The sequence below is a fragment of the Salmo salar genome, chromosome ssa19, assembly GCF_905237065.1.
Source record: "Salmo salar chromosome ssa19, Ssal_v3.1, whole genome shotgun sequence".
Taxonomy (NCBI): domain Eukaryota; kingdom Metazoa; phylum Chordata; class Actinopteri; order Salmoniformes; family Salmonidae; genus Salmo; species Salmo salar.
In genome coordinates, this window is record NC_059460.1 from 21,849,014 (window position 1) to 21,993,192 (window position 144,179).

At 41.8% G+C, this 144,179-nt stretch overlaps 1 protein-coding gene across 1 annotated transcript; it reads right to left on the reverse strand.

Annotated features, from left to right (window-relative positions):
• Positions 1–17,947: 17,947 nt before the first annotated feature.
• LOC106578577 (cadherin-10) lies at positions 17,948–87,731 on the reverse strand. The gene is made up of 12 exons (XM_014157565.2): positions 87,557–87,731; positions 80,250–80,602; positions 57,011–57,305; positions 49,422–49,541; positions 45,826–45,993; positions 45,190–45,377; positions 38,283–38,542; positions 33,863–33,999; positions 22,302–22,423; positions 22,101–22,209; positions 21,652–21,900; positions 17,948–19,003 (listed from the first exon to the last, which is right to left on the reverse strand). Exons 2-12 carry the CDS (start codon positions 80,463–80,465, stop codon positions 18,510–18,512), a joined length of 2,358 nt encoding a protein of 785 aa, XP_014013040.1. The 5' UTR covers positions 80,466–80,602; positions 87,557–87,731; the 3' UTR covers positions 17,948–18,509.
• Between the last annotated feature and the right edge of the window lie 56,448 nt (positions 87,732–144,179).

Consider the following 144,179-nt stretch of genomic DNA (forward strand, 5'->3'; position numbering starts at 1 on the left):
TGCTTACCATCCCAATAGAGCCACAGACGATGCAATCGCCATTGCTTGGCACACTCCGACAAGAGGAATACCTATGTAAGAATGCTGTTCATTGACTATAGCTCAGCATTCAACACCATAGTATCCTCCAAGCTCATCATTAAGTTTGGGGCCCTGGGTCTGAACCCTGCCCTGTGAAACTGGGTCCTGGACTTCCTGACGGGCCGCCCCCAGGTGGTGAAGATAGGAAACAACACCTCCACTACGCTGATCCTCAACACGGGCCCCACAACTGTGCATGCTCAGCCCCCTCCTGTACTCCCTGTTCACCCATGACTGTGTGGCAAGTCACTCCTCCAACTCAATCATCAAGGTTGCAGACAACACAACAGTAGTAGGCCTGATTACCAACAATGACGAGACAGCCGACAGAGAGGTGAGGGCCCCTGGACTGTGGTGCCAGGAAAATAACCTCTAACTCAATGTCGACAAAACAAAGGAGCTGATCGTGCACTTCAGGAAACAGCAGAAGAGCACACCACTATCCACATCAACGGGATCACAGTAGAGCAGGTGGAAAGCTGCAAGTTCCTCGGCGTACACAACACTGATCTAAAATGGTCCACCCACACAGACAGTGTGGTGAAGAAGGCGCAACAGTGCCTCTTCAACCTCAGAAGGCTGAAGAAATTTGGCTTGGCACCTTAAACCCTCAAAAACTTTTACAGATGCACAATTGAGAGCACCCTGTCGGGCTGTATCTCCACCTGGTACGGCAATTTTACCGCCCGAAACAGCAGGTCTCTCCAGAGGGTGGTGCGGTCTGCCCAATGCATCACCGGGGACAAACTACCTCCAGGACACCTACAGCACCCAATGTCAGCACCCAATGTTGCGAGGGTTAACATGTTTAAATGTTTTACTCACGTCAGCCATGGAGAAGCGACGGTGGCACTGTATTATCCTCAAAGTGGGCAAAGAAGGTGTTTAGTTTGTCTGGAAGTGTGGTATCGGTGTCAGTGACATGGCTGGATTTCTTTTTGTAGTTTGATTTCCTGTAGACCCTACCACATACGTCTCGTGTCTGAGCCGTTGAATTAAGACTCCAACTTATCCCTGTACTGGCATTTTGCTTGTTTGATTGCCTTGGGGAGTGAATAGCTACACTGTTATATTTTCAGATTTATTCCCAGACTACTTTCCTTTAATGTTTGTCGATTTCGCCCCTATAGTTTTGCGCAAATGCCGCCTCCATCCACAGTTTCTGGCTAGGGTAGGTTTTAATAGTCAGTGGTTACAGCATCTCTAATGCACTTCTTTATAAACGCCCTCACTGAGTCAGTGCATAGGTCGATGTTGTTCTCTGAGGCTGACCGGAACATATTACCGTCCACGTGATCAAAACAATATTGAAGCTTGGCTTGTGATTGGTCGGACCAGCATGGAATGGTTCTCGTCACTGGTACATCCTGTTTGAGTTTTTGCCTATACAACGGAAGGAGCAAGATGGCGTCGTGGTCGGATTTGCCAAATGGAGGGCGGGGGAGGGCTTTGTATGCATCGTGCATCATTGCGTAGCACAATCCATATGTTGGAAGATTTTAGTTAGACTTGTTCTCAAATTTGCTTTGTTAAAATCCCCAGTTACAGTAAATGCAGCCTCAGGATGTATTGTTTCCAGTTTGCATATATTCCAGTGAAGTTCCTTGATGGCTGTGTTGGTGTCTGCTTGAGGGGGAATGTACACAGCTGTGACTATAACTGACAAGAATTCTCTTGGTAGGTAAAATGGCCGGCACTTGACTGTAAGGAATTCTAGAGTGGGTGAGCAGAAGGACTTGAGTTCCTGTATGTTGTTATGATTACACCATGAGTCGTTAATCATAAAGCATACACCCCCGCCCTTCCTTTTCCCAGAGAGGTGTTTATATCTGTCGGCACGATGCATGGAGAAGCCCGGTGGCTGAACCAATTCCAACAACATCTCCCGAGAGAGCCATGTTTCCGTAAAACAGAGAATGTTACAATCTCTGTCTCTCTGGAAGGCAACCCTTGCTTGAATTTCATCGACCTTGTTGTCAATAGACTGGACATTGGCTAGTAGTATTCTTGGGAGCAGTGTGCGATGTGCCTGTCTATGGAGCCTGGCCAGGTGGCCGCTTCGTCTGCCCCTTCGGTTGCGTCATTGTTTTGGATCGCCTACTGGGAGGATCCGCTTCGTGAAAGTCGTATTCCTGGTTGTAATGTTGGTAAGTTGACGTTAATCTTGTATCCAATCGTTCTTCCTTGCTGTATGTAATAAAACTTAAGATTTCCTTGGGTAACAATGCAAGAAATAATACATTAAAAAACAAAATGCTGCATAGTTTCCTAAGAGCTCGAAGCGAGGCGACTATCTCTGTCGACGCCATACTCGGTAGCTCACAATATAAGACGCTTCTAGACCCTTCTTATTAATGGTATCTGTTGCTTTTATACGTCTTATTACTCAAAAGGTGTCTTTATTCTCGCTCAAACTCATGTGAATTATTTTTCAAATAGGTTTCCCGCGAGAGAGTAATGGTTAGTGTGATTGGATGTTAATTATTCGACTAGGCTGTCTGTATTTGACATTGTTGTTATTTCGCTGAACACTAGATGGTTTAATTTTAAATTTGGCAGTGAAATGAGGCTACTCAGGCGAGAGAAAAACATCACCCAAATGTATAGCACTATTGGAAAATATACATGTCCTGTTTGAAAATGTGGAGAAAAAAGAGAATAATGTATATTAAAAAAAAATGTGAATCATATTTTTATTTGTTGTACCCCCAACGGCATTGCGCCTACCCCAGTTTTGGGAATACCTGATCTAGGGAAGTGTCTTTTGTTTAGATGTCTATCTAGCTAGCTAGCTAAAAAATGAACCATAATCCCAATCCATAGAGTACTAGCATTACAAACCGATTGTCAAAGCTAGCTAAAGTTAAACAAAAAGGTTCAATATTAGATAGTGAGCTAGCTAACATTAGGCTATAACTAGCAATGCAAATGGCTTGCTGAGATAATATTACTACACAGATCATACGCGTAATGTTAGCTAGTGAGCCAGCCATTTAACGACAGCTAGTTAGCTAACAGTACGCTTTAACTTGTATTTTGTTTAGACAAGTAGCTATTTAGCTAGCTAAACAATGAAACATAATCCCAATCCATAGAGTACTAGCAATACAAACCGATTGTCATAGCTAGCTAAATGTAACCAAATATGTACAATGTTAGCTAGTTAACAAGCTAAAATTAGGCTATAACTATGCAATGCAAATGGCTTTCTGAAATAATATTACTACACAGAGCATACACTTAACGCTAATTTTAGCTAGCGAGCCAGCCACCTAATGTCAGCTAGCTAGCTAACTGTCAACTTCCTTGACAACAAAACTGTTGATCGCCATTTCTTACTCATCACTGTCATCAGAAGACACTACTTCAATTAAAATGTTTTCACCTAAATCAGGGATTTCTGATTCATTTTCAGAGTCAGAGAGAGTCAGCATGGTACGATCATCCTCGAGAAGGTAGTCCATCACAACTTTTTCCCACTGTCCTTTGTCGATAGCGCCTGAAATTCAAGGCAGCAATGTTATTGAGAGCATTAGCAACACATTAGGCTAATGTTATATCTTTTGAAAAAAAGTGCTGTAGAAAGGATTATCTACACATAACGAGCAGCTCATTTTATAGACATGAGATGGTACATGGCAGACCAATCCGAAACTCATCTCTCGACATATTCAGCCCAATCATTTTCTCAGCCGATCATGGCTAACGGGAAGGTTCCTGCCTCTTTCTGTGGCTAAACCAACTAGGCACGTAATTTAACAACTTTATTCATATTTACAGATGACATACAAGTTTGTTATTAAGGCACATGAAAGTTAAAATGTTCCAGAAGGCATTGCTGCCAAAAAAACGCATCTCCTGTAAAGTTGTGATTTGCGACATATGCCTAGTTTCCTGAAATGAGTCACAATTTGTAAAAATGTCCAAAACATAAATCAGTTGTACAGTTAACTACCAAAATTAAGGAAAATGAAATAATTACATGGTCTTTGGAAAGTATTCATATTTTCCCACATTTTGTTACATTACAGCCTTATTCTAACATTTATTTAATCATTTTTTCCCCTCGTCAATCTAAACACAATACCCCATAATGATACTGCAATAAGTTTTTTTTTTTAATGTTTGTAAATATATGTATGTATATAAAATGAAATCACATTTAGGTAAGTATTCAGACCCTTTACTCAGTTGAAGCACCTTACAGAATCAAGTCTTCTTGGGTATTATGCTACCAGTTTGGCTCACCTGTATTTGGGGAGTTTGTCCCAAACTTAATTTTTACCTTTATTTAACTAGGCAAGTCAGTTAACCTGTTAGGGCTAGGGGGCAGTATTTGCACGGCTGGATAAAAAAATTACCCTCGTTCCAATACGTTATAAAAGAGAATGCATTCGTCCACCTTGAATATTATTCATGTTCTGGTTAAAAAAGGCCCTAATGATTTATGCTATACAACGTTTGACATGTTTGAACGAACGTAAATATATTTTTTCCCCTCGTTCATGAAGTGAAGTCCGGCGGGCTTAGATCATGTGCTATCAAGACGGAGATTTTTGGACATAAATGATGAGCTTTTTTGAACAAAACTACATTCGTTATGGACCTGTGATACCTGGAAGTGACATCTGATGAAGAGAATCAAAGGTAATGGATTATTTACATAGTATTTTCGATTTTAGATCTCCCCAACATGGCGGCTAGTCTGTATCGCAACGCGTATTTTTCTGGGCGCAGTGCTCAGATTATTGCAAAGTGTGATTTCCCAGTAAGGTTATTTTTAAATCTGGCAAGTTGATTGCGTTCAAGAGATGTAAATCTATACTTCTTTAAATGACAATATAATATTTTACCAATGTTTTCTAATTTTAATTATTTAATTTGTGGTGCTGACTTGAATGCCGGTTATTGGAGGGAAACGATTTCCTGAACATCAACGCCACAGTAAAACGCTGTTTTTGGATATAAATATGAACTTGATAGAACTAAAAATGCATTTATTGTCTAACATAATGTCCTAGGAGTGTCATCTGTTGGAGATTGTAAAAGGTTAGTGCATAATTTTAGCTGATTTTATGGTTTTGGTGACGCCTGTCTTTGAATGGCACAACATTACACACAACTCTTGTAAATGTACTGTCCTAACATACTCTAAATTTATGCTTTCGCCGTAAAACCTTTTTGAAATCGGAAAACGTGGTTAGATTAAGTAGATGTTTATCTTTCAAAGGGTGTAAAATAGTTGTATGTTTGAAAAATTTGAATTTTGACATTTATTTGGATTCAAATTTGCCGCTCTTGAAATGCACCTGCTGTTGATGGAGTGCACCACGGGTGGGACGCTTGCGTCCCACCTAGCCCATAGAGGTTAACCTCTTGACGGTCGCCTAGGATAGGGGGCGCTACAGCGATTTCGGAAAGAAATGTGTGCCCATTTTAGATGGCCTCCTACTCAAACTCAGAAGCTAGAATATGCATATAATTAATACTTGTGTTTAGAAAACACCCTAAAGTTTCTAAAACTGTTTGAATGGTGTCTGTGAGTATAACAGAACTCATATGGCAGTCAAAACCCCGAGACCGATCGTAACAGGATGTGGAATTCTGAATTGCGGACTCAACTTCACCACTTTGCCTGTCATTCACACAGTGAGCAATGGTTCATTGAGCACTTCCTATTGCTTCCACTAGATGTCCCCAGTCGTTACAAAGTGATTTGAGCCTTCTACTGTGAAAACTGAATGAATGAGACGCAGTAGAACGTGGTCACATGAGGAGGGCCATCACCATTATGACGCCGGCGCCCCTGGCTACCCTCCCCTTTCGAAACGTTTTGAAACACAATGCAATCATCCCCCTTGAATCTTATTGGAGCTCTGGTTGAAAAAGGCCCTAAAGATTTATGTTATATAACGTTTGACATGTTTGAACGAACCTAAATTAAAAAAATATGCATTTTTTTCGAAAGAGGTGTCCCGCGCACGACGGAAGTTTTGGAGCAGCCTTCAGAACGCGCCAACAAGAACAAGCTATTGGAACATAAAGGATTAATTTTTTCGAAGGAAAATACATTTGTTGTGGACCTGGGATTCCTGTAATGCTTTCTGATGAAGACAATCAAAGGTAAGGGATTATTGACAATAGTATACAAGACTAGATTTGATATGCGATTGTTCCAAGATGGCGCTGACCTGTATTGCTAGCCTATTTTCTGAGTATCGCATCCCCTTTTATCGCAAAGTGTGATTACCCAGTAAAGTTATTTTTAAATCTGGCATTACAGGTGCTTTCAAGAGATATTCATCTATAAATCTTAGAATGACAATATTACATTTTTAAAATGTTTTCGAATAGTAATTTAGTAAATTGTAGCGCTGTTTCACCGGAGGCATTTGAGGGAAAATAGTTAGTCAACGTTACGCGCCGATGTAAAATGTTGTTTTTATATATAAATATGAACCTTATTGAACAAAACAATGCATGTATTGTGTAACATGATGTCCTAGGGGTGTCATCTGATGAAGATTGTCAAAGGTTAGTGCTGCATTTAGCTGTTTTTTGGTTATTTGTGATGCATGTGGTTGGTCGGAAAATGGCTATGTGGCTACTTTTACGATATACTCCTCTAACATAATCTAATGTTTTGCTTTTGCTGTAAAGCCTTTTTGAAATCGGACAGCGTGGTTCGATTCAGGAGAGGTGTATCTATAAAACGATATAACATATTCCTATATTTGAAAAAAAATAATTATTACATTTTGTTATGCTAATAGCGATAGGATTTTTCGCTGGACCCCCGACCAGGGGTTAAGAACAAATTTTTATTTACAATGACAGCCTACCACGGCCAAACCCGGGAAACTGTGCACCGCCCTATGCGACTTCCAATCACGGCCGGATGTGATGCAGCCTGGATTCAAACCAGGGACTGTAGTGATGCCTCTAGCACTGAGATGCAGATCCTGCAGATCCTCTCAAGCTCTGTCAGATTAGAGTGGGAGCATTGCTGCACAGCTATTTTCAGGTCTATCCAGGGATGTTTGATCGGGTTCAAGTCCGGGCTCTGGCTAGGCCACTCAAGGACATTTAGAGACTTGTCCCAAAGCCACTCCTGCATTTTATTGGGTGTGTGCTTAGCTTCGTTGTCCAGTTGGAAGGTAAACCTCCATTCTGAGGTCCTGAGCACTCTGGAGTAGGTTTTCATCAAGGATCTCTCTGTACTTTGCTCTGTTCATCTTTGCCTCGATCCTGACTAGTCTTGCAGTCCCTGCCATTGAAAACATCCCCACAGCATGCCACGACCATCCTTTACCGTAGGCATGGTGCCAAGTTTCCTCCAGACGTGACACTTGGCATTCAGGCCATAGAGTTCAATCTTGGTTTCATCAGACCAGAGAATCTTGTTTCTCATGGTCTGAGCGTCTTTAGGTGCCTTTTGGCAACCTCCAAGCAGGTTATCATGTGCCTTTTATTGACGAGTGGCCACTATACCATAAAGGCCAGATTTGTGGAATGTTGCAGAGATGGTTGTCCTTCTGGAATGTTCTCCCATCTCCACAGAGGAACTCTAGAGCTCTGTCAAAGTGACCATCGGGTTCTTGGTCACCTCCCTGACCAAGGCCCTTCTCCCCCGATTGCTCACTTTGGCCGGGCTGCCAGCTCTACGAAGAGTCTTAATGGTTCCAAACTTCTTCCATTTAAAAATAATGGAGGCCTCTGTGTTCTTGGGGGCCATCAATGCTGCAGAAATTATTTGGTACCCTTCCCCAGATCTGAGCCTTGACACATCCTGTCTCGGAGCTTTATGGACAATTCTTTTGACCTTATGGCTTGTTTTTTGCTCTGACATGTACTGTCAACTGTGGGACCTTATATAGACAGGTGTGTGCCTTTTCAAATCATGTCCAATCAATTGAATTTACCACAAGTGGACTCCAATCAAGTTGTAGAAACACATCTCAAGGATGATCAATGTAAACAGGATGCACCTGAGCTCAATTTCGAGCCTCGTTGCGACGGGTCTGAAAACTATACGGTATTTCTTTTTTATTTGTAATACATTTGCAAAATTTTCTACAAACCTCTTTTGGCTTTGTCATCAGGAGGTATTGTGTGTAGATTGCTGAGGAATTTTATAATAAGGCTGTGACGTAACAAAATGTGGAAAAAGTCAAGGAGTCTGAATACTTTCCGAAGGCACTGTAATCAAATTATCATGGCTAGTGAAAGAGATCTCAGTGACTTTGAAAGAGGTCACAAAGCAGCATAGGAGGTTTAAGCGGTTGTGGTGTGTGCGTATCTGTTTCTCAACCCAATAGAACACTTATGGGAGATATTGGAGTGGCACCTGAGACAGCCGTTTCCACCACCATCAACAAAACACCAAATTATGGAATTTCTTGTGGAAGAATGGTCTCGCATTCCTTTAATAGAGTTCCAGACACTTGTAGAATCTATGCCGAGGCTCATTGAAGCTGTTTTTGCGGCTCGTGGTGGCCCCAATGCCCTATTAAGGCAGTTCCTACCATTTCTTTAGATTCCTCATGTCTAACTCATTGTTATAAAATATGTTGATCCAAATCAGATGTTAGGTACTGTATTTATGGAATATTATATGAAACATCTAAATTGAAATGACCAATTTGTGTGCAATCAGTTAGCTTAATTTTTCAGATATCAAATGATATTTCAACAAAATAATGTTGCACGAATGCTAATCTTATCTGTTTATAAAAACAGAAAAGATTAGCAGAACCACCTGAGACGGTGTGTGTCAATCCTTTTTCTTGTTCTTTTTGAGATGGAATGACCCTGCATTTCTCTCCCTGGGTTTTATGATTTAGGAAACAAAGCACTATTAGAGTTTAAGCTACAAGTACCTTCTTATATTAAAAACCTATAGTGTGTATATATATGTATATGTATATGTGTGTGTGTATATGTATGTGTGTGTGTATATGTGTATATATATATGTGTGTGTATGTATATATATGTGTGTGTGTGTGTGTGTTATAATATATATATATATATATATATATATATATATATATATATATATATATATATGTGTATATATGTGTATGTATGTATGTATGTATGTATGTATGTATGTATGTATGTATGTATGTATGTATGTATGTATGTATGTATGTATGTATGTATATGTGTGTGTATATATGTGTGTGTGTGTGTGTGTGTGTGTGTGTGTGTGTGTGTGTGTGTGTGTGTGTGTGTGTGTGTGTGTATATATATATACATATATATATATATATATATATATACATATATAGTAAAAACCTATGGTCCTCCATAGATGGGTATAGCAGAGGTCCAGCTGATGATGCTCAGTATCTTCTCCCTGGTGTGTCCTGTCCTGGCACAGATTCAGTCTTCAGCTCTCTCGCACCATAAAATCCGAAGGTGACGGTAGAATTGTCGGGGCTATTTTTCATCAGGACACTGAGTATCATCATCCTGACTGTGCAACCCTGGGTGTTAGAGAATTGGCTTAGCTGAGTCATGGGGTATGAAAAGCACTGAGAAGGCACTGTCAAGTTTAGAGGGGTAGCGTTAGGCAAGAGGCAATACATCTTGCCTTTGTTTTACTAGTGCGCCATATCCCTAAAATGTGACAGTGGAAAGTATAAAGGACTACCTCAGAGCTGCAAATAGACAAATAAAATGTTCTCTTCACAGAATATTGAAAAACATGGCCAAAATGCAATAAGGAGAGATTAGACTATCCACCAAACTGATAGCTAATGCTTGCTTGCAAAAATGCCCCCTTCCTTGTAAACCAAATGCTTCTCTTACCTTGACTGGTCCTTCTAAAAACCAACCAACCTCAGAAAAGCCCATAACTCAACATTCCCAATGACTAGCACGACATCGTCTTTAAGAATGTATTTATTCTTATTAACAGATGAGTCTTGCATTTAACGGGACCATCGGCTTCCATGATGACTCGCTTGATTCGTCGTTACTTTCCTCCTCCAGGACGCATCGCTGGACGCACCTCTTAGCTCCACTCAAGTGTGAGTTCAACCTCTTAACAGGGGGAACAAAGGTTGCGTCCCAAATGACATCCTATTCTCTAAATGGTGCATGACTTTCGACCAAAGTCCTATGGCCCCTGGTCAAAAGTAGTGCACTAAATAGGGAATGGGATGTAACTTTTTACGTAACCACTGACTAAGCCATTTCCACTTGCCTAGGACCCCTCCATGCCTCAGGTGGTCCTCCTTACCTGACAGAGCCTGTCACATCCCGTTCACATGCCAATACTTTACCGGAATTATTGATAAATATGGCCTAGGGGGTCCTTAACCATCTCTGAAAACATTATTTTCCTCTGCCATTCTTGAACCTGATGTATTATACAATGTGACATAGAAACTGACAATCGCTTGTTCTCGTCAACTTCACAGGGGGTACAATAACATCCAAAATAAAGAAAGTTTTGGATGTAGTTATTTCAACGTGCTTGTGGTCTATTATTTACACTGTGTAAGGTAGTGCATATTCAAACTGAGAATAAAACGGGAGGATAACAGAAAGAGTAATACCTAAGCTGTTCACCGACATTGATTACAGCTCAGCATTCAACACCATAGTGCCTTCCAAGCTCGTCACTATAAGCTCAGGGCCTAGAGTCTGAACTCCTCACTGTGCAACTGGGTCCTAGACTTCCTGACAGGCCGACCCCTGACAGCTCGAACCTAGGTGGTCAGAGTAGGCAACAACACCGCCGCCACGCTGATCCTCAACACGAGGGCCCCCCAGGGATATGTGCTGATTACCAAAAACTACGAGACAGTTTACAGGGAGGTTAGAGCCCTGACGGAGTGGTGGCATGTAAATAACCTCTCTCTCAAATTCAACAAAACAAAGCAACTGATCGTGGACTACAGGAGACAGAAGAGGGAGCATGCCCCCATCCACATCGACGGGGTCGCAGTGCACATCACTGAGGACCTGAAATGGTCCCACACCGACACCGTGGTGAAGGCACAACAGCGCTCAACACCCCGAAGACCCTCACAAATTCTACAGATGCACCATTGATAACATTCTGTCGGGCTGCATCACCGCCTCGTACGGCAACTGTACTGCCCTCAACCGCATGGCTCTCCAGAGGGTGGTGCAGTCAGGCCAACGCATCACCGGGGGCACACTGCCTTCCCTCCACTCTGCTACCATCTAGTGGACAGACAATACAGGCGCATCAGATCCTGGAACACAAGCCTGAGAAACAGCTTCTATCACCAGGCCATCAGACTGTTGAACAGCCATCACTAGCTACCTGCCCGATACTCTGCCCTGCACCTTGAGACTAATTCCCCATATATATATATATATATATATATATATATATAGAGCAGTGGTTTCCAAACAGTTGGGAAGCAGTAGGGGTGTGGGGTTCCCACTCCCCCCCTTTTTTAAAGACCCCAGTCGGGATTTCAACCTACTCTTGAAAGTTGTAATAGTAAAATGCACAATGTGATGTAAGCGAGGCCAGAGTGAAAGTTTGGGAACCACTGAGAGACATTGAACATTGGTTACTTCATATTCTGTTTATATACTGTTGTTTACTCACTGTGTATGTACAGTATACCAAAAATAAATAGGGGTTCAACAAGGGTTCTTTGAAGATCCTCAAAGATCTTCAATGAACCTTAGGGTTCTTGGCATTGAACATTTCCCCCAGAGGGTTCTTCTAAGAACCCCATAGGAGGTGGGGTTCATCGAGGAACCTCCTTAGTTGGTGGGGTTCTTGCAGGAGCCTAACTGCCCAACTGAAACGTTTGGATTTCAAAGGACAGCAGGTACAGGCACTTAACTGAAAAATAAAAAGATCTCATCAATTTAATGTTTGTCCCTTGAATGATGTACATTTTTTATTTTTACCTTTTAATTAACTAGGCAAGTAAGTTAAGAACAATTTCTTATTTTCAATGATGGCCTAGGAACAGTGGGTTAACTGCCTTGTTCAGGGGCAGAACAACAGAATTTCATCTTGTCGGCTCGGGGATTTGATCTTGGAAACTTTCGGTTACTAGTCCAACGCTCTAACCACTAGGCTACCTGCCACCCCAAATTGTTATTGTTTAATGATGATACCATTTATTTTTTTCAGATTTCTGCAAATCTTTCTAAAACAAAAAATGGACAACAATTAACAAAGAAGTAAGAATATGTATGCTATAGGAATGTGTTGAAGGCTAGCTGTATTGGGTGCAGGTTACTAAACTGATCACTTTTGTGGCTGTCTGCAGGTACACAGATGAGGAGGCATACAAAGGTATGTTATGCAGATCACATTTACCATCCTCCTCCCTTACTGAATATCCCATAGGCCTCTACATTATGGACAAAAGTTTTTTTTTAAATTCACATTCATCACAAAAACCAAGATATGAATACTGTTGTGTGCATGTTTTGTTAAACATCTGTATAATTACTATTTTTTTAATTCACAGACTACACCCTCCCTACACCTGTTATGAATATAACAGGAAACCTGTTTGATCACCATGCACTGCAAAATCATTCTGGCTGTGGAAACGGAGAACATCAACACGCTGGGAGTTTATCTCATATGTCTTTTTTTATCAGCTTTGCCACTAAAATCATAATAAATACTGACTTGTGTAATGATTTGTGTAATGTTTTACCCCTTTCATCTGTGTCTGGTGTTATCTAGTTACTGGCTAGCTAGGTCTTCAGTCAGCATGGAACAAAAGAAGGGGCTGCGACGTTCAAAACTCTAAAACAGTTATGTCGACACATCCGTCAGTGCTGCTGTGAATTGTATCACAAGAGACATGCCAAACAGATGTATACCTTTTTATTTTCTTATAGGTGATATTATAGTTACAAAAAGGCTATTTTACTTGAGAATCAGGAAAAACAGTTCATGGAATTTAGTTTAATTGACAGCATTTACTAAGGAACTCACTTGGTGATAGCCACTGAATTAGAAATGAATGAATTCAACAACCATCTAACAAATATAGTCATGGGTGGTAACTCTACAATTCACTGGAAAGGCACACTGGGAAATTATATTGGAGGTTGGCTTAGTGTGGGTGTGGCTTTAAGTTAGTTATTATTGCTTACCTGTGAGTGGAAGAGCTGTACAAGTTTAACAGTTCTGTGTTTTTTTATTACCTCTGGACTGTTGTTGGATATGGTAACCATTTATTCCTCATCAAATCAATTTTGTTTTGGTCACATGCAGATGTTGGTGCGAGTGTATCAAAATGCTTGTGCTTCTAGTTCCGACCATGCAGTAATATCTAACAAGTAATCTAACAATTTCAGAACAACTACCTTTTACAAGTGTAAAGGAATGAATAAGAATATATAAATATATGGATGAGCGATGGTCGAACGGCATAGGCAAGATGCAGTAGATGGTACAGTATATACATATGAGATGAGTAATGTAGGGTATGTAAACCTATAACATTAACATTATATAAGTGGCATTGTTTAAAGTGACTAGTGGTACATTTATTACATCCAATTTTTAATTAATAAAGTGGCTAGAGATTTGAGTCAGTATGTTCAGCAGCCACTCAATGTTAGTGATGGCTGTTTAACAGTCTGATGGCCTTGAAGTTGTTTTTCAGTCTCTCGGTCCCAGCTTTGATGCACCTGTACTGACCTTGCCTTCTGGATGATAGTGGGGTGAACAGGCATTGGTTGTTGTCCTTGATGATCTTTTTGGCCTTCCTGTGACATCGGGTGGTGTAGGTGTCCTGGTGGGCAGGCAGTTTGCCCCCGGTGATGTGTTGTGCATACCTCACTACGCTCTGGAGAGCCTTACGGTTGTGGGTGGAGCAGTTGCCGTACCAGGCGGTGATACAGCCCGACAGGATGCTCTCGATTGTGCATCTGTAAAAGTTGTGTTTTTGGTGACAAGACAAATTTCTTCAGGCTCCTGAGGTTGAAGAGACGCTGCTGTGCCTTCTTCACCACGCTGTCTGTGTGGGTGGACCATTTCAGTTTGTCCGTGATGTGTACGCCGAGGAACTTAACTTTCCACCTTTTCTACTACTGTCCCGTCGATGTGGATAGGGGGGTGCTCCCTCTGCTGTTTCCTGAAGTCCACGATCATCTCCTTTGTTTTGTTGACGTTGAGTGTGAGGTTATTTTCCTGACACCACACTCCGAGGGCCCTCACCTCCTCCCTGTAGGCCGTCTCATCATTGTTGGTAATCAAGCCTACCACAGTAGTGTCGTCTGCAAACTTGATGATTGAGTCTCTATCTCAGGTACAAAAACTGTCTGAGTTGGTTTCCCTAGACTGCATATCTAACTGGCACTAACACATTTGAAGTCTTTCGTTAATGATATCTTGCATGTAGAGAATTTGTTTAATATAAGATTTTGTATGTGGAGCAGCACTGTATTCATTAAATAAATGGCAACTTTTTTCTACATGTTTTCCTCAGTCATTTACAGAAAGTTAAAGTGGATTTAAGCGGAATGCAACACATTGAGTAAAAATCAACACATTTTTTACACATCTGTGTGTCTAGTTATGGTTAAGGCAAAGGTAGATTGTTACTTGATTTTTACTCACTGTGTTTACTAATACCGTAAATTCCGGACTATAAGCCGCAACTTTTTTCCCAGCTTTGAACCTCGCGGCTTAAACAATGACGCGGCTAATATATGGATTTTTCCCGCTTTCATTTTTTTTTTTTTTATAAAAACACATTCTGTGACGTGCTCAGTTTTTTGGCGGCATGAAGCTTTCATTAGACCAATGAAATTGTCGAACGGGTTAAGGTCAAACAACTTTTTTGTTTACTGTTTAGATTAAATCGAGCGCTCTCAAACTTCCCATCATTCTGATTACGGTAGTCATTTTGTCACCCTCATCATGGCAAAGACACGGAGAAATGCATATGATGCAGCTTTCAAGTTGAAGGCGATTGATCTGGCTGTTGGAAAAGGAAATAGAGCTGCTGCACGGGAGCTTGGTCATAATGAGTCGATGATAAGACGTTGGAAACATCAGCGTGAGGAATTGACTCAGTGCAAAAAGACAACTAAAGCTTACTGCTAATTTTTAATTTTTTGTTACAAGCCGTGTTTCGTTAAAGCCTGTGTAAAGTTCATTTATTTCAATGTACCGGTAGGCACCTGCGGCTTATAGACATGTGCGGCTTATTTATGTTCAAAATAATATTTATTTTTTAATTCAGTCAGTGCGGCTTATATTCAGGTGCGCTTAAAAGTCCGGAAATTACGGTAAATTAAATAGATTATAAACTCATCAAAAAAGTAACGTCCCTTTTTCAGGACCCTGTCTTTCAAAGATAATTCGTAAAAATCCAAATAACTTCACAGATCTTCATTGTAAAGGGTTTAAACACTGTTTCCCACGCTTGTTCAATGAACCATAAACAATGAATGAACATGCACCTGTGGAACGGTCGTTAAGACACTAACAGCTTACAGACGGTAGGCATTTAAGGTCACAGTTATGAAAACTTAGGACACTAAAGAGGCCTTTCTACTGACTCTGAAAAACAAACACCAAAAGAAAGATGCCCAGGGTCCCTGCTCATCTGCGTGAACATGCCTTAGGCATGCTGCAAGGAGGCATGAGGACTGCAAATGTGGCCAGGGCAATAAATTGCTATGTCCGTACTGTGAGACGCCTACAGGGAGACAGGATGGACAGCTGATCGTCCTCGCAGTGGCAGATCACGTGTAACAACACCTGCACAGGATCGGTACATCTGAACATCACACCTGCGGGACAGGTACAGGATGGCAACAACAACTGCTCGAGTTACACCAATCCCTCTATCAGTGCTCAGACTGTCCGCAGTAGGTTGAGAGAGGCTGGACTGAGGGCTTGTAGGCCTGTTGTAAGGCAGGTCCTCACCAGACATCACCTGCAACAACATCACATATGGGCACAAACGCACCGTTACTGGACCAGACAGGACTGGCAAAAAGTGCTCTTCACTGACGAGTCGTGGTTTTGTCTCACCAGGGGTGATGGTCGGATTTACGTTTATCGTCGAAGGAATGAGCGTTACACAGGAGGCCTGTACTCTGGAGCGGGATCGATTTTGAGGTGGAGGGTCCGTCATGGTCTGGGGAGGTGTGTCACAGCATTATCGGACTGAGCTTGTTGTCATTGCCGGAAATCTCAATGCTGTGCGTTACAGTGAAGACATTCTCCTCCCTCATGTGGTACCCTTCCTGCAGGCTCATCCTGACATGACCCTCCAGCATGACAATGCCACCAGCCATACTGCTTGTTCTGTGCGTGATTTCCTGCAAGACAGGAATGTCAGTGTTCTGCTATGGCCAGCGAAGAGCCCGGATCTCAATCCCATTGCGCACATCTGGGACCTGTTGGATCGGAGGGTGAGGGCTAGGGCCATTGCCCCCATAAATGTCCGGGAACTAGCAGGTGCCTTGGTGGAAGAGTGGGGTAACATCTCATAGCAAGAACTGGCAAATCTGGTGAAGTCCATGCGGAGGAGATGCACTGCAGTACTTAATGCAGCTGGTGGCCACAGCAAATACTGACTGTTGCTTTTGATTTTGACCCCCCCTTTGTTCAGGGTCACATTATTCCATGTCTGTTAGTCACATGTCTATGGAACTTGGTCAGTTTATGTCTCAGTTGCTGAATCTTATGTTCATACAAATATTTACAAATGTTAAGTTTGCTGAAAATAAATGCAGTTGACAGTGAGAGGACGTTTCTTATTTTGCTGAGTTTGTATGTAAATTTGAATGCATACTATTACTATAGACTCCCACAAGGTCCATAGCAGTCAACATGTGTATCATAAATCAATCTTGCTGGAGGAATAGTATTAGCATGAGATGAGAATGTTATCTACCCATGTTGTTTTTATTTTACCTTTATGTAACTAGGCAAGTCAGTTAAGAACTAATTCTTATTTACAATGACAGCCTAGTGGGTTAACTGCCTTGTTCAGCGGCAGATCAACAAATTTTTACCTTGTTAGCTCAGGGATTCGATCTAGCAACCTTTCAGTTGCTGACCCAACACTCTAACCACTAGGCTACCTGCCACCCCTTTAAGCAATGGCACTTCAATAGGATTACAAATGATTCTGTTGTGAAACTAACCATGACCAACCCCACAGGTATCCTTCAAAGTTTCGGATTGCGGCTTGTGTAAGGGGGTGATTGAGTTTGTTACTGGAGTGATTTATGTTTGTAACTCTGAGAGCTATACATTGGATGCATCCCAAATGGCACCCTATTCTCTATATACATTAGTACCCTACATTTGACCTTGGCCCATAGGGCTCTGGTCAAAAGTAGTGCACAATGAAGGGAATATGGTGCCATTTTGGGTCACAGCATTGGCTATATTGGATTTCATTCCACTCGTCTCAAAATATGCATGCAGATACATTATCCATAATTGGGCAAAGAAATTAAATAATGGGTTTTTTTTGTCCACAAAGAGAAAGTCAAGAGGTATTGATCATACAGTATATATGTAAAGTGGAACCTCCCTAGCAATACTCATATCGCTAATATATTACTGCCATCTGATTTACATTGCACCATAGTGGCTAACAATAAATTGAGGTGGTGGTTGTAGCTCATGTCTAGTTTCCCGTACTTCAGATGTGAAAACGTAATATTTACAATGAGTTTTGTCAGCTGAATATTGTGGAACTTCTATATTATCAAATTCCACTGATATGATGTATCAACTTGTATTTTAAAGAGGCCAAGGCGTTAACTGTGCGATTCATAAAGTATTACTAATAAAACTTGAAACTCTATGAAAAATGTATGAAAATGCGAAGTTTCTTATTTTTTTTATTAATAAAAGAAGTATAAAAATATAAATATAAAACAATATGACTTGGCATTCAAACAACATGAATTCAGTGTGTGACAGTTACCCTACAACGTACACATCCTTATTACATCATACACCTACAGTATATGATGAAATGGATCCACAGAATAAACCTAACCAACCATTAACATGAACATTGCTTGCCAAACAAAGATGGCGAATAGGGTATAGTATGTCCATCATGGAAAAGCAGTTCATACATGTATCTATTTCAAATTTACTTTGCAGGAAAAGCATTTTTTTTCTCCAATAAACATTGATAGTATACAAGACTACTATCTCACTCCTCAATTACAAAACACATTGTCCACACCATTGTTCACAACATTTCTTAAAATGCAAAGGCATCTTTACTGATTATAACCAAAAACAGTAAAACTGTGAGAAATATCACCACCAGTAGTGAGTTTAATGTTTAATTCATGAATTCTACTTGACCAGCCATATGAATCAATGGATGGGTTGCAGGATAGTGTGTGAGAGAGATTATCAATGCATGTCGTTGATGATGAGCTCCGGTAGTACAGGCCTAACTGTAACCTAGGTTTCTCTCTCCGTGTCCTTCCCTATATACATGTCCGCTAGTTTTTTGAACGCCGGTCCCCAGTTGCTGAGGTAATCGTACTCCTGGTCCCCCTCCGTAGCTCCAGACTCCAGGGAGCTGAGGGACTCGGCTAGCGAGCCGCTCCCCTCGTAGGCGTAGGTGGCAAGGGAGTCATACGGGGGCGCGGTGGGGTCCGAGTCGTTCTCATGGAGCCTCCCGTGAATGAAGTCTCTGACGTCGGCATTATCCTTTATAGGTGATGTCCTCCCGAAGGGAAACAGCATCTCTGGGATGATGTCCCTGCGCAGCTTGTTAGCGTCCATCACCTCTGGGTTGCGCAGTGTGCCGATATCAAAGGCCTGAGTGTCCTCCTCTCCGCCCCCCTCATCGTTGTAGCTGACAACATTGTCTCTCACATCCTCTTTGGAGATGATCAGAGGCTCCTTCTTCCTCTGCTGCCTCCTCAGGGCAGCGAACAGCACCACGATCACTACACACACAGACAGAAAGAGAGAGAGATAAAAACTTGAGTATGAGATGGGAGAGAAGAGGAGTGTGCTCCATCATGCATTAAGTAAACTCAGGAATACACACCGGAGAGAAAGACATTTGCTATCAGTGATAAATACACTGCACTGCCTTGGGCACTCTCCTCCTTTTATTAAAGATTGAGCAGGACAAGCTTTTCTTTCGTTTTTCCCCTTAACATCAAATTCACTGTAGAAAATCTGTAGCACTTGAACGAGCCCTTTCTTTTTCTCATTCGCAGGTCAGACTACCCTTACTCGCATAATTAAATGCATCTTATTCTATTTTCATTTCTGAGCAGGACTTTAAATCCAAACTTTCCAGCTGAAGGAGGAATTTGCATCCAGAGTGGCGCTATGAGAGCATGGGATTTATGTTGTTGCTCATTATTTTCATGAAAAAGGAGCAAATCGAGAGTAAAAATAATTCCCTCACATTGGGGCCTCCTCCTCATCCCCCTCCTCCTCCTCTTTCCCACACCTCAGCAGGTGCTGTAGTACTCTACCTGCCTCCCACCCAGGTGTTAATTACAAAGGTCTCTAAAGGAGTGGCTCTTTAGAGGCCCAGTTACCAGGCCTTTCTGACTGATACCCCAAGTGTTGGGTGGTGTGGGGTGGCATGGAGCAGTGTGGTGCAGTGTGGAGGAGGAGCGCAAACTGTTCCAGCTCAGCGCCTACTGCCTGCCTGCCTGTCAGAGGCGTAGTGGAGGTGAATTAGACAGCCTGTCAGAGGGGTTCAAGCGAGAAAACCATCGGATAATGAGCAGATGTCAAGATATTTCGCTCAAGAGGCGAACATGGGGTTCAATCTTTAGCACTTCCAATCTGAGTTAGCCAGAAGCCAGAGCTATAGTAGAGCTCTCTCCAGTGTCAGACAGACAAGTGAAGGGGGACTGTGAGGAGGAACAAGCACAGCATGCAGTGGAAGAAATGTCAATAGTTAATTTGCTAGCGAGGGATCAGTGGCTAGGCAAGGATGCGAGCAAGATTCAAGTCGGGCGGAGATCATGGAACAGGAAGAGAAAGGAAGAGAGCACAGATGAACAGGTGAACACATCAACAGATGAGCTGGGTCTCTGCATTATTGAGTGAGGAGGAGGAATAGCACACACACTCATTTAAGCAATAAAACATGAGAACCTGTGCATTATCATGAATAACACAGGGCTAAGGGCTGTTCTTAGCCATAACGCAAAGCAGAGTACACAAACAAAACTCAGTGGATTGGTATTTATGTTGCTATTAAGTCACTCATGACTTTTAATTGGGTAATTGAATATATCAACACCCTTAATAAGCTCATGGATGATGCCGTTTAGGTGGCACCGGGGTCATGCTTGGCCAAGTGCAATACCAGGCTCAAAGTCATTTTTTTGCCTATTACTTATTGATATCCCCTTGAACATAAGCACTACATATTTTTTGCTTTTTGCCGGGGAAAAAGACATGCACACTTTCTGTTTTGCACTTTGTGCTTTTACATACTGCATTAGCTCACAAAGGAGGCTGAAGTGTTGCTTTAGGATGCCAGGAAATAGGATGTGACCTACTTTAGCAGGGAAAAACACAAATACCTTTTTGTCAAGTGGATATAACCAATAATAAAAGCTTTCATCCTGCTGCACCATTTTCATGAGGAAACACACTACTTACACATGCAGCCAGCAAAGTAATGTCTCAGTGAGTGGCTCTACTTTAAACTTTCTTTAGTTGAAGAAGTTTGATGATGAAAGGAATAACACAAAGGAATAACACAGAAGTAGCACATAGGATTTAAGTGCTGTCGAAGGACTCGCAGCAGAGAAAAAGAAGGAGCTAACCAGTGCCTACCGGGCGCAAATGAAGTCCCTTCTCCCTCCGTAGGGTGTTATCACATTATAATCCAGGATATGTGTGGCTACAGACCAGTTCATTACACGTGCAGTGTAGTTTATTGTGGTAGAGTCCAACACAGCCTAGAATAATTGCTTCAGCTTTGTAATAAGTGACTTGGATTGCTGTGTGCTACTGTACAGTACTGTATGTTCAGAATTAAGAATACCACTTAAATTATCTGACACAGTTTGATTTGGCCGTCTCCCAAATGGCACCATATTCCCTATGCTGTGCACTACATTTGACCAAAGCCTTATGGGCTCTACACAGTGTGACGACCCTCCCACTCTGTCTGCCGAATTCTTTCTCTTTGCTCTTATTTTCCCTAATAGGATGTCGGTGGGCGGAGCCGGGAGGGTCGTCGGTGAAATGGGACACTACCTGTGGTCGGGTGTGTCCCGGGGATAAATACACCTTTCCCCCCATAGATTGAGGAGACTCTTCCACCCAAACACACTGGTGTTTTTTGTTGTGGCGTTTTTGGGTGGCATGCGTGAACACCTCTCAACACCCCTCATTATCACCATCTATGAACGCATCCACTCACTTACACTATTGACTACATTGTTACTCGGATATAGTTTACTTTGTTTAATAAATATGTTTGTCATTTCTTTATTTCTGCTTTGTCTCCCTCTTTGTTATGGGCTATGAGCTGGTTCGTAACAACATGGAATAGGGTGTAATTTGGTATGCGGAGGTTGACTTTACCAGTGTGATTGATAGTGATACTTACTCAAGAGGATGATGACACAGAGCAGGATAGCCACCAGTGCTCCAGTGCTCAGCCCGGCAGACAGCAGAGCCTCTGTGTTGCAGGACTGCACGTTCCCCCGGCTGTCGCAGGCACACACGTTCACAGTCAAAGTGCTGGTGCTGCTCTGGATAGGGTAGTCATTGTCTGAGATCACCACGGGCAGTAGGTATGTATTCATCTCACGCTGGCTAAATCCTCCCCTTCGAGTGATGATCCTGGCTGTGTTATCTAAGGGGTGGATTGCAGAGGGAAGGAAAAAGGAATATGAGAAATGAAAGGTTGTTTCTAATGTTTAGAACAAATGTTCCCAGTAATGATTGTAACATTGCAGCTCCATATGTTACAAAAAAGTTAAATTGTTAATACAACTCGCACCACTAAGACCAGATAATGGCCAGATAAAAAGCACAAGGCTAACATTTAGCTACCTTCATTGTCAATGATGGTGAAATTTGGATTGGAGAAGCTCATACTGAAGACAAACTTATGTCCAACAAGGGGCTCATCGGTGTCAACCGCACTTATCGTCTGAATCAGCTGTGGATAGTGAAAAAAAGGTATGAGAAAACATGTTTCTTCAGGCTTTTCTTCAGCATTTGTAGTATTATGATGTCATACATCTACTGTACCTGTCCAGATTTGACATTTTCACAGACAAATGTCTCATAATACATGGCAAATTCAGGTGCATTGTCGTTTACGTCCAGAACCCGTATGAACACTGGGACTCGAGTGGTTTGGCGAGGGTTACCTAAACAAGAAGATTCAAAATGTGTAGTTGGCCCATACAGTAGACCCCTCAAATTCAAATCTGGACCTCAAAACCAGTTACAATGCTTTTTTTTATTTCTTCCCCTCTAATCAGGGACTGATTTAGACCTGTGACACCAGGTGGGTGCAATTCGTTATCAGGTAGAACAGAAAAACAGCAGTAGTCCGGAGCTCGTAGGGTAAAATTTAAATATCCCTGAAGTTGACATTAGCAAGTTAACAAAAAATATAACATACAGTGCATTTGGAAAGTATTCCGACCCCTTGACTTTTTTCACATTTTGTTACCTTACATCCTTATTCTCAAAAAGGATGAACTTGTTTTTTTCCCTCATCAATCTACACATAATACCCCATAATGTTTTAGAAATGTTAGCAAATTTTTATATATATAAAAAAAACACATTTACATAGGTATTTAGAGCCTTCACTCAGTACCATGTTGAAGCAATTTTGGCAGCGATTACAGCCTTGAGTCTTCTTGGGTATGATGCTACAAGCTTGGCACACCTGCACTTTGGGAGTTTCTCCCATTCTTCTCTGCAGATCCTTTCAAGTTATGTCAGGTTGGATGGGGAGTGTCGCTGCACAGCTATTTTCAGGTCTCCAGAGATGTTCGATCAGGTTCAAGTCCAGGCTCTGGCTGGGCCGCTCAAGGACATTCAGAGACTTGTCCTGAAGTCACTGCTGTGTTGTCTTGGCTGTGTGCTTAGGGTCGTTGTCCTCTTGGAAGTTGAACCTTCGCCCCAATCTGAGGTCCTGGAGCAGGTTTTGATCAAGGATCTCTCGGTACTTTTCTCTGTTCATCTTTCCCTCGATCCTGACTAGTCTCCCAGTTCCTGCCACTGAAAAACATCCCCACAGCATGATGCTGCCAACACCATGCTTCACCATAGGGATGGTAATGACCAGATGATGAGCGGTGCCTGGTTCCCTCCAGACGTGGCGCTTGGCATTTAGGCCAAAGAGTTCAATCTTGGTTTCATCAGAACAGAAAATCTTGTTTCTCATGGTCTGAGAGTCCTTTTGTTGCTTTTGGCAAACTCCAAGTGGGCTGTTGTGCCTTTTACTGAGGAGTGGATTCAGTCTGGCCACTCTACCATGAAGGCCTGATTTGGTGGAGTGCTGCAGAGATGATTGTCCTTCTGGAAGGTTCTCCCATCTCCACAGAGGAACTCTGGAGCTCTGTCAGAGTTCACCTCCCTGATCAGTGCCCTTCTCCCCCAATTGCTCAATCAAGTAGTAGAAACATCTCACGGATGATCAATGGAAAACGGATCTCAATTTCGAGTCTCATAGCAAAGGGTCTCAATACTTCTGTTTTTTATTGTTAATAAATTTGCCCCAAAAAACGAAAACCGGTTTTTGTTTTGTCATTATGGGGTATTGTGTGTAGATTGATGAGTACATTTTTTTCAATAGCATTGGAAAGACATTGTTGCAGACTGATTATCCTACACGATTGCCTGAAACATTCATTAAAATATTAACTTGTAGTTGCATGTTTATTTTAGTTTTCTCAAAATACTCCTGACTTCCTAACGAGGCTCCCATTGGACAAATGGTTCTGATGAGCAGCCCTTTGAGCCAACTGAAACTGTGGGCGTTGCCCATGTGGACCTATGGGGCTGGAACAGGAGTTGTCCATCCTGGTTGTGACCACATATATGCATATGTAGAAAGACTGCAGCAGAACACTGTGAATATCACCCAAACCGACGCCAGATTGACGAAGCCAGGAAGTGTAGCAGCACTGATACATCCCAGGTCAGTGGGCTGGAGCCCGCTACCCAGGAAGATTTCAAGTAGACTTAGTCTAATTTATGAAGTGGAAGATGCAGCAATTATAGTGCCGGCTACAGTTCCACTTTGGACTTGCTGCAGGGCTCGGTTGGTTGGCTATAGCGGCTAATATTAGCTAAGTTATGTGGTAATATAGCGTTATTTGCACATTTCACAATTTTTACTTCAATATTGCATAGATTCCCTTTGTTGTTTTTATTTTATCAAGTTAAAACTCTTGATAATTTTGCACATTCTTGCCGGAGCGCACAAATCTGTGGGACAAGGGGCTGGCCAGGTGGCATAGTTCGGCTACATTACATATACCCCTCGGCTGCCTGACATTTGGCAGAAGTTGGAAGGATTGGGTTTTTAGGAGCAGTGTTCAGTTACTCAAAGGGCAGGTTTTAGGAAAACAAATATGATGATGCCATTTTACCCCAGGGCACACTGGGTGCCTCAGTGTAAAGGTCCTAATGGTGATTTGAAGTATGGCTAATGGAAAGAGAATATTGAGGGGATCTTAGGCGTTAAAGGAAAATAAAAACTAAAAAGTTTATCCAAGTAGGGGCTTTAAATGGGCAAAGCTAAGCAACAGGTCAGCGTGACCTCAGAGGAGGAGTGCGACAGAGCCACTAAGGTATTTGCCTATTTAGATTACCTGTATGTCAAACAGGTTCCTATACCCCTGTTGAGGTAACATTTTTAAAGTAGCAAATCGTATTTCTCTCAAATTTTGTGCATACATTTGTGGACATTTCTCCTTTGCCAAGATAATCCATCCACCTGACAGGTGTGGCTTATCAAGAAGCTGGTTAAACAGTATGATCATTACACAGGTGTACCTTTTGCTGGGGACAATAAAAGGCCACTCTAAAATGTGCAGTTTTGTCACACAATGCCACAGTTTTGAGGGAGCGTGTAATTGGCATGCTGACTGCAGGGATGTCCACCAGAGCTGTTGACAGAGAATTGAATGTTCATCTCTTTACCATACTTCACAGGGGAGCCGTTTGAATGTAAACTTCTTTATTTTTATCAAAATGTGTTTCTTTGCAGAAATGCCTTCTCGAACATGTGAACTTTCATGTGCCTTAATAACAAATGTGTATGCCATCTGTAAATACGAATCAAATTGTTAAATTACAAGCCTTGTTTGTTAAGCCACAGAAAAAGTCAGCAACCTTCCCACTAGCCATGATTGGCTGAGATAATGAGTGGGCTGGACATGCCGAGAGATGAGTTTGGATTGGTCTGCCATATAGTACACTTCTGTCTATTTGAGCTGGTCAGTAAGTCTAGGTAATCCTGTCAACGCTGCTTTTTATAAAATGTATTGCGTTGTAAAACTGCATAAACCTAATGTCAAGTTAAAGTTAGCTTGCTAACATTAGCTGGCTGGCTCATTAGCTAACGTTACGTGTGTGCTCTCCACTTTCTGGAGGACTGTTTTGAAATCAGTGGAAATTGAGTATGTTAACTAAGGAGATGGAGAAAACACCTGTCTCCAGATTACATTTTCAAACTAAGGGCAATCATGGCATTCAACAGGAGACGCCTCCATCCATAATATGAACGGGTAAGATAATCTAGCTAGCTACATTTTCAGACATTACACGTTTATCATTTTGACATAGTCTTTTCATCTCAAGTTAAAGTGTACTGCTAGCTAATGTTAGCTGGCTGGCTCGCTTGCTAACGATACATGTATAATCTTGTAATTCGTATCTCAGAGCCACTAGTTATAGCCTAATGGTAGCTAGCTTGAACCTGGTTGGTTAGCTACCTGCAGATGAATGCAGGGTAGTAATGTCATGAGTTGGGATTATGGTTCATTCAACACCAGTTGAATATGGCCGGTGTCAGTAAACGTTGGCAAAAAAGCGTAATTCAATTGTTGCCAGCAGCACAGTTACAGTCACCAACGCTCTGGATAACATGAAAACAGGCTAACCAGATCTGCTAGGGCGAGTAAAATGGTCACAAAATGGTCATTGTTATCTCATTATGTGTCTGGAAGTAGCTTGCAAGCTAGCCAATGTTAGCCAGTTAGCATGGGTTCTGACCTGCCGTTGTTAAGTCTGAACGCTCCGAGAGGAAAGTGCTCTGAATTTATGAGCGGACAATCTGACAGCACAGTTGCAGTCACCAACGCTCTGGATAACATAACAGCCTAACCAGCTCTCTTAGGGTGAGTAATGTTCAGTGAGCTGTTCTCTCATTTGTGTCTGGAAGTAGATAGCAAGTTAACTTGGGTGCTTGACTGCTGTTGTACCCTTAAAGAGATGCTGAAGGTTACAAGTTTATCAACTAACAAAGCAAAATTACTTTCCCGTTGTTCCTCAACTGTAGTGTATGATATACCATTTTGTAGCGCCGAGTCTCTACTTTTATCCAATGTAAAAACGCAATTTCAAATTTTGCTACATAAGACCGAAATGAGTCGGTCGGTCACATTTGGCAGTACGTCCAACCAGCCTCAAACGCAGACCACATGTATAGCGGCATGTGGGCGAACGGTTTTCTGTTGTCAACGTTGTGAACAGTGCCCCATGGTGGTGGTGGGGTTATAGTATGGGCAGGTGTAAGCTACGGACAACGAACTCAATTGCATGTTATCGATGGCAATTTGAATGCACAGTTACCGTAACAAGTTACTGAGGCCCATTGTTGTGCCATTCCTCCACCGCCGTCACCTCATATTTCAGCATGATAATGCACGGCCCCATGTTGCAAGGATCTGTAGACAATTTACGGAAGCTGAAAATCTCCCAGTTCTTCAATGGCCTGCATACTCACCAGATGTCACGAATTGACCATGTTTGGGATACTCTGGATTGGTGTGTACGACAGCATGTTCCAGTTCCTGCCAATATCCAGAAACTTCGCAGAGGAGAACATTCCACAGGCCAAATTCAACAGCCTGATCAACTGTATGCGAAGGAGATGTGTTGTGCTGCATTAGGCAAATGGTGGTAACACTAGATACTGACTTGCCCCTGCCTTTTTTTAAGGTATCTGTGACCAACAGAGGCATATCTGTATTCCCAGTCATGTGAAATCCATTGATTTTGGCCTAATGAATTTATTTCAATTGACTGATTTACTTATAATAACTTTAACTCAATAAAATCTTTGAAATTGTTACATGTTGCATTTTATATTTTTGTTCAGTGTATGTCCCGATTGAACACAATTTACGGGAACAGTTCCTCTTGGTTTGAAGAGGGTGCCCTAACTCAGGACCTGCCCTAACTCAGGGACTGTGCTTTGATGACTTATGCTAGGAGGCCATGTTACTGGAAAAGGAACATGGTAGCAAAAAGTGGGCTGAGGTAAAATGTTCTGCTGTTGCAGAGTCTAATACATTGAGGTCTCTGACTGAAAGCAGGCCCTTAACTACTTGGGATTTTGAAGGTAATACAATCTGCTATCACTGCAAACAGGCTGGTTCTGTAGGGGGCTCTCAAAATCTGAGCCGGCTTTAAACTAGCCAGCCCTGCTGCGGAGGTTCGAGCAGAGGGGTCAGCTGGTACTGCAAACTCAACTTTTATTGTCCAACAGTGGACATTTGTATAGATGGAGTTAAACTCACTGGGCTATTATATAATGCCTCTTAGGTCACCCTGGTGCAACAGCAACTATTGAACAAACACTTCCTTAACAGCAAGATACAGTATGTGTGGGAGAGGCTTCTTCAATTCTGACCATCAAAGCTACAAATGGCCTAGACCATCCATTTGTAGGTTATGCAATTATGGATTTTAAAATTGAAGGTGTCAAGATACCAAACTGTGGAGTTGGGATTGTCAAAGACAAATGTTCAACTAACCCCCTGATCGTGGGCATGAACGTTATTAATGCAAGAAAAGAGAGCCAAGAGAAGCCAAGAGAGGCCAGTGTCTTTGTCCTGCCAGAACCCCAAGTTCCAACAGATCTGGAAACGAGCCTTTGCCACCTGCCAACAGACCATCTGCACCAGTGGGGGGGGATGAGTCCCTTTGCCACCTGCCAACAGACCATCGGCACCAGTGGAGGGGATAAATTCCTGGATTACTTCTGGCCTGCCAACAGACTGGGGATTCATGTTCCAACCAGGAACGAAGTTGGGGTATTGGGATGTGCCTGGATGGGCCCGCATGGAATGGCAGTGACTACTGTGGGCTCGTGAAGGCCTTACCGGACCCTAATGCTGTAGGGGTGGAAAGAACACTGGATGTCGTAAAAGAATGGGGAGTTCCAGTTCATACTTTCAATCTGAACCCTTTCATGTCTGTCTATAGGCCGCTACCAGAAGCTGCGGAGTGTCAATCATGTTGATGAGGTGGATGTACATGGAGCTGGAGATCTGAGCATGATGCTGGACTCTGATGGTGTAGTCCATGTGGGCGTTGTTGAGCCCTACACAATGTGGAGTCCAGCTTTGATGTGAGCAGCCTGATGGACAGACCAGGACTCACTGAAAAACAGCAATCGATCTCAGTGCTCTGTTGCAGAAGTGGGAGAAGGTTTTTGCTGAAGATTTTGGAAGGACTGACATTGTTCAACATAGAATACCTACAGTGGATGCAGCTCCAATTGGGTAGACGTTTCGGCCCTTACCCCCCATGATGTACAGGATTCTACTGTCAGGTATGCTAGAAAATTGTATCATCCGCAAAAGATCCAGTTCTTGGGTTGCACCCATTGTTATATTAAAGAAAAAGGTTGGAAGTTGGCATTTTTTTTAAATGTTAACCTGTTAGGGCTAGGGGGCAGTATTGACACGGCTGGATAAAAAACATACCCGATTTAATCTGGTTACCACTCCTACCCAGTAACTAGAATATGCATATACTTATTACATATGGATAGAAAACACCCTAAATTTTCTAAAACTGTTTGAATGGTGTCTGTGAGTATAACAGAACTCAAATGGCAGGTCAAAACCTGAGAGATTCCTTTACAGGAAGTGGCCTGTCTGACCATTTCTTGAACTTCTTTTCCATCTCTATCATTTACTAAGGATCTCTGCTCTAACGTGACACTTCCCACGTCGTCCATAGGCACTCAGAGCCCGGGAAAAAACATAATGTCGTCATTCCAGCCCCAGGCTGAAACACATTATCGCCTTTCTCAAGTGGCCGATCAAGGGACACTGGGCTTATGCGCGTGACCCCGACCGCCCCAGCCTTTGGGATTTTTTCCTCTGTTTGCCGAAAAGGAGATTCCCTGTCGGAATATTATCGCTTTTCTACGAGAAAAATGTCGTAAAAATTGATTTTAAACAGCGGTTGACATGCTTCGAAGTACGGTAATGGAATATTTAGAATTTTATTGTCACGAATTGCGCCATGCGCGCGACACTTCTTTACTATTTCGGATAGTGTCTGGAACGCACGAACAAAACGCCGCTATTCGGATATAACGATGGATTATTTTGGACCAAACCAACATTTGTTATTGAAGTAGCAGTCCTGGGTGTGCATTCTGACGAAGACAACAAAAGGTAATCAAACTTTTATAATAGTAAATATGATTATGGTGAGTGCTAAACTTGCCGGGTGTCTAAATAGCGAGCCCGTGATGCCTGGGCTATGTACTTAGAATATTGCAAAATGTGCTTTCACCAAAAAGCTATTTTAAAATCGGACATATCGAGTGCATAGAGGAGGTCTGTATCTATAATTCTTAAAATAATTGTTATGCTTTTTGTGAACGTTTATCGTGAGTAATTTAGTAAAATGTTAGCGAATTCCCCGGAAGTTTGCTGGGGGTATGCTAGTTGTGAACGTCACATGCTAATGTAAAAAGCTGGTTTTTGATATAAATATGAACTTGATTGAACAAAACATGCATGTATTGTATAACATAATGTCCTAGGGTTGTCATCTGATGAAGATCATCAAAGGTGAGTGCTGCATTTAGCTGTCTTCTGGGTTTTGGTGACATTATATGCTGGCTTGAAAAATGGGTGTCTGATTATTTCTGGCTTGGTACTCTGCTGACATAATCTAATGTTTTGCTTTCGTTGTAAAGCCTTTTTGAAATCGGACAGTGTGGTTAGATTAACGAGAGTCTTGTCTTTAAATGGCTGTAAAATAGTCATATGTTTGAGAAATGAAGTAATAGGATTTTTAAGGTTTTGAAAATCGCGCCACAGGCTGGCAGTGGCTGTTACGTAGGTGGGACGCAAGCGTCCCACCTAGCCCATAGAGGTTGAAGTACATTGAACTTTGTGACTCACAAGGATGCTTTTCCCTTTCCCAGAGTTGAGGCGACTCACCACACTCAGCAAACCTTCACGACCCTAGACCTGGCCAGCAGATAATGCACCTGCCACCTTCCAACCATTGCTAAAACAATGTCTCAGTGGGCAGATCAAAGAGTCCCTTTTAGTCTTGATGAGATCATTGTCTGCACTTTGGACTTCTCATCCCACTTGCAGCACCTTGACGAGGTCTTTGAAAATCTTTAGAGACATGGACTGAAGCTGCAACCTAACAAGTGTAATCTTCTTCAACAGCAGATAAACTTCCTGAGGCACGTGGTAGACAGACAATATTTATTCTGTTACTGACTGGGCCACCTTGACCACGGTCAAACAAGTCAGGGCTTTCCTAGGGGGTACCACAGACATTTTGTATCAGGATTTGCTAAGATTGCACGCTCCTTGAATGCACTATTGATTGGCATTCCTGCTGACAAGAGGTCAGGGACCAATAAGGTCAATTGGTCGCCAGCCTGTCAATCCTCGTTTGAGCCGCTGAAGGCAGCCGTAACCCAGGCCCCAGTCTTGGCTTATGTAGATTTCTTTCCTACCCTTTGTAGTTTATACTGATGCAAGAAACCACGGGCTTGGGGCAGTCCTAACTCAAATGCAAGACGGCTGTGAGCATGTGATAGCCTACACTAGTTGCAGCCTGCACCCAACTACAGCTCTTTCAAGTTAGAACTCTGGGCCTTGAAGTGGGCCATCACAGAGAAATTTCGGGACTACCTGAAGGGTATTAATTTAACTGTTTTTACAGATAATAACCCAGTTGCCCAACTACAGACTGCCCGGCTAGGTGCCGTGGAGCAAAGGTGGGTTGCCCAACTCCCCTCCATTGCTTTCACTGAGAAGTGTCGTTCTGCATAAGAGAACACCAATGCTGAGGTCCTGTCTAGGTTCCCTCCAGTCTCCTTGCCCACAGGAAATGTGAGCAGCTGCATGCTGGCCGGCATGAATCTAACCAATGCTGTGGCGGCACGAGGTCCACAGGAGAACTCTGAGCTACCGTGTGATGACTGAAAAACCTGACAAGCAGTTGACCCTGATGTTCAGACAGTCAAGTGGTATGTTGGAATGGGATTGATTCCAGGGAGCCTAGAGAGGAGGGCTATGCCCCAAAAAGTAAAATGTCTGTTCCAACAACAGAGGAAACTAGAGATCTGTTAAGATGTGATGTGCCATGAAGTAATTGACTAACACCCATGAGCATTCTATCCCAGATTGTCTGCCGAGCTTCTAGGTGCAGAGAGGTGTGGAGGAAGTACCATGTAACCGCTGAACCATGAGTGGAGCAGACTTTGTTCAGCATTCGGTGACACTTCTACTGGCCACAGATGGAGGAGGAGGTATGGGGTTTCCCCTCTGGATGCGTTGTCTGTAGCCTGCAGAAAGACAGAGTAGATGCCAGGGCCCCCCTTAATCCCCATTCCAGCGTCCTTCCCCCTGGAAGTGGTTGCCCTAGACTTCCCTTCCCTCAGTAGGCCCCTAGACACTTATCAAAACATCTTGGTCATGATTGACATGTTTACCTGATATACATGGGCTGTCCCTACTCGTGCTCAGACAGCAAAAACCAAAGTCGGAGCAGTATGGTCCCATGTAGTCGAGACATTTTTGTTGCCCCTCCCATTTCCACTCTGATATGAGCCCACATTTTTTTGTCAGCTTTGATGCCAGCCATCCTGAAGAAGCCTCAAGTCTGTGAAATGTATGACATTTCTAAGAGTAGTACAACCAAATACAATCCAGCAGGGAATGACAGGGTAGAGCGAATGAACAAAACAAAGAAAATGGGGGACCCAGCTGAGCAACACAATAAGTACTATGACTGCAAAATACAAGCTTTATCTCTACTTCCAAGTGAGCAGGTGTGGGTGCGAGACAGGAAGAGGAAGGGACAGGGTGAGCACCTGAACAGGAACCTACACCCATAGTTGAGGCAGAGGCTGGAGTAGACCCCCCATTCAATGTTTTTTTTATGTTGTCCCTGCTGCTGAGCCCCATAGGCCAGATGAAGCAGATGTTATAACCCGGCCCCTGCTCGGGCTAACCTTGGACAACCTGTAACAGCTGTCTTCAGAAATGGACCAAGGCGCAGCGGGTATGTGGATACTCATAGTTTTTTAATCAACTCAAGTAAAGCATCCACAGGCAAAAAACAATAAACAAGACAGCAACAGTTTTGCAGGCTAACTAACGCAGTGCAAAAACAACTACCCACAACCCCAAAGAAAAACACACACTCCTATATAGGACTCCCAATCAAAGGCAACTCAACACACCTGCCTTCAATTGGGAGTCCTAATCACCAATACAACACTTAACACACAAAAAACCTGCCACGTCCTGACCAAAACTAATAGAATACCTCCCTCTGCTGGTCAGGACGTGACACAACCACCAGCTCACTATAGAGACCAAGACATGGCATGTGACAGGGACTGGCTACATTCAAGTTTGCGGGGATGACACGCTGCTGTGAACAATACACTTTGATTTACAGTGGAATTAGAAAGACTCACATTGTTGCAGACTGATTATCCTACACGATTGCCTGAAACATTGATTAATCCATGACATTGTATTTGCATGTTTATTTTAGTTTTCTTCCAAATACTCGCTCCTGCCATGAACACTGAACTTCCTAATGAGAATCCCATTGGACAATTGGGTCTGATAAGCGACTCTTTGAGCCAACCGAAACTGTGGTCGCTGCCCATGTGGACCTATTGGGCTGGGACAGGGGTTGTCCGACCTGGTTGTGACCGGATATATGCGGATGTGGAACGAGTGGAGCAAAAAGCCTTGGATATTACTCGGAGCCGACCCCCGATTGACCAAGCCAGCCATCCTGAAGCGTAGCAGCACTTTTGTATCAAGGCAAACTACACACATCCTGGTCCGATCAGCTGAAGCCAGCTACCTAGGAAGATTGTAAGTAGACTGTCTATTTTATGTAGTGGAAGATGAACCGATTATAATGCTGGCTACGGGCCCTCGCAGGATTTGCTGCTGGGCTCGGTTGGTTAGCTATAGCGGCTAATATTAGTTATGTGGTGTTATTTGCATATTGCGCAGATGCCCTTGTTTTTAACTTTTTTCTTTCTTGATTTTATACATTTAAAACTTTTGCCAATTTTGCACACTCGTGCCAGAGTGCACGTATCTGTGGAACAAGGCGCTGGACAGTTTTCTCTGTGTTTTAGAGCACGCTACTTGGCTGCGGATGTCTTGTTGTCTTATTCTAATTTATCTGAGTTCCTTGGGCTTATAACCACACCTAGTTGGCGTAGTTCGGCTACATTACATATACCCCTCGGCTGCCTGACACATGCATAGACATTTTTTGCAAAACAAGGTAAAGAAAAGGGATTATAATCTTACTTATTTCAGTTGCAACAACAGAGATGTTATGCCATTTGGACATCTCCCTGTCGAGGGCTTTCAGTGTTGTAATGGTGCCATTTACAGAATCAATGTTGAATAGTCTCTCCAGATCGGTATGGCGGTCAATGGAGTATCTGCAGAGTAATACAAATACATAATTTTGATTGTGTAAAAATATCAATATTAGTTATATACGCATCATTTACACAATCAAATGAAAGAATCTGGACATTATTTATTTCCCCAGACAGTAGGCTATTTGCACAAGGCTGTCCCTGTTTCTTGTGATCCATTACATTAGAGCATAATAACACACGACTCTATGAGAAAATAAATTACAAATCACACATTTTTGGTCCCCACAGTACATATCATTCCTCTCCTTCTGTTTCCTTTGTCAGGAAATTATGAATCCTCATATACTGCTGTCTCATTTATCACTGTCAACTTACATATTCCACTGACATTTCATAATTTGCAACACAATCCTCCCATGCCGCACAAGCAGAGACAGGGTTGTCTCCATGTTGGAGACAGATACACAGACAGAAAAATACACAGACAGGCACCATATGTGTGGAATGGCAGAACAGAGCAGTGTGAATCGATAGAGCAAATGAGGCTCTTTCAGTTTGACTTTGTGCCGCTACCGCACTGGGCTAGTTTACATAATTATGTGGATATAAACAGTGTCTGTATTCTCTTCACAGTGCCACAAACTTCCGCTGGGAAATCACCAGGAGGGGCCGATGAATAATTTGCTTTTCTTCCAACCTCCCTTCCTCTCTCCCTCACTCCACACTGACACTCGGATACACGGATGGATTAGATTTATCCAAGTGAACCATATTTCCACCCCCAAAAAAACCTTATTAGAGGAAACTTTGAATTGTTGTTATAGACTTGATACCACACCAATAATCATTTGTTTCTCTTGCTGTGTTTATTCTTACACCATAACCATCCATTAGGTCATAAAACAATCAAATGACCTCAAACGGCTTTATTCAGCAGCAGAACATCGAATCTACTTAAGAGCCCTTTTCCCAACAATGCAAAGTAAAAAAGTACGAAAAGTAGAAAATACAAAAGCTAACACAATAGATAACAATAACAAGGCTATATACAAGTAGTACCGGTACAGAATCGATGTGCAGGGGTACAAGTTACTATGTACATATAGGTAGGGGGAAAATAACTAGGCAATTAGGATAGATAATAAATAGAGTAGCAGCAGTGTATGTGAGTGTCTGTGGGGAATCATTTTGATGTGTGTGTGTGTGTGTGTGTGTGTGTGTGTGTGTGTGTGTGTGTGTGTGTGTGTGTGTGTGTGTGTGTGTGTGTGTGTGTGTGTGTGTGTGTGTGTGTGTGTTTTGAAGTGTCAGTGTAAGTTTATGTGAATGTGTGGGTAGAATCCAGTGAGTATGCATAGTCAGTGCAAGAGAGTGAATGCAAAAAAGGATGAAATCTAATTTTATTTGTCACATGCGCCAAATACAATAGGATTAGACCTTACTGTGAAATGCTTATTTACAAATCCTTAAACAACAATGCAGTTCAAGAAATAGAGTTAGGAAAATATTTACTAAATAAACTAAAGTAAAAAGCAACGAGGCTATACACAGGAGGTACAGAGTCAATGTGTGGGGTTACACGTTAGTCGATGTAATTTGTACAAGTAGGTAGGGGTTAAGTCACTATGCATAGATAATTAACAGTGCGTAGCAGCAGTGTAAAAACAAAGGGGGGGGGGGGGGTGTCAATGTAAATAGTCTGGGTGGCCATTTGATTAATTGTTCAGCAGTCTTATGGCTTGGGGGTAGAAGCTGTTAAGGAGCCTTTTGGTCCTAGACTTGGTGCTCCAGTACCGCTTGTCATGCGGTAGCGGAGAGAACAGTCTATGACTTGGGAAACTGGAGTCTTTGACAATTTTTTGTGCCTTCCTATGACACCGGCTAGTATATATATGTCCTGGATGGCAGGAAGCTTGGCCCCAGTGATGTACTGGGCCATTCGCACTACCCTCTGTAGCGCCTTACAGTCGGGTGCCGAGCAGTTACCATACCAAGTGGTGATGCAACGGGTCAGGATGCTCTCAATGGTGCATCTGTAGACCTTTTTGAGGATCTGGGGACCCATGCCAAATCTTTTCAGTCTCCTGAGGGGGAAAAGGTGTTGTCGTGCTCTCTTCACAAGTGTCTTGGTGGGGTTGGACCATGATAGTTTGATGGTGATGTGGACACCAAGGAACTTGAAACTCTCGACCCGCTGCAACCCTGTCGATGTTAATGGGGGTCTGTTCAGCCCTCCTTTTCCTGTAGTCCACGATCAGCTTCTTTGTCTTGCTCACATTAAGGGAGAGGTTGTTGTCCTGGCACCACACTGCAGTTGTGGGTGAACAGGGAGTACAGGAGGGGAATAAGCATGCACCCCTGAGGGGCCCCAGTGTTGATGATCAGCGTGGCAGATGTGTTGTTGCCTATCCTTACCACCTGGGGTGGCCCGTCAGGAAGTCCAGGATCCAGTTGCAGAGGGGGGTGTTTAGTCCCAGGGTCCTTAGCTTAGTGATGAGCTTTGTGGGCACTATGGTGTTAAACGCTGAGCAGTAGTCAATGAATAGGATTTTCAAATACAGTTGAAGTCAGGAGATTACATACACTTAGGTTGGAGTCATTAAAACAAATTTTTCAACCACTCCACACATTTCTTTTTAACAAAATATAGTTTTGGCAATTCGGTTAGGACATCTATTTTGTGCATGACACAAGTCATTTTTCCAACAATTGTTAACAGACAGATTATTTCACTTATAATTCACTGTATAACAATTCCAGTGGGTCAGAAGTGTACATACACTAAGTTGACTGTGCCTTTAAACAGCTTGGAAAATTCCAGAAAATTATGTAATGGCTTTAGAAGCTTCTGATAACCTAATAGACATAATTTGAGTCAATTGGAGGTGTACCTGTCAATGTATTTCAAGGTCTACCTTCAAACTCAGTCCCTCTTTGCTTGACATCATGGAAAAATCAAAATAAATCAGTCAAGACCTCAAAATAAAAAAATTGGGAGCAATTTCCAAATGACTGAAGGTACCACGTTCATCTGTAAAAACAATAGTATGCAAGTATAAACACCATGGGACCACGCAGTCATCTTACCGCTCAGGAAGGAGACGCGTTCTGTCTCCTAGAGATAAACGTACTTTGGTGCGAAAAGTGGAAATCAATCCCAGAACAACGGCAAAGGACCTTCTGAAGATGCTGGAGGAAACACGTACAAAAGTATCTATATCCACAGTAAAACGAGTCTTATATTGACATTACCTGAAAGGCCGCTCAGCAAGGAAGAAGGCACTGCTCCAAAACCGCCATAAAAAAGTCAGACTACGGTTTGCAACTGCACATGGGGACAAAGATCATACTTTTTGGAAAAATGTCCTCTGGTCGGATTAAACAAAAATATTACTGTTTGGCCATAATAAACATTGTTATGTTTGGAGGAAAAAGGGGGAGGCTTGCAAGCCGAAGAACACCATCCCAACTGTGAAGCACGTGGGTGGCAGCCTCATGTTGTGGGGGGTGCTTTGCTGTAGGAGGGTCAGGTGCACTTCACAAAATAGATGGCTTCATGAGGAAATAAATGTATGTGGATATATTGAAGCAACATCTCAAGACATCAGTCAGGAAGTTAAAGCTTGGTCACAAATGGGTCTTCCAAATGGACAATGACCCCAAGCATACTTCCAAAGTTGTGGCAAAATGGCTTAAGGACAACAAAGTCAAGGTGTTGGAGTGGCCATCACAAAGTCCTGACATCAATCCTATAGAAAATGTGTGGGCAGAACTGAAAAAGCGTGTGCGAGGAAAGAGGCCAACAAACATGACTCAGTTACACCGGCTCTGTGAGGAGGAATGGGCCAAAATTCACCCAACTTATTGTGGGAAGCTTGTGGAAGGCTACCCAAAACGTTTGTCCCAAGTTAAACAATTTAAAGGCAAAGCTACCAAATACTAATTGAGTATGTAAACTTCTGATCCACTGGGAATGTGATGAAAGAAATAAAAGCTGAAATAAATAATTCTCTCCTATTATTCTGACATTTAACATTCTCAAAATAAAGTGGTGATCCTAACTGACCTAAGACAGGGAATTTTTACAAGGATTAAATGTCAGGAATTTTGAAAAACTGAGTTTAAATGTATTTGGCTAAGCTGTATGTAAACTTAATCCTCTGAATGAACAGCATATATAAAAAGTTGCTGATACAGATTAGTTCAGTATACTATATGGAACCGAGTTGGATTAGTAACCTCGCTCCTCAGCATGACATTCCTCCACATGTGCCATTGACTTCAAGTCAACTCAAATTGTACTGTTAAGCAAGCAGCGTGACCCTTGTCACATGATCACTTACTTGACTGGGTTGTTGTCAGCATCGAGGTCCTTGGCTGACACCACACCAACAAAGCTACCAGCGGCTGTATCCTCATGCACCTCGATGATGTAAGGGTTCCTGCTGAACACTGGCGGCTCGTCCACATCCTCTATTGTCACCCTCACCATGGCGTCATCTTTGAATGGAGGGTTGGGACTGTACATGAACCTGGGGTCCAGATAGGTGTTGGTCACCTCCACTTTAAATGAGAATGTCTTTTTTCTCTCGTAATCCAGTTGCTATGAAGAAAATGAAACAGATACATGATCAATAATTATTAAATAGAATAAATATACTATCCTAAATGTATGTCCTTTCATAACTGTAGGTTGATACTTTAATTGATAAACTTGGTGGATTTTTGGTTGAAGTAAAAATGAGTAAAATATAGTGGAGCTCCCCACCTACAGTGGCTTGCGTAAGTATTCACCCCCCTTGGCATTTTTTGTTGCCTTACAACCTGGAATTAAAATAGTTTTAGGGGGTTTTGTATCATTTGATTTACACAACATGCCTACCTCTTTGAAGATGCAAAATATTTTTTATTGTGAAACAAACAAGAAATAAAACAAAAAAACTGAAACGTACATAACTATTCACCCTCCAAAAGTCAATACTTTGTAGAGCCACCTTTTGCAGCAATTACAGCTGCAAGTCTCTTGGGGCATGTCTCTATAAGCTTGGCACATCTAGCCACTGGGAATTTTGCCCATTCGTCAAGGCAAAACTGCTCCAGCTCCTTCAAGCTGGATATGTCTGCTGGTGTACAGCAATCTTTAAATCATACCACAAATTTTCAATTGGATTGAGGTCGGGCTTTGACTAGGCCATTCCAAGACATTTAGATGTTCCCCTTAAACCACTCGAGTGTTGCTTTAGCAGTATGCTTAGGGTCACTGTCCTGCTGGAAGGTGAACCTCCGTCCCAGTCTCAAATCTTTGGAAGACTGAAACAGGTTTCCCTCAAGAATGTCCCTGTATTTAGTGACATCCATCATTCCTTCAATTCTGACCAGTTTCCCTGTTCCTGCAGATGAAAAACATCCCCACAGCATGATGCTGCCACCACCATGCTTCACTGTGGGGATGGTGTTCTCAGGGTGATGGAAGGTGATGGGTTTGTGCCAGAAATAGTGTTTTCCTTGATGGCCAAAAAGCTACATTTTAGTCTCATTTGATCAGAGTACCTTCCATATGTTTGGGGAGTCTCCCACTCGCCTTTTGGCACACACCAAACATGTTTGCTTGTTTTTTTCTTAAACAATGGCTTTATTCCTAGCCACTGTTCCGTAAAGTCCAGCTCTGTGGAGTGTATGGTTTAAAGTGGTCCTATGGACAGATACTCCAATTTCCGCTGTGGAGCTTTGCAGCTCCTTCAGGGTTGTCTTTGGTCTCTTTGTTGCCTCTCTGATTAATGCCCTCCTTGCTTGATCTGGCAGTTTTGGTGGGAGGCCCTCTCTTGGCAGGTTTGTTGTGGTGCCATATTCTTTCAATTTTTTTTAACAATGGGTTTAATGGTGCTCTGTGGGATGTTCAAAAAGTTTCTGATATTTTTTTTATAACCCAACCCTGATCTGTATTTCTCCACAACTTTGTCCCTGACCTGTTTGGAGAGCTCCTTGGTCTTTATGGTGCCACTTGCTTAGTGGTATTGCAGACTCTGGGGCCTTTCAGAACAGGTGTATATATACTGAGATCCTGTGACAGATCATGTGACACTTATATTGCACACATTTAGACTTTTTTGAACTACTTATGTGACTTCTGAAGGTAATTGGTTGCACCAGATCTTATTTAGGGGCTTCATAGCAAAGGGGGTGAATTCACATGCACGCACCAGTTTTCCGGATTTTTTGGGGGGTTTTAAGTTCGTTTTTTAAATTTCACTTCACCAATTTAGACTAATTTGTGTATGTCCATTACATTTTATTTCCATTCCATTTTGTGTATGTCCATTAATCCAAATAAAAATGTATTTAAACTCTACACTATAGCTGTATATTGTTCATTCTCAAGGCCTACAGTCTTAGAAAATGTGTTCTCTTTTTAACACATCCTTGTGTCGAGTTCGGGACAACACATGTGTTACGTTGACACAACATGATTTGTGTAAATGTTTTAAAATATTGTGTCAATTCCTGCAATTAATGTGTAAAAGCTGAAAACCATACAACACACCAGTCACGTACTGACCATAGAAAGCATTTATTTTCTATGGTAGAGTAGGTCAGGGCGTGACGGGGGGTTTTGTCTAGTTTATTTATGTCAATGTTGGTTCTAGTTTCTTTTTTCTATGTTGGGGGATTTGTCTAGTTTATGTATTTCTATGTGGGGTTCTAGTTTCTGTATTTCTATGTTGTTTATTGGGATGATCTCCAATTAGAGGCAGCTGGTAATCGTTGTCTCTAATTGGGGATCATATTTAAGTTGTTGTTTTTCCCACTAGGTTTTGTGGGAGATTATTTTGACTAAGTGTATGTTGCACCACTTCGTCACAGTTTGTTGTTTTGTATGTCTTGCATAGTTTCACAGTTTTAATAAAATGTGGAACGATACACACGCTGCGCCTTGGTCCCATTCTTCAGACAGTCGTGACAACACCCTAGATGTGTTAGATTATTGACCAATCACACTGCAGATATGAAGATAAATTACATTTCTTTTTCTAGACTAATCCAATCACTTAGATTTTTTTGCACCCGTTTTTGCACCCGTTACCGGGTGTTCAAGTTTAAATGGTTTAGGTAGTCTCCTCATAATGTTTCAAACCCTGGCTTTCATTCCATAGCAATGCGAAGTAGGGGTGCTGGTGCACCCCCTAAAATAAATAATAATACAAAAAGAAACTAAGTTATTCACAAAAGGGCACTGGACCTTTACAACTCCTGTTTTAATGGACCAATATAGAGTACCACAGTACGAGTCATAATACCCATAGAACTTTGCGGTCAAACAATGAAACGGTTCCAATCGTTTTTCAACCATACATTTTTCCCATAGGGGATTTTAGAAACACTTAAAATAAAGGCTCTGTTTCGTGTAGGCTAACCCGTGTGACATTTTGATAACCGTGTAAATATCTCTAGGACAAGGTGCCGCCGTAGGCGAGACAAAAATATTGCTGTACCTTGCAAAACAAGAAAAGTCTCAGTAAGCAAAATTACGTTCAAAAGATTTCTAAAATATGTATTTTCCCGAAATTGAAGTTCGGTTCAATTTACGTTTTGAATGAAAGTCGAAAAAAGACGTCTTTTCCAGACGTTGAAATCAGGTTCATTTTTGGTTCTGAATTGAAGTAGAAAATATGTATTTTCCGGATGTTAACATGTACATTTTCGGTTCTGAATGAAAGTTGAAAAGATGTCATTTATCTGTTTGGACCAAATCTGAACTAAACATAGACGTTTATGTTTCGGTCAAATCAAGGCTGGTCCAGACTGGACCAAAAAAAGACAGCTAGTTTCGACAGGACCAAAAAAAGACGTCCAAAAGATGTTGATGTTGATTCCTGTGACGAATCAATTTGGCTGTTTAAGCTCTGAATATCAGCTACCCAGCTACTGTACATCAGAAGTTATCCTGAGCCTATTTCTCATGTGTTTACATAGCGGGAAATGCAGAAGTCATTTTTTTCCTCGCTGTGTCAGATCAACAACAATTGACGGAAACAAACTAGAAACCAATGATCATGACAATTTAGCCCACGGGGTGAAACTCCTGGAGAGCAGTTGTGAGTAGCCTGATTATCCATTAAATATTGACCATTTTACTTCGACGTATCCTGTTTTCAGGATATTTTTTGATTTGATTGGGTGCCATTTAGGTATAAGTCTATTTGAATGTTATGATGGGCTCCCGAGTGGCGCAGTGGTCTAATGCTTCGAACACACTGACATTGCATTTTGGTACACCAGAATTACATTCATTTCCAATGAAACGCTGCGTTTCCCTTGCAGCATTGAGTTGCCGAGGCAGTTGCAGTGTGTTCGGTGTGGTGCATACGTTGGATTTATCGAAAGTTTGCGTGAAATTGTATGCATAGACGGCTTGACAGAAATGGTAGCAGAAGGTGAATGTTGGTGAAGGTGAAACTTTTGTTGCATACATATCCAGATGGTGCTATTTTGCGCAATGACGCTGTCGGTGTGTTCGAAGCGTAAGGCACTGCATCTCGGTGCAAGAGGCATCACTACAGTCCCTGGTTCGATTCCAGCCTTTATCAGATCCAGTTGTGATTGGGAGTCCCATAGGGCGGAGCACAATTGGACCAGTGTCGTCCGTCATTGTAAATAAGAATTTGTTCTTAACTGACTTGCCTAGTTAAATAAAGGTTAAATAAAAATAAAAAAATAAAAAATATGTAAAAAGTGTCTGTCTCATTACATTGTCATACATTTTATCTCCAGCCTGCTCGGCCAAGGAAACCTATTTCATGAATCTCCCAACGAACAGTGCTTGTGCTGACGTTGCTTCCAGAGGCAGTTTGGAACTCTGTAGTGAGTGTTACAGACGATTTTTATGCGCTACACGCTTTAGCACTTCACACACACACACACACACACACTTGTGCGGCCTACCACTTTGCGGCTGAGCCGTTGTTGATCCTAGACGTTTCCACTTCATAACAACAGCACTTACAGTTGACTGGGCAAGCTCTAGCAGTGCAGAAATGTTACAAACTGACTTGTTGGAAAGGTGGCATCCTATGACGGTGCCACGCTGAAAGTCACTGAGCTCTTCATTAACCAGACCATTCTACTGACAATGTTTGTCTCTGGAGATTGCATGACTGTGTGCTCGATTTTATACACCTGTCAGCAATGGGTGTGGCTAAAATAGCTGAATCCACCAATTTGAAGGGGTGTCCACATACCTTTGTGTATATATAGTGTATTAGTGGACAAATAAAGCCCTCTGCAGCTTGGGAAACCTTTTGTTTTCTCTCACAAAAGTAGTGCACTGAAAGCCACGCCCGCACTAAGCCACGCCTCCAATATTTTTCAGTAAGTTATTTTTGGCCACCCATGAGTGGAAGAGTTTTACCAGTTTAAATGTTCTATGGTAGAAGTACGTTGGTCACTCTGACAGAGCTCCAGAGTTCCTCTGTGGAGATGGGAGAACCTTCCAGAAGAACAACAATCTCTGCAGCACTCCACCAATCAGTCCTTTATGGTAGAGTGGCCAGACGGAAGTCACTCCTCAGTAAAGGGCACATGATAGCCCACTTGGGGTTTGCCAAAAGACACCTAAAGGACTCTGAGATCATAAGAAAAAAGATTCTCTGGTCTGATGAAACTAAGATTGAACTCTGTGGCCTGAATGCCAAGCGGCACGTCTGGAGGAAACCTGGCACCATCCCTATGGTGAAGCATGGTGGTGGCAGCGTCATGCTGTGGGGACGTTTTTTAGCAGCAGGGACTGGGAGACTAGTCAGGATCGAGGGAAAGATGAACGGAGCAAAGTACAGAGAGATCATTGATGGAAACCTGCTCCAGAGCACTCAGGACCTCAGACTGGGGCCAATGTTCACCTTCCAACAGGACAATGACCCTAAGCACACATCCAAGACAATGCAGGAGTGATTTTGGGACAAGTCTCTGAATGCCCTTAAGTGGTCCAGCCGGAGCCCGAACACGATCGAACATCTCTGGAGAGACCTGAAAATAGCTGTCCAATGACGCTCCCCAACCAACCTGACAGAGCTTGAGAGGATCTGCAGAGAAGAATGAGCGAAACTCCCCAAATACAGGTGTGCCAAGCTTGTAGGGCCATACCCAAGAAGACTCAAGGCTGTAATCGCTGCCAAAGGTGCTTCAACAAAGTACTGAGTAAAGGGTCTGAATACTTACGTAAATGTGAAATTTTAGTTGTTTATTTATAGAAAATTAGCAAACATTTCTAAAAACCTGTTTTTGCTTTGTCATTATGGGGTATTGTTCATACATGGATTAAAACATGCATTCTTCTCATCTATTTTAGAATAAGGCTGTAACATAACAAAATGTGGAAAAAAGTCAAGGGGTCGGAATACTTTCCGAATGCACTGTCTGTAAAAAAACAAACATGTTTTTACACCTCCGTGTGTACAGTTAGGGATGTCACATTACTTTTAACATAATCATTGTGTTGAAAAATGTACACAACATGTTAAATGTGACAACACAGTGACTGTGTTAAAAGGAACACGTCGTCCCTAACTACACAGAGATGTGTTAAATAATAACAACTTGTGGCGTTTTTAATACATCTGTTCTAAGAGAGTAGATGCATGTTGACTTCGGATCCACAATGTGATTGGTCAATTAACACATCTAGGGTGTGTTGTATGGTTTTCAGATTTTAACACATTCATTGCAGGAATTGACACAAAATGTGTTGAAAAATGGACACATCATGTTGTGCCAACACGGTGATTGTGTTAAAAGTAATACATCTGGGATGACATGTATTACAAATGACTAAGAGTGTACTGTATCAATAACTGGTGGTCAATTCGAATATAATCTTTATTGCACTTTCAGATATGAAGGACTCCTATAATTTTTCATCTGAGCCTGTGTATACAGTACGTACGCACCACTTATGTTCTTCAATTTGCATAATTTGCTGAGGCTCTGAAAAGTATGGCCCTGGCTAAGAAAGGAAAAGCTAAACCTGGATTTCAAAAGTCTGACTCTTTATTCAAATCCCAAGGAGGAATAAGGGTCTCTTGACAGTGAAAAGAATCAAGTACTTTCATGAAGATGATGATAATAATAGAAGACAGGTTTAGTTCAGAGAGAGGATCACTCTGTCTGCACACAAAGTGGTATCTTGTGATTTGAAGCAGTGGCGAATCATAGGCGATTAAAACATGAGAGCGTTGCACTCAGGAGTTTAGGGGCTACCTTTTTCACCCTGATAATGCCCTCCTGAGTATTTTGATCAGTGATGATGGTGAATATGTCCTGTCCGTCTCGGTCGACGATGCTATACTGCATCTCAGCATTCCGCCCCACATCCGCATCGTTAGCCTTGATCCGACCTATGGCAGCTCCTACTTCAGCTGACTCCAGAGTGCTCAGACGAAATGTATCTGGGGAGATGAAGAAAAACTATGATTTAAGCACTGCCATTTTTATGCAATTTTCCTTGTGTGGGAATGATTGGCTATGTTATCATTAGTTGTGGGACTCCTTTAGAAATAATTATTTCGTACAGATGGTTCTCTTTGGGACTATGATGCCAGTCCTAACCATACGCTACATACAGTGCATAGAACAACATCTGCTTTTCAACGGAAATTAAAGGTTCAGTACAGTGGTAGAAAAAAGCTTATTGGTTATGTCTTAAAACCCTATCTGACATTGACTGTAGACAGAGATCACAAGATATTGTTGATAGGCCTACAAGCTAGAATAACCTTTGTTGACTTGGTTCAAACAGTTTTGCAGAGTTATAAAGCACATACATGTACTGTACAGTACAGAATTGTGTGCCTTCATTAAAAACAGGTCAACATGGAGAGCGGAATTGAGTCTTACGGTTGGCGAAGCGGGGTGGGCTGTCGTTCTCATCAGAGAGAGTGATGCTGACCGTGGTGGTTCCTGATAGTCCACCCATCTGGCCAGCCATGTCTTTAGCCTGGATCACAACCTGGTAGTTCTCCTTCGTCTCCCTGTCCATGTTGGGCAGGGCTGTCCTGATCGTACCTGAATAAGAAAATAGATTATTATCCGTATATATAAGTACGACAGGTGTATGATTGGTCAGGTTTAACCTCTCTTGGGTAGGGGGCAGTATTTTGACGTCCGGATGAAGAAGGTGCCCAGAGTAAACTGCCTGCTACTCAGTTCCAGAAGCTAAGATATGCATATTATTAGTAGATTTGGATAGAAAACACTCTGAAGTTTCTAAAACTGTTTGAATGATGTCTGTGAGTATAACAGAACTCATATGGCAGGCAAAAACCTGAGAAAAAATGCAACCAGGAATTGTGGAAATCTGAGGTTTGTAGTTTTTCAAGTGATTCCATATCCAATATACAGTGTCTGTGGGGACATTTTGCACTTCCTAAGGCTTCCACTAAATGTCAACGGTCCTTAGAACGTTGTTTCAGGCTTCTACTGTGAATGGGGAGAGAATAAGAGCATATGGAGTCAGATGTCTGAGAAAATGACATGAGCTCAGTGGCACGCACTCATGTGAGTGTTAGCTGTGTTCTTTTTCTTTTTTGAAGACAAAGGAATCGTCCGGTTGGAATATTATGAAAGATTTATGATTAAAAACATTGTTTGACATGTTTCTACGAACTGTAATATACATTTTTTGGCTTTTCGTCTGAACTCACTGCGCGAGCACAGTGGATTTGGTTACTCGACTGAACGCGTGAACAAAATGATGGTATTTGGACATTAAGGATGGACTTTATACAAACAGATTAACACTTATTGTGGAACTGGGATTCCTGGGAGTGCATTCCGATGAAGATCATCAAAGGTAAGTGAATATTTATAATGCTATTTCTGAGTTTTGTTAACGCCACAAAATGGCGGGTTTGGTTTTGTGACTGAGCGCCGTACTCAGATTATTACAAAGTGTGCTTTCGCTGTAAAGCGTATTTGAAATCTGACACAGCAGTTGTATTAAGGAGAAGTGTATCTATAATTCTTTGAATAACAGGTGAATATTTTATCAAAGTTTGTGATGAGTATTTCTGTAAATTGATGTGCTATTTCACCGGAAGTTTTGGGAGGCAAAACATTTCTGAACATTACACGCCAATGTAAAATGGGGTTTTTGGATATAAATATGAACTTTATCGAGCAAAACATACATGTATTGTGTAACATGAAGTCCTATGAGTGCCATCTGATGAAGATCATCAAAGGTTAGTGATTAATTTTAGCTGTATTTCTGTTTTTTGTGACGCCTGTCCTTGCTTGGAAATTGGCTGTGTGGTTTTTCTTGTCTAGGCGCTGTCCTAACATAATCTAATGTTATGCTTTCGCCGTAAAGTCTTTTTGAAAATCGGACAATGTGGTTGGATTAACGAGAAGTGTATCTTTAAAATGGGATATAATAGTTGTATGTTTGAGAAATTTGAATTATGAGATGTTTGTTGCTTTGAAATTGGCGCCCTGCTATTTCACTGGCTATTGAATAGTGTGACGCTAGCGTCCCACATACCCCAGAGAGGTTTTAACATGAGTTAAAAATAATTTACAAGGACAAGATCTACTTTATTTAGAATAAACAATAATCTGTATTGCCAGTATTCAGTATGAGCGCAATATATTACAAATCTTGTTGAGTTATCAAATGAAGGCATCAAAAGCTGAACACCAATGTATACAGTTGAAGTCGGAAGTTTACATATAATTATGTTGGAGTCATTAAAACATATTTTTCAACCACTCCACAAATGTCTTGTTAACAAACTATAGTGTTGGCAAGTCGGTTAGGACATCTACTTTGTGCATGACAAGTAATTTTTCCAACAATTGTTTACAGACAGAATATTTCACTGTATCACAATTCCAGTGGGTCAGAAGTTTACATACACTAAGTTGACTGTGCCTTTAAACAGCTTGAAAATTCCAGAAAATGATGTCAAGCTTCTGATAGGGTAATTGACATCATTTGAGTCAATTGGAGGTGTACCCGTGGATGTATTTCAAAGCCTACCTTCAAACTCAGTGCCTCTTTGCTTGACATCATAGGAAAATCAAAAGAAATCAGCGTGGAGACTACAAAAAAATTGTAGACCTCCACAAGTCTGGTCAATCCTTTGGGAGCAATTTCCAAATGCCTTAAGGTACTACGTTCATCTGTACAAACGATAGTATGCAAGTGTAAACACCATGGGACCACGCAGACGTCATACTACTCAGGAAGGAGATGCATTCTGTCTCCTAGAGATGAACGTACTTTGGTGCGAAAAGTGCAAATCAATCCCAGAACAACAGCAAAGGACCTTGTGAAGATGCTGGAGGGAAAAGGTAACCTGAAATGCCGCTCAGCAAGGAAGAAGCCACTGCTCCAAAACTGCCATAAAAAGCCAGACTATGGTTTGCAACTGTAAGTGCGGACAAAGATCATACTTTCTGGAGAAATGTCCTCTGGTCGGATGAAACAAAAATATAACTGTTTGGCCATAATGACCATCGTTATGTTTGGAGAAAAAGGGGGACGCTTGCAAGCTGAAGAACACCATCCCAACCATGAAGCATGGGGGTGGCAGCCTCATGTTGTGGGGGTGCTTTGCTGCAGGAAGCACTGGTGCACTTCACAAAATAGATGGCATCATGAGGCTGGAAAATTGTGGATATATTGAAGCAACATCTCAAGACATCAGTCAGGAAGTTAAAACTTGGTCATAAATGGGTCTTCCAAATGGACAATGACCCCAAGCATACTTCCAAAGTTGTGGCAAAATGGCTTAAGGACAACAAAGTCAAGGTATTGGAGTGGCCATCACAAAGCCCTGACCTCAATCCTATAGAAAATGTATGGGCAGAACTGTGCGAACTGTGTGCGAGCAAGGAGGCCTACAAACCTTACTCAATTACACCAGCTCTGTCAGGAGGAATGGGACAAAATTCACCCAGTTTATTGTGGGAAGCTTGTGGAAGGCTACCAGAAACGTTTGACCCAAGTTAAACAATTTAAAGGCAATACTAATTGAATGTATGTAAACTTCTGACCCACTGGGAATGTGATGAAAGAAATTAAAGTTGAAATAAGTAATTCTATCAACTATTATTCTGACATTTCACATTCTTAAAATAAAGTGGTGATCCTAACTGACCTAAGACATGGATTTTTTACCAGGATTAAATGTCAGTAATTTTGAAAAACTGAGTTTAAATATATTTGGCTAAGGTGTATATAATCTTCCGACTTCAACTGTATTTACACCACACCAACAGTTCACGGCAGACATTACCCCACAAATAAAATATCATTGCTTGATTCAGACGAGAGGAAACCTTTGATTCACCTCAACTCACTTCTCATTCACAAAAAAACACCCCATACTGAGTGCTGCTGAGTCTCTTTTTGTAGAAAGATAATATGCACACAAGATTCCTAATTTCAAGTGTTTGCGTGCCCATTTTTCTTGTTGGGAATATCTTACCATTGTCTGAATCCACTGAGAAATAGGGTTGACCCTGTAGAATACTGTACACAAGCTTGGCACTGTTCCCGTATGTTTGATCGTCAGCATCTGTCGCGGTAACTTGTATAACTGACGTGCCTGTGGAGGAGAAGATAGAGATAATGCACATATCCAAGATAATGCACATAGCCATACAATTTCATTACACATGGAGCAATTATTAGGAATGCACTAACATGCATATAATAGTCATTATAACCACAATGAAATTTGATTAATTAATTTGAAATGTGATCCAGCTCAAAGGGAGGCAGAAGTTGAGGCATTGAAATTTATGTTTCACAGTTAACATTGCCCAGGGAATTATGCACAATGTATTGCTCTTTTCAGTATAGATATAGCAAACCAAAAAAAAGTATCCCAAAATAATCTAATAAAATAAAAGTGCAAGTTGCAATCAAATACGGTTCTTGAGAGCGATGCTATAGGGTTCTCAAACTCAAAGCCAGTTCCACTGCATTTTTGTCATTGTTCCCCTATAATCAGAGACTTATTTGCACCTGGGACACCCTGTAAATGCAATGTTCAGGTAGAACAGATAACCAGCAGGCTCTGGACCTCGTAGGGTATGAGTTGATTACCCCTGCCATAAGGGAACCATTTTAGGGTCTCTGAAGAACCATAAAAGGGATGGTTCTTTGAAGAACCATACAACAATCCAAAACTAGAGATGTTTTGGCCCTCCAGGATGAGAATTTAATACCTCTGCTATAGGGTTTCAAGCCTTATTTGCATACTTCCCAAGATGCCTACTGTGGGAATTTTTGTTACCTGTACCACCCATGACTGTTTGCTAGTGACAGGGAGATTGTTATTAGATTCATGCATTTTCAGTCATGTGGTCTTCACCAAGTGAGAGTCTAAGTAAATAGATTGTCATCAAAATGTAATTCTTTAAAGCTCATGAAGTCAAAAATCATATTTTTCATGAAATTGGATGATATTTGAAGGAAACAAGATCAACGTATGGCAAATGACTGTTGCGTCTACATTGATCAGGTTTGATCATAAAGTTAGTGTTACCATCCCCCATGTCAAACACTTGCAATTATTATTAAGGGGACAAGGTAACATCACCTTAACTCTTATTTTAATACACCAATGGTAACATGATATTCTGTTACATAATTTAAATAAGTTCAGCCTTGTATCCAACATTGGAGAAGGCGTGTTTGCAAAGGAGCGTGGTTTATATAGCTAGATAACTACTCTACTGATGCCAATATTTTACTGGAGGTGTCAAGAAATATAATTAAAAGTTAACCATATTCATCTCTGGCGAAGATACTAATGTTTCCCCTTTCATCTGTGTCTTCAGCCAGCATGAAACAAAAGGGGGGAGGGTCGTTCAAAACTCAGGTGGGGGGGGAGTATTTCTATCTAATGGGGAACCCAACCCGACTCAAGTGGCTGTGCCCCTACACAGTCATGTGAAATCCATAGATTAAGAGCTAATTAATTTACTTCAATTGACTGATTTTCTTATATGAACTGTAACTTAATAAAATCTTTGAAATTGTTGCATATTGCCTTTACATTTTAGTGTTAGCTAGGGTTTGATGTAGGTGTATCTACCTGTCAGTTATAAAATCATTTACACACCACAAAAACCATAAAGACACACACACAATGAGAAATTGAGATTGTGTGCTACTGATTGAACACAGACAAATCGAAAACTTTCTTGTGCATGTGCACCATCTCCCCTCCACGACCCTGCACATGACTCAAGTTCAAATACAAAATAAACATTTCTGACAAAATAAAAAATATATTGAAAGCATTGTTTACTAATGGGGAATGCAGTCAGAGGCTATACAGGTGGTTCAGATTACAGTCCCCCCAGGTCTCTCTTTGCTGAAGCCATATGTGCACGTTTCAGTGCCCAACAGGTCATAGATCGGATTTTTGTCCAGGAGGAACAAGAGAACAATGATTTAGAAGTGGAGGAGGTATCTGAAGAAGAAGAAGATGGGGAAGAATACAACCCAGAGCAAGATGCATCATCTTCAGATGAAGAAGAAATCCCCCAAGCTGAATGAGAGACATTTTTATCAAAGAATAGCAAAATATCATGGTCCTTGTCACCATATGACAACCAGGGCAGAATGGCAGCACAAAATGTCATAAGGGTGTCCCCAGGGCCCACAAGACATGCAGGAGCCCATGCCCAGGACATCGCCTCAACATTCTACATATTCATCACACCAGCCATCGAAAAAATTATCCTGGAGATTACAAATTTGGAGGGTTTCCGTAAATATGGAGATAACTGGAAAAGGATGGATGAGATTGACCTGCGTGCCTACATAGGGCTGCTAATCTTAGCGGGTATGTATAGGTCCTGAAGCGAGGCTACATGTAGTCTCTGGGATGCAGAGAGTGGAAGGGTGATTTTCCATGCCACGATGCCACTGAAAGTCTTTCACACTTTGTCAAGAAAGCTACGACTTGATAACCATGAGTCAAGACCTGCAAGATGTGTGAGAGAAACTGGTGGCCATAAGAGTGGTCTGGGAGAAGTGGGTGGACCGTCTGCCATACCTCTACAACCCTGGGCCTGAAGTAACAGTGGATGAGCAACTGGTTCCATTCAGAGTTACATTTTTATTTTCATATCTGTAATGTAAGTGATTTTCACTGTTAATTTTATTATGTATTGCTGTAATATCATTGATTTATGTGATTGTTTTCTGAGACACTAATACTAATTATTGATAGTAATCTCTTTTGTCAAGAAGGTCGCTGTCCTTTCCGGCAGTATATGTCCAGCAAGCCAGCAAAGTATGACGTCAAGATATGGGTGGCCTGTGACGTACAATCCAGCTACGCTTGGAAGATGCAAGTCTACACATGGAAGAACCAGGGGATGCGGGTTGTGCTTAATGTGACAGATGGACTGAGGGGGCACAATGTCACGTGTGACAATTTCTTCACCTCTTATGAACTCAGCCAGCAGCTCCTGAAGAGGAAGATCAACATGGTTGGCACAGTTAGAAAGAACAAGCCTGAGCTCCCCCCTGCACTCCTCGCAACAAGGGGGAGAGAGGCCTTCTCATCAAAGTTTGCCTTCACCCCCACCACCACTCTAGTTTATTACCTCCCAAAGAGGAACAATAATGTGGTCCTCCTGAGCACACTGCACAAAACGGCTGAGATCAGTGATCATGAGGACAGGAAGCCAGCCATCATCCTGGACTACAACCACAACAAAAGAGGCGTGGACAACCTGGACAAGGTGATTGGAACTTACAGCTGCAGCAGGATGACTGCCCGCTGGCCCCTGGTCATCTTCCATAACATCATTAATGTGTCCACATACAATGCCTTTGTGATATGGAGCAAGATCAACCCTACCTGCATGCCTGATAAGCGGAACAAGAGGAGGGTGTTCCTGGAGCAGCTGAGAAAGTCACCTGTAACCCCACACATTCAAAGGATGCAGCAGCCTTTGCAGGGCTTGTGAAAGCTGTTCAGGGGGCTGAAACTTGTCTTGATCCAGCTGGGGCAGGCAAGGAGGAGATGACAATTCTGCCCCCCCAAAGAAGGACTGTAAAACAAATACTATGTGCTGCACATGTGCAAAATACATCTGCAAAGTCCATGCACACACACTTGCATACTGTCCTGTATGTGCGAATTAGAGTCGATTGATTTATGTTCTTCACATTTTTGTTTTGCATCTATTATCTTATTTTCGTCTTATTTACAGTTGTTGTTTATACATCTTGTGGGTGGGGGCAATGGTTAAAAAAAAATTAGAAGACTAGTATTTTGTAGTTGAATTCTTTATTGTACAGTATATAACAATATATCACTATTCAAGACTTATTGTTTTCCTTCAATAAAATGCATTCAAAACTACTTTCTGCACATTTATGCTACTTTCTTAGGCTATACAAGTGCTATCTCTTGCAAAATAAATTTATGTTTACACCTATGCAGTACCTTTAGAAATAATAATAATAATAGACCTCTGGAGAGACCGGGTCAGTAACTAATACTCTTAGTAAAAATATTTATCTTCAACTTGCAATCTGTGGATTCTATTCGATTTAGATAGATTAAAATTGTATGTTAAACATCACAGCATAGTTGAAAGATAAGTGTTGCGTAGAAATCAGAAGAGGGTGGCCAGCAGAGATAGGTGGGATGGGCTGAGGGAAGCTGAGGGTTGGGATGTGGAATTGGAGACAAGTGAGAGTGGAGTTGCTGGGCACGGGATAGAATGACGGTCAAAGATAAAAGTAAAAAAATTAAGTCAAAATAAAACAACAAAAAGTATTCTTTGAATGACACTGAGGGGCAGTTGTTACATCTAATGCCTGTTTTCCTGAGGCTGATGCCACACAGCTGTTTGTACACATGCATATACACACACACTCATTCAAATGCACACATGTGCACATACATGGACACAAACACACATGTAAATAGTACCATACATGCACTCAAACATATTCAGTTGGCTTTGCTGTTAGGATTTTTGTTGTCCTTGATGTCTTTTTTGTTGTTGTTGCATTGCTGTTTTCTGTTTTCCTTTGTCTTTTTTCTCTTTTGTTAATTTTGTTGGTTATTGGTGCATGGGGGGGAGAGTGGTGAAACTTACGCACTCCAAAAACAATGCCTAGAGTTTCTTGTTCTCTCAACACATAATTCATTTTTGCTTTGTTCATTGTCCTCGATGCGAAAGTGATAGGCTTCTCTTCACCGGAAGGCATGGGACATGACTCCTCTCACACCATAGGGACTAGCATCCCAAGTTATTTGGATGGGCAATGATGTGTCAAAGTTTTGTCAGTGCAGATTTCCGGAGTGTTTTCTTGGTTTTCATGAATGCTTCCTCGCATTGTTTTGTCCATTTCCATGTTTTGTCCTAACAAAGCAATTGATGCAGCAGCTTCAGCTTCGTTGCTAAGCTTGGAAGAAAGTGTCCATAGTTATTCAGTAACAACAGGAAGAATGTAGTTGGCTCACGTTCTGAGGAGCTGGGGCGTCCAAGATAGCCTTGACCTTGGACAAAGCCTTGTAAAAGCCTGTAGCGTCGATGACGTGTCCAAGGTACTTAACCAAGGATTGGAAGAATGCACATTTCTCCTTACAAACTCGCAGTCCATAGTCCTTCAATCTCTGTAATGTTGCATCCAAGTTCTGGAGATTATCCCTTTCGTTCCTTTCCAGTAACAAGGATGCCATCCAGGTAGCATTGGTCTTCTGGCAATCCATTCAGGATCTGGTCCATCTCCTTTTGGAACAGTGCTAGTGCACTTGTGATTCCGAATGGTAGACGACAATACCTGAAGAGCCCATTTTGCGTCAGAACAGTCAGCAGCTCTTTTGACATTTCTTCCACGTGCATCTGCAAGTAGGCTTGGTAGTGGTTTATTTTGCTTTTGACTGCCGGCTAAATTGATGTGTGGTAGCAGATACTGTTCAGCGGACAACACAGGGTTAACTGTGACTTTAAAAAGTCTCCACATATCCTTATTCCACCGTCCTTGTTAAGGACTGGTACGATGGGTGTCGCCTGTTCACTCACACTGACCGGCTCCAGGACTTTGTTTTTGACTAGAGTAGGGAATGTCAACAAATCATGTCTCTCTTATGTGTGGGAATACTGGGTAACAGAATATCATCATTAAAATCACATGGAGGTGATTTCCTGGTGTTTTTACAGTTTTTTTATGTCCAACAATATATTTTTTAAAACATGCGGTGTATATATATATTTTTTGGGGGCCAAATAAAACCATGCCTGCTGGCCGCCAGTTGGGGAACCCTGGACTAGAGCGTCCAAGTCAGCCTCAACTTTTGGTCTGATAGCATAAGGTACCAGTCGTGTTTTCAGAAACTTTGGTTTGTTGTCTGGCTTAATGCTAAGTTTCACTCTAATATATTTCATGAAACCCAGCTCTCCATTAAATACTTCTCCATGTTTCTTTAAGATAGGCCTGTGTCTCCATGTGTCATTGTATGCACTGATGGCCAGTCCAGCATGATTTTCTCCAACCACGAACATCCCAGTAGTGATGGACAGTTTCCTTTCACAATATAGACAGGCATTTTTTCAGTTTGTCCCTTTATCTGAACTGTGACCTCAGTGATGCCTCTCATGGCGACAGATTCACCCGTGTAAGATTTTAATATGATGTGTGCTGGCTGAAGTGGAAGGTGTTCCAGTGTCTTTTTGTCAAACTGTGTCTGACACAAGAGATACAGCTGCCCATGTCAATCTCTATATGCACCGGCTGCCATCTAGCAAGGGAGAGACATAGTAGCCATGCAGCCCCCCAGCAACAGTCAGTATATTCAGTGTGACTTCCTCGTCTGATTGGTCACTTGCTAAACAGCCTAAACATGTCTATTTTTCTAGTGTTGGAATGTCTCTTTCTTGTTTTCAGTCTTACACGTTTCCTCTGAGCTCTTTTTGTTTCTGCAGGCTCGTTCGACAAGGCGCTTTTTTACCACAGGCTCATCAATCCATGTCCTTACGCCAGCATGTAGACGCCTGATATCCTGCTTTGACACAGTGGAAGCATGTGCATTGATTTCCCTCTCCTGATTTTCAGTTGCAACTTGGTGCACATTTCCTGATAAATCCAACTGTTGAGCCTCTTTTGCAGCTATTTCCATGGACACACTGACTGTAATAGCTTTTGAAAAGGTCCAATTACTTTCAGTCAATAGTCTCTTGTGTAGCTTCATGCCTTAGCTCACATACTAGTCTGTCTCTAATGCTGTCATTTAGAACATCAAACTCACAGTGCACTGATAGTTTATTCAATGCAGCAGCAAACGTGTCACTGATTCTACCTATTCCTGACTTCTTCTGTGGAACCCTTCACCAATAACTAGTGATTTGGTGAAAATGGTCCTTCCAGTATTTCCACAATACCCCCACACCGCAGACTGCGGAGTAAATTACATTTCTTTGGCCCCATAATACTAAATAATTTAGGCACAATTTTGTCCTCATCAATGTAATATGCAAGAACACAATATTCAAACTGTTCTGTATAAGAGCTCCACTGCTCAATACTTTCATCAAATGTTTCCAGCAATTCCAGCCACAATTTCATCAATGTTTTCAAACATTCCAGCAATTCCAGCCACAATTCCAGTCACAGTTAACCTCAACATCCTCTCTCTTGAATCAGTTAATGATTCCATCATTATGTGAACACGATAGAGGACGATTATTTGCCATATTGGCAAATAGGCTTTTATTTAACTTGCAATTACACTTTCTAATAATTTGTGGGCTAATAATTGGAAATGTATTCCAGTTTGCCCGTTTTACTTTTTAAGGCTTTGTGTGTATTTGTGCCTACTTGTTAATATAGATTAACTTAATTAAGTTCAGTGTAATGAGGCAAAACCTTCACTAAAGATTCAACCTTCCACTATTACATATGCATATTATGGTGTCAATTACATGATTTGATTTCCAGTTCATTATCTCTAAAAATAATTGTCAATCACATTTCTAAATGGAAATACAGCATCACAAAAGGACCAACTCAGACTAAGCAGTTGTTTTTACTCACCTACATCTGACATCTCTGGGACACTGGCGAAATAGATGTCTTTTGAGAACTTTGGCTCATTGTCATTGATGTCATGGATCTTGATGTTAAATTCAGTATCAGCCTCCAGTGTCTTGTTGGTCCTCTTATCCACCACCTTAGCATGGAGTGTGTATATGGCCCTCTCCTCCCTGTCCAACCGCTTAGTGGCGTGAATGTCACCTGAGTTCTCATCTATTAGAAACAAGCTCCCCACCCCGTCTCCAGTTAGAATGTACTTCACGTTACCATCCCCTCGGTCCATATTGGAATGCAGCTGTGGATAGAAAGAAGGAAAAAACCATGTAAGAGATTTCTTTTGAGATGGAGAGAACATTCAGTCAGTCAGGAAATTTGAAATGTACAAAAAACTCAAATGTAAATAACAGATTCAACACGAAATTCAACATTACATCTTTACATCTGCCTTGGATTAGAATCTCTGGACAGATGTTCATATACAGCCAAGCTAGCTATAACATAATAAGACCGTAATTTCCGGACTATAAGCCGCAACTTTTTTCCCACGCTTTGAACCTCGCGGCTTAAACAATGACGCGGCTAATGCATGGATTTTTCCCGCTTTCAAATAAAAATAAATTAAAAAAAAGATTCTGTGACGTGCTCAGTTTTTTGGCGGCATGAAGCTTTCATTAGACCAATGAAATTGCCAAACGGGTTAAGGTCAAACAACTTTTTTGTTTACTGTTTAGATTAAATCGAGCGCGCTCAAACTTCCCATCATTCTGATTACAGTAGTCATTTTGTCACCCTGATTCCTGGGGGCACAAAGTATTTGCAGCCACTCGACATCAGTGTAAATCGTGCATTTAAGGTGGCGCTGGATGTTCAGTGGGAGGCTTGGATGACAAGTGGGGAGAAATCCTTCACTAAAACGGGTCGCATGCGAAGAGCAACTTATGGTCAAGTCTGCCAGTGGGTCCTGACAGCGTGGAGCATTGTCAAAAAATCCACTATCATCAATGGGTTTCAAAAGGCTGGACTGCTGCGTGTTGAAGAGGGCTCAGCGGGCTATTCAACTCCGAGTGGTTTCAGTGCACAGGACGAGGAAGATAGTGACCAATGACTTTCTTGGTAGGCTACTGTTTACTGCAATTTTTTTATTTTTTGTTACAAGCCGTGTTTCGATAAAGCCTATTTATTTTTGTTACACGCCGTGTTTCGTTAAAGCCTATTTATTTTTGTTACAAGCCGTGTTTCGTTAAAGCCTATTTATTTTTGTTACAAGCCGTGTTTTGTTAAAGCCTGTGTAAAGTTCATTTGTTTCAATGTACCGGTAGGCACCTGCGCCTCTCCCGAGTCCGTACGGGAGTTGCAGCTACCAAATACTACCAATTGGATACCATGAAATTGGGAGACAAAGGGGGTAAAATAATAAAATAAAAAAACATGAATGGTTGCTCAGAGACTGCTCTGTTTGGCACAGAACATCCATCTTGCATTCCAATGGATTCTTAGCAAAGTGAGTATGTACTTAAAGCTTGTCCCTCAAATTCATTGCAATGCTTCTTATCCTAATTGTAATTTCCCCCTGAAGTGGCCACGCAGGGCATGCCCTGTCTGATTGAAATAATCATATTCTGTGGGTAATTTTAAACGGACAACTCTTAAGTCCTGTATTTGATGTTACAACACCCACATCAATATACTCCTACATAAAAAAATCTATAGTATACTATGGTAGAAATACTATTCACTCCAGTGTATTTGCAGACTTTAGTATATACATTTAATATAATACCATAGTATTTACAGTTAACTATAGAATGAATAGTAGTGTTTAGTATAATGTTTTTGCTTTATTATCTTTGACAAAGAAGTGCAAGCTTTCTCCTAGAGGAATATTCAAAGACCACATTTTCCATAATCTGTAGCTAGCTCAAAATAGGGTATTTTCAAGTATTTCCGCTCTTTTCTATAATGTGTAGTGTACACAATATATGGTCTACTTGGCATGTAGATTTCTTACTTATGGGTGGCACAAATTGGGATATGGGGGAGGGGGCAGGGTATATGCAAAGTATTACTATAGTTAGAAAAGTGATGTGTTTTTGCGGACTGTAGTGTTTTTGTAGACTTTGCTGTGTGGTATTTCCAACAGTGTTTTTTTGTGGATACTACTGTAGTATTCCTATAGGGAATTCCTATAGGGATACTACTATGTATAATATAGAATTCTAGAGTATACTACAAAATTCTGTAGTAAGCACTATATGATTGAGGGATACAAAAGTGTGTACGGTGGTAGTACAGCGGGGGGGGAAAGTATTTGATCCCCTGCTGATTTTGTACGTTTGCCCACTGACAAAGAAAGGATCAGTCTATAATTTTAATGGTAGGTTTATTTGAACAGTGAGAGACAGAATAACAACAAAAATATCCAGAAAAACGCATGTAAAAAATGTTATAAATTGATTTGCATTTTAATGAGGGAAATAAGTATTTGACCCCTCTGCAAAACATGACTTAGTACTTGGTGGCAAAACCCTTGTTGGCAATCACAGAGGTCAGACGTTTCTTGTAGTTGGCCACCAGGTTTGCACACATCTCAGGAGGGATTTTGTCCCACTCCTCTTTGCAGATCTTCTCCAAGTCATTAAGGTTTCGAGGCTGACGTTTGGCAACTCGAACCTTCAGCTCCCTCCACAGATTTATGGGATTAAGGTCTGGAGACTGGCTCGGCCACTCCAGGACCTTAATGTGCTTCTTCTTGAGCCACTCCTTTGTTGCCTTGGCCGTGTGTTTTGGGTCATTATCATGCTGGAATACCCATCCACGACCCATTTTCAATGCCCTGGCTGAGAGAAGGTTCTCACCCAAGATTTGACAGTACATGGCCCTGTCCATCGTCCCTTTGATGCGGTGAAGTTGTCCTGTCCCCTTAGCAGAAAAACACCCCCAAAGCATAATGTTTCCACCTCCATGTTTGACGGTGGAGATGGTGTTCTTGGGGTCATAGGCAGCATTCCTCCTCCTCCAAAAACGGCGAGTTGAGTTGATGTCAAAGAGCTCCATTTTGGTCTCATCTGACCACAACACTTTCACCAGTTGTCCTCTGAGTCATTCAGAAGTTCATTGGCAGACTTCAGACAGGCCTGTATATGTATTCTTGAGCAGGGGGACCTTGCGGGCGCTGCAGGATTTCAGTCCTTCACGGCGTAGTGTGTTACCAATTGTTTTCTTGGTGACTATGGTCCCAGCTGCCTTGAGATCATTGACAAGATCCTCCCGTGTAGATCTGGGCTGATTCCTCACCATTCACATGATCATTGCAAGTCCACGAGGTGAGATCTTGCATGGAGCCCCAGGCCGAGGGATATTGACAGTTCTTTTGTGTTTCTTCCATTTGCGAATAATCGCACCAAATGTTGTCACCTTCTCACCAAGCTGCTTGGCGATGGTCTTGTAGCCGATTCCAGCCTTGTGTAGGTCTACAATCTTGTCCCTGACATCCTTGGAGAGCTCTTTGGTCTTGGCCATGGTGGAGAGTTTGGAATCTGATTGATTGATTGCTTCTGTGGACAGGTGTCTTTTTTAGATAGATAGATAGATAGATAGATAGATAGATAGATAGATAGATAGATAGATAGATAGATAGATAGATAGATAGATAGATAGATAGATAGATAGATAGATAGATAGATAGATAGATAGATAGATAGATAGATAGATAGATAGATAGATAGATAGATAGATAGATAGATAGATAGATAGATAGATAGATAGATAGATAGATAGATAGATAGATAGATAGATAGATAGATAGATAGATAGAGTACCAGTCAAACGTTTGGACACACCAACTTATTTAAGGGTTTTTCTTTATTTGTACAATTTTCTACATTGTACAATAATAGTGAAGCCATCAAAACTATGAAATAACACATATGGAATCTTGTAGTAACCAGAAAAAGTGTTAAACAAAGCACTCTCAACCAGCTTCACCTGGAATGCTTTTCCAGCAGTCTTGAAGGAGTTCCCATATATGCTGCTTTTCCTTCACTCTGTGGTCCAACTCATCCCAAACCATCTCAATTGGGTTGAGGTCGTGCAATTGTGGAGGCCAGGTCATCTGATGCAGCACTCCATCATTCTCCTTCTTGGTAAAATAGCCCTTACAGAGCCTGGAGGTGTGTTGGGTCGTTGTCCTGTTAAAAACAAATGAAAGTCCCACTAATCGCAAACCAGATGGGATGGCATATCGCTGCAGAATGCTGTCGTAGCCATGCGGGTAAAGTGTGCCTTGAATTCTAAATAAATCAGTGACAGTGTCACCAGCAAAGCACCACCACACCATCACACCTCCTCCTCCTTGCTTTATGGTGGCAACCACACATGCGGAGATCATCCGTTCACCTACTCTGCGTCTCAAAGACACAGCGTTTGGAACAAAAAAAAATCTAAAATTTGGACTCATCAGACCAAAGGACAGATATCCACCGGTCTAATGTCCATTGCTCGTGTTTCTTGGCAGAAGCAAGTCTCTTCTTCTTATTGGTGTCCTTTAGTAGTGTTTTCTTTCCAGCAAATTGACCGTGAAGGCCTGATTCATGCAGTTTCCTCAGAACAGTTGATGTTGAGATGTGTCTGTTACTTGAACTCTGTGAAGCATTTATTTGGGAAGCAATCTGAGGTGCAGTTAACTCTAATGAACTTATCCTTTGCAGCAGAGGTAATTCTGGGTCTTCCTTTCCTGTGGCGGTCCTCATGAGAGCCAGTTTCATTATAGCGCTTAATGGTTTTTGCAACTGAAGAAACTTTCAAAGTTCCACATTGACTGACCATGTCTTAAAGTAATGATGGACTGCCATTTCTATTTGCTTATTTGAGCTGTTCTTGCCACAATATGGACTTGTATTTAGATTTTTTTTACACTTTTTTTGGTTACTGCATGATTCCATATGTGTTATTTCATAGTTTAGTGTCTCACTATTATTCTACAATGTAGAAAATAGTAAAAATAAAGAAAAACCCTGGAATGAGTAGGTGTGTCCAAACTTTTGACTGGTACTGTATATATATTCTGGACTCTGAAATTGCTCGTTCTGATATTTCTTGATTTGTATTATTTTATTATAGTTCATAAATGTATTTGTGTGTTTTGTTTTATGTTGTTCGGTATTACTTCACTTCTGGAGCTAGAAACGGAAGTATTTCGCTGCACCTGTGATAACATCTGCAAAATTTGATTTGAGTTCAGATCATGGAATTCTGAACACATCATGTGTCTACGCCTATATTTAAACGTGTCTATGGCGCTATATTTACATGCCAGTAACCATTCCTCAAAAGGAGGCATAGGTAAAATATGATAATAGCAAAACAACAACTTAATGGCAGTAGCTAGCTAACTGCTGTAACTCGATAGTCTCTGTAGCTAGCCAGGAAGCTAGCTAGCAGTTATAATGAAAAGGTGCCTCTCACTCCCAAAAGACTTGTGGGTGGAATGCTGATGACGTCGCTCACTGTATGCACTGTCAATAGCCTGATTGAGTCTAGACTGAGGAGAAATCTACATACGATGTGTCACTGACCAAATCTGAACATAATCAGACCGCAATGCGACTTCTGTGTGTCAAGACATGTCTTTTCAATGCAAACATTTTATTCTAATAGCAGAATTTGCATGTACTGTAAGTGTCAAGTGTAGACATTCCCCAAGTTGCCTACAAGACCCAGCAACATGAAAATGCAATCATTTAATGGAAAGAAATAGGGGAAATCATTGGACCACAAGAACGCAATACAACATATATTCTTGCACTTTTGTTTCTGCTAAGCTTGGTCCGATGTACCATCTAAGTGCCTTTTTCTAGACTATTCATCGTCTTGAAATAAATTAGCATTACTTCAAGTAAGTATGATGAGTGACTGGCTTGAAGCTCATTACTGCACTGCTGATACTACAGTGTCATAGGCTTATATTTAGCACTATATCTCATAGGCCATCACATCCTAAGTGACAAGCAGTGAGGGACACAGCATCATAATATTCATGAATATTAATATCAACACACTGAGGGAGAAACTCATTATTTTCTGCAATCTGAAAACCAGGATCAACAACAATGCAACTTTGGGAAGAAAGTGAGAAATATGCTAATAGAACCCTATTCCATATTTAGTGCACAGCACTGGTGAAAAGTTGGAATAGGGTTCCATTTTGGGACGCTGATTATGAATACAGCTACAGTCTGAATAGTTTCTCATGATGTTCATTGCTGAACATTGAAGAATATGATAAGCCAATATAATAATTTCAACATAAACTGTACAGTGGCTACTCTTCAATTGTGTTCAGATTCTCCTAAAGTACTTTGTTTTTACCCAGTGTTCTTTACTTTCCCACTGCACATTCCGCTGATGACACTTGCAGTATGTTTATGTCCCAAATGGCACCCTCTTCCCTACATTTTGACTACTTCTGACCAGGGATATTTGGGACATATGGTATGCGTCTCAGACTCAATGGTTAACCCCAATAAGAGAGAGAATTGACAGAAAGAAAACAAAGAGGAGACCATCAAATGAAAGGGAAGAGGGAACTCCATACAATGGAGCCATGCTGTCAGGTCTGCCAGCTAATTGGAGTTTGACAGTTCTCAGACAACACAGGACTAAGGGATTTACTATATACGTGCTAGCACTTATTGAATTAGACAAGTCAGAAAATACACAACACGCTCAGACGGTAAACACTAAAAGGTAATTATTGGAGGTCCGTTTATGGGCAATCTCACAAGCCACAGTGTAATCCGCTGTTTACAGTACACCGTCTGTCTGCCAGTCTGGATAACTGGCAGGCTAGCACACTAGTATGGAGTGGGCAATATACCCCTGTGCTGCATGTATTCATGCAGTATTATTGAGTACAGTGATTTATGCAGATTTATACAGTCGATTCATGCAAAATTCAAATCTATTCATGCAGTATTATACAGTCAATTCTTGCAGCAGTATGGAATTGAATCATGTAATTCATGCAGTGTTATTGATTAATGTAGTAGTATAGAGTCGATCCATGAGTAAAATAAGTGACATAAAAGTCTATGAATTGCTATGATATTTTCTATCTATGACCTAATGCCCCACATAGGCTATGCAGACACTGTAGTTTTTATGAACATGTCCTCCAGAAATGCAATATTGTTTCATGAGTTTAGCAACAAAATAGAATACATATAATTCAATAGGGATGCATTGGTGGCGATTTGAGGTAAGCACAGATAACATGCAGTCTTGTATTTGCCCAAGTAAGTCTTGGTCAATTAACACCAAATTATTATGTACTATATTACATATTGGACCACAAAAAAAACTGACCTTTACATTACCGTGTAGTTCACCAATAAAATGGTCTAACGATGATGTGGACATACTCGGCATTCAAATCCAGAAAGAAATTCTCACGACAATACATTTTAATAAAAAGTTAGCAAAAAATATATATAATCTTGCTACCATGAAAAGGAAAATACTTGTCTATTTGTGGAAAAATCACCTTGATTAACTCTTCAGTCATATCCGAGTTTACCTATTTGGTTATGGCCTTGTCCGCCTATACCTAGCGACCTGTTTTTTTTAAATGATATATATGTGTGAAAAATATTTCAATTTATTTGGAACTGCAGGCCAGACAAAATTAAACGGGCCTATTTATATAATGAATATAAATTCAGAAGGCAGAAATTATGAAATATTAAAGCATTAGACCTCTCACTAAAGGCTTCAGTCATACAAAAGTTATACTTAAAACCTCTTACATCTAGACGTTCCGCTAGCGGAACACCTGCTCCAATATCCAATGATAGGGCGTGGCGCGAATTACAAATTCCTCAAAAATACAAAAACTTCCATTTTTCAAACATATGACTATTTCACAGCATTTTAAAGATAAGACTCTCCTTTAACTAACCACACTGTCCGATTTCAAAAAGGCTTTACAACGAAAGCAAAACATTAGATTATGTCAGCAGAGTACCAAGCCAGAAATAATCAGTCACCCATTTTTCAAGCTAGCATATAATGTCACAAAAACCCAGAAGACAGCTAAATGCAGCACGAACCTTTGATGATCTTCATCAGATGACAACCCTAGGACATTATGTTATACAATACATGCATGTTTTGTTCAATCAAGTTCATATTTATATCAAAAACCAGCTTTTTACATTAGCATGTGACGTTCAGAACTAGCATACCCCGCGCAAACTTCCGGCGAATTCACTAAGAATTTACTAAATTACTCACGATAAACGTTCACAAAAAGCATAACAATTATTTTAAGAATTATAGATACAGAACTCCTCTATGCACTCGATATGTCCGATTTTAAAATAGCTTTTTGGTGAAAGCACATTTTGCAATATTCTAAGTACATAGCCCAGGCATCACGGGCTAGCTATTTAGACACCCGGCAAGTTTAGCACTCACCAATATCAGGTTTACTATTATAAAAGTTTGATTACCTTTTGTGGTCTTCGTCAGAATGCACTCCCAGGACTGCTACTTCAATAACAAATGTTGGTTTGGTCCAAAATAATCCATCGTTATATCCGAATAGCGGCGTTTTGTTCGTGCGTCCCAGACACTATCTGAAATGGTAAATCAGGGTCACGCGCATGGCGCAATTCGTGACAAAAAAAATCTAAATATTCCATTACCGTACTTCGAAGCATGTCAACCGCTGTTTAAAATCCATTTTTATGCCATTTTTCTCGTAAAAAAGCGATAATATGCCGACCGGGAATCTCCTTTTAGCTAAACAGAGGAAAGTAAACAAAGCTTTCGGTCGACGCGGGCACGAGCCTGAGTCTCACAGTATTGTAACCAGCCACTACCCAAACGCGCTACTTTTTTTTCAGCCAGAGCCTGCAAAGCCACGATTCAGCTTTTTACCGCCTTCTGAGACCCTATGGCAGCCGTAGGAAGTGTCACGGGACAGCTAAGATCCTCACTCTTCAATAAACAGAGACAAGAAGAACGACACCTTGTCAGACAGGCCACTTCCTGCCTGAAACCTTGTCAGGTTTTTGCCTGCCAAATGAGTTCTGTTATACTCACAGACACCATTCAAACAGTTTTAGAAACTTTAGGGTGTTTTCTATCCATATGTAATAAGTATATGCATATTCTAGTTACTGGGTAGGAGTGGTAACCAGATTAAATTTTTTTATCCAGCCGTGAAAATACTGCCCCCTAGCCATAACAGGTTATTAAATCCAAACTGGTTCTCTGGCAGACCTCTCACTTTCGGTTATTTGAAAATGATCTCCAAAATATCTCTATTTTTAAAAGAAGCCATATGAAAAGTTGGTTGCAATTTCAGTTTAATCCACCAGAAAAAAACAGAACAAATAATACAACAAATATTATGGTGAAACACAATTATAAACTGGGTGGTTCGAGCTCTGAATGCTGATTGGCTGAAAGCCATGGTATATCAGACCGTATACCACGGTAATGACAAAACATTCATTTTTAATGTTCTAATTACATTGGTATCCAGTTTATAATAGCAATAAGGCACCACGGGGGTTTGTGATATATGGCCGATATACTACGGCAAAAGGGTCTTATCCAGGCACTACGCATTGCTTAATTATACTAATTGATAAAAAAAAATTAACATTTGAAAAGATGTTTAAAAAAGGTATAATCTTTGTAAATTATATCACACTCAGCTAACAAAAATATCTGGAAATGTCTTCTCTATTCAAAATTACAACCAACTAATTGCAGCATTACTGCAAAAATGGAAGAGGCAAGTTGAAGGGGGGAAAAGTAAGGAACTTGTCTGTTGGCCCTGCATTAGAGACCAATATTGGATCAAGAAAATTGTGATAAATAAAAAAGTATACCAGTTTCATTTAAGGAGAAAAAAGTGACAGCTGTGCCATATAGATTGCAAAATAGTTGGGATTTTTTTTTCTATGTACCGATTAACCTCTTGACGTTACCCTAGGATAGGGGGCGCCACAGCGCATTTTGGAAAAAATCGTGCCCATTTTCAACGGCCTACTAATCAGACTCAGAAGCTAGGATATGCATATAATTAATACCTGTGGATAGAAAACACCCTAAAGTTTCTAAAACTGTTTGAAAGGTGTCTGTGAGTATAACAGAACTCATATGGCAGTCAAAACCCCGAGACCGATTGAAACAGGAAGTGGAATTCTGAATTGTGGACTCAACTTCAGTTCGTTGCCTATTATTCACACCGTGAGCTATCGTTATTTGAGCACTTCCTATTGCTTCCACGAGATGTCACCAGTCTTTACAAAGTGTTTTGAGCCTTCTACTGTCGAAACTCAGTGAATGAGACGCGTTGGAAATTGGTCACAGGGGGAGGGCCATCACCATTATGACGCCGGCGGCCCTGTCTACCCCCACCTTTGGAAACGTTTTGAAACACAATGAAATCGTCCCCCTCAAATCTTATTGGCTCTCTTGTTGAAACAGGGCCTGAAGATTTATGTTATACAACGTTTGACATGTTTGAACGAACCTAAATGGGAAAAAAAAGTTTTTTTCCGAAACGGCTGTCCCGCAGGCGGCAGAGCTTTTGGATACAGCCTTCAGACGCGCTAACAACAGCAAGCTAATGGAACATAAAGGATGGACTTTTTCGACCGAAAATACATCTGTTGTGGACCTGGGATACCTGGAAGTGCTTTCTGATGAAGACAACTAAAGGTAAGGGATTATTGACAATAGTATACAACATTAGATGTGATATGCGATTGTTCCAAGATGGCGCCGAGCTGTATTTACTAGCTCATTTTCTGAGTATCGCATCCCCTTTTATCGCTAAGTGTGATTACCCAGTAAAGTTATTTTTAAATCTGGTATGACAGGTGCTTTCAAGAGATATTCATCTATAAATCTTAGAATGACAATATTACATTTTAAACATGTTTTCGAATAGTAATTCAGTAAATTGTAGCTCTGTTTCCCCGGATTGCATTTGACTGGAAAATAAAGGGAACACTTAAACAACACATCCTAGATCTGAATGAAAGAAATCATCTTATTAAAGACTTTTTTCTTTACATAGTTGAATGTGCTGACAACAAAATCACACAAAAATAACCAATGGAAATCCAATTTATCAACCCATGGAGGTCTGGATTTGGAGTCACACTCAAAATTAAAGTGGAAAACCACAATACAGGCTGATCCAACTTTGATGTAATGTCCTTAAAACAAGTCAAAATGAGGCTCAGTAGTGTGTGTGGCCTCCACGTGCCTGTATGACCTCCCTACAACGCCTGGGCATGCTCCTGATGAGGTGGCGGATGGTCTCCTGAGGGATCTCCTCCCAGACCTGGACTAAAGCATCCGCCAACTCCTGGACAGTCTGTGGTGCAACGTGGCGTTGGTGGATGGAGCGAGACATGATGTCCCAGATGTGCTCAATTGGATTCAGGTCTGGGGAACGGGCGGGCCAGTCCATAGCATCAATGCCTTCCTCTTGCAGGAACTGCTGACACACTCCAGTCACATGAGGTCTAGCATTGTCTTGCATTAGGAGGAACCCAGGGCCAACCGCTCCAGCATATGGTCTCACAAGGGGTCTGAGGATCTCATCTCGGTACCTAATGGCAGTCAGGCTACCTCTGGCGAGCACATGGAGGGTTGTGCGGCCCCCCAAAGAAATGCCTCCCCACACCATGACTGACCCACCGCCAAACCAATCATGCTGGAGGATGTTGCAGGCAGCAGAACGTTCTCCACGGCATCTCCAGACTCTGTCACGTCTGTCACGTGCTCAGTGTGAACCTGCTTTCATCTGTGAAGAGCACAGGGCGCCAGTGGCGAATTTGCCAATCTTGGTGTTCTCTGGCAAATGCCAAACGTCCTGCACGGTGTTGGGCTATAAGCACAACTCCCACCTGTGGACGTCAGGCCCTCATACCACCCTCATGGAGGCTGTTTCTGACCGTTTGAGCAGACACATGCACATTTGTGGCCTGCTGGAGGTCATTTTGCAGGGCTCTGGCAGTGCTTCTCCTGCTCCTCCTTGCACAAAGGCGGAGGTAGCGGTCCTGCTGCTGGGTTTTTGCCCTCCTACGGCCTCCTCCACGTCTCCTGATGTACTGGCCTGTCTCCTGGTAGCGCCTCCATGCTCTGGACACTACGCTGACAGACACAGCTAACCTTCTTGCCACAGCTCGCATTGATGTACCATCCTGGATGAGCTGCACTACCTGAGCCACTTGTGTGGGTTGTAGACTCCGTCTCATGCTACCACTAGAGTGAAAGCACCGCCAGCATTCAAAAGTGACCAAAACATCAGCCAGGAAGCATAGGAACTGAGAAGTGGTCTGTGGTCACCCCCTTCAGAACCACTCCTTTATTGGGGGTGTCTTGCTAATTGCCTATAATTTCCACCTGTTGTCTATTCCATTTGCACAACAGCATGTGAAATTTATTGTCAATCAGTGTTGCTTCCTAAGTGGACAGTTTGATTTCACAGAAGTGTGATTGACTTGGAGTTACATTGTGTTGTTTAAGTGTTCCCTTTATTTTTTTGAGCAGTGTGTATACATACATACATACATACATACAGTTGAAGTCGGAAGTTTACATACACTGAGGTTGGAGTCATTAAAACTACTTTTTTAACCACCCCACACATTTCTTGTTAACAAACTATAGTTTTGGCAAATTGTTTAGGACATTTACCTTGTTTACAGGCAGATTATTTCACTTTATCACAATTCCAGTGGGTCAGAAGTTTGCATACACTAAGTTGACTGTGCTTTTAAAAAGCTTGGAAAATTCCAGAAAATTATATCATGGCTTTAGAAGCTTCTGATAGGCTAATTGACATCATTTGAGTCAATTGGATGTGTACCTGTGGATGTATTTCAAGGCCTACCTTCAAACTCAGTGCCTCTTTGCTTGATATCATGGGAAAATCAAAAGAAATCTGCCAAGACCTCAGAAAAAAAATTGTAGACCTCCACAAGTCTGGTTCATCCTTGGGAGCATTTTCCAAACGCCTGAAGACATGGTCATCTGTACAAAGTATGCAAGTATAAACACCATGGGACCACGCAGCCGTCATACCACTCAGCAAGGAGACATGTTCTGTCTCCTAGAAATAAACCTACTTTGGTGCAAAAAGTGCAAATCAATCCCAAAACAGCAGCAAAGGACCTTGTGAAGATGCTGGAGGAAACAGGTACAAAAGTATCTATATCCACAGTAAAACGAGTACTATATCAACATAACCTGAAAGGCTGCGCAGCATAGAAGACGCCACTGCTCCAAAACCGCCATAAAAAGCCAGACTACGGTTTGCAACAAAGATCGTACTTTGGAGAAATGCCATCTGGTCTGATGCAACAAAAATATAACTGTTTGGCAATAATGACCATCATTATGTTTGGAAGAAAAAGGGGGAGGCTTTGAAGCCGCAGAACACCATCCCAACCGTGAAGCACAGGGGTGGCAGCATGTTGTGGGGGTGCTTTACTGCAGGAGGAACTGGTGCACTTAAGAAAATAGATGACATCATGAGGATGGAAAATTAGGTGGATATATTGAAGCAACATCTCAAGACATCAGTCAGGAAGTTAAAGCTTGGTTGCAAATGGACAATGACCCCAAGCATACTTCCAAAGTTGTAGCAAAATGGCTTAAGGAAAACATTGGTGTCACGGTTGGTGTCACGGTTGTCGTAGGAAGAAGAGGACCAAAGTGCAGCGTGTGTGTCATTCCACATTTTATTTATACTGTGGAAACTATGCAATACATAAATACACTGAATGAAAAAAAACAACAAACCGTGACGCAGAGATGAACACATACATAACTCAAAATGAATCACCCACTAAACCCAGGTAGAAAAACCCATACTTAAGTATGATCTCCAATTAGAGACAACGAGGACCAGCTGCCTCTAATTGGAGATCATCCCAAACAAAGCAACATAGAAATACAAAAACTAGAACCTAACAACATAGAAATAGAACACATAGAATAAACCCCCCTGTCACGCCCTGACCTACTCTACCATAGAAAATAACAGCTTCCCATGGTCAGGACGTGACAGTACCCCCCCTCCCCAAAAGATGCTGACACCGAATGCAACTAAAAATCAAAACAAAAAAACAAAAGGGAGGATGGGTAGGGTGACCAGTGTCTATGGCAGCTCTGGTGCAGTACCCAGAACCTTATCATCCAGCGCATCCTCCAGTAGAGGAGACGGCTCTCTGCCCGCTCTAACCCCCGCTCTGCCCGCTGATCCCTCTGCTTCTGTGCCACCGGACCGAATATCGTCGCCGGAGGTTCTGGGCTGCAGGCCTCCACTGGATGCTCTGGGCTGCAGGCCGTCGCTGGCGGCTCTGGGCTGCGAAAGCGCACTGAAGGCCTGATGCGTGGGGCTGGCACAGGTGATGCCAGACTGGTTACACGCACCTTAGGGCAAGTGCGGGGAGCAGGAACAGGACACCCCGGACTGGGCAGGCGCACTGGAGGCCTGATGCTTGGGGCTGGCCTAGGTGGCGCCAGACTGGTAACACGGACCTCATGGCAAGTGCGAGGAGCAGGAACAGGGCGTACCAGGCTGGACAGACTCACTGGAGGCCTGGTACGTGGGGCAGGCACAGAGCACACCGGGCTGTGAATGCGCACTGGCGACAGAGTGCGTATCACCGCATAACACGGTGCTTGCTCAGTCACTCGCTCCCCACGGTAAGCACGAGGAGTTGGCTCAGGTCTCCAACCTGACTCTGCCAATCTCCCCGTGTGCCCCCCCCCCAAAAAAAAATGTGGGGGCTGCCTCTCGCGCTTCCCTCACTGCCATGCTCTCACTGCCTCCACCTGTTCACATGGGAGGCGCTTTTCTCCTGCCCCTAATTCCTCCAAAGCCCTAGATATACTCCTCCTCATCTCCTCCCAAGTCCACTGGTCCAGTCCACGCTGCTTGGTCCTTTGGCGGTGGGTGATTCTGTCACGGTTGTCGTAGGAAGAAGAGGACCAAAGTGCAGCGTGTGTGTCGTTCCACATTTGATTTATACTGTGGAAACTATGCAATACATAAATACACTGAATGAAACCAACAACAAACCGTGACGTAGAGAGGAACACATACATAACTCAAAATTAAATCATCCACAAAACCCAGGTAGAAAAACCCCTTCTTAAGTATGATCTCCAATTAGTTACAACGAGGACCAGCTGCCTCTAATTGGAGATCATCCCAAACAAACCAACATAGAAATACAAAAACTAAACCTAACATAGAAATAGAACACATAGAACAACCCCCCCCCCTGTCATGCCCTGACCTACTCTACCATAGAAAATAACAGCTTACCATGGTCAGGACGTGACAATTGGAGTGGTCATCACAAAGCCCTGACCTCAATCCTATAGAAAATTTGTGGGCAGAACTGACAAAGCGTGTGCGAGCAAGGAGGCCTACAAACCTGACTCAGTTACACTAGCTTTGTCAGGAGGAATGGGCCAAAATTCACCCAACTTTTTGTGGGAAGCTTGTGGAAGGCTACCCAAAACATTTGACCCAAGTTAAACAACCTAAAGGCAATTCTACCAAATACACTCATTTAGTATGTAATCTTCTGACCCACTGGGAATGTGATGAACGAAATAAAAGCTGAAATAAAGAATTCTCTCTACTATTATTGACATTTCACATTAAAATAAAATGGTGATCCTAACTGACCTAAGACAGAGAATTTTTAATAGGATTAAATGTCAGGAATTTTGAAACTATTTCTGATCGATTAGTTATTTAAATAGACACTTTTTCGTATTTCTTTCGAAAACAAGGACATTTTTGAATGGTAGTGTATATCACTTTTACATAAGTATTCAGACCCTTTACTCAGTACTTTGTTGAAGCACCTTTGGCAGTGATTACAGCCTTTAATCTTCTTGGGTATGACACTTGAAGCTTGGCAATTATTCTTCCATTATTCTCTGTAGATCCTCTTAAGCTCTGTCAGGTTGGATGGGGAGCAATGCTGCACAGCTATTTTCAGGTCTCTCCAGAAATTTTCGATCGGGTTCAAGTCCAAGCTCTGGCTTGGCCACTCAAGGACATTCAGAGACTTGTCCCAAAGCAACGACTGCATTGTCTTGGCCGTGTGCGTAGGGTTGTTGTCCTGTTGGAAGGTAAACCTTCACCCCAGTCTGAGGTCCTGAGTGCTCTGGAACAGGTTTTCATCAAGGATCTCTGTAATTTGCCTTTTACCCCAACTAGTCTCCCAGTCCCTGCCGCTGAACATCATCCTCACAGCATGATGCTGCCACCACGCTTCACCGTAGGGATGGTGCCAGGTTTCCTCCAGATATGATGCTTGGCATTCAGGCCAAAGATTTGATCTTGGTTTCTTCAGACCAAAGAATCATGTTTCTCATGGTCTGAGAGTCCTTTAGGTGCCTTTTGGCAAACTCCAAGCAGGCTGTCATGTGACTTTTACTGAGGAGTGGCTTCCGTCTGGCCACTCTACCATAAAGGCTTGATTGGTAGAGTGCTGCAGAGATGGTTGTCCACAAAGGAACTCTGGAGCGCTGTCAGAGTGACCATTGGGTTCTTGGTCATCTCCCTCACCAAGGCCCTTCTCCCCTGGTTGCTTAGTTCTAGGAAGAGTCTTGGTGGTTCCAAACTTCTTCTGTTTAAGAATAATGATGCCACTGTGTTCTTGGGGACCTTCAATGCTGCAGACATTTTTTGGTACCCTTCCCCAGAGCTGTGCCTCAACACAATCCTGTCTTGGAGCTCTAAAGACAATTCCTTTGACGTTATGGCTTGGTTTGTGCTCTGACATGCACTGTCAACTGTGGGACCTAATATAGACAGGTGTGTGCCTTTCCAAATCATGTCCAATCAATTGAATTTACCACAGGTGGACTCCAATCAAGTTGTAGAAACATCTCAAGGATGATCAATGGAAACAGAATGCACCTGAGCTCAATTTAGAATCTCATAGCAATGAGTCTGAATCTTTGTTTTTTTATTTTTAATACATTTGCAAACATTTCTAAAAACCTGTTCTTGCTTTGTCATTATGGGGTACACAAAAATATATTAGGGATTGGATATGATGCAGACAATAACATTGCTGGAAGCTACAATATATCTGTAACATTAAAGCTGATCTGCCCCCCAAGAAAATCATAATAATGAAAAAAGGCTTGGTGGTTCTCTTTTCCAAAGTTCTTGTTGCACAAAATGAGCCTTTGACAGAGGAAAGTTTTTGATGACTAAAAGCTAGAAGCCTTAGTTGATACATCCATTTTTGGATTTATATACTGCATCATTAATTTATAAATCCAAAAATGGATGTATCAACTAAGGCTTCTAGCTTTTAGTCATCAAAAACTTTAGATGCCTCATTTGCTTAGTTCAACTGTCGTACCCAATCAGAACCCAAAATATACGTTAGTTTTACACCAACGTTTGTGAACAACGTAAGTCTAAGCAAACACTGTATAGACTCAAAACATGGTTATCACTATACATTTGATATAATGGATGGTCAGTCCTTGCATCAATAGCCCTATGAAATTTCTCTAGCCCCATCCCTTAGCCTTCTCCCAGCCCTTGTTTTGCAAAAAAGCTTTCTTATTGTATCAATTAAGGATTCTAGCTTTAAATCCCCTTGCACAAACACAGAGGAATAGTCAGTAAAGCAGCAAAGTCATTGGCAATTCTTGTCAGGTCTCTAGTGAGCATTGTTTAGTGCTGCAAAGGGGAGATAGGAAAATAGAGCCCCAAACGGATACAGAATAATTATATTCTCTCTCTCTCTTTGTTAGTTGTCCTTGTTCTCCAGGATTATACACATTCAGTAGTGTTTTTTCAGTTTCTTCAATTTTTCCTATGATCAGTAGAGTGCTCAGGGGAACTGGAGAGCGGCAGCGTTTGTTTACAAAGCATCACAGACTACCAAGAGGTTAAAGGGGTTTTGTCCACATCAATAGCTGGGATGGAACAGCTTTTTATGTGAGTCACTGCACCCCTACAGAAAGAAACTCCAGACACAAGCCTTCTGATTGCATTGCAAGTGTTCACACTTCAGAGCCATACTGAACAAGTACGCCTCCCTCCACGAGGACTTGGCTTGTTAAATACCCTCCCTCATGCTAATGGCTGTCTGAAATGGCTCACTGAAAATCAGGTGATAGTGAATCAGCAACGCCAAGAGGCGCATCTAGTGGAGTTTGACAAAAACACACATGGCCCACTTTCATAATGCTGATTTAGTATCAGGTCCCCCGTCCATGTAATTATATTAATTGATTATCACCGCAAAGGAAAAACTGATCCTATATCAGCAGTACTACGTTGACACACTTCGTGAGTATGGGCCATTCTGTGCACGGTATATAGTTCACCTTGAAGAGAAGCCATTTCAGCACCATGTACAGTTCCACACTGTAGTCATCAGTATAATCCTTTATGACATACAGTATGTATAATGAGCCCTAAAAGCATGACATATATTATGCAGTGTTAATTTTGGCGGTTATTTTAGATTTAGTTTTAGGCTTAAAATACCTTTTAGTTTTAGTCACATTTTCGTAATTTCAGCCTTCGTCTAGTTTGAGTCACAGCCATTATAGTCACATGACAGTCCGTGCATTTTTTTTCTATTAAATAATAGGCTACCTCTAACTTCCATCATGTGCATATTCAGATGTCCAAGTAGGCCTTTTAACCTTTTACATTTTAGCAGACACTCTTATCCAGAGCGACTTACAGTTAGTGCATTCATCTTAAAATAGGACAACCACATCACAGTAAGTCCTTAATAAAGTAGCTATCAGCAAAGTCAGATGTAGTAAGGGGTGAAGAAAAGTCAAGTGCGAGTGCTCATTTACAAAATGCTTTTTTAGGGGGTGGGTGCTATGGGAAGCTGGTTCCACCATTGGGGTGCCAGGACGGAGAAGAGCTTGGACTGGGCTGAGTGGGAGATGCCCTCCCATAGTGCTTAGAGACCAGAGGTGGCAGAACGGAGTGCTCGGGTTGGGGTGTAGGGTTTGAGCATAGCTTGAAGGTAGGGAGGGGCTGTTTCTCTTGCTGGTCCATAAGCAAGTACCATAGTCTTGTAGTGGATGTGAGCTTCGACTGGAAGCCAGTGGAGTGTGCGGAGGAGCAGGGTGACATGAGAGAACTTGGGAAGGTTGAACACCAGGCAGGCTGCAGCATTCTGGATAAATTGCAGGGGTTTGATGGCACAAGTGAGTTGCAGTAGTCCACCTGGGATTAGAGCCTGGATTAGGACCTGCTCCACTTCCTGTGTGAGGTAGGTTCGAACTCTACGGATGTTGTAGAACATCAACTTGCAGGAGTGAGTCACTGCTTTGATGTTTTCAGAGAACAACAGGGTGTTTTCTAGGGTCACGCCAAGGTTCTTTGCACTCTGGGGGGGAGACACCGTGGAGTTGCAACAGTGATGGATAGGTCTTTGAGTAGGCAGGCTTTACCGGGAGGAAGAGCACGTCTGTCTTGTCGAGGTTGAGCTTGAGGTGGTGGGCCGACATCCAAGCTGAGATATCTGTCAGGCAAGCAGAGATGTGTATCACCATCTGGGTGTCAGAAGGGGGAAGGAGAAAAGTGGCATAGTGTCATCCGCATTCTATGATAGGAGAGACCATGTGACGATATGACGGAGCCGAGTGACTTGGTGTAGAGAGAGAAGAGGGCCTAGAATCGAGCCCCGGGGGACACCAGTCGTGAGAGTATGTGATACAGACACCTGGTGGGTGGTAGATAATAACAATGTTAAGTTTGAGTAGACAAGTGACAGTGACAGCGTGGAAATCAAATGAGGAAATGGACAGGTGAGAGGGAAAAAAATGTAATATCTCCACTTAGGAGAAATTAGTAGCCCTGTGCCACCTCCGCAATGACCAGATGCTCTCTGATAATGAGAGAAAACATAGTCAGATGAAGAGAGAGCAGCTGGAGTAGCAGTGTTCTCTGTGGTGATCCATGTTTCCGTCAGGGCCAAAAATTCATGGGACTGAAATGCAGCATAGGCTGAGATTAATTTAGTGTTCTTGACCGCCGATCGGCAGTTCCAAACGCTGCCAGAGACCAGGAATTCCACATGGATTGTGAGTGCAGGGTACACAAAATTAGAAGGGTTGCAGCCGGGGGGGCGTCTGAAAAGTCTACAGGTAGAGGAGCAAACTGAGATAGAACACACAGACAGTTGCAAAAGCTACAAAAGAGCAAAATTAGATATTCTGAAAATCACTAGGTAAGCTCCTCAAGTGAGAGTGTTGTGGGGCCTTTCTCTCTTTCCTTCCTCAAATAACTCTGCAGAACCATCTTTGTTTCGTTGACAGCCTTAGTTTTGCGACACGACCACCGCTGAGAAAACAGAGGAGACTGAAGTACAAATACTAATTGCTAATTGCCTTGAAAAGGTGAAGAGCACACCTCCCGGTACTAATTGCTGATTTCCTAGGAGACGAGAAACCACTCCCCCTCCAATAAAGCCACTGATTATGAAAACAACAAGTCATAAATTGCCCTGTCCCTTAATCCTGGTTGATGTGTCAACAATCAACTGCAAGTTAATAGCAGTCAGCAGTTCACAACACCAAGTAGGCTACTGGGAAGACAGGTAGAACTTATAGCAGATTCCCTTGTATACCTTAGCTTGCAACATTGATATTATGGCAGATTGTAACGAATGCCAACCATAATTAACCATTTAGGCTATAAAAAAGCCTTGGCTGCAGGTTAAACAATTTACAGCTCTGATTTTCTCCATCATAGCCATCAAGGAGGAGTAAATTATAGGGTTGACCTTGAAAAGGGGAGAATTTAATTTAAGCTTTCCAAAAATCCCAGAAGTATTAATGTACTCCTAATACTCAACAAATTGCATTTGTTTTTCCCATAGGAAAAAAGCAACCACAACTAGCATTTGCGGACCGTGGCGCCAGAGTGGCAACACAGATGAATGAATAACAGAACACATGGGAAAATAGAGTTTCCAGTGTGCTCAAAGCAAAAATAGCCTACTTGAAAGAAAGAGAGAGTAAACATTATTGTTTCAGGTTGAGGTTAGTTACATGTGAAGTGTCTTGCTTCGCATCAGTTCAAAAGACTGACGAATGACTCACGTGACAGCCTGAGAGCAGTGTGGGAGCCGGGCAGAATCAGATCACAAAACTGAAAGATATCAATTCTGCAAATAAGAGGATTGCATCAAATATTCTGCATGCATGCATACTTATGATTGGACAAAACAAATGTTATCGTCATAGTTTTAGTCAGGAAAAATAGGTTGTTGACAATATTTTTTTGTCATAGTTATTGTTGACAAAATGAACACTGATACAATGGTTTAGTAACCATTAGTTGTAAGGATGTGCCCAGAACCTCACACCGCCACAGTGTTTTCAACTTACATATTAGACACATTATTAAATTTTTCTTATTTATTTATACAGTAATTATTACTCAACGTGTCCTCACCTAGGATTTGTACTGACAACCTCTTTGTTCACTGCCTTCTGATCTTCCTGCTATGTCACCATTTCTGTGTCAATAACTGATTTCACCTGTATTCCTACACTTTGGACTTTGTTAAAAATACACTCAAGAAAAACTATTATAATATCATTGTGATTCAGGATTAACATCGAAAATATAATAGTATGCCCCACCAACATTAGACAACTATACAGAAAACCCTCAAATGGCTGAAATAGTCAAATTAAAAACAATGACAGTCAGATTAAGGGATAACTAAAATAGCAGTGCAGATGGCACTCTTTTGCTATGTGCAGAGATGTATTGAATCTGTAAGGGAGTTCTGAAAAAGCTACAGACTTTGTGGCACAGCAAAACATTTGCAGTTTCACATGTGAAACTTGATTGGATGTGAAATAAATAAGCCCAGCTTGGTGCTGGGCCTTTAAGTGCCTGTCCTTATGCCCAGGCTTTTCACCACTCCTTCTCACAGACAACAATTCCAGAGTGAAGCTGATGGAATTAGCGTTAGCAATCAACACTAGCTTCTTCAGTAAAGCCAGCGTGTGGGTGTTTCTTTTCTCCCCCTTTATTTATTGCGGCCTCATGTCATTCTGGCAGTTTGATTGTGAATGATATTGGACACCGGGTGAGTCAATGGCCAGCGCATGTGATTGCTGTCATGCCAGGAAACTTGCCAGTGTGCCAGCCAGAGACCATCAAAGAGTCAGGAAGAAAGCCAGAATGCAGCAGTCACTGACAACATCAGTGGATAGCCTCAATGGATAGCCGGGCCTGTTTTGTTGCCTCATCACATATAACACAGTGAAGTGAAATATCATTGACCTGGCTTGATTGATTCATCATTTCTCTCTCTAACACCCCCTTTCCCTCCATCTTTTCCTTTTTGTTGTTCCCCTGATTCTCTCCAATGCGTCAGGACGATGCTATCTGCCAAGCTGGTAGTCATATCCTTCTACTCCACCCTGTACCATGACACTTGTTTACTCTTGAGGATGAGGCATGTGATGAAAGCCAGCTTCCTCTGAGAAAATAGGCTTTCGACAGTCACCTCGTTCCCCTCCCTCAGGATGATAAATGTAGCATCATCTCTAACACTGTGACTAGCTCCCTTTGTTAGCACTAACATGGGTGGCTTGACAAGTCGCTCCTCTGATCTAAAGTAGGGGGTTATAGCTCTGAGAAATATTTATGTTTTTTGTGCTGTCTTATCAGTTAAAGAGCTGTGTCAACATGACAGAGGTGGCTCAGGCCGTTGACAATGTGAGGTAGTGGGTCAGTGATTTTGTCTAGCCTCATGATGTGATTTGATTATGCTGTCTGTTATCCCTCACATATGGGAACATCTATTCCTCCTCTATCTGTCATGTTAAATTGCTAATTTGAGAGACTGATTCTTCATTTAGATTTCTCTATTCCCACTGTTGTTTTTGAATTGTTGTGTGAATGAGAGACTGGAATTAGTTGCACGTTGCTGGGAAATGGAGCCCATTCCCTTAACCTATGGCTATTGGTTTAACAAGCTGATCTTTACATTAAGGGAGTTCTCAGGTGGTGCACTCCTCTCTAATTTCTATGTCCTAACTATTGAAAGGTATGTCAATACAACAGGAACAGTCCTTTTGACTGAGTGTACTATGACATAATCGATCATCTCTAGGCAGCCTACAAAGAATGTCCCATAAAAACGGCACATAAAACCCTTACCTTGCCAACATACTGGTTGTCATTCCCTGTGTACTCCTCTAGAAGAAAGAATTGATTCCACATCCATCCTCGTTTGGAGCGCTGGAGTATCTTTCCATCATCCTTCGCCAGTGATGTTCCCAACAGATTCACAGTATGTCCAGGTGCCACGGGCAGGGCAGTGATTGGCAGCAGAATGGAGACCATTATTAGAATCTGGAAGTGATTGGTTATCATGGTATCCAATCACGTGGGGAAGAAGTTCTGTATGACTAATGTGTTATGGTAATGAGCTTCTGGTAGGATGCACGCTGGAATGCAACACCACCAAATCATGCATTGTAGTCCTTTTCCCTTTGATAGCCTATTGATCCCTGTGAAGAAGAAAAACAAGGATGAATCAGAGAGATAACACAACAATGATATTGAATTCAGGTAGGCATAATTTGTTTCAATATCCGCCCAAAGGTAATATCGCCTGCCTGTGTCCAGTATTAAGAGAAAATTGGCTTCAAAGCTGTTTAGCGTTGCCAGTATTTTAATTGCTACTGTTTTTCTCCATAGATAAAACATTATGAATTATATGCTCTGGAAGATGAGATTAGAAATTTCTTCAAATGCGTTCATTGATTCTCTTAAAGGAATTCTAGTTTCAAAGTCTGCCATTTTATCTAGAATTAGCTCTGATAAGCTAGCTCAAACCTGCTAGTTTCAAACTGCTAGTTCCAGTAAAAAAACATGTGACAGTAGTTTTAGTTCATGCAAAAAATAAGTTATTGACTCATTCCTACATACAACTTTTAGCTGGCTAGCTAGCTAGATGACGTGAACTTGTGGTTTAGTTCATCGTTTTTTTGCAAGCTAGCTATCAGCTGGCTAGCTAGTTTGATTAAAAACAGTTGTGAAATGACAACACGTGTATCATTTCTAGAAACAAAGGGTAGTGAAGTAAATGAAAATACAGCCAGCTAGAATTAAATTAAAGGAAGTTAGCTAGCTTGCTAGCTACATATATACAGTTGAAGTCGGAAGTTTACATACACCTTAGCCAAATACATTTAAACTCAGTTTTTCAAAACTCCTGACATTTAATCTTTGTAAAAATTACCTGTTTTAGGTCAGTTAGGATCACCACTTTATTTTAAGAATGTGAAATGTCAGAATAACAGTAGAGAAATTATTTCTTTCTTTCATTACATTCCCAGTGGGTCAGAAGTTTACATACACTAAATTAGTATTTGGTAGCATTGCCTTTAAATTGTTTAACTTGGGTCTAATGTTTCGGGTAGCCTCCCACATGCTTCCCATAATAAACTGGGTGAATTTTGTCCCATTCCTCCAGACAGAGCTGGTGTAACTGAGTCAGGTTTGTAGGCCTCCTTGCTCGCTCATGGTTTTTCAGTTCTGCCCACAAATTTTCCATAGGATTGAGGTCAGAGCTTTGTGATGGCCACTCCAATACCTTGACTTTGTTGTCCTTAAGCCATTTTGCCACAACTTTGGAAGTATGCTTGGGGTCTTTGTTCATTTGGAAGACCCATTTGCGACCATGGTTTAACTTCCTGACATGTCTTGAGATGTTGCTTCAATATATCCACCTAATTTTCCAACCTCATGATGCCATCAATTTTGTAAAGTGCACCAGTCCCTCCTGCAGTAAAGCACCCCCACAACATGATGCTGTCATCCCCGTGCTTCACGGTTGGGATGGTGTTCTTCGGCTTGCAAGCCTCCCCCTTTTCCTCCAAACAAAACGATGGTCATTATGGCCAAACAGTTTTATTCTTGTTTCATCAGACCAGAGGACATTTCTCCGTGTGCAGTTGCAAACCGTAGTCTGGCTTTTTTTATGGCGGTTTTGGAGCAGTGCCGTCTTCCTTGCTGAGCGGCCTTGCAGGTTATGTCGCTATAGGACTTGTTTTACTGTGGATATAGATACTTTTGTACCTGTTTCCTCCAGCATCTTCACAAGGTCCTTTGCTGTTGTTCTGGGATTGATTTGCACTTTCGCACCAAAGTATGTTAATCTCTAGGAGACAGTACACGTCTCCTTCCTGAGCGGTATGGCGGCTGCGTGGTCACATGGTGTATATACTTGCATACTATTGTTTGGACAGATGAACGTGGTACCTTCAGCCATTTGGAAATTGCTCCCAAGGATGAACCAGACTTGTGGAGGTCTACAATTTTTTTCTAAGGTCTTGGCTGATTTCTTTTGATTTTCCCATGATGTCAAGGAAAGAAGCACATAATTTGAAGGTAGGCCTTGAAATACATCCACAGGTACACCTCCAATTGACTCAAATGATGTCAATTAGCCTATCAGAAGCTTCTAAAGCCATGACATCATTTTCTGGAATTTTCCAAGCTTTTTAAAGGCACAGTCAACTTAGTGTGTGTAAACTTCTGACCCGCTGGAATTGTGATACAGTGAATTATAAGTGAAATAATCTGTCTGTAAACATTTGTTTGAAAGATTACTTGTGTCATGCACAAGTATTGCCAAAACTATAGTTTGTTAACAAGAAATGTGTGGAGTGGTTTAAAAATGAGTTTAATGACTTCAACGTAAATGTATGTAAACTTCTGACTTCAACTGTAACTCAACCATGGTTTTCCTAGCCTGCTTCATATACAGCTTAAGCTAGCCATCTTCCTATGTATTGATGAAATGGTGGCTGACCACTAACATAGCTATATCTATGAGTATGTGTTCCATAAGAAAAACAGTCTCCCACGTGCAGAGCTGTGGTGTAGTGGTAACACTCCCGGGCACAAGTCGCACATATGATTATCTATTGGGTATTGGGCTTCAATCCTAAGCATCCACCCTCTTTAATATTTCATTTTTGGATCTCTTAATTATTTCATTTGCATTCATGGGATAATATTCATTTACATGTGGCGGTGCTTCAGTTCCATCAATGGAAACTATAATACTAATTTGTTCACAGAAAAAAACTGGGTCATTTGTTCAAATCTAATGCCTTCGTTGACTTTAGTGTTCTTTTTTCAGATTGTTGAACAAAAGTGGTGGAATTCTAAAATCTGGTCCTTGTTTGTTCACGGTCCCTCGTTAGATACACAATGAATGCTTGTCAGGATGGCACTGGCACTATGGCCTTTCCACAAGCCTCCCACTAAATTGTCTCCTTTAGAAAAGGAGGACAAGATTTATTAGGATTAACTTCCCAAAGACCATAAATTATGTATGAATCCCCAAATTACCTATCAAGTCAGGCCCTGATGGGGAATTTACTTCATCTCGGTACTCTATCGAACATGCCATGAAGCCAATAATACAGTACCTTTAGAAGTCACAGCCAGCAAGTCAATTATTCTCATCAAGCATGGGATACTTTTTTAAATATATATACGTTTATGTGTGTGTGTGTGTGTGTGTGTGTGTGTGTGTGTGTGTGTGTGTGTGTGTGTGTGTGTGTGTGTGTGTGTGTGTGTGTGTGTGTGTGTGTGTGTGTGTGTGTACTGTGGATATAAATAAATAGGGGGTATTTTTAAGACAGTTTTGAAACAAGAGGAGGATACAGGTAGGTGGAGCCCATTTAGTGAGAGGCTAGTGGAAAGGCCTTCATTGTGTATCTAATGAGGGACCGTGAACAAACAAAGACCGATTTTTTTTAATTCCCCCACTTTTGTTCAACAAAAATAACCCTAATATCAATGAAGGCATTAGATTTGAATGAACAAAGGACCCTGTTTTTCTGTGAACAAATTAGTATTATGTTTTTCATTGATGGAACTGAAGCACCGCCACATGTAAATTAATATTATCCCATGAATGCAAATCAAATAATTAAGCTAATGAGATCCAAAAATGAAATATTAAAGAGTCTTAAAGAGCTCTGCGGAATGTAATTCATGTCATTAGAGATTGAGCTAATGCCTGTACTGAATCAAACCATGACTCTCATACAGACAGGTTATGTCTTGTATCCAAATGTTAAAAGGTTTTGACAATATCAGAGAGAGACAGTTGAGATTGGAAATACTGGTACGGTCTCAGTTGTCATCCAAGGTCAATACTTCAAAATATTAAGCGGGACTAGACCATTAATGGTAATTTAGAGTAAGGAAAACCAACCAGTTTCCCAGAAGTCTAATCTCAGTAAAACAGCAGAACATAAAAAAATCGCTAAATTCAGAAAAATTGACAATACATGAGGACAAATTCATAATTTTCACAAAGCATGAGATCGATAACATCTATGAACCAAGAACATTTGATATCGACTGTGGTTTTCTCTCTCCATACCACCAGATATAGAATGAAACCAAGAACATTGGGGATGTCGTGGGGTGCCAGTAAGCCATAAACTGATGATGATGTACTGTTATCACTTCACTACGTGCCCAGGGTTTGCCATGAATATGACAGGCTGCAGGCGGGCGCAGCATCCCAGAAATCGGGAAACATTGGCTGGAAATTAATCTGGGCTGATTCCCGTGATTGCATTTTCTAATTATCATTCAAGGCTGTCCTTGAGTTTTAATAGCATTCTGGATATTAAGCTTTGATGCACCATGCCTATTAAGCATTAGGCCAGTGTGTCTTTTTAGAATTCCTCCAAACCCTCCATTAAAGGATGAGCTGAGCAGAGTGTACTGACTGGATTTCTTGTCCAGATGCTATAGACTCCGCTCACTGAATTATCTAGACTTGATTAGTCCATTAAATGCCTACAGTGTATTAAAAAGTTGTTTATGATTAGATTAGGTGGTAGAAAGCTTGAGAGGCTTGGCATGCAAACAGCCAGAGAGAGGCATGAAAGGACAAAATCGTTAAATATGCTCTTATAAGTTAAGTCTTTGAGTAGAGCGTTTAATTTATGGTTGTCTATTCTGGCAAACGCTAGTGGAATAAACACTATTACACACACACAGTTGGGAGTGTTTAGACTCCTAACAGACATGGTCAGTGGAATTGCACTCGCCCTTTATACTATATGAGTATCCTGGGTGCATTTCTCCTGAAATCCGAAAACCTATCTGCAACAGCAGCCTTAATAGGGAATATATAACCACTTGGAGCCCAGCTCGGGCCATTCCATTTTACAATAGAATGCTCCCTAGACCTTTATAATAAAGTGGACACTGATGATCACATCTCCCTCTGCAATAATCAAACTTAAATCACATACATACTGTATCTTGCTTTGCCATCAACAAACTCACTGAAGGGCACTAAGGGATACCTTATGGCCACAATTTGAGAATGTTGTGCTTATGACATTACGTCATTAAAAAGAAAATTGGTCAAATACAACATATTCTATATTTGGTTTATATGATGTCCATGTGGATGGATCTATCTTAAAAAGACAGAGAGATGGTTTGAATACATATTTGACAAAAATCAAACGTGGTACTTCTTGAAAATCTAAACATTTTAGAAAAATTGGGCACTTGAGGTTTAGGCAGTTGTGGTCTATTGAGGTCAAGGGATATTTAGGTTTAGGCAGTTGTGGTCTATTGAGGTCAAGGGATATTTATAATAATTATTAATGGCTGTTTTGTGATTTAGAGATTGAGTGGCTCTTGCCTTCTGATTGCACACTCACAGACCACCACAGAGCCTGTCTACAGTCGGGCGGTGATACAGCTGTGAAAAAGCAGCAGACCTGTAAAAGTGCCCACTTGGTGGAGCCCTAGACCTTTCCAACATCGCTAGCATCCCGGCTGCTGGCTGCAGTCTTTGGCAATGCTTGACAGCCCTTTATAGATGCTCTGAAATCTGCCGCAATTTTGAAATGCTCTCTTCACTTTGTAACTTGAAAACTGGTCCAAAAGGGGGTAGACTTCTTACATATGTGAGGCCATAAACAGACAATATCAATCCCATTGAATAAATCATCACTGTAGATAGTTATAGTTAGAGCTGTAATTTTGATCTGAATGTGACACAATAAGTGGAAGATTATAATTTCTTTGAAAGTTTCTTTTGCAGTCTATTTATGAGTTTATTGATCATATTTTAAATTATGTGTTTTGAATGAGCCCCACTACACAAAATTCACTTTGTTACAGGATCCCAGCAATTTCGAACAATGACAACCCACATGATATATATATATTTTTATAGAGCTTTTTTTCCTAACTATATCCAACATGTTAATTTAGAGAACGTCCGTTATGTTTACATTGAGGCTGTTTAAAGATTTGGTTTAGTGTTTGTATGAGAGCCATGCAGTTTGTGTGTGTGGGAGGGCAGGGATTTGCTATTATTCGTTCCAACACTGAAAGGCCATTACATATCTGACAATAATTTAGGGAACATGTTAGTGGTTAATTTGTGTTAAACAATAATGCATTACACAAACGACCCAGTACAAAATGCACCCTTATAAATCACCTGTGTGATTATAAAGCTGTCTCCACCAAGCCCCACAAAACACAGCAGCAGAGAGAATGAGGGGAAGAGAGGGAGAGAGAGAAAAAGAGAGAGAGAGAGACAGAAGGACAGAGAAGTGCGTTCTTTGCTTCAGTGTACATACGACATCCTAACATACTCATTGAGTGCAGTGCTCAAAACCCCATGATCAACCCCTTCACCCTTCCATGCATTTGAGCTGAGATAGGATCAGTAGTACAGTGCCTCACCATCAATTCTGCTCACACTTAATTACAGGTAACGTTATGCCATCTCTACAACACACACACGCACACACAAACACACACAAATCCCTCTGGCAGCTGACATAAGTCTGAATATCACTTAGCTTATTGGTGAAAGGCCGTTCATTAAAACATCTAAATCAGAGTGATACACTGGAGGAAGTAAACTGCCGTTAGCGTTCACATCTGTAAATCCCCTACATGCGCAAACACAATGCCAGTCCTATTTTGTTTAGGAAAAGTATCTGAATGTATGCAGCTACTGCCTTTCACATCTGTAAATCTGTCACACGAGCACTGTGTCCATCCGATTTTGTTTAAGAAAAGTATCTGAACACATGTAGCTACTGTCCTTCTTCTAGCACTTTCTATTTTGGAGTTTCCTAAGACTGCAGTGGTTTTACAGAGATGGAGAGGAAAGTTGCCCCAGAGATTTGGTAGGACTAAAACTTCATAAAATATTCAACACAGAGGTTCCAGATATCAACCCCTTGATTATATGTTATTTGTAGCATGGCAGGTGTCCAAAGTAAAGAATACTGCACGTTAACAACATGTAATGCATTGATTTAATTATTTACCTGTTCTCAACAATCCAGCACCTATCTATTGCAGGTGGGTTATTTCACCCCACCATCCAGAAAAGTGAGGCAAAATATCCTTTAAAACAGAGAACAGAAAATCAGAAACCTTACCTTTTGTATTTACAGCTTAGTAGTGTCCATCTGTGTTTCTGAGTGTCGTGTTACTGTCCCTACTCCTCACGTAGCAGTGCTTAGAGGTGGCGCTTATTCTGAATCCTCTCGGCTGCACTTACATTCCAAGACTGACAACAGTGCTGTGAGAGCGAGTGTGAGTGTAAGTGTCTGTTCAGCCTGCTACTCTCCCTCCCCCTCCCTCTATTTCTCCACCCCCTGCCTCTCTTTTTTTTCTCTTCTCCCCCACCCTCTGTCTTTCCAACCTCTCTCTCCCTGCCTATCTCCCTCCCTCTTTCTCTCTCTCTGCCTCTCTCTCTCCTCTCTCTCTCTCTTTCTCTCTCTCTCTCTCTCTCTTTCTCTCTCTCTCTCTCTCTCTCTCTCGCTGCATCACATCTTGCTGTGGATGTCGGGAAGACTGAAGCGGAGAAGAAAAAAAAGAGAGAAAAGAAAAAGGAGCAATGGCAACAAGGGGACAAGGAAAGGAGAGTGTCCTTACTCCCAACAGTTGACTATAGCAGCAGTGGAATTGAGGATGGGGAGGTTAGGAGGCTGAAGGGGCGTGGACTCCTGGATGGCACAGAAAGATCTCCATGTGAACGCAGGGAGAAAGGGGGAAAGGCAGCTATGTAGAAAGGAGGATCACTAGTCTATGCTAGGATGTACTAAGCTACTCTTATTTACATTTACATGTACGTCATTTAGCAGACGCTCTTATCCAGAGCGACTTACGGATTGACTCTGTGATGTTCGATGTCTAAAGCAATCGTCCGGATCTAATCTCCTTTCAATGACAATGGAATGAAGGAGAAACCAGGCATGAGTTGTAAATAACCCTCTCAGAGGGAGGATGTTTCTCCATCTCCATCGCCGCCTGGTGACTTGGCCAACCAGCCAGCAGTGAAACGTAGTGTGTGCGAGCAGGAAGTCTGTCCAGGCAGGCAGCACTCAATCATATCTTTTCATTATTTGCCTTTTGAAAGTGATACAGCATTTTAATTTAGTTGAGAGAGAATTACATGCCAATACACATACATGTATCTTGAGCTGATAAATGATGTGATGGAGAAACTTTGAAATGCATGGGATGTCCCTCAGGGTCTGCAGTCAGTCCACTAGCCCTCATCCTAGCACAAGTTGTATCTCCCACTATCAGTGTGGATAGATGATTAACTCAATGTCTCTATTTGCCAAAAGGTGTGCACTATGTTGGGAATAGGGTGCCACTTGAGATGCAGACAAATTGTACCTAATAAATAAATAAATAAATAAATAAATAAATAAATCAAAATGCAAACAGGTTAAACTAATTAACACAGGCACTGAGGTAGCCTTTCTCTGATGTGAAGCCAACTCCACATCCTTCATAATTTACAGTTGTGTCGTTTCTGCTGTCATGAGAGATATATAGGGTAACTGTGTGTGTGTGTGTGTGTCTCTGTGTGTGTTTGTGCGTGCGTACGTGTGTACGTGAGTGTGTCTGCGCATGTCGTATCGATGTGTCCCCATTTGTGTGTGTAACAAGCCAGTGTAAAAACAGGCTATTTTGTACATAAACAGGTTATTTGTTTTAATTTTCTTGTCATTTACATCCTTAATTATCTTGTTACCAGTACCACCCATTACTATATTTGCTGGTGACAGAGACATGGTTGTTGAATTCATTCATTTTCAGTCTGTGCCCTTCACCAAATGAGATTCTACTTGAACACCTTGTAATTAAAATTGAATTATTTAAGACAATAAAATGCATATTTCATAAGGCCTTATTTTATGTGCGTAGTTTTACCCTAATACAGTGGCCTGAAACTCATCTTATTGGAATCCAGCCAGAGTCGGGATATCCAACATCTGGAGAAAATAAATCACCTGCAACCTGCACTCAAAATGACTGCCAGGGTTGGGAAGACTAAGGTATGGGACTACCTTAATTACACATTTAAACTGGAACAACATTTTCAGTAACGGGTGCAATAAGTCCAAGTTACAGATTTGAATAGTTTAGAAAAATACATGTTACTGATATGTGAGCAGCAGAACATTCATTAATCAATCAATGTACATGCAAAAACATTTAAAAAAAATAACCTGCAATGGTCCAAAACTCTCTCACACACACCGCCAACAAATCACTCACCTAGGTGCAGTACTTACAGTATAGCTCTAAGTACATCAGTAGCTAGCTTAGTAAAAGTATTCCACTGCCTGGCAAACAGTTTTCTTTTCCAATCCATGTCACTTGCCCTCTATTCTTCTACCACCTCTTGGTACAGTGTCTTCACTTACTACTATGTAGTGAGAAGTACTTGTTGCATTTAATCAAACCATTTTATTCCAGGGGCAGCAACAGCTATCTCAAGTAAGTGCATTTCAGGGATGCTATCCCAATTGTCCTCTACAACCCAAATGGCACCCTATTCCCTATATAATGCATGACTTTTGACCAGAGCCCTATGAGCCTACGTTAAAAGTAGTGCACTATAAAGGGAATAGGGTGCCATTTGGGTAGCTGACGCTGTGTCTGCTCCTATCAGCATCCTATCAGCTTGCACTCCCATTCACCTCCACATTCACTCCCATTCACCTTATTGAAGCTGTGATCTTTCAGACTTCGCCAGGAGTATATGCCAGGAGGTAGTGTGTAAGGGCCAATGGCACTCTATTCCCTATTTGACCAGGACCCATAGGGTTCTGATCAAAAGCAGTGCACTATGTAGAGAAAGGGGTTCCATTTGGGACACAAACATTGTCTGTAGAGAAAATATAAAACCACACAACCAATTGAGCTTTCAGTGAAATATCTACAGACCATTGTTGGCACCCTATTTATAGTGCACTACTTTTTATGTAAGCTCATAGGGCTCTAGTCAAAAGTAGGGCACTATATAGGGGAATATATAACACCGCCTTGTAATAAACATCGCAAAAGGTGTGTTCGCAGAGAAGCGTGGCTTACACAGCCAGGTAGCTACACTAAGACTTTTCTGTAATTTCAACAGTAAAACAATGTCAAATGCACAGTAAAATACCGTAAATCTGTTTTCCAGCAATAATGCTGTAGATTGCACTGCATCATGTGTAAAATTCAGAAAAATACTGTTATTAACTTTAATGGAAAGTCTCCTGTAAAATGTACTCTAACATATGGTATTTCTTTACAGTAATATCTTATGCCTACTGTAGATTCAAATGATCCGTTTCAGGCACCACCTTCATGCTGTTGGATGAGACACATGAAGCTGCAGTGAAATGGAAGAATATTTCCAGCAGCTTCTGGGTAGGTACCTTGACTTGTTTATACAGTAAATAACATTATTGCTAGCCAACATTGAATTACTGCATGTTTTCTTAGCTAGCCTGCTCTAAATTGCTTGTAAATATCTTGCTGTGCAACCTGTTTTCACCACTACTACAGACAAAATGTCTTGTTTCTAGAAGTTCAAAAGATGTGATCCATATTAAAAAAATGGGATTGACGGGCCGCATTCCACAGACGAACCACTTCGTGGGCCGTTAAACTGACCGATGCACCGGTGTTGTATCGAGATGCCTGCCGACCTAAGACACTTCCACTGGGCAGCTCTATCACAGTGTCGCCAGCGGTAGCTAGTAACGTGGCCAATTATTTTTCCTCCCAGAATTATACTCCAAAGTAGAACAAGTAGCCTACACAAGAAATAACTAGTATTGATAGCTATCTAGATGTCACCTTGATATAGTCTACTCAATAAGGAGAGAATCAATGGCAACAACACCAGAACATAGTGTCCTCCTTAGTTGTAACAACGCTGTGACAACTATGTGTTTCAGGGACACACTCTTTTCACGCCACTTCAATACAGCTATTAGCAGGTTAGGAAAGCATTTTCAATAACCCTAACCCTTTTCATAACCTTAACCTAATTCTCTTAAACCTGCTACCTTAATTCTCCTAACCTGCTTCGTAAGTTCTCCTAACCTGCTACAAAAAAAGTCACTTCCAGTCGTAGCTGTCTTGAAGTTAGAGGTCGGCCGATTCACAACGCCGATACCGATTATTGGAGGGCCAACAAAGCCGATGCCGATTAATCGGCCAATTAATTAATTTATTTATTTGTAATAATGACAATTACAACAATACTGAATGAACACTTATTTTAACTTAATATTATACATCAATAAAATCAATTTAGCCTCAAATAAATAATGAAACATGTTCAATTTGGTTTAAATAATGCAGAAACAAAGTGTTGGAGAAAAAAGTAAAAGTGCAATATGTGCCATGTAAAAAAGCTACTGTTTAAGTTCCTTGCTCAGAACATGAGAACATATGAAAGATGGTGGTTCCTTTTAACATGAGTCTTCAATATTCCCAGGTAAGATGTTTTAGGTTGTAGTTATAGTAGGAATTATAGGACTATTTCTCTCTATACGATTTGTATTTCATATACCTTTGACTATTGGATGTTCTTATAGGCACTTTAGTATTGCCAGTGTAACAGTATAGCTTCCGTCCCTCTCCTCGCTCCTACCTGGGCTCGAACCAGGAACACATCGACAACAGCCACCCTCGAAGCAGCGTTACCCATGTAGAGGAAGGGGAAACAACTACTCCAAGTCTCAGAGCGAGTGATGTTTGAAACGTTATTAGCGAGCACCCCGCTAACTAGCTAGCCATTTCACATCGGTTACACCAGCCTAATCTTAGGAATTGACAGGCTTGAAGTCATAAACAGCGCAATGCATTGCGAAGAACTGTCACGTCCTGACCAGCAGAGGGAGTATTGTATTAGATTTTGGTCAGGACGTGGCAGTAGGGTTGTGTTGTATGGTTTTTCTAGTATGTCTGTTTCTTTGTTGGTCTTTGTGGCTCCCGATCAGGAACAGCTGGTTATCGTTGTTCCTGATTGGGAGTCATATATTAGGTGTGTGTTTTTCACCTGGGGTTTGTGGGTTGTTGTATTTCGCACTGCTGTTATTATTGTAGCCTGTGAAACTGTCGGTCTGTTGTTCTTTGTTTTCCGTGTTCACGTTTATTTAATAAATTATAATGATGAGCACGCAACCCGCTGCACCTTGGTCCTCTCTCTCCTACGACAGCCGTTACAGAACTACCCACCAAACAAAGACCAAGCAGCGGAGGAAGGAGCAGCAGGTGGAGTACATGGACTATAGAGAGAGATGGACTTGGGAGGAGATTCTGGACGGGGCTGGACCTTGGCACCAGGCTGGGGAATACCGTCGCCCAGGGGAGGAAATAGAGGAAGCTGAGGCAGAGAGGCGGCGGTATGAGGCCAGGAATGCGCTGATGGAGAAGCACGAGAGGCACCCCCAATAATTTTTTTGGGGGGGGGACACACGGGTAGTTTGGCTAGGCCAAGGAAGAGTCATAAGCCAGCTACCCGCGCTTATATGGAGGAGCGTATGGAGTGGAGGGCGCCGTGTTTTGCAGAAGTGCGCATGATCTCGCCCATACGCACGCACAGTCCAGTGCGAGTTATTCCAGCCCCTCGCAGATGCCGTGCTAGAGTGGGCATCCAGCCTGGTAGGAGGATGCCTGCGCAGCGCGTCTGGTCGCCGGTACGCCTCCTAGGACCATGCTACCCTACTCCCGCTCTACGCACAGCAACCATCAGGCCCCTGCACAGCCCAGTTCGCCCTGTACCAGCACTCCATGCGTACAGGGCTACTAGTTCCATCCAGCCAGAACGGGTTGTGCAGGAGGTGCGTTCAAGACCACCTGTGCGCCTCCATGGCCTGGTGTTTCCAGTTCCTGTCTCTCGTGCTGACCCGGAAGTGCGAACCCCTAGTCTACCACGTCCAGTACCAGCACCACGTATCAAGCTTCCAGTGAGTCAGCCTAGTCCTATTCAGCCTGTTCCCGCTCCTCGCACTAGCCATGGGATGCGTGTTCTGAAACGGGCAGTTCCAGTACCAGCACCACGCATCAGGCTTCTAGTGCGTAATAGTAGTTCCTCTCGGCTGGTTCCTGCTTCCCGCACTAGCCCTAGGGTGCGTGTCTCCAGGCTGGTACCTCCTCTACCAGCCTCACGCATCAGGCTTCCAGTGCGTCAGCCCAGCCTCGAGAGTCCGGAGACAGTGCCCCGTCCAGAGTGTCCGGAGACAGTGCCCCGTCCAGAGTGTCCGGCAACAGTGCCCCGTCCAGAGTGTCCGGCAACAGTGCCCCGTCCAGAGTGTCCGGCAACAGTGCCCCGTCCAGAGTGTCCGGCAACAGTGCCCCGTCCAGAGTGTCCGGCAACAGTGCCCCGTCCAGAGTGTCCGGCAACAGTGCCCCGTCCAGAGTGTCCGGCAACAGTGCCCCGTCCAGACTGTCCGGCAACAGTGCCAGGGGAGACGGCCCACTGTCCGGAACCGGGGGAGACGGCCCACTGTCCGGAACCGGGGGAGACGGCCCACTGTCCGGAACCTGGTGAGTCTGCCCACGACCCGGAACCGGGTGAGATTGAAATGAACTATGAACTGTGTGAGTCTGCCCGCGACCCGGATCCGGGTGAGTCTGCCCGCGACCCGGGAACCGGGTGAGTCTGCCTGCGACCCGGAACCGGGTGAGATTGAAATTAACTATGAACCAAATGAGTCTGCCTACAACCCGGAACTGAGGGAGTCTGCCTACGGTCCAGAACCAAGAGCCTATGTCAGTCGGGAAGACAGGAGGCCAGAACCAGAGCCTCCTCCAGTGTAGGTGGGTTGGGGAGGGGGTGCACAAGTGCCGTCATTGACGGCAGCCACCCTCCCTTCCCTCCCTTTTTTTTTAGGGGGTATTTTATTTTTGTAAAAAATTTTTTGTGGTATTGGGGGATTTTTCTTTTGAGGTGCATTCGGGGTCTGCACCTTTAGGGGGGGGGGTACTGTCATGTCCTGACTAGCAGAGGGAGTATTGTATTAGATTTTGGTCAGGACGTGGCAGTAGGGTTGTGTTGTATGGCTTTTCTAGTATGTTTGTTTCTTTGTTGGTCTGTGTGGCTCCCGATCAGGAACAGCTGGTTATCGTTGTTCCTGATTGGGAGTCATATATTAGGTGTGTGTTTTTCACCTGGGGTTTGTGGGTTGTTGTATTTCGCACTGCTGTTATTATTGTAGCCTGTGAAACTGTCGGTCTGTCGTTCTTTGTTTTCCGTGTTCACGTTTATTGAATAAATTATAATGATGAGCACGCAACCCGCTGCACCTTGGTCCTCTCTCTCCTACGACAGCCGTTACAAGGGCTGCTGGCAAAACGCACGAAAGTACTATTTTCAATGAATGCTTACGAGCCTGCTGGTGCCTACCACCGCTCAGTCAGACTGCTCTATCAAATCATAGATTTAATTATAACATAATAACACACAGAAATACGAGCCTTTGGTCATTAATATGGTCGAATCCGGAAACTATCATCTCGAAAACAAAACGTTATTCCTGTTACATTGCACAACATTCAATGTTATGTCATAATTACGTAAAATTCTGGCAAATTAGTTCGCAACGAGCCAGGCGGCCCAAACTGTTGCATATACCCTGACTGCGTGCAATGAACGCAAAATGACACAATTTCACCTGGTTAATATTGCCTGCTAACCTGGATTTCTTTTAGCTTAATATGCAGGTTTAAAAATATATACTTTTGTGTATTGATTTTAAGAAAGGCATTGATGTTTATGGTTAGGTACAGTCGTGCAACGATTGTGCTTTTTTCGCAAATGCACTTAAATCATCCGCCCTTTTGGCCAAGTCGGCTGACTTTGTTAGGAAGAAATAGTCTTCATAGTTCGCAACGAGCCAGGCGGACCATACTGCTGCATATACCCTGACTCTGTTTGCAAGAGAAGTGACACATTTTCCCTAGGGCTCGGGGGCAGTATTGAGACATTTTGAAAAAAATATGTGCCCATTTTTAACTGCCTCCTACACCAACTCAGAAGCTAGGATATGCATATTATTAACACATTCGGATAGAAAACACTCTGAATTTTCTAAAACAGTTTGAATGGTGTCTGTAAGTATAACAAAACTCATATTGCAGGCAAAAACCTGTGAAAAATAGATCCAAAAAAAATTGAATTTTGTGACTGTACTATTTAGTCATTGTTTTATAGATACCATAGTGAGAAAGGATTCATTTCGCAACACCTACGGCTTCCACTAGATGTCAACGATCTTTATAAAGTTGTTTGAAGCGTCTATGATAAACAGAGAGCAAATTAGAATCCAAGGACGTTGACATGTCATCACTTCATTTTTTTGCGCCTGCGCATAAATCTGAGAAACGTGAGTTTGTCATCATTTTTTATCTAGACATAGGATAGGTTGTGTGAAAATATTACTGATGTTTAACGTTAAAAATGGACCAAAAGATTAATGCTAAACAACATTTGACATGTTTGAACGAACATAAATAGATTATTTACTAGGTTTTTTTAGCTTTTCGGCGTGATTTTACCAGCCCCCACCACGTTTTGTGGGAGCATAATGAACGCTAAGTACTTGGTGTTATTTGGACATAAATTATGAACTTTGTCAAAAGAAACCACATTTGTTCAAAACCTGGAATGCCTTCCGGACCTGGGATCCTGCCTTCTGATGGAGATAATCAAAGGTAAGGGGGTATTTACAATGTTATTATCGATTTTAGATGATGCTAACTGTATAGCATAGCCTGTTGTTCTTAGCATAGCACCCCGTTTATTGCAAAATGTGATTTCCCAGTAAAGTTATTTTGAGATCTGGCCATTCGGTAGCAATTACGAGATGATAATATATTATTCTTTGAATGACAATATTATAATTTACCAATGTTTTCGAATAGTAATTTTGTTATGTTCACCGGAAGCATTTCAGAGAAGAAAAAAATCTGAATTTTACGCTACTGTAAAATGCTGTTTTTGGATATAAATATGAACTTGATGGAACAAAAAATGCATGTATTGTATAACATAATGTCCTAGGAGTGTCATCTGATGGAGATTGACAAAAGTTAGTGCATAATTCAAGCTGGTTTCTGCTTTTGGTGACGCCTGACCTTGAATTGAAAATGGATGTTTGTACTTTTGTGGCTATGTACTGTCCTAACATAATCTAACTTTATGCTTTTGCCGTAAAGCCTCTTTGAAAATCGAACAATGTGATTAGATTAAGGAGATGTTTATCATTTAAATTGTGTAAAATAGTTGATTGTTTGAGAAATTGAAATTATTCGATTTTTGATGTTTTGAATTTCCAGCCTTGTTAGCAATCCCGGCTCGGGGTTCATTGCTAACCTGTAGCCCCAACAGGTTAAACAGCGGTTGACATGCTTCGAAGTACGGTAATGGAATATTTAGATGTTTTTTTTGTCACGAATTGCGCTATGCTCGCGACCCTGATTTACCATTTCGGATAGTGTCTGGAACGCACGAACAAAATGCCGCTATTTGGATATAACGATGGATTATTTTGGACCAAACCAACATTTGTTATTGAAGTAGCAGTCCTGGGAGTGCATTCTGACGAAGACAACAAAGGTAATCAAACTTTTGTAATAGTAAATCTGATTTTGGTGAAGGCTAAACTTGCTGGGTGTCTAAATAGCTAGCCCGTGATGGCTGTTCTATGTACTTAGAATATTGCAAAATGTGCTTTCACCAAAAAGCTATTTTAAAATCGGACATATCGAGTGCATAGAGGAGTTCTGTATCTATAATTCTTAAAATAATTGTTATGCTTTTTGTGAACGTTTATCGTGAGTAATTTAGTAAATTGTTAGTAAATTCCCCGGAAGTTTGCGGGGGGTATGCTAGTTCTGAACGTCACATGCTAATGTAAAAAGCTGGTTTTTGATATAAATATGAACTTGATTGAACAAAACATGCATGTATTGTATAACATAATGTCCTAGGGTTGTCATCTGATGAAGATCATCAAAGGTTAGTGCTGCATTTAGCTGTGGTTTGGGTTTTTGTGACATTATATGCTAGCTTGAAAAATGGGTGTCTGATTATTTCTGGCTGGGTACTCTGCTGACATAATCTAATGTTTTGCTTTCGTTGTAAAGCCTTTTTGAAATCGGACAGTGTGGTTAGATTAACGAGAGTCTTGTCTTTAAAATGCTGTTAAATAGTCATATGTTTGAGAAATTGAAGTAATATCATTTCTAAGGTATTTGAAAATCGCGCCACGGGATTCAACTGGCTGTTGCGTAGGTGGGACGAATTCGTCCCGGCTAGCCCAGAGGTTAAAATGTAATATTGTCATTCTAAGATTTATAGATGAATATCTCTTGAAAGCACCTGTAATGCCAGATTTAAAATTAACTTTACTGGGTAATCATACTTTGCGATGAAAGGGGATGCGATACTCTGAAAAATAGGCTAACGTTACAGGTCAGCGCCATCTTGGAACAATCGCATATCACATCTAGTCTTGTATACTATTGTCAATAATCCCTTACCTTTGGTTGTCTTCATCAGAAAGCACTTCCAGGCATCCCAGGTCCACAACAAATGTATTTTCGTTCGAAAAAATTACTCCTTTATGTTCCAAGAGCTTGTTCTTGTTAGCGCGTCTGAAGGCTGATCCAAATGCTCCGTTGGCCGCGGGACAGCCATTTCGAGAAAATGCATTTTTTTCCCATTTAGGTTCGTTCAAACATGTCAAACGTTGTATAACATAAATCTTCAGGGCGTTTTTCAACAAGAGAGCCAATAAGATTCAAGGATGATGATTGCATTGTGTTTCAAAACTTTTCGAAAGGGGAGGGTAACCAGGGGCGCCGGCGTCATAATGGTGATGGCCCTCTCCGTGTGACCACGTTCCACAGCGTGTCATTCTTTCAGTTTTCACAGTAGGAGTCTCAAATCACTTTGTAAAGACTGGGGACATCTAGTGGAAGCAATAGGAAGTGCTCAATGAACCATAGCTCACGATGTGATTAATAGGCAACGTGATGAAGTTGAGTTTGCAATTCAGAATTCCACTTCCTGTTTCCATCTGTCTCGGAGTTTTAACTGCCATATGAGTTCTGTTATACTCACAGACACCATTCAAACAGTTTTAGTGTTTTCTATCCACAAGTATTAATTATATGCATATCCTAGCTTCTGAGTTTGAGTAGTAGGCCGTTTAAAATGGGCACAAATTTTTTTCAAAATGCGCTGTGGCGCCCCCTATCCTAGGCGACCGTCAAGAGGTTAATTTGTGGAATTTCTTTCCTCCTTAATGTGTTTGAGCCAATCAGTTGTGTTATGACAAGGTAGGGTGGGTATACAGAAGATATCCCTATTTGGTAAAAGACCAAGTCCATATTATGGCAAAAACAGCTCAAATAAGCAAAGAGAAATTACAGTCCATCATTACTTTAAGACGCGAAGGTCAGTCAATATGGAAAATGTAAATTACTTTGCAAGTTTCTTCAAGTGCAGTCGCAAAAACCATCAAGTGCTATGAGGAAACTGGCTCCCATGAGAACTGCCACAGGAATGGAAGAGTTAGCAGAGTTACATCTGCAGCAGAGGATACGTTCATTAGAGTTGCCAGCCTCAGAAATTACAGCCCAAATAAATGCTTCACAGAGTTCAAGTAAAAGACACATCTCAACATCAACTGTTCAGAGGAGACTGTGTGAATCAGGCCTGAATCATGGTCGAATTGCTGCAAAGAAACCACTACTAAAGGACACCAATAAGAAGAAGAGACTTAGTTGGCCCAAGAAACATGAGCAATGGACATTAGACCGGTGGAAATTTGTCCTTTGCTCTGTAGTCCATATTTGAGATTTTTGGTTCCACCGCGTGTCCTTGTTAGATGCGGTATGGGTGATCGGATGATCTCTGCATGTGGTTTTCCCACTTTCAAGCACGAGGGAGGAGGTGTTATGGTTCGGGGAAGGTGTTATGGTGTGGGGGTGCTTTGCTGGTGACACTAGAATTCAAGGCACACTTAACCTCTCTTGGGTCGGGGGCAGTATTTTCTCATCCGGATGAAAAGCATGCCCAAAGTAATCTGCCTGTTACTCAGGTCCAGAAGCTAGGATATGCATAGAAAACACTCTAAAGTTTCTAAAAGCGTTAAAATCATGTCTGTGAGTAGAACAGAACTGATATGGCAGGCGAAACCCAGAGGACAAACCATCCCCCAAAACATTATATTCAGCCTACCATTGTTTTCAATGACTGACACATTTATTATAAGGCAAGATCCTCCCAGATTGCAGTTTCTAGGGCTTCCACTAGATGTCACCAGTCTTTAGAAAGAGTTTCAGGCTGGTTTTTTAAAAAATTTGCCAGAAATTGTAGTTTTTCAAGGTGGCTCCCATTTTGGCTGTAGTGTTTCCAAGCGCTTGGAAGAGAGTGCGTTCTTTGGTATTTTCTCCGGTAAAGACAATAACAATACTCTGTCTTAAATGTTATCATTTATTTACGTAGTAGGGTACCTAAGGTTTGATTGACTTGTTTGGAAAAGTTTATTAGTGACGTTTGGGATTCATTTTGTATGAATTTTGATGGAGGGAAACTGGGTGGATTATTGACTGAAGTGCGCCAGCTAAACTGAGTTTTATGGATATAAAGAAGGACTTTATCGAACAAAAGGACCATTTGTGATGTATCTGGGACCTTTTGGAGTGCCTTCAGAAGAAGATCAAAGGTAAGGCATTTATTATATCGCTATTTCTGACTTTCGTGGCACACCTGCCTGTTTGAAATACGTTTTTCATGTGTTTGTATGCGGGGCGCTGTCCTCAGATAATTGCCTGGTGTGCTTTCGCTGTAAGGCCTTTTTGAAATCTGACACAGAGGCTGGATTAACAAAAAGGTAAGCATTATTTTGATGTATTACACTTGTGATTTTATGAAAGTTAAATATTTATAATTCTGTAGTTTGAATTTCACGCTCTGCAATTTCACGAGCCCATAAGAAGTTAACCAGAATGGATACCACAGCATTCTGCAGCAATACACCATCCCATCTGGTTTGGGTTTAGTGGGATTATCATTTGTTTTTCAACCGGACAATGACCCAACACACCTACAAGCTGTGTAAGGGCTATTCTACCAAGTAGGAGAGTGATGAAGTGCTGCAGAAGATGACCTGGCCTCCATAATACCCCGACCTGAAACAAATTAAGATGGTTTGGGATGAGTCGGACCGCAGAGTGAAGGAAAAGCAGGAAACAAGTTCTCAGCATATGTGGGAACTCCTTCAAGACTGTTGGAAAAGCATTGCAGGTGAAGCTGGTTGAGAGCATGTCAAGAGTATGCAAAGCTGTTGTCAAGGCAAAGGGTGGCTATTTGAAGAATCTCAAATATAACATATATTTTGATTTATTTAATACTTTTTTGATTACTACATGATTCCATAAGTATATCATAGTTTTGATGTTTTCACTTTTTTTGACATGTAGTGTATATATCTTCCAGAGCTTAATTCGGGAGATGGTAACTCATTAAACAACTTCTTCCGTGGTGCACCAAATCCTTATGAGTTAATTGTTACGTGATTAATTTAATTGAGTAACAATTAAACATACAGTTGAAGTCGGAAGTTTACATACACCTTAGTCAAATATATTTAAACTCAGTTTTTGAAATGACAACTCAATTCCTGACATTTAATCCTCGCAAAACTTCCCTGTCTTAGGTCAGTTAGGATCACCACTTTATTTTAAGAATGTGAAATGTCAGAATAATAGTTGAGAATTATTTATTTCAGCTTTTATTAATTCCATCACATTCCCAGTGGGTCAGAAGTCAGAAGCCTTTAAATTGTTTAACTTGGGTCAAATGTTTTGGGTAGCCTTCCACAAGCTTCCCACAATAAGTTGGGTGAATTTTGGCCCATTCCTCCTGACAGAGCTGGTGTAACTGAGTCAGGTTTGTAGGCCTCCTTGCTCGCACACACTTTTTCAGTTCTGCCCACAAGTTTTCTATAGGAATGAGGTAAGGGCTTTGTGATGGCCACTCCAATACCTTGACTTTGTTGTCCTTAAGCCGTTTTGCCACAACTTTGGAAGTATGCTTGGGGTCATTGTCCATTTGGAAGACCCATTTGCGACCAAGCTTTAACTTCCTGACTGATGTCTTGAGATGTTGCTTCAATATATCCACATAATTTTCCATCCTCATGATGCCATCTATTAAGGGGAAGTGCACCAGTCCCTCCTGCAGCAAAGCACCCCCACAACATGATGCTGCTACCCCTGTGCTTCACGGTTGGGATGGTGTTCTTCGGCTTGCAAGGCTGCTACTTTTTCCTCCAAACACAACAATGGTCATTATGGCCAAACAGCTCTATTTTTGTTTCTTCAGACCAGAGGACATTTCTCCAAAAAGTACGATCTTTGTCCCCATGTGCAGTTGCAAACCATAGTCTGGCTTTTTTTATGGTGGTTTTGGAGCAGTGGCTTCTTCCTTGCTGAGCAGCCTTTCAGGTTATGTCAATATAGGCTTTGTTTGTGGATATAGATACTTTGTACCTGTTTTCTCCAGCATCTTCACAAGGTCCTTTACAGTGGTTCTGGGATTTATCTGCATTTTTCGCACCAAAGTACATTAATCTCTAGGAGACGGAATGTGTCTCCTTCCTGAGCGGTATGGCGGCTGCTTGGTCCCATGGTGTTTATACTTACATACTATTGTTTGTACAGATGAACTTGGTACCTTCATGCGTTTGGAAATTGAACCAGGCAAGGATGAACCAGGCTTGTGGAGGTCTACATTTTTTTCTGAGTTCTTGGCTGATTACTTTTCATTTTCCCATGATATCAAGCAAAGAGGAACTGAGTTTGAAGGTAGGCCTTGAGATACATCCACAGGTACACCTCCAATTGACTCAAATTATGTCAATTAGCCTATCAGAAGCTTCTAAAGCCATGACATCAAACACAACAATTATTTTAAGAATTATAGATACAGAACTCCTCTATGCACTCGATATGTCCGATTTTAAAATAGCTTTTCGGTGAAAGCACATTTTGCAATATTCTAAGTAGATAGCCCGGCATCACAGGGCTAGCTATTTAGACACCCAGCAAGTTTAGCACTCACCAAAATCAGATTTACTATAAGAAAAATGTTATTACCTTTGCTGTTCTTCGTCAGAATGCACTCCCAGGACTTCTACTTCAATAACAAATGTTGGTTTGGTCCCAAATAATCCATTGTTATATCCAAATAGCGGCGTTTTGTTCGTGCGTTCAAGACACTATCCGAAAGGGTAAATAAGGGTGACGAGCATGGCGCATTTCGTGACAAAAAAATTCTAAATATTCCATTACCGTACTTCGAAGCATGTCAACCGCTGTTTAAAATCAAATTTTATGCCATTTTTCTCGTAAAAAAAGCGATAATATTCCGACCGGGAAATCGTTTTTTATTACAAAGAGCGTGAAAGTAAAAGCATGCTATCCCCTCATGCACGAGCCTCAGTCTAATGGCCCTCTGATAGAGCACTTGCCAAACGCGCTAATGTGTTTCAGCCTGGGGATGGAATTACATCATTCAGCTTTTTCCCGCCTTCTGAGAGCCCATGGGAGCCGTAGGAAGTGTCACGTCATGCCAGAGATCCCCTGTATTTGTTAGAGATGATCAAGGAGGGCAAGAAATGGTCAGACAGGCCACTTCCTATAAGGAATCTTCTCAGGTTTTGGCCTGCCAAATGAGTTCTGTTATACTCACAAACACCATTCAAACAGTTTTAGAAACTTTAGGGTGTTTTCTATCCAAAGCCAATAATTATATGCATATTCTAGTTACTGGGCAGGAGTAGTAACCAGATTAAATCGGGTACGTTTTTTATCCGGCCGTGCAAATACTGCCCCCTAGCCCCAACAGGTTAACCGATATAAGACACTTGTATGTTCCTAAATGTCTAATTTCCATAATTTTTAAGATTATTTATTTGAATTGCGCGCCCTTCCATTTTCACTGGTAGTTGTCGACAGGTGTCTCGCTGGTGGGACGCCTAGCCCTAAATATATTGAATTGAAATTGTTTCATCGTTCTGTACAATGAAAATACGAAAATCACGTCGAGACACACATTATTTAAGTTTTGAAATCAGTGGAATTAGAGTATGATAGCTAAAGAGATGGAATAAACAACTGTTTCCGGATTACATCTTCAAACTAAGGGCAACCGTGGTATGGCATTCCTGACAGGGAGACATGTTGATGTATGCAGGTAGGATAGTCTAGTGTTAGCTAGCTACATTTTCATATATTACACATTTCTAATTTTGACAAAGTGGATTCATTTCAAGCTAAAGTGTACTGTTAGCTAGCTAGCTAACTAACGCTGGCTGACTCCCTAGCTAACATTATTTGTTTCCCAGAGCCATTTGATTTTCTAGTTAAAGTCTAATTTTAGCTAGCTAACATTGTACCTGGTTGGTTAGCTCCCAACGCTGTGGCATTGATGCCACTTTGTTCAATGTTGTTTAGCTGGCAGGCTCGTTAGCTAACGTTACAGGATGTGTGTGAGCTTAAACATTGTTTACCTAGTTAAGTTCATTGTATACCTAGCTAGCTAGCTAGCTAGCTATATATCTTAAGTAAAATTGTAATGTTAGCTAGCTAGCTGACGTTAGCTGGCTGGCTCCCTAGTAGACGTTATTATTAGTTTCCCAGAGCTGTTTGTTTTTCTAGTTATAACCTAATGTTAGGCATTGTTGGCACTTTGTTCATTGATGTTTGACTTGCTAACGTTAGGTGGCTGGCTAATTAGCTTAAATTACGTGACGTGTGAGTGATCTTAAACTTTGTTTACCTAGCTAGGTTCATTGTTTACCTAGCTAGCTAGCTATATGTCATAAGCTAGCTAGCTAACGTTAACTGGCTGGCTCCATAGTGGACGTTATTATTCGTTTCCCAGAGCTGGTTGCTTTTCTAGATAGAGCCTAATAGTAGGCAGTGTTGGCACTTTCTTCATTGTTGTTTAACTAGCTAACGTTAGCTGGCTCGTTTGCTAACATTACTTGACGTGTGTACAACACCAGTTGAATATGGCCGGTGGCAGTAAACGTCTGTAAAAAAGTGTAATGAAATTGTTGCCAGCAGAGCTGGTTAGGCTGTTTTCATGTTATCCAGAGGTAAACAAATCATCGGCCAGAGCATCAAGTATGTGCTCCGAGAGCGAAACAAGATGGGTGGGTCTAAAGCTTATTATTAAGAGGGTGTGAACGATGCTGAATGGGTGTAGACAAAGAAGAGCTCTTCACGAGAAACCATAAACATTCAAAGACGATTTTCTCAAAAGTGAGTTCGCAAGTTGATCAACTTTCAAAGCAGAATGACCTTCCCATTGTTCTTCAAATGTAGTGTATGATATACCATTTTGTAGCTCTGAGTCTCTACTTTTATCCAATGTAAAAAGCACCATTTTACATTTTGCTACATAAGACCGAATCCAGGTTGTGAGTCACAATTTAGAATGAATTTAGTCAAGGAGCAGAAGGGACATTTTCGCTCATCCTCAACTACTGAGGTAACCATTAATATGGGTCTTAAACATGTGATGTAGTCTATTTTGATGTGTGTATATTTGTGATATGTTGCACATCAAATCAATTGCATGTGCTCTATTACTCTGAATTTGATCTCAATTGATAATTGATAATATCGGAAGAAAAAGTACAACAAATTAAAGATCTGTGCGGCCCTCTGAATGACTATCTCAATCCAAACTGGCCCCCTTTCAACAAATTGTGAGTAACACTGATGTAGGGAATAGGGTGCCATTTAGGACACATCCCAGTCCCTCTGCTGCATCCATGCCTCCTTACTGCTTCCTGTATTTAGTTTTTCTGATGTATTTGAGTATCCTATGTTTCTGAAGCTTTTGTTTAAATGTAACTGCATTTTGCATAATTCAGTCTCGTGGACTGCAAGCATGAATGAAATAAATCAAATCATGTGTGGATTGGCTGTTTTCACAAGGAGGATGTGAGTCGAAAATGGTGTAGCAATGGAACAAATCGAAGCAGATTGTATATACTATGACACGTTAATGAATTCTGAAGTCCTTGTTCTCATGCCGATCGTGAGAAAAACAAAAAAAACTATTGTATCATCTGAAAATGATGTGATAATGTATTTTATACTCTGTTGACTGCATGCCTTCTAAGAGGGAAACAACTCTCATCCCCTCACTGGACCATGAGTGAAATACAGCCACAGATCTGGAAAGACATACATATGATATTGTTTCCCAAATAATTTCATGCCACATTAGGGGTAATACCAGATATAAAATTGAATGGACACAGTGAGTCAGATGAGTATACATTCTAGCACTGATTTCCCACATCAGTGTTTCACATTAGCAATCAGTTCACTCTGTGGTATTTTGTAATATGAAATGATCCCCATAACTCAGAATAAATACAAATAGTTGAGTTTATAAAATCTGTCCTTGGCATCCCATATTTTTCAGGTAGTTAGCACTGAGAAGGTGAAGTAACTTTGCTGAAGGATGCTGGGCTAGTGACATTTGCAAAATCATCCTCATCTCCCACGATAACACTCACCTCCAGGACAAGAAAGATAAGAAAGCTGATAAAATTCTAGTCATGCTGTCTTATTGCTGCTACAATTAGTGATTTATAACTTCAACATTACCTTGAAGACTACATCTCCTCAATTGCATCTATTCTCTAGTTCCATTATGTCCTCTTGCTATTTTTCTGTTGCCATGGTCATACACATCCTCCAATATTACCCTTACATTCACATTTGACATTTTGCTAATTTAGCACAAGCATATCCAGAGTGACTCATTCCCTTACAACTACATTTCCACAATGGCATCCATTGTCTACTACTTATGTCCTTTTGCTATTTTTCTGTTGCCATGATCATACTTTATCCCTCCTTCAATTCAACCTATTCTCTGCTACTTTATTTAGCAGATAGAGTGCCTTGTAAAGTATTCACCTCCAATAGCGTTTTTCCTATTTTGTTGCATTACAACCTGTAATTGAAATAGATTTTTATTTGGATTTCATGTAATGGACATACACAAAATAGTCCAAATTGGTGAAGTGAAATGGAAAAAAATTACTTCTTGCAAACAATTCAAAATGTAAAACTGAAAAGTGGTGCGTGCATATGTAGTCACACCCTTTGCTATGAAGCCCCTAAATAAGATCTGGTGCAACCAATTACCTTCAGAAGTCACATAATGAATTTAAAAAAGTCAACTTGTGTGCAATCTAAGTGTCACATGATCTCAGTATATATACACCTGTTCTGAAAGGCCCCAGAGTCTGCAACACCACTAAGCAAGGGCCACCACCAAGCAAGCGCCACCATGAAGACCAAGGATCTCTCCAAACAGGTCAGGGACAAAGCTGTGGAGAAGTACAGATCAGGGTTGGGTTATAAAAAAATATCAGAAACTTTGAACATCCCACGGAGCACCAATAAATCCATTATTAAAAAATGGAAAGAATATGACACCACAACAAACCTGGCAAGAGAGGGCCACCCACCAAAACTCACAGACCGGGCATGGAGGGCATTAATCAGAGAGGCAACAAAGAGACGAAAGATAACCCTGAAGGAGCTGCAAAGCTCCACAGCGGAGATTGGAGTATCTGTCCATAGGACCACTTTAACCTCTGGGCGGGCTCCGTATGCGGGACGGACATCCAGCGAAAAATCCTATCGCCATTAGCATAACAAAATGTTATATTTTTTGGTTTTTCAAATATAGCACTATGTTATATCGTTTTATAGATACACCTCTCCTGAATCGAACCACATTGTCCGATTTCAAAAAGGCTTTACAGCAATAGCAAAACATTAGATTATGTTAGAGGAATATATAGTAAAAGTAGCCACATAGCCATTTTCCGACCAACCACATGCATCACAAATAACCAAAAAACAGCTAAATGCAGCACTAACCTTTGACAATCTTCATCAGATGACACTCCTAGGACATCATGTTACACAATACATGCATTCTTTTGTTCGATAAAGTTCATATTTATATATAAAAACAGCATTTTACATCGGCGCGTGACGTTGACTAACTATTTTCCCTCAAATGCATCCGGTGAAACAGCGCTACAATTTACTAAATTTAAAATGTAATATTGTCATTCTAAGATTTATAGATGAATATCTCTTGAAAGCACCTGTAATGCCAGATTTAAAAATAACTTTACTGGGTAATCACACTTTGCGATAAAAGGGGATGCGATACTCAGAAAAATAGGCTACCGTTACAGGTCAGCGCCATCTTGGAACAATCGTATATCAAATCTACTCTTGTATACTATTGTCAATAATCCCTTACCTTTGATTATCTTCATCAGAAGGCACTTCCAGGAATCCCAGGTCCACAACAAATGTATTTTAGTTCGAAAAAGTTAATCCTTTATGTTCCAATAGCTTGTTCTTGTTAGCGCGTTCTGAAGGCTGCTCCAAAAGTTCCGCCGTGCCGGGACTCCTCTTTCAACAAAATGCATTTTTTTTAATTTAGGTTCGTTCAAACATGTCAAACGTTGTATAACATAAATCTTTAGGGCCTTTTTAAACCAGAGCTCCAATAACATTCAAGGGGGACGATTGCATTGTCTTTCAAAACGTTTCGAAAGGGGAGGGTAGCCAGGGGCGCCTGCGTCATAATGGTGATGGCCCTCCTCATGTGACCACGTTCCACAGACTCTCATTGTGTCAGTTTTCACAGTAGAAGGCTCAAACCACTTTGTAAAGACTGGGGACATCTAGTGGAAGCAATAGGAAGTGCTCAATGAACCATTGCTCACGGTGTGATTTATAGGCAAAGTGATGAAGTTGAGTCCGCAATTCAGAATTCCACTTCCTGTTACAATCTGTCTCGGGGTTTTGACTGCCATATGAGTTCTGTTATACTCACAGACACCATTCAAACAGTTTTAGAAACTTTAGGGTGTTCTCTATCCACAAGTATTAATTATATGCATATCCTAGCTTCTGAGTTTGAGTAGGAGGCCGTTTAAAATGGGCACAACATTTTTTCAAAAATCGCTGTAGCGCCCCCTATCCTAGGCGACCGTCAGGAGGTTAAGCCGTACACGCCAGAGAGCTGGGCTTTACGGAAGAGTGGCCAGAAAAAAGCCATTGCTTAAAGAAGAAGTTAAGCAAACACGTTTGGTGTTCGCCAAAAGGCATGAGGGAGACTCCCCAAACATATGGAAGAAGGTTCTCTGGTCAGATGAGATTAAAATTAAACTGTTTGGCCATCAAGGAAAAGGCTATGTCTGGCACAAACCCAACACCTCCCATCACCCCGAGAACACCATCCCCACAGTGAAGCATGGTGGTGGCAGCATCATGCTGTGGGGATGTTTTTCATTGGCAGTGACTGGGAAACTGGTCAGAATTGAAGGAATGATGGATGGAGCTAAATACAGGTACATTTTTTGAGGAGTGACAGACTCCATCCTAGCTGGAGGGGTGCTCTCATCTTATCTACGAACATAGACAGGGCTCTAACTCCCCTGTAACTCCCCTGTCGAACAGCCAGGCAGCAGGCTGTTAGCCAGCCTGCCAGCTTAGTCGAGTCTGCCACTAGCACAGTCAGCGTAGTCAGCTCAGCTATCCCCATTGAGACCGTGTCTGTGCCTTGATCTAGGTTGGGCAAAACTAAACATGGCGGTGTTCACCTTAGCAATCTCACTGGAATAAAGACCTCCTCCATTCCTGTCATTATTGAAAGAGATTGTGATATCTCACATTTCAAAATAGGGCTGCTTAATGTTAGATCCCTCACTTCCAAGGCAGTTATAGTCAAAGAACTAATCACTGATCATAATCTTGATGTGATTGGCCTGACTGAAACCCGGCTTAAGACTGATGAATTTACTATGTTAAATGAGGCCTCACCACCTGGTTACACTCGTGAACATATCCCCGGTGCATCCTGCAAAGGCGGAGGTGTTGCTAACATTTACGACAGCAAATTGAAATTTACAAAAATAAAAACGACTGCATTTTCATCTTTTGAGCTTCTTGTCATGAAATCTATGCAGCCAACTCAATCACTTTTTTATAGCTACTGTTTACAGGCGTCTTGGGCTATATACAGCGTTCCTCACTGAGTTCCCATCAGACCTTGTAGTCATGGCAGAAATTTTTCAAATTTTTTGTGACTTTAATATTCACATGGAAAAGTCCACAGACCCACTCCAAAAGGCTTTCGGAGCCATCATCAACTCAGTGGGTTTTGTCCAACATGTCTCCAGACATACTCACTGCCACCGTCATACTCTGGACCTAGTTTTGTCCCGTGGAATAAATATTGTGGATCTTAATGTTTTTCCTCATAATCCTGCACTATCGGACCACCATTTTATTACGTTTGCAATCGCAACAAATAATCTGCTCAGACCCCAACCAAGGATCATCAAAAGCCGTGCTATAAGTTCTCGGACAACCCAAAGATTCCTAGATCCTCTTCCAGACTCCCTCCACCTACCTAAGGACGTCAGAGTACCCAAATCATTTAACCTCTTATGGCTAGGGGGCAGTATTTTCACGGCTGGATAAAAAACGTACCCGATTTAATCTGGTTACTAATCCTACCAAGTAACTAGAATATGCATATACTTATTATATGTGGATAGAAAACACCCTAAAGTTTCTAAAACTGTTTGAATGGTGTCTGTGAGTATAACAGAACTCAAATGGCAGGTCAAAACCTGAGAGATTCCTTTACAGGAAGTGGCCTGTCTGACCATTTCTGGAACTTCTTTGCCATCTCTATCTTTTACAAAGGATCTCTGCTCTAACGTGACACTTCCTATGTCGTCCATAGGCGCTCAGAGCCCGGGAAAAAACAGAATGTCGTCATCCCAGCCCCAGGCTGAAACACATTATCGCCTTTCTCAAGTGGCCGATCAAGGGACTGTGGGCTTAGGCGCGTGACCTGGCCGCCCCCGTCTTTGTGATTTTTTCCTCTGTTTGCCGAAAAGGATATTCCCGGTCGGAATATTATCGCTTTTCTACGAGAAAAATGGCATAAAAATTGATTTTAAACAGCGGTTGACATGCTTCGAAGTACGGTAATGGAATATTTAGATTTTTTTTGTCACGAATTGCGCCATGCGCACGACCCTTCTTTACCATTCGGATAGTGTCTGGGACGCACGAACAAAACGTCGCTATTCGGATATAACGATGGATTATTTTGGACCAACCCAACATTTGTTATTGAAGTAGCAGTCCTGGGAGTGCATTCTGACGAAGACAACAAAGGTAATGAAACTTTTATAATAGTAAATCTGATATTGGTGAGTGCTAAACTTGCCAGGTGTCTAAATAGCTAGCCCGTGATGCCTGGGCTATGTACTTAGAATATTGCAAAATGTGCTTTCACCAAAAAGCTATTTTAAAATCGGACATATCGAGTGCATAGAGGAGTTCTGTATCTATAATTCTTAAAATAATTGTTATCCTTTTTGTGAACGTTTATCGTGAGTAATTTAGTAAATTCTTAGCAAATTCCTCCAGAAGTTTGCGGGGGGTATGCTAGTTCTGAACATCACATGCTAATGTAAAAAGCTGTTTTTTGATATAAATATGAACTTGATTGAACAAAACATGCATGTATTGTATAACATAATGTCCTAGGTGTGTCATCTGATGAAGATCATCAAAGGTTAGTGCTGCATTTAGCTGTCTTCTGGGTTTTTGTGACATATGCTAGCTTGAAAAATGGGTGTCTGATTATTTCTGGCTTGGTACTCTGCTGACATAATCTAATGTTTTGCTTTCGCTGTAAAGCCTTTTTGAAATCGGACAGTGAGGTTAGATAAAGGAGAGTCTTGTCTTTAAAATGCTGTGAAATAGTCATATGTTTGAAAAATTGAAGTTTTTGTATTTTTGAGGAATTTGTAATTCGGGCCACGCCTATCATCGGATATTGGAGCAGGTGTTCCGCTAGCGGAACGTCTAGATGTAAGAGGTTTAACCACCTAACTGAGGAACTCAATTTAACCTAAAAACAAAAAATATTTGTCATAAGAAACTGTCACCCTAGTATACTGATGTCACGGCTCCTCCTCTGCAGTGCAGGGGTGGTTCCTCCTGCAGGCAGAGGAGGGTCATTAGTGATTGGAGCTGGCGTGATTGGAGCCACCTGGGCTCAGGGTATAAAACTGCTCCACTAACCTCTCTCTCTCCCTGCTCCTCCAGGTATGATCCTGTTTTGTTTGTTCCTTTGTAGGTTTATTTAGTTTCCACTCAGTCATGTTCACGCATCCATGCACCTTACATACACCTTACATTATGACATTTCCACACCTCATTCCCTTTTCTTTGTTTAGAGTTAATAGTTTTGTTTTATAATAAAGAACCTTTTGAATTGACCTATACCGGTTGTTGATGTCCCCTCGTTTTTGCCACAGGCTATGAGCCGGCCTGTGACAAGTGGGGGCTCATCCATAAGTTAAAGTTAATTGTACTTTAGTCTTACTTTAGTATTTTAGTTTAGTTTAACAGTTTGTCATAGTTGGTTAAGGTTTTGTCTATTGTCTTTACTTTATTATTGATACGTTTGTTTATTTGTAATTTGGCTTATTTGACTTGTTTTATAGTTGGGTTAGTTTAGTTTGCCATATTTTTTTTGTTTGAAGGGATGTTTTGGTTGGGCCAATATTGTTGGAGAGAGCATTGAGAGCCATGTGTTCTTTTGGTTCAGTTAGCTTGGTAGCTAAATTTGGTTAACAATTCACTCTGGGTTTTTCTGGGTTTTTGTTCAAGTGGGAGACCTCTCCTGTTCAGGTTTATCAGCGAGTGACAGTAGGAGGCTCGTGGTGTTTTTGTTTTAGGTGGCAGTGAACGTGGGTAGAGCTTCCCTTTTCCTTTTCCCCTACATCAGCTCGGGAGCACCTCCGTGGTTATGGGGGGGCCGCCAGTTTCTGGTTGTCTTTTCCACTCCACTGGTTGTGTGCATAAAACCCCACCACATGTGACTGCACGAAGACCAGGGCCAGTTAGTTAGTTGTTTTTGGAGGATAGTGGGGTGTGGCTCCTGTCCTTGAACCGAGACTAACAGCAGGTGAGTTGTGTTTTTTTTTTAGCATTTGTAATAGTTGTATTGGTTGAGGAAAATGTCTTCCATTCTGAGTAGTTTTGTTTAAGCTCCTTCAGAGGTAGCCTTAGAGTTGTGTACTAAGGAGCAGTTAATTGAAATTGCTGAACATTATCAGATTGAGTTTGTTGATAATTTTTTTTAAAGAGACTGTTAAAACTAAATTAAAACAGGGTCTTAAGGAAATAGGTGTTTTTTCGGGTCAGTCTGCTAGTAGTGAGGGTTCAAGTTTTCAGTCTAGTCCTTCATTAACTTTTGAGCAGCAGCGGGAGCTGTTGCAAATGCAGTTGGAGATAGAGCGATTGCGACATGCTAATAGACCAAAAGAATTCACAGTTTGATGTTTCATAGAATCTTAATTTGTTGCCTAAATTTGATGAGTCAGATCCAGATACTTACTTTGTTTTATTTGAGCGTGTTGCGGAAGCTAGAGCTTGGTCTGATTTGGACATGACTATGTTGTTGCAATGTGTACTTACAGGTAAAGCACGTGAGGCTTTTGCAGCACTGAGTGTAGCTGACAGTAAAGTGTATGCTAAAGTTAAATCAGCAGTTCTGAAGGTTTATGAACTTGTGCCAGAGGCATATCGTCAACCTTTTCGTTACAGGAAAAAGTTAGATTCACAAACCTATTCTGAGTTTGTTCGTGATTTGACTTCTGCATTTAATCGTTGGTGTACAGCTTCTGAAGTTAGTACTTTTGAGGATATGTCTAATTTGATTGTGTTAGAACAGTTCAAAAATTCTGTGTCTGACCAGGTTGCTACATACATGAATGAACGTAAAGTTAAGTCTCCAAGTGATGCAGCAGTCCTTGCGGATGAGTACAGGCTAACATATAAAAGCCATTTTGAGTCAAACAGTGACATGTACCATAAAAATAACTTTACTTCTAGGAATAGTAGGTCACATTTTTTTGGAGCTTCTTTCCAAAGGCCTCAGCAGAAGTTTGGGTCTGGAGGACTTAAAGCACCAGTTAATGCTAATACCTGTTGCTACTGTTTAGTTGAAGGACATTGGAAGAAAGATTGTCCTCTACTTAAATCAAAAAGGTCAGGTCAAGTTAAACCTGCTGTGATGGCAGCTCCTGTTTCAGCCTCTGACCACCAGGGTGAGTTTTTTCAGCCACTAGTTGAGTTTGATTCTCAGTCTTCCCACTGTGATTTTTCAGCCTTTATTTCAGATGGTGTAGTGTCCCTGAAAGATGGCAACCAAAATGTTTCGATCAAGATCTTAAGAGACACTGGAGCTTTAGATTATTTTATCCTGGAATCTGTTTTGCCGTTCTCTAAGGAGTCTGATACTGGCAGATGTGTAATGGTACGTGGTATGGGTTTAGTTCCATTCTCTTCTCCTTTACATGAAGTTACCCTAAAATGTGGTCTGGTAGAGGGTGATGTAGATGTTGGGGTTAGACCCCAGTTACCAGTAGAGAGTCCACATGATTTTGGGGAATGACTTGGCAGGTAGTAAGGTGTGGGCAGATGGCAAACTAAACATCTTTACAAAGCAACCTTCAGTGTCCCCACCAAGGGTATCTCCAGATAGCAACTGTGTATCTCCTGAGGTATTTCCAGTTTGTGCTGTTACCCGCGCTGCCTCTCGTAATAAGGTTGAGAGTAAGCCAGAAAGACTTGAGTTGCCAGTCAAACTCCAGACAGAACAGTTGACTAGTTCTAGAGATTCATTGATTGCTGAGCAAAAGGCCGATACTACCGTGGCTGATCTGTTTGATAAAGTTGTTCCTGATTCAGTGGTGAGGAATAGTGCTCAGTGTTATTTTCTTCTTGATGGGCTGTTGATTAGGAAATGGGTTCCACACTATGATCAGGGTCTAGGAGAACCAGTCTTTCAAATAGTTGTACCTACTACTTTGCAAAATAAAGTGTTGCAAACTTCACATGGTGATATGGCAGGTCATATGGGTGTTCGTAAAACTTATGATTGCATACTCCGTTATTTTTTTCTGGCCACGTTTAAAGCGGGATGTATCTCAGTTTATTAAAACTTGTGATACATGTCAGCGCACAAGCAAGCCAAACCAGGTTGTAAAGCCAGCACCTTTGTATCCAATACCAGCCGTAGGGCAACCTTTTGAGCATCTTATTATCGATTGTGTTGGGCCTTTACCACGGTCCAAGTCAGGTCATAGCTACTTATTAACTGTTATGTGTCAAGCAACTAGATATCCAGCAGCTTTTCCCTTGCGTACCATAACTTCAAAATCAGTAGTTAAAGCGTTAACTCAATTTATTTCAACATTTGGGGTTCCAAAAATCATCCAGTCAGATCAGGGATCTAACTTTACCTCCCATTTATTTGCTCATGTTCTCAAACAGCTTAAAACCTGTTAGGGCTAGGGGGCAGTATTGACACGGCTGGATAAAAAACGTACCCGATTTAATCTGGTTACTACTCCTGCCCAGTAACTAGAATATGCATATAATTATTGGCTTTGGATAGAAAACACTCCAAAGTTTCTAAAACTGTTTGAATGGTGTCTGTGAGTATAACAGAACTCAAATGGCAGGTCTAAACCTGAGAGATTCCTTTACAGGAAGTGGCCTGTCTGACCATTTATTGTCTTTCTTTGACATCTCATTCAATTACAAAGGATCTCTGCGGTAAAGTGACACTCACTTCCCACGGCTCCAATAGGCTCTCAAAGCCCGGGAAAAACCTGAAGGTCGTCATCCCAGCCCCAGGCTGAAACACATTATCGCCTTTCTCAAGTGGCCGATCAAGGGACACTGGGCATTAGGCGCGTGACCTGGCCGCCCCCGTCTTTGTGATTTTTCCTCTGTTTGCCGAAAAGGAGATTCCCGGTCGGAATATTATCGCTTTTTTACGAGATAAATTGCATAAAAATTGATTTTAAACAGCGGTTGACATGCTTCGAGGTATGGTATTGGAATATTTAGAATTTTTTTGTCACGAATTGCGCCATGCGCACGACCCTGATTTACCATTTTGGATAGTGTCTGGGACGCACGAACAAAACGCCGCTATTCGGATATAACGATGGATTATTTTGGACCAAACCAACATTTGTTATTGAAGTAGCAGTCCTGGGAGTGCATTCTGATGAAGACAACAAAAGGTAATCAAACTTTTATAATAGTAAATCTGATTTTGGTGGAGGCTAAACTTGCCGGGTGTCTAAATAGCTAGCCCGTGATGGCTGGGCTATGTACTTAGAATATTGCAAAATGTGCTTTCACCAAAAAAGCTATTTTAAAATCGGACATATCGAGTGGATAGAGGAGTTCTGTATCTATAATTCTTAAAATAATTGTTATGCTTTTTGTGAACGTTTATCGTGAGTAATTTAGTAAATTGTTAGTAAATTCCCCGGAAAATCGCGCCACAGGATTCAACTGGCTGTTACGTAGGTGGGACGAATTCGTCCGGCCTGCCCTAGAGAGGTTAAAGTTAAACACAATAAGTCTACTGTGTACCATGCCCAAAGTCAGGGAGCTTTGGAACGTTTTCATCAAACTTTAAAATCCTTGCTTCGTGCATATTGTACAGAACTGCCTGCAGATTGGGAGGAGGGGTTACCTTGGCTGTTACTAGCTGCTTGTGAAGTAGTGCAGGAAAGCACAGGGTTTAGCCCAAATGACTTAGTGTTCAGTCATAACGTGCGTGGGCCTTTAGCAGTGCTGCAGGATGGTTGTTTGCCTGAGGAACCACCTTGGAACCTTATTGACTGTAAATGGTTTTAGGTTGAAGTTGTATAGGGCTGGTGAACTGGCAAAAAAAAGAAAAACTAAAATGTTCTCAACAGAAAATGAAACTGAAATATGACGGACAGGCTGAGTTACGTGAGTTTAGTCCCGGTGATCGTGTACTTGCTCTTTTGCCTCTTGTAAGTTCACCTTTTCAGGCAAAATACTGTGGTCCTTTCACTGTGTTGCGCAAAGTGTCAGATTTGAACTATCTTATTGAAACCCCATGTCATAGGAAGTCCTCTAAATTATGCCATGTGAACCTGTTAAAATGTTATCACTCCCGTGATCTAAGCAAGGTGGAAGGCACTTCAGCGGTGAGGTCAGCGTTGACTGCTGCTCCAGTCACTGCATCTTGTGGCTTTAACTTTGTGGAAGGGGGGAGAAGAGGAGGTAGTTAGGGTTTCGGATGAGGTCTTACAAGGTCGGTTGAAAAATTCCCAGACTTTGCAAAACCTTGGGGTTTTGGTAGATCATTTAGACTCTGAGAAACGTGATGAATTGGTAGCTCTTATTAGAAGCTACCCTGTTTTGTTTTCTGAGACACTATCGAAAACCCATTTAATTGAGCATGACATAGACATCAGAGATGCTAAGCCTATTAAACAGAGATTTTATCATGTATCTCAGGAGAAGAGAGTGTAATTGGAAACAGAGGTGCAGTATATGTTGGACAATGGTATTGCGGAGCCATGTTATTCAAATTGAGCTTCACCCTGTCTTCTGGTCAAAAAGTCTGATTCCACTTTCAGACCTTGCACTGATTATAGAAAAGTTAACAATGTTACTAAATCAGACCTTTACCCTCTTCCTAGGATGGAGGACTGTATTGATCAAGTTGGGTCAGCAAAGTATGTTAGCAAATTTGATCTTTTAAAGGGATATTGGCAAGTACCCCTTATCAAAAGAGCTTGTGAGATTGCTGCCTTTATAACTCCATCTGGTTTGTTCTCTTATACAGTGATGCCTTTCGGGTTGCGGAATGCATCAGCCACTTTCCAGAGGCTGATGAATCGGGTGGTCTCAGGTCTGGAAGGGTGTGCCGTGTACTTGGACGACGTGGTCGTCTACTCAGACTCTTGGGAGGAGCATGTCTGTAGAGTGCAAGCCCTGTTCGAAAGACTGGTGTGGGCCAGGTTGACTATCAATTTGGCCAAGTGTGAGTTTGCCAAAGCTACAGTCACATACCTAGGCAAAGTTGTGGGTCAGGGTGTTGTCTGTCCCGTGGAAGCCAAGGTTCAGGCTGTGAAGCAGTTTCCAGAGCCCTCCACAAAGAAAGAACTGATGCGCTTCCTGGGAATGGTGGGGTACGACCGTGCTTTTTGTAAACTTTTCGGTAGTAGTGTCCCCCCTGACCAATCTGTTGAAGGCCAAGGCTGAATTTATCTGGTCCATCCAGTGTTAAGAGGCATTTGATGCAGTTAAGGCTCTTTTGTGTTTGGCACCCGTGTTGGTAGCACCAAATTTTGGGAAACCTTTCAAATTGCAGGTAGATGCCAGTCAAATCGGTGCTGGGGCTGTGCTTCTCCAGGAAAATGATAACAATGTTGAGTGTCCAGTCAGTTTCTTTTCCCGGAAATTGAATAAGTGTCAGCAAAACTATTCTGTAATTGAAAAGGAGGCTTCAGGTCTCATTTGGGCTTTACAGCACTTCAAGGTCTGTTGGTTCTGGTTTAACCCCTTTAACTGTGTTCACTGACCACAACCCACTTACTTTTCTGAAGTCCCTGCAAAATCCCAACCAGCGCCTGATGCGTTGGGTTTTGTTCTTGCAGCCATTCAACCTTGATATTAGACACATTAGGGGTAAGGATAATAATATTATTGATGATGCTCTGTCCCGTGCTCCGTTAGCCTAGTTTGTATTTTCTCTCTGCTGACCCCTGCAGGCTGTCTGCGCCTCTTTCCTCTTAATTTGCTCCCCGGGTACCAGGGCTGCTGAGTTTGAGGACGAACAGTCAGCTAGGGGACACGGGGCTACTACTAGGAGCCTGGACTGGTATCTGTTTTTTTGTTCTTTTTTGGGAATTATGGATTGTTTTGAGTATGTTGGGTCATAATTTGGATTGAGGGTGGGACCCTCATTTTAAGGAGGGGGGTGTCACGGCTCCTCCTCTGCAGTGCAGGGGCGGTTCCTCCTGCAGGCAGAGGAGGGTCATTAGTGATTGGAGCTGGCGTGATTGGAGCCACCTCTTGAAAAAGCCAAACCTTGATCGAGAAAATATAAAAACTATCGGTCTATATGTATCTCCCTTTCCTCTCAATGTTTGGGGAAAAAGCTGTTGTGCAGCAACTCACTGCCTACCTGAAGACAAACATTGTATTTGAAACGCTTAAGTCTGGTTTTATACCCCATCATAGCACTGAGACTGCACTTGTAAAGGTGGTATATTACCTTTTAACCTGTTGGGGCTAGGGGCCAGCATTGACACGGCTGGATAAAAAACATACCCGATTTAATCTGGTTACCACTCCTACTCAGTAACTAGAATATGCATATACTTATTACATATGGATAGAAAACACCCTAAATTTTCTAAAACTGTTTGAATGGTGTCTGTGAGTATAACAGAACTCAAATGGCAGGTCAAAACCTGAGAGATTCCTTTACAGGAAGTGGCCTGTCTGACCATTTCTGGAACTTCTTTGCCATCTCTATCATTTACTAAGGATCTCTGCTCTAACGTGACACTTCCCACGTCGTCCATAGGCTCTCAGAGCCCGGGAAAAAAGAGAATGTCGTCATTCCAGCCCCAGGCTGAAACACATTATCGCCTTTCTCAAGTGGCCCATCAAGAGACACTAGCTTATGCGCGTGACCCCGACCGCCCCCGCCTTTGGGATTTTTTTCCTCTGTTTGCCGAAAAGGAGATTCCCTGTCGGAATTTTATCGCTTTTCTACGAGAAAAATGACGTAAAAATTGATTTTAAACAGCGGTTGACATGCTTCGACGTACGGCAATGGAATACTTTGAATTTTATTGTCAGGAATTGCGCCAAGCGCGACACTTCTTTACTATTTCGGATAGTGTCTGGAACGCATCGAACAAAACGCCGCTATTCGGATATAACGATGGATTATTTTGGACCAAACCAACATTTGTTATTGAAGTAGACGTCCTGGGTGTGCATTCTGACGAAGACAACAAAAGGTAATGACATTTTTATAATAGTAAATATGATTATGGTGAGTGCTAAACTTGCCGGGTGTCTAAATAGCGAGCCCGTGATGCCTGGGCTATGTACTTAGAATATTGCAAAATGTGCTTTCACCAAAAAGCTATTTTAAAATCGGACATATCGAGTGCATAGAGGAGGTCTGTATCTATAATTCTTAAAATAATTGTTATGCTTTTTGTGAACGTTTATCGTGAGTAATTTAGTAAAATGTTAGCGAATTCCCCGTAAGTTTGCGGGGGGTATGCTAGTTCTGAACGTCACATGCTAATGTAAAAAGCTGGTTTTTGATATAAATATGAACTTGATTGAACAAAACATGCATGTATTGTATAACATAATGTCCTAGGGTTGTCATCTGATGAAGATCATCAAAGGTGAGTGCTGCATTTAGCTGTCTTCTGGGTTTTGGTGACATTATATGCTGGCTTGAAAAATGGGTGTCTGATTATTTCTGGCTTGGTACTCTGCTGACATCTAATGTTTTGCTTTCGTTGTAAAGCCTTTTTGAAATCGGACAGTGTGGTTAGATTAACGAGAGTCTTATCTTTAAATGGCTGTAAAATAGTCATATGTTTGAGAAATTGAAGTAATATGATTTTGAAGATTTTGAAAATCGCGCCACAGGATGGCAGTGGCTGTTACGTAGGTGGGACGAATTCGTCCCGCCGGTCCCATAGAGGTTAAAATGCTGTGAAATAGTCATATTTTTGAAAAATTGAAGTTTTTGTATTTTTGAGGAATTTGTCATTCGCGCCACGCCTACCATTGGATATTGGAGCAGGTGTTCCGCTAGCGGAACGTCTAGATGTAAGAGGTTAGGCAAGGGCTAATTTCAAGGTTTTATTGCTAACCTACAAAGCATTACATGGGCTTGCTCCTACCCATCTTTCTGATTTGGTCCTGCCATACATACCTACACGTATGCTACGGTCACAAGACGGAGGCCTCCTTACTGTCCCTAGAATTTCTAAGCAAACACCTGGAGGCAGAGCTTTCTCCTATAGAGCTACATTTTTATGGAATGCGTCTCTCACATGGATAAGCAGACCAGACTCGGTCTCGATCTTTAAGTCTTTATTGAAGACTCATCTCTTCAGTAGATCCTATGATTGAGTGTAGTCTGGCCCAGGAGTGTGAAGGTGAACGGAGAGGCACTGGAGCAACGAACCGCCTTTGCTGTCTCTGCTTGGACGGCTCCCCTCTCTCCACTGAGATTCTCTGCCTCAAACTCTATTACAGGGGCTGAGTCACTGGCTTACTGGTGCTCTTCCATGCCGTCCATAGGAGGGGTGCGTTACTTGAGTGGGTTCAGTCACTGACGTAATCGTCCGGTCCGGGTTGGCGCCACCCCTTGGGTTTGTGCCGTGGGGGAGATCTTCGTGGACTATACTTGGCCTTGTCTCAGAATGATAACTGGGTGGTTGAAGATATCCCTCTAATGGTATGGGGGCTGTGCTTTGGCAAAGTGGGTGGGGTTATATCCTCCCTTGTTTGGCCCTGTCCGGTGGTATTGTCAGACGGGGCCACAGTGTCTCCTGACCCCTCCTGTCTCAGCCTCCAGTATTAATGCTGCAATAGTTTGTGTCGGGGGGCTAGGGTCAGTCTGTTATCTGGAGTATTTCTCCTGTCTTATCCGGTGTCCTGTGTGAATTTAAATATGCTCTCTCTAATTCTCTCTCTTTTTCTCTCTCTTTCTTTCTCTCTCTCTCTATCTAGGAGTACATGAGCCCTAGGACCATGCCTCTGGACTACCTGGCCTGATGACTCTTGCTGTCCCCAGTCCACTGAGTCGTGCTGCTGCTCTAGTTTAAACTGTTCTGCCTGCGGCTATGGAACGCTGACCTGTTCACCGGACGTGCTACCTGACCAAGGCATGCTGTTTTCAACTCTATAGAAACAGCAGGAGCGGTAGAGATACTCTGAATGATCGGCTATGAAAAGCCAAATTACATTTACTCCTGTTGCACTCTCTACAACTACTGTTATTATTATTTGACCCTGCTGGTCATCTATGAACATCTTGGCAATGTTCTGTTATAATCTCCACCCGGCACAGCCAGAAGAGGACTGGGCACCCCTCATAGCCTGGTTCCTCTCTAGGTTTCTTCCTAGGTTATGGCCTTTCTAGGGTGTTTTTCCTAGCCACCATGATTCTACTCCTGCATTGTTTGGAGTTGTAGGCTGGGTTTCTGTACAGCACTTTGTGACATCAGCTGATGTAAGAAGGGCTTTATAAATAAATGTGATTTATTGATGGCGCTAAATACAGGGAAATTCTTGAGGGAAACTTGTTTGTCTTCCAGAGATTTGAGACTGGGACGGAGGTTTACCTTCCAGCAGGACTATGACCCTAAGCATACTGCTAAAGCATCACTCGAGTGGTTTAAAGGGAAACATTTAAATGTCTTGGAATGGCCTAGTCAAAGCCCAGACCTCAATCCAATTGATAATCTGTGGTATGACTTAAAGATTGCTGTACACCAGCGGAACCCATCCAACTAGAGGGATCTGGAGCAGTTATTTCTTGAAGAATGGGCAAAAATCCCAGTGGCTAGACGTGCCAAGCTTATAGAGACACATCCCAAGAGACTTGCAGCTGTGCTGCAAAAGGTGGATCTACAAAGTTTTGAATTTGGGGGGGTGAATAGTTATGCACGCTCAAGTTTTCCGTTTTTTGTCTTATTTCTTGTTTGTTTCACAATATTGTTTGCATCAAATTGTTTGCATCTTCAAAGTGGTAGGCATGTGGTGTAAACCAAATGATACAAATCCCCCAAAAATCTATTTTAATTCCAGGTTGTAAGGCAACAAAATATGAAAAATGCTAAGGGGGTGAATATTTTCGCAAGGCACTGTAGCTAGCAGCAGAGAGTAGCATATAAAAGTACTTTCAGAACAACTCTATTTCCACAACGTACCTTTCCCCTTTCCTGACTGACTAGCAGTGACAATAGACTGCCAATCTTGTCTCCCCCATTAAGAAGAGGGTTGCAAATTTCCTCGCTATGGGCTGCCAGCATTCTGCTCTTAGTGTTTTCTTTGAGAAGTCATATACAGATAAATCAAATCAGGAAGTATCGAACTACACTGTTCTTTCACACTGGCTGCTCTGACAATGCAGGAGACAAGCTAGGCAAGAGTGTGCACGGCATGTCTACTAGTGGAACAGAAGGTGGCTATGAAAGAGACGTCCCTTGCACTGCATATATAGAGAGAGCGAGAGCATAAAGAAGAAAGATGTGGAGCGACTAAAAAATAGATAGAGGCTGGGTTTTGCGTTGGATGAGACCTCAGAGATACAGTGCCTTTGTTGTATTATGTTGAAGGATGGCATTTCAGCCAGCCTGAAAAAACAACCTTTGTTATTTTGATTTACATAGGTACAGTGCTTTCAGAAAATATTTTGAACCCTTGACTTGTTTCACATTTTCACATATTACAGCCTTATTCTAAAATGGATTAAATCAAAAAATGTCCTTAGCAATCTACACACAGTAGCCCATAATGACGAATTGAAAACATGTTTTTAGAATGTTTGCAAATGTATTGAAAATAAAAAACTGAAATACGTAAGTATTCAGACCCTTTGCAATGAGACTCGAAATTTACATCAGGTGCATCCTGTTTCTGTCAATCGTCCTTGAAATGTTTCTACAACTTGATTGGAGTCCACCAATGGTACATTCAGTTGATTGGACATAATTTGGAAAGACACACACCTGTCTTTAAGGTCCCACAGCTGATGTTGCATGTCAGAGCAAAAACCAAGCCATGAGGTTGAAGGAATTGTCCATAGAGCTCCGAGACAGGATTGTGACGAGGCACAGATCTGGAGAAAGATACCAAAACAATTCTGCAGCATTGAAGGTCCCCAAGAACATTATTCTTAAATGGAAGAAGTTTGGAACCATCAAGGCTCTTCCTACAGCTGGCCACCCGGCCAAAATAAGCTATCGAGGGAGAAAGGCCTTGGTGAAGGAGGTGATAAAGAACCCGATGGTCAGTCTGCCAGAGCTCTAGGGTTCCTCTGCGGAGATGGGAGAGCCTTCCATAAGGGCTAATCTTTGTCTAATGAAACCAAGATTGAACTCTTTGGTCTGAATTCCAAGTGTCACATCTGGAGGAAACCTGGCACCATCCCTACGGTGAAGCATGGTGGTGGCAGCATCATGCTGTGGGGATGTTTTTCAGCGGCAGGGACTGGGAGACTAGTCAGGATCGAGCGAAAGATGAACGGCGCAAAGTACAGAGAGATCCTTGAGAGCCCTCAGGACCTCAGACTGGGGCACAGGTTCACCTTCCAAAAGGACAATGACCCTAAGCACACAGCCAAGACAATGCAGGAGTGGCTTCGGGATAAGTCTCTGAATGTTCTTGAGTGGCCTTGTCAGAGCCCAGACTTGAACACGATGGAACATCTCTAAAGAGACCTTAAAAAAGCTGTGCAGCAACGCTCCCCATCCAACCAGACAGAGATTGAGGATCTGCAGAGAAGAATGGGAGACACTCCCCAAATACAGGTGTTCCAAGCTTGTAGCATCTTACACAAAAGACTCACGGCTGTAATCGCTGACAAAGGTGCTTCAACAAAGTGCTGAGTAAAGGGTCTGAATGCTTATGGAAATGTGACATTTCAGTTTTTTGTAATAACAGCTGGAATTTCTAAAAACCTGTTTTTGCTCTATCATTATGGGGTATTGTGTGTAGATTGATGAGGATTTATTTTTTTAAATACATTTTAGAATAAGGCTGTAACCTAACAAAATGTGAAAAAAGTCAAGGGGTCTGAATACTTTCCAAAAGCACTGTACCTATGTAAATCAAAATGACAAAACTATTGTTTTTTTCATGCTGGCTGAAATGCCATCCTTCAACATAATAAAACAAATATGTACAAATATTTTGTTTTACGAAAATCTGGAAGAGATGTGTTGTTGATCCATGTGCATGTGTAACCTAATACTGTGTAATACATGTAAAAAATATTATAGCCCATTTTTGTCAAAAAGTACACCTGGCCCAAGCCAGAACAGCCCACAGTGCAGGAGCCTATCTTCTGTTTTTGTAGCCTAAAATAAAGTACACCAATAGCCTTACATTAATTTGGTCGTTCCACCAATTCAGTGCCTTTTGAGAAGTGTTACCTGGTCCAAAAAACATTTGATTTCACCTAATTTTAACATTCTGTCGTAAAGAGCACATAATCACCTTCATAAAAACATGTTTTGCCACCGTGAATTTAATTTTAAAAAAGACAATAGTAAGTGCCAAATAAAGTAACAGGGTTCACAACAGTGTTGATGATTTCATCTTAAATCAATCATAAATCCCCTTGTGACAGAGGGAATGTAAACTTGTTGTGTGCAACAAGTAGGGGCAATCGAATGCAAGCTTCACAAACATTTTTAAATTGTTAAAACATTTCTAGCCTGTCTATCTATAGGCAACAGGGTTGACATGTTTCAAGCTCAACTCGCTCAGTGTTCCACCAGAAATGCCCAAAAATAGTAGAAGCAGGGCATCTGCTTTTACATTATGATTTGACCATTAGACGTTCTTTTGTTTCTTAAATATATATTTTTTAAAGTTATGGTTTTACCATATTAAAACAAGATTTCAGTTCACATAACAGGGTTGACCTTAAAATGAAGGACAGCTAATTACATAAATTAAATAAATAATAATCTTCAGAAGTGACTTTGTCAAAGCAGCAAAATAACTACAGCTCAACAATGATGGTGAAAACTCAGAAATGTTGGGGTTCAGAGGGTTAAAATATTCCTAGAAGTCACAGAGGGTGCAAGGAGGTGCACTTTATTCATATTGAAAATCAGATTTATTGAATTCCCCCTGTGGTCTATGTTAAAAGGGACTTTTTTTTATGACAGACTTTTAAAATTCCATAAGGACACATGCTTAAAATATCAAAGGGACGCAAAAGGCACTCTTTTTTTGGAACAACACAATTATTGCCTATTGTGCCATAGTTTTCTGTCAAATGTGCTTCCCTGATTATGGGTGAATCCTGTATTAACCACAGAAGGTACTCAGGTGTTGTCGAATCCTGGATGTCTATCACTGGCTTAGAGACCGACCCTAGTGGGACCTCCCAAATGGTGTGTGTGTGTGTGTGTGTGTGTGTGGCACAGACTATGCCTGCTGGGAGGGTTAAGGCTCCTCGCTCCTACACCAGATGCTTTCTCTGGCTGAGGAATATTCCACCAGTACTACTGGCATAACTCAGGCTTTTATATTTTGATATGTTGCACATTATCAGCCCCGATTCTTAGAGCCTTCAGAGATATAGGGAGAGTTTGCCCCATACTGTCAGATAGCTAATAAACTACTGCTATAGATTTGTCTGTGAAGAAAATGGCACAACATTATTGTTCAAGTACATTAATAAGAGTAAGACAGCTCCAGAGTTGTGTCCTCGGCTATAAAAACGTTGCTTGCAGACAGAGTTCACCTCTGGTCCTTAAGCCACTGCAACCCTCCAAGCAGCATGAGACTTAATACATAGGTTCAGTCCCAAATGGTACCGTTTTCCCTACATAGTGCACTACTTTTGACCAGAACCCTATGGAAAGTAGTGGACTAGTAATTTGGGTGTCATTTGCAACAAAGCCACAGTCTCCAAAGTCCCATCCCACTGGGAACAGTCACTGTCATTACCAATGTGGTAGCCCTATACAATGTGTAAAAAAACAGCTAGTGCCTCTCCAATTACATCAGGAAATGAAACATTCAAATATTTATCAACAGAGAGCATTCTTGTTAATTAGCAAATACAAGTGTTTATTTTATCATTTGGACTGCCTGCTAGTCATGGCGAGACATCTCTTTCAGAGATGGTGCCAAGTAATGGCTGCTTTTTTCCATATTAAACTGGAGGAAAAGACTGAACATCAAACAATGACGCTAAAGTAATGAAGACAGCTATGTCACTGCATAGCAACCCAGACTTGTTCTCCCATCTATTTCACTGACTGTGTTCCGAATGGTACCCTATTCCCTACATAGTATGCTACTTTTAACGAGGTCCCATAGAGCTCTGGTCAAAAGTAGTGCACTATGTACGGAATAGTCATTTGGGACGTAACCACTGTCTGAGAACTTTCTGGTTTCACAATGTTTCAATATGTGAAGTTTCTTATTAAAAAATTGTCTGAATGATTCTGCATAATCTTGATTATCTTGATTTTGTGTAATATACACTACCGTTCAAAAGTTCAGACGCCTCACAAGTCCTCAACTGGCAGCTTCATTAAATAGTACCCGCAAAACACCAGTCTCAACATCAACAGTGAAGGGGCGACTCCGGGATGCTGGCCTTCTAGGCAGAGTTGCAAAGAAAAAGCCATATCTAAGACTGGCCAATAAAAATAAAATCTTAAGATGGGCAAAAGAACACAGACACTGGATAGAGGAACTCTGCCTAGAAGGCCAAAATCCCGGAGTCGCCTCTTCACTAATGATGTTGAGACTGGTGTTTTGCGGGTACTATTTAATGAAGCTGTCAGTTGAGGACTTGTGAGGCGTCTGATTCTCAAACTAGACACACTAATGTACTTGTCCTCATGCTCCATGGTGCACCGGGGTCTCCCAGTCCTCTTTCAATTCTGGTTAGAGCCAGTTTGCGCTGTTCTGTGAAGGGGAGTAGCAAACAGCGTTGTACGAGATCTTCAGTATCTTGGAAATTTCTCGCATGGATTAGCCTTCATTTCTCAGAAGAAGAATAGACTGACGAGTTTCAGAAGAAAGTTATTTGTTTCTTGCCATTTTGAGTCTGTAATCGAACCCACAAATGCCGATTCTCCAGATACTCAACTAGTCTGAAGAAGGCCAGTTTTTTTGCTTCTTTAATCAGAACAGTTTTCAGCTGTGCTAACATAATTGCAAAATGGTTTTCTAATGATCAATTAGTCTTTTAAAATGATAAACTTGGATTAGCTAACACAACGTGCCATTAGAACACCGGAGTGATGGTTGCTGATAATGGGCCTCTTATGGAATATCTATATAGGCGCACAAAAAAATCAGCCGCTTCTAGCTACAATAGTCATTAACAACATTAACAATGTCTACACTGTATTTCCGATCAATTTGATGTTATTTTAATGGACAAAAAATGTGCTTTTCTTTCAAAAACAAGGACATTTCTAAGTGACCCAAAACTTTTGAATGGTAGTGTATATAGATTCAATTGAGTAAATGTTTATATTTTTTAAAACTTTAAACAAATCTGCAGGCCTAATATAGGCATTGTTCTCTCCCTTGACTTCATACAGAGAAAAGAACACCTGTGGCAGCGGGACAACTAATACATGAGGAGTGTGCTGGAGATATACACTCATAGATCACTGCCCAAGCTACAGTTCCTTTCCTCGAAAAACAATAGTCAATTTCGGTTTTCCCTCCCTACTCCTCGTGTCATGTTTGCTTTATTTTTGTATACCAATCTTTATTGCCCAGCCGGATGACTGGATTGTGGAGATCACGGCGGGTAATTCATCATAATGCGAGATGGCAACATAAGTGTCCTAGATGGCTGCTCATACATCATTGCCATGTTTGACTGTGGATGATTACATTTGAGGTTTGTCATCAGGTTCCAACAGACGGGGCGCAGAGGGCCAGTAGAGTTGAATGTGTACGGGCATATGTGTGTGTGTGTGTGTGGGGGGGCAAGTGTGTGTGGGCAAGTGTGCGTGCGAGCTTGCGTGCGTGCGAGCTTGCATGCGTGCAAGCGTGCGTGTGTCATGTCCGAGGTGCGGTAGGTGTTGATTTGTGTCTTATTGCAGGAAATCCAGCAGGGGACACTGGAGAGAGCAGGGTGGAGAGGAAGTATTGTTTTCCAACACATTGTTACGGTAATGTTTTATCTATGTAGACACATACAGTAATTGGAATATTGATGGGATTATTCACCCATAAATTTCCAGATTTTGATTAAATGTTGATTAGATGGATAAACCTGTAATAGGCCATTCTGATAGTTATTAGTGTATTTTGGATCCATTTTTATTCACATTGTAAACTAAAACATTTCTAAAGAACATGTATTAAAAGTATTGATAATGGGAATACCCACACATATAATTGCATTTCCCAATCATAAGCAGTGCATAAGGTAGTTCCAAATGGGTAGAAAGAGGCTCTGAAGGCCACCATGGACACGTCTAAAGTAAGCTGTATTTGTATCATTCATGCAGCAATCAAAAAGACACTGAAGACACTCATGACACTGATTCTGCATGGTGCATCATTTTCACTAGAAGGACTGAGAGCTAGCTGGCTTAAATTTGACAGACTAATTATGTTTCTCTTGGCTCTCTTCCGGTGGAGACATCTCTCTGCCTGTCTTTTTATGGGTTATTGTTTGCTGATCTTTCTCGCAAACTCATTGACTATTCACAAATAATTGGTTTCCTTCTAAAGAAAATCCACAAATGTGACTTTGTTCAAAGAATTCACTGTGTGTGCAGACAGACTCACCCCTTTGTTCATTTGCAGAGAGCTAAGAAGACCTTCTCAGTGTGAGGGCACACTGAATGTCTAAACGTTTCTTCTCATTGCTACTAGTCTTGGAAGAGAGCGAAAAGTCCCCAGAATTGAAAAAGTATCATGCAAATGATATCTGACACTCTCCAACGCTCTTTTCAAACGTCGGACATAAAGAACTCCTGTCAGTTCGATCATTCAGGAAACGTAAAACAAAATATATATATATATAGATATTTATTTCTGAAGTTAAGCTGCCCTCTTTATCCTCATTTACAGTGGCAGTTCTCAACAATGCTCTAACAAGCGCAATGGATGACATATTAAAAGTAACTGACTGGTTGTTTCTAATGAGCTGTCATAGAGCTTCCACTGTAATCCCCTCAGCACAGCCCTGTAGCACAGAGATTCTGCATTAACCTGTTGATGACAGGATTTAGGAGAGGTCACTGGGTGCTAATCCTGAATCCACATATTACCCATCATGGCCTCATGTAAAAAGTGCCCTTGTTAGACCAGAAGAGAGTGGTGGGTGGAGCTATAGGAGGATGGGATCATTGTAATGGCTGGTATGGAATGATAATAATAATAATAATAATAATAATAGTAATAATACATTTATTATCTATAGCTCTTTTCATTACAAACAAGAATCTCAAAGTCACATTGAACAGAAAAACAAATGTAGGGATCTTGCCGTTCATATTTAATGATCTTCCACAGCTTCAGATGTCTTGAGGCAGTTCAGAAAGGAATATACGGAACGGTATCAAACCTTCAAGCTGCATACTGGACCCTATTTCAACTAAACTACTGAAAGAGCTGCTTTCTGTGCTTGGCCCTCCTATGTTGAACATAATAAATGGCTCTCTATCCACCGGATGTGTACCAAACTCACTAAAAGTGGCAGTAATAAAGCCTCTCTTGAAAAAGCCAAATCTTGACCCAGAAATTATAAATAACTATCGGCCTATATCGAATCTTCCATTCCTATCAAACATTTTAGAAAAAGCTGTTGCGCAGCAACTTACTGCCTTCCTGAAGACAAACAATGTATACGAAACGCTTCAGTCTGGTTTTAGACCCCATCATAGCACTGAGACTGCACTTGTGAAGGTGCTAAATTACCTTTTAATGGCGTCAGACCGAGGCTCTGCATCTGTCCTCGTGCTCCTAGATCTTAGTGCTGCTTTTGATACCATCGATCACCACATTCTTTTGGAGAGATTGGAAACCCAAATTGGTGTACATGGACAAGTTCTGGCCTTCTTTAGATCTTATCTGTCGGAAAGATATCAGTTTGTCTCTGTGAATGGTTTGTTCTCTGACAAATCAACTGTAAATGTCGGTGTTCCTCAAGGTTCCGTTTTAGGACCACTATTGTTTTCACTATATATTTTACCTCTTGGGGATGTCATTCGAAAACATAATAATAATTTCACTGCTATGCAGATGACACACAGCTGTACATTTCAATGAAACATGGTGAAGCCCCAAAATTGCCCTCGCTAGAAGCCTGTGTTTCAGACATAAGGAAGTGGATGGCTGCAAACGTTCTACTTTTAAACTCGGACAAAACAGAGATGCTTGTTCTAGGTCCCAAGAAACAAAGAGATCTTCTGTTGAATCTGACAATTAATCTGGATGGTTGTACAGTCGTCTCAAATAAAACTGTGAAGGACCTCGGCGTTACTCTGGACCCTGATCTCTCTTTTGAAGAACATATCAAGACTGTTTCAATCTACGTAACATTGCAAAAATCAGAAACTTTCTGTCCAAAAACGACGTAGAAAAATTAATCCTTGCCTTTGTTACTTCTAGGTTGGACTACTGCAATGCTCTACTTTCCGACTACCCGGATAAAGCACTAAATAAACTTCAGTTAGTGCAAAATACGGCTGTTAGAATCCTGACTAGAACCAAAAAAATTGATCATATTACTCCAGTGCTAGCCTCCCTACACTGGCTTCCTGTTAAGGCAAGGGCTGATTTCAAGGTTTTACTGCTAACCTACAAAGCATTACATGGGCTTGCTCCTACCTATCTTTCCGATTTGGTCCTGCCGTACATACCTACACGTACACTACGGTCACAAGATGCGGGCCTCCTAATTGTTCCTAGAATTTCTAAGCAAACAGCTGGAGGCAGGGCTTTCTCCTATAGAGCTCCATTTTTATGGAATAGTCTGCCTACCGATGTGAGAGACGCAGACTCAGGCTCAACCTTTAAGTCTTTACTGAAGACACATCTCTTCAGTAGGTCCTATGATTAAGTGTCGTCTGGCCCAGGGGTGTGAAGGTGATCGGAATGGCTGGAGCAACCAACCGCCCTTGCTGTCTCTGCCTGGCCGGTTTCCCCTCTTTCCACTGGGATTCTCTGCCTCTACCCCTATTACAGGGGCTGAGTCACTGGCTTACTCGTGTTCTTCCATGCCGTCCCTGGGAGGGGTGCGTCACTTGAGTGGGTTGAGTCACTTACGTGGTCTTCCTGTCTGGGTTGGCGCCCCCCCTTGTTTGTGCCGTGGCGGAGATCTTTGTGGGCTATACTCGGCCTTGTCCCGGTATGGTATGTTGGTGGTTGGAGATATCCCTCCAGTGGTGTGGGGGCTGTGCTTTGGCAAAGTGGGTGGGGTTATATCCTGCCTGTTTGGCCCTGTCTGGGGGTTTCATCGGATGGGGCCACAGTGTCTCCTGACCCCTCCTATCTCAGCCTCCAGTATTAATGCTGCAATAGTTTGTGTCGGGGGGCTAGGGTCAGTCTGTCACATCTGGAGTATTTCTCTTGTCTTTTCCGGTGTCCTGTGTGAATTTAAATATGCTCTCTCTAATTCTCTCTTTTTTTCTCTCTTTCTTTCTCTCCCTCTCTCTCTCGGAGGACCTGAGCCCTAGGACCATGCCTCAGGACTACCTGGCTTGATGACTCCTTGCTGTCCCCAGTTCACCTGGCCGTGCTGCTGCTCCAGTTCCAACTGTTCTGCCTGCAGCTATGGAACCTGTTCACCGGACGTGCTACCTGTCCCAGACCTGCTGTCCCAGACCTGCTGGAACCCTGACCTGTTCACTGTACGTGCTACCTGTCCCAGACCTGCTGTTTTCAACTCTCTAGAGACAGCAGGAGCAGTAGAGATACTCTCAAAGATCGGCTATGAAAAAGCCAACTGACACTTTCTCTTGTGTTACTGACTTGTTGCACCCTCGACAACTACTATGATTATTATTATTTGACCATGCTGGTCATTTATGAACATTTGAACATCTTGGCCATGTGCTGTTATAATCTCCACCCGGCACAGCCAGAAGAGGACTGGCCACCCCTCATAGCCTGGTTCCTCTCTAGGTTTCTTCCTAGGTTTTGGCCTTTCTAGGGAGTTTTTCCTAGCCACCGTGCTTCTACACCTGCATTGCTTGCTGTTTGGGGTTTTAGGCTGGGTTTCTGTAGAGCACTTTGAGATATCAGCTGATGTAAGAAGGGCTATATAAATACATTTGATTTGATTTTGAGATGGACACCACATGTTTGACTCCAGTCCATGAATTCCAGTACAGCCTTTACAATGAGCCTGTCCTCATACAGCTCCTCCCACCAGTCTCTTCTGATGTAGACCCATAGTAACCCAACCATCACTTGGGTAAAAAATAAGCACAGTTTTGAAGTGTTATTTTTTGTGCTCTTAAAATGTTTATTTTGGCAAAATGAGTGTTTACCGAGGGCAGTATTGTTGACATAAACTATGGCCTATCCTTTGAGTTTCCATAAAGCAAATTGTCCAGTGTTAAGTCAACACTGAAAGAGTGGGACCATATACACACTGGAACCAGTGTTAAATTAAATCAAGAGTGTTATATCAACACTGACAGAGTGGGACAATATACAAACTGGAACCAATGTTCAATTAGCACACTGTTTAGTGTTAAACTTTATTCAAATATTTCCCAGAATGCCTTGCCTTTCAAGTGAATTGTAGAGTTACCACCCATGATTGTATTTGTTAGTGACAGAGGCACGATTGTTGTGTTCATCAATTTCCGGTCTTACGAGCTTCACCAAGTGAGATTCAGAGTGAATATGTTATCATAAATATATTTAATAGTGATGGTGAATCGAAGCTTCCTGACACGTTGAGGTTTTCCAGACAATTTTGTTGAAAATACATTCATTACTCAAGGCTTTGATCAACACAGTGTACACTAGTGACCTACTGGTCAAAATAATTTACATTGACCATGCACATACCTTATGCTTGCTTTTGTTGCCTTTTTTTCCTTGTCTATTTTTGATTTAATAACTGATTGATTGCTTATGATTTATTGACTCAACATGTATTGAATATCTTGCTTTAAACATTTTAACATGATTGCAATCTGAATTATGTCAATTTATTAGTTTTTTCCAAAATTCATTACAGTTTACAATGTTAAACAACTTCCATTATAAATTTAAAATGACAAATATAAGTAAAGAATTCAAATCTGTCAGTCAATCAGTCCATTAGTCTGTCAGTCCACAATGTGTTTGTGTGATTATGTATGGGAGGGGAAGGGGTGAGGTCTGGGCTGGCAGTTGCTAAAAGGAATTGGTACTTGTGGTTGTTCGGGGCTGTGTCCAGGGTTGGTGCTGATGTTGTGGCTCGGACGGGACTGGAGGCCATTGATTGTTGCTGGATGTGGTGCTGGGAACCGGGAAAAAAACATGAACCGAGAACCAGGAACCGGGACTGCTGCAGGTGCTGGATCTGGGTCTGTATAGGGGAGGAATGACAACCTGAGAAGCAAGTAGACACTAGGGAGCCACAGACCCAGAGGTCAATGGTGGTATTTCCCTGTGGCCGGCTCACTCCAGGTGAAGATGTGATCTTTGATTCCTCCTTCGCGCCTGGTCTGGTGGTCTGTTGCTGGGACTGGCCATTGTGATCTGGATTGGTGCTGGGACTGGTGTTGGATCTGCAGAGGGGAGGAAGGACAACCTGCGGAGTGAGCAGACACACCTAGAAGCACAAGACCCGTATGTCAGTGATGGGACTCCCCTGTGACCTGCTTGATCCGGGCATTGGTCTAGAGCATTGGTCCTTCCTCCGCGCCTCTTCTAGTGTGGTGGTGAATGGTTCCTGGTACTGGTTCTAAGTTTACAGGAATGAAGGGGGTAAGGGATTGAGTGGGAGCAGGTGGGGGTGGTATATCCATCGGCCTAAGCTGGTGTTGGAGAAGGAGCTATGTGGCGGCAAGGCTGGATGCTGGAAGACAGAGGGAACAGTGGGGCCCAGATCCACCTGGCCATGGAGAACTCACAGACAGTTGGTAGGTGTGTTCAGCGCCTAAATGGGGGCAGCTCTTTGTACATACCTTGTGGCATCTATAGATGGATTCCCTAGTGCGGAGGCAACTATGAACAGCCACCTGGGGAAAATCCTTCTGTTTGGAGTGTGTTCTCAGGGTCATGGTGATGGGTTGTTGGGGGAGATGTCCATGTCTGGTGTTGGCTATGTGATTGCAGATTTGGAGTGCCTCTAGTGGGTCATTTGTGTTGGGTGGTTCTTGGCTATTCACTGGTCTAGACATGCCTCCCCACATACTGTCTGTTGAAAACCTGTACAGTCTTGGTGATGGAATGGGAGATGCTGGGAGGGGTGAAGGTGTTTCGGAGGGTCCGAGGGGTCTGGACTGAGGCTGGCTGGTTTGCTGCTGTGTGGGATCAGGGGCCGGGAGGGGTAAGGGGTGTGGATCTGAATCGCTACGGAGCAGGGTGGAGAAGTTAGGGGCAGTACGGAATATTCAGACCCCTTCCCCTTTTCCACATTTTGTTAAGTTACAGCCTTATTCTAAAATGTATTAAATTGCATGTTTTCCTCATCAGTACCCCATAATGACAAAGCAAAAACAGATTTAGACATTTTTGCAAATGTATTAAAAATAAAAAACAAATACCTTACTTACATATGTAATCAGACCCTTTGCTTTGAGACTTGAAATTGAGCTCAGGTGCATCCTGATCTTTCAACTTCATTGGAGTCCACCTGTGGTAAATTCAATTGATTGGAAATGATTTGGAAAGGCATACGCCTGTCTATATAAGGTTCCACAGTTGACAGGAATTGTCCGTAGAGCTCCGAGACAGATCTGGGGAAGGGTACCAAAAAATGTCTGCAGCATTGAAGGTCCCCAAGACAGAGTGGGCTTTATCATTCTTAAATGGAAGAAGTTTGGAACCACCAAGACTCTTCCTAGAGCTGGCCACCTGGCCAAACAGAGCAATTGTGGGAGAAGGGCCTTGATCAGGGATGTGACCAAGAACCAGATGGTCACATTGACAGAGCTCCAGAGTTCCTGTGTGGAGAATGGAGAATGTGGTGGAAATTCTAATCAAGTGGAAGAAACTCTTCAAACAATTAGTCTTTATTAAGAATTGCAATAATGAAACTGGTCAACCGTACACTCTAAGGTGGGGTGGAAGACTGAGAGCTCAACGAATAATGTTGGGGCACAGCTTATATAGCCAACCTTACGGTCAAATGCTTACTTGCAAGCCCTTAACCAACAATGCAGTCAAGAAAAAGAGTTTTAGAAAATATTTACTAAATAAACAAAAGTAAAAAATAAAATAGAAAGACAATAAAATAACGGTAATACATGGGTTGCCGGGACCGAGTCAATGTGTGGGGGTACAGGTTAGTCAAGGTAATTTCTACATGTACAGTGGCTTGCGAAAGTAATCACCCCCATTGGCATTTTTCCTATTTTGTTGCCTTACAACCTGGAATTAAAATTGATTTTTGGGGGGTTTGTATAATTTGATTTACACAACATGCCTACAGCTTTGATGATGCAAAATATGTTTTATTGTGAAACAAACAATAATAAGACAAACAAAAATTAACTTGAGCGTGCATAACTATTCTATTGGATTGAGGTCTGGGCTTTGACAAGGCCATTCCAAGACATTTAAATGTTTCCCCTTAAACCTCTCGAGTGTTTCTTTAGCAGTATGCTTAGGGTCATAGTCCTCCTGGAAGGTGAACCTCCGTCCCAGTCTCAAATCTCTGGAAGACTGAAACAGGTTTCCCTCAAGAATTTCTCTGTATTTAGCTCCATCATTCCTTCAGATCTGACCAGTTTCCCAGTCCCTGCCGTTGAAAAACATCCCCACAGCACGATACTGCCAACACCATGCTTCTCTGTGGGGATGGTGTTATCGGGGTGATGAAAGGTGTTGGGTTTGCACCAGACATAGCGTTTTCCTTGATGGTCAAAAAGCTACACTGACCAGAGTACCTTCTTCCATATGTTTGTGGAGTCTCCCACGTGGCTTTTGGCAAACACCAAACCTGTTTGCTTGTTTTTTTCTTTAATTAAGCATTGGCTTTTTTTCTGGCCACTCTTCCGTAAAGCCCAGCTCTGTGGAGTGTAGGGCTTATCTGGTCCTATGGACAGACACTCCAATCTCCAATGCCCTCCTTGCCTGGGCTGTGAGTTTTGGTGGGCGGCCCTCTCTTGGCAGATTTGTTGTGGTGCCATATTATTTCCAGTTTTTAATAATGGATTTAATGGTGCTCTGTGGGATGTTCAATGTTTCTGATATTTTTTTTATAACCCAACCCTGATCTGTACTTCTCCACAGCTTTGTCCCTGACCTGTTTGGAGAACCCCTTGGTCTTCATCGTGCTGCTTGCTTGGTGGGACCCCTTGCTTAGTGGTGTTGCAGTCTCTGGGGCCTTTCAGAACAGGTGTATGCTGAGATCATGTGACAATTAAATAAAGTCCACCTGTGTGCAATCTAACTAATTATGTGACTTCAGAATGTAATTGGTTGCACCAGATCTTATTTAGGGACTTTATAGCAAATACATATGCACGTACCACTTTTCCGTTTTTATTTATTTGAATTTTTTTAAACAAGTAATTTTTTTCATTTCACTTCACCAATTTGTACTAATTTGTGTATGTCCATCACATGAAATTTAAACTACAGGTTGTAATGAAACAAAATAGGAAAACGCCAAAGGGGATGAATAATTTTGCAAGGCACTGTAGGTAGGGGTAAAGTGACTATGCATAGATAATAAACAGCGAGTAGCAGCAATGTAAACAACCTCTCCTTCAACGTGATCAAGTCAAAGGAGATGATTGTGGACTACAGAAAAAAGACGCCCCCATTCTCATCGACGGGGCTGTAGAGAAGCAGGTTGAGAGCTTCAAGTTCCTTGGTGTCCACATCACCAACAAACTAACATAGTCCAAGTACACCATGACAGTCGTGAAGTGGGCAAGACAAAACCTATTCCCCCACAGGAGACTGAAAAGATTTGACCTCAGATCCTCAAAAGGTTCTACAGCTGAACCATCGCGAGCATCCTGACTGGTTGCATCACTGCCTGGTATGGCAACTACTTGGCCTCCGACCTCAAGGCACTACAGAGGGTAGTGCGAACGGCCCAGTACATCACTGGGGCCAAGCTTCCTGCCATCCAGGACCACTATACCAGCCGGTGTCAGAGGAAGGCCCTGAAAATTGTCCAAGCCATAAGACTCCTGAACATCTAGTCAAATGGCAACCCAGACTATTCACATTGCCACCCCCCCTCCACACCACTGCCACTCTCTGTTGTCATCTTTGCATTGTCACTTTAACCTTTCTGGGAAGGGGGTTCCGCTAGCGGAACACCTGGCCTAGAGCCAGTGAAATTGCAGGGTGCCAAATTCAAACAACAGAAATCCCATAATTAAAATTCCTCAAACATACAAGTATTATACACTATCTTAAAGATAAACTTCTCATTAATCCAACCACATTGTCCGATTTCAAAAAGGCTTTACGGTGAAAGCACACCATGCGATTATGTTAGGTCAGCATCTAGCCACAAAAAACCATACAGCCATTTTCCGAAGGAAAGGTGTCACAAAAGTCAGAAATAGCGTTAAAATGAACCACTAACCTTTGATGATCTTCATCTGTGTCACTCCCAGGACTCCATGTTAGACAATACATTTTTGTTGTGTTCGATAAATATAATCTTTATGTCCAAAAACCTCATTTGAAATTGCCGTGTTATGTTCAGAAATGCATTGTCTCAAACAAACATCCGATTAAAATGCAGAGTGCCACATCAAATTACAGAAATACTCATCATAAACATTGATATAAAATACAAGTGTTATACATACGATTCAAGATACACTTCTTGTTAATCCAGCCGCTGTGTCCGATTTCAAAAAAGCTTTACGGCTAAAGCACACCATGCGATTATGTTAGGTCAGCGCCTAGCCACAAAAACCATACAGCCATTTTCCAACCAAGGAGAGGTGTCACAAAAGTCAGAAATAGCATTAAAATGAATCACTTACCTTTGATGATCTTCATCTGATGGCACTCCCAGGTCTCCATGTTAGACAATAAATGTTAATTTTGTTCGATAAAGTTAATCTTAATGTCCAAATACCTCCTTTTTGGCGTGGGCACTAAGTCCAGACGAAAAGTCAAAAAAGTTCCATTACAGTTTGTAGAAACATGTCAAATGATGTATAGAATCAATCTTTAGGATGTTTTTATCATAAATCTTCAATAATATTCCAACCGGACAATTCCTTTGTCTTTAGAAATGAAAGGGAACGGAGCTCGTGCTCACGGCTGCGCGCCTGACTAAACTAAAGGCTTTCAGCCAGAACACTGGTTCCAACAGCTTTTATTCGCTCCCCTTTTAAAATAGAAGGAAACAACGTTCTAAAGACTGGGCCCTCCTAGTGGAAGCCTTAGGAAGTGCAATCTGACCCCACAGACACTGGATATTCGATAGGCATTCACTTGAAAACTACAAACCTCAGAATTCCCACTTCCTGGTTGGATTTGTCTCAGGTTTTCGCCTGCCATATGAGTACTGTTATACTGACAGACATTATTTTAACAGTTTTGGAAACTTTAGAGTGTTTTCTATCCAAATCTACTAATTATATGCATATTCTAGCTTCTGGGCTAGAACAGGCAGTTTACTCTGGGCACGCTTCTCATCCAAACTTCCCAATGCTGCCCCCTATCCCTAAAGAGTTTTAATTAACTCTACCTACATGCACATACTACCTCAACTAACCGGTGCACCTGCACATTGACTCTGTACCAGCACCCCCCTGTGTATGTTGCTAATTTGTTACTGCTCCTCTTTAACTACTTGTTACTTTTAGCTCTTATTCTTATCCATATTTTTTTAAACTGCACTGTCGGTTAGGGACTCGTAAGTAAGCATTTCACTGTAAGGTCTACACCTGTTGTATTCGGCAAATGTGACTAATAAAATTTAATTTGATTATTAAAAACAAAGATGTGAGCGGGTGTCAATGTAAATAGTCCGGGTGGCCATTTGATTAATTGTTCACAGTCTTATGTTAAGGAGCCTTTTAGACCTAGACTTGGTACTCCGGTACCGCTTGCCATGTGGTTTACAGAGAGAACATGCTATGACTTGGGTGACTGGAGTCCGACAATTTTTTTGGGCCTTCCTCTTACACTGCATAGGTCCTGAATGGCAGGAAGCTTGGCCCGAGTGATGTACGGGGCTGTATGCACCACCCTCTGTAGCACCTTACGGTTGGATGCAGAGCAGTTGCCATGCCAGGCATGATGCAACCGGTCAGGATGGTCTTGATGGTGCAGCTGTAGATCTTTGAGGATCTGGGGACTCATGCCAAATCTTTTCAGTCTCCTGAGGCAGAAAAGGCATTGACTTTCTTGGTGAAACTCTCGGCCCGCTCCACTAAAGCCCTGTCAATGTGAATGGGAGCGTGTTCGGCCCTCCTTTTCCTGTAGTCCACGACCATCTCCTTTGTCTTGCTCACATTGAGGGAGAGGTTGTTGTCCAGTCACCACACTGCCAGGTCTCTGACCTCTTATCTATAGGCTGTCTCATCGTTGTCAGTGATCAGTCCTACCACCGTTGTGTTGGAGCAAACTTAATGTTGGTTTTGGAGTCATGGGTGAATAGGGAGTATAGGAGGGGACTAAGCACGCACCTCTAAGGGGCCCCTGTGTCTTTGCTTTCTTGGGCATAGGGACTATGGTGGTCTGCTTAAAACATGTAAGTCCTGGTAATCCATCTGGCTCTGCGGCCTTGTGAATGTTGACCTGTTTAAAGGTCTTGCTCACATTGGCTATGGAGAGCGTGATCACACAGTCATCCTGAACAGCTGGTGATCTCATGCATGCTTCATTGTTGGCCGCCTTGAAGCAAGCATAAAAGGCATTTAGCACATCTGGAAGGCGCGTGTCACTGGGCAGCTCGCGGCTGGGCTTGCATTTGTAGTCCGACGAACATCAGAGCTGGTGTTGTAGGACTCAATCTAGGTCCTGTATTGATGCTTTGCCTGTTTGATGGTTTGTCTGAGGGCAAAGCAGGATTTATTATAAGCGTCCGGATTAGTGTCCCGCTCCTTGAAAGCAGCAGCTCTTCTGGTTGGGATATGTACGTATGGTCACTGTGGGGACAATGTCGTCGATGCACTTATTGATGAAGCCGGTGACTGAAATGGTATTCTCCTCAATGCCATTTGGATGAATCCTGGAACATATTTCAGTCTGTGCTAGCAAAACAGTCCTGTAGCGTAGGATCTGCATCATCTGAACACTTCTGTATTGAGCGAGTCATTGGCACCTCCTGCTTTAGTTTTTGTTTGTAAGCAGGAATCAGGAGGATAGAATTCTGGTCAGATGTTCCAAATGGAGGGTGAGAGAGAGATTTGTACATGTCTCTGTGTTTGGAGTAAAGGTGGTCTAGAGTTTTTTTTCCCCTGATTGCACGTGACATGCAGGTAGAAATGAGGTCAAAATTCTAAAGGCACTCGCACATCTGAGAAATACTTTTTGCAGGTGCATGGTAACAGTTGAACAAGATGAAGGAAAAAAGAAACCGCACACTGCTCTTGATAGTATCACTGTTAGAAATTAGGTAAAATTTCCCAATATTAAAGTCCCCGGCCACTAGGAGTGCCGCTTCTGGATGAGCATTTTCTTCTTTGGTTATGGACTTATACAGCTCGTTGAGTGTGGTCTTGGTGCCAGTGTTGGTTTGTGGTGGTAAATAGACAGCTACGAATGATATACAGTTGAAGTCGGAAGTTTACATACACCTTAGCCAACTACATTTAAACTCAGTTTTTCCACAATTCCTGACAAGAATTCCCTGTCTTAGGTCAGTTAGGATCACCATTTTATATTAAGAATGTGAAATGTCAGAATAATAGTCGAGAGAATGATTCATTGCAGCTTTTATTTCTTTCATCACATTCCCAGTGGGTCAGAAGTTTACATACACTCAATTAGTATTTGGTAGCATTGCCTTTAAAATTGTTTAACGGGTCAAATGTTTCGGGTAGCCTTCCACAAGCTTCCCACAATAAGTTGGGTGAATTTTTGCCCATTCCTCCTGACAGAGCTGGTGTAACTGAGTCAGGTTTGTAGGCCTCCTTGCTCACACACACTTTTTCAGTTCTGCTCACACATTTTCTATAGGATTGAGGTCAGGGCTTTGTGATGGCCACTACAATACATTGACTTTGTTGTCCTTAAGCCATTTTGCTACAACTTTGAAAGTACGCTTGGGGTCATTGTCCATTTGGAAGACCCATTTGCGACCAAGCTTTAATTCCTGACTGATGTCTTGAGATGTTGCTTCAATATATCCACATAATTTTCCATTCTCATGATGCCATCTATTTTGTGAAGTGCACCAGTCTGTCCTGCAGCAAAGCACCCCCAAAACATGATGCTGCCACTCCCGTGCTTCACGGTTGGTTCTTCGGCTTGCAAGCCTCCCCCTTTTTCCTCCAAACATAATGATGGTCATTATGGCCAAACAGTTCTTTTTTTGTTTCATCAGACCAGAGGACATTTCTCAAAAAAGTAAGATCTTTGTCCCCATCTGCAGTTGCAAACTGTAGTCTGACTTTTTATGGCGATTTTGGAGCAGTGGCTTCTTCCTTGCTGAGCGGCCTTTCAGGTTATGTCAATATAGGACTCGTTTTACTGTGGATATAGATAATTTTTTACCTGTTTCCTCCAGCATCTTCACTAGGTCCTTTGCTGTTGTTCTGGGATTGATTTGCACATTTCGCACCAAAGTACGTTCATCTCTAGGAGACAGAATGTGTCGCCATCCTGAGCGGTATGACGGCTGCATGGTCCCATGGTGTCAAGCAAAGAGGCACTGAGTTTGAAGGTAGGCCTTGAAATACATCCACAGGTACACCTCCATTTGACTCAAATTATGTCAATTGGCCTATCAGAACCTTCTGAAGCAATGATATCATTTTCTGGAATTGTCCAAGCTGTTTAAAGGCACAGCCAACTTAGTGTATGTTCACTTCTGACCCACTGGAATTGTGATTCAGTGAATTATAAGTGAAACAATCTGTCTGTAAACAATTGTTGGAAAAATTACTTGTGTCATGCACAAAGTAGATGTCCTAACCGATTTGACCAAACTACACTTTGTTAACAAGAAATTTGTGGAGTGGTTGAAAAACGAGTATTAATAATGACTCCAACCTAAGTGTATGTAAACTTCCAACTTCAAGTGTAGATGAAAACTGTCTTGGTAGATAGTGTGGTCTACAGCTTATCATGAGGTACTCTACCTCAGCGAGCAATACCTCGAGACTGCCTTAATATTAAACAGCGCACCAGCTGTTATTGACAAATAGACACACACCACCACCCCTCGTCTTATCGGACGTAGCTGTTCTGTCCTGCTAATGCTCGAAAAACCTATCCAACTGTATATTATCCGTGTTGTCGTTCAACCACAACTTGGTGAAACAGAAGATATTATAGTTTTAATGTCCCGTTGGTAGGATAGCCTTGAACGGAGCTCATCCAGTTTATTCTCCAGTGATTGCACATTGGCCAATAGAACGGATGGTAGAAGCGAGTTACCCACTCGCAGACAAATTCTCACAAGTCACCTTGATCTCATCCCACTGTATTTCATTCTCATCTTCATGCAAATGACGGGGATTTGGGTCTTGTCTTGGAGCAACATTATATCATTCACGTCAGACTCATAAAAAAAAATATTTGTTCAGTTTGAGGTGAGTAATTGCTGTTCTGATATCCAGAAGCTATTTTCGGTCGTAAGAGATGGTAGAATCAACATTATGTGCAAAATAAGTTACAAACAATGTGAAAAACATAAAGTAGCATAATTGGTTAGGAGCCCATAAAACGGCAGCCATCCCCTCCGGTGTCATTCTTTTTCTCTGGCGCTAACTGTACGTTCACCTGTTAAATTCTACTGTATGTCATAAACCACACTCCCTTTCAGATTCATAGAGCAAAAACTAGAAAATATAATGGCCTATCTATTAGGCACAATTAAATAAGAGATGTGCATGGTAAATTGGTGCATGGTTACTTCTGGAATATGAACTCATCATTGCCAGAAAGCGTGAGGAATTTAATTTGCAATGGTTATGATATATGTATAATGTATATTTATAAATGAAATATTGTCTACCTGAGAAATGTTACATTACAGTACTCAGACATAGCCTACAAACGTCAATGGAAAAGCTGAACCTTCTGTTTTGCCGTTTATCTTCAGATCGGATTGTATAGAGCAAAATACTTGAAATAGCTTATCTATTTACTATTGTGAAGTAGGTCCAATTAGATGAGAGATGGGACGAATGGTAGCCTATCCTAACTTCTTTTAGGCCTATAGGCTATTTCGCGAGTATGAAATCATCACAGTTAGAACATATTTATTCTGCAATGATCATGGTAATGAAATAAATAGAAAATATATGCCTATCTCTAATTATTTTAGAATGTGAAGATAAAATAAAGAGATTTTCACTCTTCTCAGTAACGGCAAGTTATTGCATCTTCTTATTATATTTAGCTGCCTGTTTTTTGTCGTGAATAAGAGTGTCATATTATATTCCCTATTTACAGAAGGCTACTTTTGCCTTCATGTAATGCAATAATTCAACCACTAGAAACTGTGTACCCATGGTTTAAAGTTTGCGGGGAGGAAAGCACATTCTCAAGTCAAGTTCAGTTTTTATAAATTCCAACTTTTGTGTGAAAACTGGCGCATGTACATTATGGGGTCGGTTTTGTACGTATGAACGGTTTATAAATGAGGCCCCTGGACAGCTCCTCAGCTTTTAGTTCCAGCATGACCTGACACAGACTGTCCCAAGGCAA

Excerpts from the sequence above, each read along its gene's own strand:
- LOC106578577 (XM_014157565.2), bottom strand. The coding sequence starts at position 80,465 with ATGATAACCAATCACTTCCAGATTCTAATAATGGTCTCCATTCTGCTG. Across the intron at positions 57,306-80,249 it reads ACAACCAGTATGTTGGCAAG|CTGCATTCCAATATGGACCG; the intron begins GTAAGGGTTTTA and ends TTCTATCCACAG. Across the intron at positions 38,543-45,189 it reads GCATTATCAGGGTGAAAAAG|CAACTGGATTACGAGAGAAA; the intron begins GTAGCCCCTAAA and ends TTTTCTTCATAG.